Source organism: Zingiber officinale, chromosome 7B, assembly GCF_018446385.1.
Source record: "Zingiber officinale cultivar Zhangliang chromosome 7B, Zo_v1.1, whole genome shotgun sequence".
Classification (NCBI taxonomy): domain Eukaryota; kingdom Viridiplantae; phylum Streptophyta; class Magnoliopsida; order Zingiberales; family Zingiberaceae; genus Zingiber; species Zingiber officinale.
Window position 1 is genome coordinate 28189999 of NC_055999.1, and position 144179 is coordinate 28334177.

A 144179-nucleotide genomic window follows, 5' to 3' on the forward strand; every position below is an offset into this window, starting at 1 on the left:
AGGCATCTACCATCGATGCCCACAATGAGTTTCTAGGGAAGGAGTTTAGTGCGTACCTTATCATGTCTCGATTTTCTAGATGGTGGCTGATGAGGTGAGTCCATTGATGATGTCTTTTATTCTTATATGTAGTCGAGCCACGGTTTCTCTGTGTAACATTTTAATATTAAACAATTGATTCAAAAGAAGATCTCTATTTGTTATCTTAGAAACGTCGGTTCCTTCGTGTAGCTTGACTAGTCGATCCTAGAGTTCTTTTGTATTTTTGAAGGGGCCCGACTTGATTGAGCTCTTTCTTTGTTAGACTATACTGGAGGGTGTTCATTGTTTTGTAGTTGATTTGAGCTTTTTTCTTCATCTCTGGATCCCATTTTGTTTAGATCTAGTGATTCTCCATTATCACTTGGTGGTATGTATCCCGTTTTGATGCTGAACTACATGTCGATGTTAGATGTCAAGAAGTATTCCATCCTCCTTTTCCGATAGCTAAATGTTAGCTAGAGCCCTAGAGCCAATCATTTGATGATTGTATTTTGGACTTGTTGTATCATATTCTATTTAAATAAAGGCATTTAGTTTTTGGTTATTATGCTTACTTGTATTGGTGCCAAATAAACTAAGTATAATAACATCCTTGAGTAGACGGTTCTCACCTATATCAATCGGTTAGTTGAATCGATAGTGAGATGATATAGGGAACACTACTCTTAATCATTCCTAGTCGAGTATTAACATTTAGGGACAATGTTAATGCAATAAGACTAGCATGTAGGTCAACTCGATGACTTGATCTCACAAGTCATGGATATAGAGATATCAAGTTGATACATGGGTATACATTAGAGAATGTATACTGAATGACCCGCCATGAGAAAGTATCATGGATCGTTATATGAGTGTCATATACTTTCTCATGTGGCTATTAGTATGACTACTAGTCCTTAGACTTGAAGTCACCATGGTTCCCTACATAAGGAGTTATGTACTTTGGTTTCGTCAAACGTCACCCGTAACTGGGTGGACTATAAAGGCAATTACTGGGTATATAACGAATTATGCAGAGAGATGTGAGTGATATAGATGGGATCTATCCCTCCCATATGACGGGAGCGACATCGGTATTCTTGATAGAGTTAGACCACGAAGTGCATGGTCATGCCCAAATGAGTCAACATGAGATGTTGAGATCATTTGATCGAGTGAGTCTACTTGAAGTTCAAGATTTAGATTGATTAGAGGATGACACGGTCTATGCCTCACATTGATCAATCTAGATGTCTAGGATAGAAGGACAATGTCATATATTGTGAGGAGTCACAATTAGTAGTCACAAGGTGATGTTGGATCTCAACATTTCTTGTAACTTGGGTAGCAATGATGTATTGCTAGATGCCGCTCATTGCTTATGTTTCTAAAGGAGTTTAGAAACATTGCCAACGTTACAAGAACCTATTGGGTCACACACAAAGAACAAGTGGATGGAGATTAGGTTCATAGGATGAACCAATAGGATTAGATTCATTTGATGAATCAAATTGGATTAAGAGTAATCCTAATTGGGATAATTGAGTTGGACTTAAGTTGATTCATGTATTCAATGAGTCTAATTTAGATTATGACTCATTAAATCAACTTAATTTAATGAATTAGATTCATTATATTAAGTTGGCTTGAATCAAATGGTTAGATTAGATCAACCATGGAAGAGATTTGGTCAAGTTTGACTTGACTTGAGAGGAAGAGGAAGAGTCAAGTTTGACTTGACTAATTGCCACATCATTAGTGAGATGGCAAGATGTGGACCAATGATGATGCTCCACATCATCATGGTATGCCACATCATGGAGGTTACAAGCCTCCATTCCCATTAATGTGGCCGGCCACATTAAATGAGTGGGAGTTACTCATGTGGCCGGCCACACAAGTGAATGAAGGGGAATGAATTTTCATTCATGAGTCTCATTCATTTCATCTCCTTCCTCTAACTATTCTCCTCTCCCTCTCCTCTTTCTTGGCCGTGAGTTTCAAGGAAGAAACAAGGTGAGAGTTTTTGAGTTTCATGAAAGAAAATAGAGTGATTGTCACATAGAAGAAGAAGAAGAGTGTTCTTGTTTTCATCTTCTCTATTTTTCTTTCCAATCCCATCCGAGAGCCCTAGAAAGTGCTAGCACACTTGTGGTGCTCTTCTTCTCCATCCTTGAGTGTTAGAGAACACTTCTTGTTCGTGTGGATATCACTAGAGAGTTGTCTACGTTGACAACTTCGAGATCCGGCGTACCGTTGGACAAGCGGGATTTGCGAGGGCACACATCGAAGGTATAAAATGTTTTTCCTTAGTAGATCTACTGTAGATCATCGTTTGAAACTCGTATTCGTATTTTCCGAAATTTTTCTTCGCACGGATCCAATGGCTAGGGGGTTTCGGGGTTTCCGCGACGCGAAAAAGTGGTTTTCGCGGCCCGAAAAACCCAACACTAAAGCCTTCTCCATTGAAGAGGGGTGGATGAATAGTGTTGTAGCCTTCTTGGTGAGAGTTTGCTATTCTTGTATAACAAAAAATTTAACTAAGATTTCCAAGACTTTGTCTTGGGATTAGTAGTGCAATATAAATAATAAAAAGAACTAATATAATGAAAAAATAGCTAGAAAGATGATTAAGTTTTTTACCTTGCTTTGATACCAATTGTTGGATCATAAGAGAATGAGAGATACAAGGTGAATCTTATTGTTTAAAAACTTTTCTTTTCTTTCGTAAAACTAGAGTGCTTAGCAAAATAAAGAAAAAAGATAAAGATAAAAAAATAAGATTATTTTTTACTTGGTTCGGAGCCTTTGACGGCTCTTACTCCAAGGCCCGCAATCGTCGATCACTTTTATTGGACACTCCACTAAATGATAAAGTGATATTACAAATATGAATATAATGTGTAAGTAAAATAAATATACCGACAACAATGAATATAAGAAGAAGCATAGGTTGTTAGAAGCTTTCCGACATTGTAGTAATCGCAGCTTGCATGAGCAGTGAATGAGCATAGTAGAAAATCAAAAGGTAGAAGTTCTATTTGGCTCAAAGCTCAAGGGCTTCTTTTATAGGTCTCAATCTGTTGAATAATAAGAGGTTCTGTCGACTGAATTGATCCATCAACTGATCACTCTATCTATTGATAGATCCTTTGTTCCTTCCTTGTTTGTTGTGATCCGATTCGTTCAATTTGTAACGCCCCAAATTTTCTCAATTTGGAGTCCTAATAGTAATTAAAAATATTTAGAAATGTTTTAGAAAAATTCTAGAAATTTTTAGAGTATTTTTATGCAATTTTTGGAGGTCGTTTAGTATTTTTACTAAACGAAAGAAATTTCGACAAAAAAAATGTCCAAACCGAGATTTGAACCGGAGACCTCCGGCTAAGCAAGACCTTACGTTGTCTCGGCTGACCAGAAGCCCAAGCAGGCGTTGCTGATTAAAAGAAGAGAGAAATGTATTTAAGTAGTAGAAGTTAATAAGGGGAAATAATAGGAAGAAAATAATGGTTGCAGCCGAGATTCGAACCCACGAGCCAAGTCCTAAGCAACGCGCGGCCGACCAAGTGTTCACGCGGGCGGATTTGTTTAGAAAAGGTAAAAAATTTATTTAAAGAAGTTAACCGAATATTGAGTTATAAGAAGAGAACTTAGGGCTTGATTAATTTCCCCGTGACCTAGTTTTTCCTCTCTTCTCCTCTCACGCGTGCGCGGTGTCGGCGACTTCTCTCGGGTAGAAAGTGAAGCTGAGTTAGGGCTTCTCTCCGGCGGCCGGCGAGGGTCCAATCCGAGTGCTTTTCGCCTCTTCACGATCCTCTCGGCGAGGTGGACGCATAGGCACAAGAAGAGGTCAGGAACTCAAGCATCTCAGAAACCCTAGAAGTTCTTCTCCTTCGGTTTGAATTCAGGAATCGTGGTAAGTTGCTACTCACCTACAGTAGGATAGCTTCGAGGTTTATTCCTTGTTCCTCTTCTTGTTTCCGAAGCTTTGCATTGTTTCCCTTTTTGTTTCATTGCCGTAGCACAGGACATGAGGATTAGTTGTGGTAGCAAATCATTTTCCTTGTGTTTCGGATCATGTATTGCAGAGTAGTTGCAATTTGGGTTCCTTTTTGTTTAGTTGCCGTGTAAGTCATTGACAAGGGTTTGCTGCCGTGAGTTTCAAAGGAAGGAAGTAATTAGATTAAGCATGTAGGGTTGTGTTTTAATTCCTTCTTATAACATGTTCTAATGCTTTGTTTGGTTTTGGATTGTTGCTAACAGTGAAGCAAGAGTTGAGTTGAATTTTGAGCATGTGTGCTGTTTTCGTGGATCACTGCTGTTAACAGTGTTGATCTATATGCATGTAACACCTTAGTATTTGTCTTTCCTTCTTGCTACCATGGGTAGAAATATACGTCTAAATGGGTATGCAGTAAGGTTGGTTTGTGCCTATTAAACCTTTCCTATTTAGAACTTATGAGCATGATTAGTTCATTTCCGTGAAGTTGGTTCAACACCTTGTAAATGCTGTTTCTATTGGCAGAAGTTGTGTTCCGATGCTGTTGCAATGCGAATCTGGAGAAAAGGGAAATATGTATCATGTTGATTATTTTGATCGGTCGAATTAAGATTGGTTTCAGTTCTCAATGTTGTTTCCAGAAAATTTCTGAATTGATCTTGTTATGAGTATGTTCTTGTGCCGATTTTGGGTTTTGTTTGGTAACCAGTTAGATAGATCTGTGAGGCCTATTTGCTTAGGAGATGTGGAAATATGGAACAATTAGAAATATAGCTTATACTCTATTATGCACGAACAGATTTCATATTCACTAAGTATCCTATGCCATACATGAATGTAGTTAGAGAAAGGTCCAGACAGCATGCTTGATATTCTATACCATTTGATAGTTGTAGACTTCTAAAGTGAAGTAGTATCTAATTGTTGGAATTGCTAGGGATTTAGTTCTTTTCCTTGCTTTCAGAACATGCTGTACAGATTAATGGGATTGTTAAAGGTTTAGGATTAGTTCCTAGATTTGCTTTCTCCCTTCTATTTCAGTTGTAGCATGCTTAAAGAATTCTGTTGCTCTATTAAATAAAGATAGGTGTTCTACTAAATCCTTTAAAAGTTATGAGCAACTTTCTTTACTATTAGATTTGCATCCTTGCTACTATTTATTCCAAGCATACAGATTTAAGTTTCTTTGCTACTTCAATATGCATGATTGTGTGTTACCTAGTTGATTTCACTTATAGATGCATATGGAAAAAAAAATACCCTAACAGTATTTTGGGTTTAAGAAAGTATAAGAAAGATAAAGAAAAGAAAGAAAAAGGCCAAGGCCTTAAGTAGATCCCAAAGTCAAGACTTTACGGATTTTTGGCACACAAGGTGCTTGTTAAAATGCCGAGGCATTATATATTAGAAGTATTAAAAGATAACAAGTATTTTACTTTTATCAGTGGCACTGTGCTGGACTCTCAGTTGTCCTTGGGTTGGGCTCCCATAGTCGTCCCTAGGTTTAGATAACCTAGTATGCTGGACTCTCAGTTGTCCTTGGGTTGGGCTCCCATAGTCGTCCCTAGGTTTAGATAACCTAGTAAACCCTACTAGATTCGGGACCAGTTATCTCGGGTCTAGTTAGGGATGCGCGCATAGCAAGTACAGTTGCCGGGCCCAAGAAGAAAGTTGATTATTATTTTGAAGTATTATAAGTATAAGCTTTTGAACAAGTAAAATAAGTTTCACATAAGTATAAAAGTATTAAAGTAAAAGTTTTAAACAAGTGGAATAAAAGAATAAGTTTAGAACAAATGAAATAAGTTTCATTTTGTTTTAAATCAACAAGTTTAGTTTTCTTTTATGCTAGCATGCTATTTAGATTAGCTTACTGTTCTTTACTATTAGAAGAGCATGAGTAGCTTTACATGCTTAGCATTTCAGTATGTTTGATTTCTTTGCTATTAGAAGAGCATGAGTAACTTTACATGTTTAGCATTTCAGTATGTTTGATTCCTTTACTATTAGATAGCATGAGTAATTTTCAGTAAGCATTCAGTTAGTTTATGTTATAGATATATGTACATGCATATCGAGGTTTTTGTGAGTTAGATAGCACTTACTAAGCATTTCGCTTATAGTTTACATTTCCTCTTACTGCAGATAAAGGAAGACGAGGAGGAGGTGCGGATGGTGTGTGATGCCAGGACTATGGGAGAGACTTGGGATGTTGTTGAGTTTTCCGCATTTTAGTGATTAAAAAATATTGAGATTGTATTTTGAGTTTGATGTCATTTGAGATTGTTTTAGATAGTATGCTAAGATGAATTCAGTATAGTAAGTATGTATTTTTGGTGTTTGACACTTATTTAACTGCGTGGATGTTTAATATATGTTCCAGCCGCCTGTGGCTAATGTATACTATGTATGTATTTCAGTTTATGGTCACCGGTACAGGGGAGATGCTGCCGAAATTTTTCGGTAGAGACTCCTCGTGGTTTCGATCTTACCGGTTAAGTAGAGTTAGTAGTTAAGTAACGGTCATCCTTAGAGAGTAGTATAGTAGGGAGAAGGGTGGTCGTTACAATGAAAATTTTGCTGTTCCATTGACGAAACATAGTCTTTTCATAGATTGAACATCTTTTTACCTTTTGTATTAATTATGGAAATATATTGATCTATTGATGAAACTGAAATTTCCATTTATGGTCTGGATCGAATCTCACTACTTTAGTTTTTCAAGGTTCCGTCGATTGAATAACTTTTTTCATCAACGGAATGATCTTGAAAAAATAGATATAAGGTTTATCCTACAAAATAAAGTTAGAGCATAAACTTGCAAAATAAGATTAGTACAAATTGTAAGTACACCAGGATAGTTTCGATGTGGTTAGCCAAGTTAAGTTTGTAAGTACCCCGTGATAGTTTTGATGTGATCAACCAAGTTAAGTTAGGTTTTGTTTGTATTTCATCCTTGTGTCTAAGTGAAACACCACTAGTTTTTTTTTAAAAACACATAATAAAACATAAACTGCGGATGCCACTTATTCTTACTTCCATGATGGTTTCTTAGTTCAAATTACATGAACGGTTCCAAAAGTAAACATAACTACATGTGGAATTAAACGGGAATGTCTTTGGGTTGTACTGCCATTGTTCTGAGCTGGCTCACTGGTCATTGCCTCCTGTCTCATTCGTCCGATTGTCTAAAAAAGTTAATATCTATGAGTCGAAAGACTCAACATATTTAAAACCATATTAATGCATTAGTTAGCACCTACAATCTAATGTATTGAGGGAGACCCCATCCTAGGTAACTTGGAATCTTCCTACTAGCATACTATGAACGTAAGCATGACATAGACATAAACATGAGGGCATAAGCATAAGCTGTAACACCCACTAAGCTTTTAAGATAAATATGAGAATGATGAATTTGCCTTAGAAAAATATTAGTAGAATGTTGAACCAAAAAGAAATAAAAAGAAATAAAAATAGGGAGTGGTCAAGGATTGAACCTTGAACCTCTCATGATGTAAATGATAGGATTAATGGGTAATAACCAGTTGGGATAGGAATGATATATTGATAGCAAAGGAGGGAAACTCATGATAAGGATGAGAGTAAAAGCTAGCTAAAAGAAAGCAAGAAAAGAGCAAGAGAAAGGCAACTTGCCTTCCTTCTTTTCTCTCCCTCTTCCTCTCCCTTTGCCGTGACTTAAAGAGGACAATTAAGGGGATTCATTCCCCTTGTTTCATCATGAATAATGAGAACAAATAAATAATTTTAAAAAAAAAGGGGCTAAGGGAGAAGGAAAGCAAAAACCAATTTTTCTACCTCTTCCCCCTTAACATAAAAGGGAGCATGTAAAGAGAATGATTTTATTTTTCTCTCATTTCTCTCATTCTCTCCTCTCCACCACTGAGAGCCTCAGCCCCCTCTCCTCCATTTTAGGCCCCCAAAACAAGGTTCCTCCTAGGATACAAGGAAGGCTACCAAGGGAAATCAAAGGAGGAGAACAAGAAGAAGAGACCCTTTCTTCCATCACCACACTTTAGAACCACAAGCGAAAAGGAAGTAAGTATCCCCTCACCTGTGGTACAAGTGGTTTTAATGTGTTTTTGGATTTTATGAGGATTTTAAAACCTAGAAACAAAGTTGTAAAAATTCGGCCAAAGAAAGGACTTGTTGATCCTAGGAATGTTTAATATAAGCCTTGATTCATGATAATTTTTCTATGCTTTGTAAGAAGGTTTTCTCTCATATTTTTATATATATGTGATGCTAGATTAGAGATGTACCTAACCCTAGAGTTTCGACCAAAAAGGTTTTATAAGGGCTAGGGAATTTATTTGTTTACCTAACTTGCACAAAACCCTCTAAATAAATGGTTAAGGATCCATTATTGTTTTCATACTGGAAGGTTACTTGGAACCAAAAGTACCCCACTCACAAGTTTCGGCCAAGGAAGGGTTTAGGGTTAGGAAGACTTTGAATTTAAACTCACCATGTTTATATGATAGAATATAGAGTTTCTTAAAGAGTTGCATGCTTGTATGTTGATAGAAACTCATGAACATCACTTTAATGTTTCGACCATGGTAAGGTGGATGGTTTAGAATAGCTTAAACCGATTTTTTTTTAACATGCTCAAAACCTCCATGAAAATAAGATATGAAAGTTGTTTGATGCTCCCATGCTTAATTAGAGTATAGGAAAATTGGTTTCATGATATATGATAATTATGACCACAAGGGTCCTAGCTTGTTTGTGAACCAAACTTATATGTATAGTTCCTTTGATGTTTTTGCCATAAAACTTGTTTAGGTTTTCCATACTTTAGGCCACCTAAAACCTAGTTTAAAGACTTGGAAGGTTTCGGCCAAACATATGCTATGAGATAAAGAAAGGAAAAACCTAGGAAACCTAAGACACAATTTAAATGTATGCTTATAGTGCTTGGCTTTTATACATGTTATGAAATGTGTTATGACTTTCTATGCTTTTATGCCATTTGAACAAATTCCATGCTTGATGAGGTTCGGCCATGTAGGGTTTAAAGACCTAGAAACCTTAAAATTTAGACCTCATGTGTTAAAGATGCTTCTTATGAAATTGAGATAACATGTTGATTGTGTTCACATGCTTATATATTTAACTATGATTCAAATGGACACCTTAAAGTCTCGGCCATGAAGGGATACATGCCTTAGAAACCCTAGAACTTACATTGAACATGCTCATGTCACTCTCCATGGAATATGAAATGTAGAAAGCTAAAAATTCACATGCTATATGTTGTTAGTGACATAAATTGATGCTAAGGGAAGTTTCGGCCATGACCACTTGTATGATGCCATTTATAAATTTATACATGATGTTAGAGTAAGTTCACATGCTTGTATGCTTGCTTGAAAACCTAAATGAGTACTTGTAAGTTTCGGCCATGACATAATTTTAAGGGCTTAAAGGATTTAGGAACTAACTCAATTGTGCTTACCATATTCCTTGAACAAATGCTATAAATATGGTTAAGGTTTCCATGCTTTATGTCATTTATAACCTTTTTCACACTTGTTAAGGTTCGGCCAAATGAAGTTTAAGGACTTGGAGAACTTAGAGTCCAAGTAAATCTTGTTTATAATACTTCCTATGAAAATGATATGTGGATGAATTAGGTTCTACATGCTTGGATGTTGTTTAAAACCTGAATTGGCACCTAAGAGGGGTTCGGCCAAGATAAGAACCCAAAGGACTAGGAAGCTTAGTACCCAAATTAATCATGTTACATTGTTCCTTATGATTGGATGAGCACATGATACACTTTTATGCTTAGACATGTATGCTTGTGAGCTATACAAGATGAGAATTTCTACGATATGTTATGAGTTCAAAATATGCATGCTTTATGTTATGATATGTGGGTAAATTTTACATGCTTTGATGATATGATATGAGCTGAAAATATGCATGCTTATGTTATGATATGTGGTTAAATTATGCATGCTTTGATGCTATGTTTAGTGCTTAAAATATGCATGCTTTCATGATATGCTATGTGGTTAAATTATGCATGCTTGATGATATGCTTTATGCTTAAGATATGCATGTTTTTATGATCTATGCCTAAGTGATGCATATTGTTATGATATGATGTATGCCTAAGTGATGCATACTTTTATGGTATGATGTATGCCTAAGTGATGCATACCTTTATGATATGATGTATGCCTAAGTGATGCATACTTTTATGACATGATGTATGCCTAAGTGATGCATACTTTTATGATAGGATGTGTGCCTAAGTGATGCATGCTTTTATGATGTATGATATGTATAAGTATGACATGTACTTTACTTTATATGGCTTGTACCAAGGGTGGGCTCCATAAGCGCCCCGGGGTCGATGGAATAAGACTCGGGCCTCGTTAGGGATGAGCTCCTAAGTGCCCCTAGGTCGATGGAGTAAGACTCGGGCCTAGTATGTTGCCTTGTAGGGTTCAAGACTTGCTACATTGGACCTACATAGGTTGCGCGCAATATGTAAGTGGTACATAGCCGGGATCCCCTTTAAGTTGAGATTATGTTCAAGAATATATGTAAGAAGAAATAGTTTTAAAGATCATGAGACATACACATGTTTTTCGGATACATGCTTTTTTTCAAAATCATATTGCATATACCTTATGATGATTTATGATATGCCATGGTTAGATATGATTATGTTATGTTCCATGATATGTCCATGTGTAGGATATGCCATGACTCCTTATAACGATATGCCATGATTAGATACGATTATGTTATGCTTCATGCTATGCTTTACGCTATGATATGCCATGACTAGTTATGATTTCTTCATGTTGCATGATATGCTTAAAAGAGTATGTTACATTATGTCATGACTAGTTGAAATGATGCCATGTTGAGACATTCTTTGATTATACTATGATTTTCGGTTTTAGAGAGTAGGAAAGGAACTTACTGAGCCATGAGTGCTCACAGCTTACTGTCCTTGTACCACAGATAAAGGAAAAAGCTGGATGAGCTAGAGGAGCAGCAGGAGAGGCAAGGAGATGTGTGTGGCAGTGGCTAGGCAACCAAATAAGAACCTGCTTTAAAAACTTTTAAAGAACTATGCTTTGGTATCATGAATTGTAGTACCGTATGTGTGACTTGATGTTATGTTTCTACTAATTTTGATATCATGTTATTGAGGCCATGATAGTGTAGTTCGGATTTGATGAAAGGGAAAACAAAAGAAAAGTTTTTATTAAACTAAGAGAATTATTTTAAGTCTTCCGCTGTTTTAAAAAGAAAAATTTGTACATAGAGTATCGTAGCCCCGTCCCTTAGGGTTAGCAGGGAGGGCGGGCGTTACATAAGCATAGTTGCATGACATAAATATACTCATAAGGATAGACTTAGTCATAAGCATATGCATATGCATAGGCATAGGCATAGGCATAGGCATAGGCATAGGCATAGGCATAGGCATAAGCATAAGCATAAGCATAAACATAAACATCATGTAAACTTAAGCATGAACATGAGCATAACTTGAATATAGTTGCATGTGTACTTATAAACATATTGTTAGGTGGCCTAGTTGCACTTAGTAGTACCGTAACATAAGTTGTTGATCAGACAACTACCCTAGAACTAGGTTGGTAGGGGTTCGAACTTAGGATCGAAGTCCCCCTTTATTCTGGCACGTTCACTGGGCTTAGGTCCTCGGATCATACCACCATCCCAGAATATATCTTGATTGATTCTGGCGTGCTCACCGGGCTTAGGTCCCCGGATCATACCACCATCCCAGAACATATCTTGATTGATTCTGGCACGCTCACCGTGCTTAGGTCCCTAGATCATACCACCATCCCAGAACATGATTTGGCAAGCTCCCCAGGCTTAGGCCCCCCCGGATCATGACTTAACCATAACAAGATTAGGTACGCTTTCCCGGGCTTAGGTCCCTTGGGTACAACTAACCACATCCATTACATAAGCATAGACATAAGCGTAAGCATAAACATAATTATGGTCACTTCATGGCATGAATATTACATGTAAATGTGCATAAACGTAAGCAGGTTCATTTCAGGAGCACTTACAGTTATTACGATGAGGAAGAAAACATGAGCTTAACTAAGCTAAATCCAAACCTTACAAATCTATAAAACCTAACGTGGTACCCAAAACATACATGAACTTGAGAGACTAAAATAAAACATGCTATGAGATAGGCATAAAGAAGCTTGTATTGCAATATCAAGTTAATTAACTCTTAAATGAAATTTAATCTCAGCTCTAAAGTATTCGAAACTTACTAGTCCTAATAGTTCATGTGGGTATGAAAATCTCCCTAACTTCTAAGGGTGAACGAATAGCAAAATATGAAATAACTTGTAGAACAAGATCATAATAAATTAACCTCTAAACCGAATTTCACAAGACTAAAGATACTAAACTAAAGCATTTATATAGTTGAAAACATACACAATTCATATGAACCAAACATGATATCATAGCAAGAAGCCGATCAAAACCTTACAAACTACATTAATCCGAATCTACACAAGTCATAGGAGCTAGTTTAAAACACTATCAATGGTTGAGAGCATGCACACTTTGTGTGGCTGAAGCATGATATTATAGCAAGAAACATATCATAACCTGATGAGTTATAGAAACTGAAACTTCACAAGGATCTAGTAGCAATTAAATGCATTAACATAAATGGAACATGCACAATTTATAGGTCCATAACATGATATCATAGCAAGGAGAAACATGCCAACCTCACAAGTTATAAAAACTGAAACTTGGCAAGGCTCTAATAGCAAATTAAATGCATTAACATAAATGGAAACATGCACAATTTATAGGTCCATAATATGATATCATAGCAAAGAGAAACATGTCAACCTCACAAGTTATAAAAACTGAAACTTGGCAAGGCTCTAATAGCAAATTAAATGCATTAACATAAATGGAAACATGCACAATTTATAGGTCTGATATCATAGCAAGGAGAAACATGCCAACCTCACAAGTTATAAAAACTGAAACTTAGCAAGACTCTAATAGCAAATTAAATGCATTAACATAAATGGAAACATGCACAATTTATATGTCCATAATGTGATATCATAGCAAGGAGAAACATGCCAACCTCACAAGTTATAAAAACCGAAACTTGGCAAGGCTCTAATAGCAAATTAAATGCATTAACATAAATGGAAACATGCACAATTTATAAGTCCATAACGTGATACCATAGCAAGGAGAAACATGCCAACCTCACAAGTTATAAAAACTGAAACTTGATATCATAGCAAGAAAACATGCCAAACTTACAATCTATAAAATCCAAAACATCACAAGACTATAGAAACTAATCTAACACAATAATACGGTTGAGAACATGACTTAAGTGCTTATCTATTATTCCTTGTCTTCCCTTGAAACTCTAGCATCGGTGGAGAAACAAAGGGTAGGAAATCTCCTTAGGGCCGGCGGCAATAAGAAGAACAAGTAGTGTTCTAGGTGAGGGTTTTATATAAGGTGGAGGCTTTAGGACTTGGTCTAGATTTTTATTTACTAAACATTTACCCATATCCTTTATCCATATTCATAATTATCTGAATTTTATATATACATATGTAATTTGTATGTGATAATATTGTAGTTTTTAATTATTATCTATAACATATGTATTTTATAGATTATGTATATACACGTGAGTCACATATAAGTTCGTATACTTTTATTTAATACTAGATGGATTTTATAAATACTAAGTCCCATATATTATTTTTATAAAACTTAATGCTAAGTCTAAATAGAAACCTATATCCATGATTATATAATTCTATATATATCCACATATATAAAATTCATAATTTATAGATTTATAAATGCTAAGTCATTTATATTATTTTAATAAAACTTAATACTAAGTCTAAAATAGAAACCCATATCCATGGTTATATAAAATTTTATATGCATACTAAGTCTTCAATTTGATATTGAATTATATATATATATACATAATAATATAAATATATAATTCATATAATATTATAGTTTCTTAGTTATTATATATATATTTTACATGTTACACGTTATATATATAATATATTAATATTATATGTTTCTCTTATTTTTATTTAATTATATATTTAATATTATTATGTATGACTACAAAATTTTATATACATATTTGGGTATAAACTAAATATTTATATCCAATAATTTCCTTAATAAAATTGATCAAATTAAATTCTATAAATGTAAGCTAACTAATTAATTAAATCTAACTAAATCTATATATTTAAATTAATAAAATAAATCTGAATTATAATTAAATATAATTAATCTAATAAATAACCTTAATTAAATAAATTCAAAATCTAATTAAATTATAATTAATCCAATAAATTCTCTTAATTAAATAAGTCTGAATTCTAATTAAATTATAATTTAATCCAATAAATATCCTTAATTAAATAAGTGGTTTCGAACACTATACTAAGTGTGCAGGAGCTTAGAAACATAAGAAGTTGAGCAGAAAACGCAGCTAGTGAGAAGGATGACATGTGAAAGGAGCCAATGGGCTTGGTACATTTGAGAAACGAGGTGCTACGGAAGAGTACACAGGTGGATGAGAAGAATGTGCATGACGTTTAATGGATGAGAAGCCAAGGAGGAAGTCTGCTCAAGGGGAAGGCTAGAGTTGTATTTGGGTGAGCTCAACTATGGAAGGCTGGAGAATCACTCACACGAAGAAGATTAGTTAAGGAGCTGATCTACCTTAGGGAAGGCACCTTTAAAGGCTTGGAAGGCGCCTTCCATGAACAGTGTCGAAGGCACTTTCCAAGCCATTAAAGGCGCCTTCAGCTGGCCGTTGGGCGTAGATAAAGTTTTATCTTTAGCAATAATATTTGTTTGATTGAAGGCACCTTGAACCCAATTGAAGGCACCTTCTAGATTCAGATAAAGTTTTCCAGGGGCTATAAAAAGACTCATGGAGGTAGGAATTAAATAACAACTCTTGTATTCATTTTTTAGCATGTTTCTGAGCTATCAACGAAGGAGATTTTCTAGTGCTTTCATCTGCCTTGGATTAATAATCACCTAGGTTGTAACCAAGTAAAATTCTGGCTTTTATACTTATTTTGTTTTAAGTTGTTCAGTTTATTTCAGTTTTATTTTAATTATGATATCTAACAAAGTTAAAAAAATCGAGAAAGGGGCTATTTTTATTTCAGGCTATTCACCCCCCTCTAACCGGTTGAACCAGGACCAACAAGTGGTATCAGAGCCCAACCACTTTAGAAGGACTAATCGCTGACTGGAACAAATAATACGATGGTCGGACCGAGCATCTATCCACCAATGTTCAAGGGGAGTTTGCATTTTGGAACCGATGAATAGAGGTATTATTAAGATAGATTTTAATATTTTATTAATAATGAAATATATATGATTTTAAAGCACCAAAAAAATAAGAACGGAGAAGAACTTGAAGAACATCTCTGGACCAAAAAGCAGCGCGACAAGTTTATGACCAACGGTAAGGCTGAATTTCACCTTATAAGCATACTAACGGTTGAAGAATTCAACAGAATTGGCACGTACACATCTGCCAAAGCTCTTTGGGATAAGCTTTTGGAACTCTATGAAGAACCAAAAGAAGCTGAATTCAACTCTTCTATGGATATCGACTCATCTTCAAAAGACTTTAAGACCGAAGAGATTACTGAAGCAGTATTGATAGCTAAATACCTACCTAATGACGATGAAGAAAACTCGTTTGAATTGAGCATCGACGAAGGGGGAGAGTCTTCAAAAGAAAGCAGGGATGAAGGGGAAGGAATAAACTACAAGTTAAGTGAGGTACGCGCACTATCACCCAAGAAGTCTTTCGAGTTCATTAAAATGCTCTCTAAAAATATGGTTAAATTAGAAAAAAATAATAATAGGTTAAAATTAAACTTAGAAAATTCATGCCATATTTATGATAATCTAAAAATAGAAAATGAGAAATTAAAAGAAGAGATAAAAAAATTAAAATCAAAAGGAAATCTTGCATGTTCAAATACTCTACAAACTAATTTTAAATCTTCTAGAGGTCTAAGCTGGTATTTATGATTTTACAAGGGTCAAATTAAAAAAATCCCTAGAAATCATATACCATGTAAAATTTTGATTAACCGAGTAGGATATAATTTATTTTAGGTTCCTAAATCTTGCTTAGATAATTAAATAAATATTTTTTTTATGCCTAAATGGTCTTAAAATTGAATTTATCTTATTAGACAAAATAATTAAATATACATGCTAGAAATTTAATTTACTTGATTTATTCTTATCAGTAAAATCAATTATTTTTGTCAACTTTATAGTCAAATTTACCATTTAAAATTTTATCTGTACAAAATAAAAATATTATCTACTAATAGAAAAATTCTTGAAATTTTTTAACCGTTAAGTTATTTTCTATGAATTTCTTAACAAAACTTAGATTTTAAAATTTAAAATTATTCCACAAACTTATTTTTTTTTTGAAAATTTTATTTTTCTGTGATAAAATATAATATTCTCTATCAAAATTAGTTTTTTTACAATTTTTTTTACCTTTGAGTTATTTTCTATAAAATTATTAATCGAAACTATATTTTTAAAATTAAAAATATTTTGTAGACTTATTTTTAAAATATTTTACTTTTTTGTAATAAAACATGATGTTCTTTATCATAATAAAAATATTCAATATTTTTTGAATTTTATTTTAATTATTAAATTATTTTTTTAGAGTAAATTTTTAATATTACAACTTTAAGAAAATAGAAATTTGGAAAATTTGATTTTTTGGCATTAAACTATCTGTTTTACATATCTATGAAAATTAGAAGAATTTTTAGAGTTGAAAATATATTTTTTAAATTTTATTTTTGAAAATTAGATTATTCTAATAAAATAAATCAATTCTGTTTGATTAAATAAATTTTTTACTGTGAACATTTTCTTCGAATGTAGATTATTCTATTTATATTTGACAACAATTTTCAGGATTTTTTTGAAATCGAAAAGTAATTTTTAAATATTTTTTGTAAAAATAGAAGATTAATTAGTAAAAATAGAATATTTTTTAATATTATTTCTAAAAAATATTAGCCGACTAGTAATTCTTCTAATGTACTCCTATAAAATTATTTCAAATTTTATTCTAATTATTTATTATATATTTTTTTTATGTGATCAAAGGAGAAGAAATAGGTACAAGTTAACGAAAGTTAGGATAATACTTTTAAAATTTAGAATTTTTATCCTTGTACTTAGTTAATTCATTCATTGTATTACAACTTTTTATTATAATTACAATTTACTTTACCTAATCATGTTATTATATTTTTAGTTTAACCCTAACTTTAACTTGGATTGATGCAGAACAAAAAGAAAGAGATTGTAAGTACCCCGTGTTAGTTTTGATGTGGTCAACTAAGTTAAGTTAGGTCCTGCTTGTGTTTGATCTTTGTTTCTAAGTGTGCAGGAGCTCAGAAACACAAGAAGTCGAGTAGAAGACATAGTTAGCGAGAAGGATGACACGAAAAATGAGCCGATGATCCTGGTGCATTCGAGGGACGAGGTGCTGTGGAAGAGTACATCGGTGGATGAGAAGAACGCGTGTGACGTTCAAGGGATGAGAAGTCGGGGAGGAAGCCTGCTTGAGGAGAAGACCAGAGTTGGGTTCGGGTGAGCTCAACTCTAGAAAGTCAGAGCATCACCCACGCGAAGAAGATCAGCTAAGGAACTGATTTGCCTTAGGGAAGGCACCTTCAAATGTTTCGAAGGTGCCTTCAAAGGCTTGGAAGGTGCCTTCAAAGGCTTGGAAGGTGCCTTCCATGAATAGTATTGAAGGTGCCTTCCAAGCCATTGAAGGCACCTTCAGATGGCCGTTGACCGAAAATAAAGTTTTATCTTTGATGATAAAATTTGTCTGATTGAAGGCGCCTTCCAACTTTAGATAAAGTTTTCAAGGGGCTATAAAAAGACCCCTGGAGATAGGAAATAAATAACTCCTATATTTATTTCCTAACATATTTCTGAGCTATCAACGAGTGTAAGAGATTTCTCTACTTTTAATGAAGGAGATTTTCTAGTGGTTTCATTTACCTTGGATTAACAACCACCTGCGTTGTAACTAAGTAAAATTTTGACTTTCTTATTTCTTTTTAAGTTCTTCAGCTTATTTCAATTTCATTTTAATTGTGCTATCTAACTAAGTTGAAAGATCGAGAAAGGGATTAAATTTTATTTTAGGCAATTCACCTCGTCATCGGGACCAACAAAGTTAGGCCCGGTTGTGTCTGATCCTTATGTCTAAGTATGTAGTAACTTATGAACACAAAAAGTCAAATAGAAGACGCTGCTAGCGAGAAGAATGACACGGGAAGTGAGTCGAAAGGCTCAGTGTATCCAAGGGATGAGATGCTTTGGAAGAGTATACCGATGGACGAGAAGGATGCTTGTGGCATTTCTGAGGGACGAGAAGTCAGAGCAGAAGAGTGCTCGAGGAGAAGTCCAGAGTTGGGTTTGGGTGAGCTCAGAAGAATCATCCAAGATACCGGAGAAGCACTAAGTTAACATGAAGTTGACTTGTTCAAGCGCCTCGACCAAGTCTAGGCACCCAGACTCCTCATGCCTGAACTAGTCCGTGTGCCTGTACTAGCTTGGTACAACACAAGTGTCTCTTTGGACCGTTGTGGCAAGGATATCTCTCAGAGTCCACATTAGCACCTATCCAGGTGCTTGAATTGATTCAAGCGCCTGGGTGAGGATAAAGTATTATCATCAAGCCATTTAAGAGTCATTACAAAGTAAATAAGGTGCACCACTGGAGGTACCCGAATCTACTCCAAGCGCCTGGAGCTGCCACAACCGCCAACGGATAAATTTGACTAGTAGGTTATAAATAGTGCCTTGGCCCTAGGAGTTTAGCACAACACTCATTTACAACTCTGTGCTTTCATTTCCTTTATTCTATGTTATAATTCTGTGATGTCAACATCTGTAAGAGGCTACTTTGCTATCACTAAAGGAAAACTTCTAGTGAGTTGTTAATTGCCTTGGATTAACAAATTCCCTGGTTGTAACCAAGTAAAAGTTCTTTGCCACTTTTTCTTTTAGTTTATGTTTTTATTGATCAACTAACATGTGTTTGTCTTTGCTAAGAAAGAAAGTAAAAGAAATTCTTAATCTTATTTGTAGGGCTATGCACCCCCCTAGCCTACCACATCAAGACCAACACAAATATGCACAATGAAGACAGTAATGATTGTCTTGATCTCAATATAGAAACTTTCATTGGTTTATTCAGTTGGATCAGTACATAAGGTTTATCCCTAATAGGACACGACCTCACTGTACTATCTCCAATATCTTACCTCAACATACCTATCAAATATTAGCCCTCTAGACCTATTTAGACTTAACTGCTCAGGATCAAATCGGCTGCTAGGGCTTCTACTTGACTCGATATTGGGTCCTCTAGACCTATCAAGTCCACCTGCCAGATGTCAGATCCACTTGACCCATCTGAACTTCTTGCTTGGTTCCATGATTTGCTGAGACTTCTCTTGCCTTGTATCGAGTCTAGCTGACCTACTAGGACTTTCCAAGTTGAGCATCCTACACACTTGATTAATTCATCAGACAACATTAAAACATAGGTTCAATTATAGTGCTTCTTGCACCAACAAGGTGTATCTATAAGTACTCCAGGTTAATTTTATTGTGATCAACCTAGTTAAGTTAGGCTTTATGGATTTGATGTCATATGTCTAGGTGTGTAGAGACTTAGGAACATAAGAAGTGTAATGACCCGACCCTTTGGCCTCTTGGACGACCCTTGTGGCGGCCTAACTGGCGGCAAGAAGCACTAGTATTTGATCTCACTTGGTTACCAGGATTCATAAACTCTACTACTTAGCCTAGAGGTCTAGAGTTCGAATCTTGGGGGAGGCAAAAATCCACTGCCAGGGGTGGAAAGTCCTAGTGAGTAACGGCATGGCCAAAGAGTCGTCGGTCGATGACATTAGAGGTCGCCAAATGGGCCAACGACATAAGGGCCGCCAGTTGGGCCGCCACAAGGGTCGCCCAAGAGGCCAAAGGGTCGGGTCATTACAATAAAAAGCAATTGTAACGACCCAAATTTCCTCATTTGGAGTTCTAATAGTGGATAAAAATATTTAGAAATACTTTAGAAATAATCTAGAGATTTTTAGAGTATTTTTATGCAATTTTTTTAGGTCGTTTGGTATTTTTACTAAACGAAAGAAGTTTCGACAAAAAAATGTCCAAGCCGAGATTCGAACCGGAGACCTCCGGCCGAACCAATTCTTATGCGAACGCGGCTGACCGGGTGTTCCAACGAATGTTTCATAATAAAAGGGAAGTGAAATATTCTTAAGCAATAACAGAATACCCTAGTTATAAGAAAGGAACTTAGGTTTTCCCTTTTTGCCCGAGAACCCTAATTCCTCTCTTCTCCCTCACGCGTGCGCGGCGTCGGAGATTTCTCTCGGGCGAAAATGAAACCGAAGCTAGGTTTCATCCCCGGCGGCCGGTGAGCACCTTCCTCCGTGGGGTCTTCACACCTTCTCGGTCGTCTCGTCGAGGGGAGCACGCAGACACAGAAGAATCACCGAGACCTCAAGTGGTCCGAACCCTAGAAGCTGTCTCTCCGGCTGTGAGTCCAAGAACACAAAGGGTAAGTGCTTACTCACCTACAGTAGGATAGCTCCGAGGTTTATTCCTTGTTCCTCTGCTTGTTTCCGAAGCTTTGCATAAAATTTAAAAGCAGCAAGAGTATCATTGTTTTCTTACAGCATTAGGGTAGCTTGAAGTTTAAAGAGCAGCAAGTGTTTCATGGTTTTCTTGTTTCGAATTTCTTTTCTGTGAAGATTGATGTTTTAGGGCTTGCTGTCGTGGGTTTCCTTTGCATTTCAGTTGTAACATGCCTAAAGGTTTCTGTGATTCTGTGAAGGTATAGTTTTGAATAAGTTACATGGGTTTTGTTTGAAAAATTTCAACAAGTAGAATTGTGCTAGGAGAGGGGCACGGTCAGCCTTACTACTTGGTTCCAGCATGTGTATCCATGGGATATGAACAGCCTTGGAAGTTTTGCTCCTTGGGTTGTTTGGATTCTGTTATGAGGAATATTAAGGCAGTAGGATGGGTTGTGGTCTTCTGAAATTCTTTCAATAATTGTGTTCGTGGATTGGTCATGAAGTTTGATGCAGTGTTGTTTCTTGTGTGGCTTCAGTTCTGTTGGGGTTTATTGGATAGATAGAATGTGTGGGTGTTCGGTTTGGTACTCCTATGTTTCATTAAGGGTAAGCAAGTGCTGGTTTTAGAATTTATTTCAAATAATTACAATTCCTGAATCTATTTTGATCGAAGCTGCTCTAGTCCCTTCTACTATTACCTGGATTCTGGACAGATAAGTGTAGTTTTGATCTGTTTTTGTTTTGGTTCCTTGTATGTTCCAATATATCATCATATTCACGTATCAACTTTGATAGTAGCAGTAATTTTCCCTTAGGCTATGCTCGGTTAGAAACAAATCAACATGAGTAGATCCATTAAGTTCTTGTTCTAGTATGCCATGAAACAAAACAAGCTTTACATAGGTTTGAAGAGAATATCTCAGCAGGTTTTTAGTTTGAGTTGGAGCTTACTGTACAGTTTCAGATTTTCTTTTAGCATTTAGTTTAAGTTCTGTTATATGTATTCCAGTTTTAGTATGAGGTTTATGTCTCTAGTTCTAGTTTGTTTTCCCTTAGAAGATTAGAAGCTTATCCATGCTTAACTCCACTTACAAAGCTAGTAAATATCAGATGCATAAGAGTGTGTTTAATTTCTATTTTAAGAGTTAATTATTATGAGGATTGTACTATAAGTTTCTTCATAGTATGTTTTCATAAATGGTTTTATGAGATAGTTCTATGCTTTTAGGTTGCTTGTGACCTTAAACAGATTCAGTTTTGTTGGTTTAGCATTGGAATAGCTAGAGATTATTGAGTAGCATGCATTCTTTGCTCTCCTTTTATCTCTGTTGTAGCAAGATTTAAGGTTTTTAATTCCAACAAGTTTTAGATTTAGTTTAAGCTTGTATGATATGCAGATTTTTTTTTCAAGTATAGTATGCAGAATAGTATGCAGATTTTATAAGTATAGCAAGCAGATTTTTGGTTTAAGCATTTCAAAGTTAGAATTTGCTTAAACATTTCAGTTTCTTTTTAAAGAAGTATTCTTTTAAAAGTATTAACAAGTATAAGAAAGATAAAGAAAAGAAAGAAGAAGGCCAAGGCCTTAAGTAGATCCCAATGTCAAGACTTTAGGGATTTTGACACATAAGGTGCTTGTTAAAATGTCAAGACATTTAACAAAGAAGTAAATAAGTATTTTATTTTTAATAGGCTAGTACCCGACTTCCGAGGTTGTCATTAAATAAATCCAGGTGACCAATTCCGAGGTCTTGGCCCTGGTAAGACCGAGGTCTTTACCCTCGTAGGACTGGTGGCTCGCTACCCCAGTTTCTATTAGGGAGCGCGCTTTGGTACTAAGCCTGGGCCCAAGAGAAGTTGATTACTATTTTGAAGTATTATAAGTATAAGTTTTTGAACAAGTAAAATAAGTTTCACATAAGTATAAAAGTATTAAAGGATAAGTTTTAAACAAGTGAGATAAAAGAATAAGTTTAGAACAAATGAATTAAGTTTCACTTTGTTTTAAAATCAGCAAGTTTAGTTTTCTTTTATGCTAGCATGTTATTTAGATTAACTTACTGTTCCTTGCTATTAGAAGAGCATGAGTAGCTTTACATGTTTAGCATTTCAGTATGTTTGTTTCTTTTACTAGTAGATGAGCATGAGTAGTTTTCCTTTTGAGCATTCAGTTTTAGTTTTCAGTATATTCACATGCATATCGAGTTTTTATGAGTTAGATAGCGCTTATTAAGCATTTTGCTTATAGATTGCATTTCCTCTTACTGCAGATAAAGGAAGGCGACAAGGTGGCGCAGATGATGTGTGATGCCAGGACTATGGAAGTCTTGGGACTAGAAAGGAGTTTCTTTAGTCTTCTTTCCTTATTCTTTTTTTAGTTTCCGCATTTTAGTTATTGTAAACATTTGAGACTGTACTTTACACTCCGTGTCATTCGAGTTTATTCTTGTTCTAGGTTGCATGTAGGATGAGTTCAGTTTAGTAAGTAGATATTTGTGTGTTTGATACTTATTTAACTGCGTGGGTGTTTGATAAATGTTCCAGCCGCCTGTGGCTGATGTATACTATGTTTGTATCTCAGTTTATGGTCACCGGTACAGGGAAGACTCTGCCGAAATTTTTTGGTAGAGACTCTTCGTGGTTTCGATCATACCGGTTAAGTAGAGTTAGTAGTTAAGTAGCGGTCACCTTAGAGAGTAGTATAGTATAGTAAGAAGGGTGGTCATTACAAGAAGTCGAGTAGAAGATATAATGAGTGAGAAGGATAGCATGGGAAGTGAGTCAACGAGCTCGATACATTTGGGGTACGAGAAGCTATGGAAGAGTACATATGTGGACGAGAAGGAAGCGCGCGGTGCATCTAAGGGACAAGAAGTCGAGAGGAAGTCTGCTCTAGGAGAAGGCCATAGTTTAGTTTAGGTGAGCTCAACTCTGGATGGCCAGAGTATCACCCAAGCGATCGGATGAGAACATGGTCAACTTCGGGGTTGACGGTTTCCAGGCACCTGGATCCTTTCCAAGCGCCCGGGAAGGGTGACCACGTAAGTATAGCCTGTTGGTGTAGTTACCACCAATGGTCAAATTTAGATTTTAATGAATGATAAATGGATTAAAGTTAGATATTGTATTATCTAACCTTATTACTTAGTGTGCAGGAATTGACGTGTCTAGAGGACCTGATACTAGGCTAAAGTCTAGTTAGGTCTGAGGACTTGATAACTGGCAAGTCCAGATAGGTTAAGGAGTGACTCGATATTTGGTGGGAAGTCTGGTTGGGTCAGCGGGACCTGACAGTTGACTGAAGTCCAATTGATTTTATAGACCTGACAACTGGCGAGAAGACCTGGTGGGTCAAAAGGTAAGTCAATTGGTTGCAAATGGTAAGTGAGGTAAGCCACTGTAGGAGAGTTTGATCCAGTGAGGATAAGTCCCGGTGGGACTATAGATATAGTCTAGCTTAGAGCCATTTGGGAAGTCTAAGCTGATACCATAAGTAGATCCTAGTCTCGGGGAGACAAGATCTAATTGATAATGCTATCTTTGTTAGTGTGTGCACTTATGTGCCAAGACACTCCTTATGTATTTTGTGGATAATTATTTAATAAAGGCAAGAATTTATCATTAATTATTTACTTTTCTGTATGTATATGATTAATGATAAAGTCCCACAGATTAATGAGTATATTAATCTGAAAATAGTCCTTGATCGGATAGATATCTAGAGGGGACATGGATATCTAGATCAACGCTGAGTATGACTAGGTCGTGATAGACCGGAGGGATGGATATCCAAGTTGTACTTGGGGGTGCCTTGAGTTTAGAGGTACACTGGACACGACCCGCTCAAGAGGAGATCACATATTAAGCATCATTGGTTATTCCTCTTATGAACGAGTGTAACTAATCTTTCGACTTGAGACCTTCATTTATTCTATGCGTGGAGTTATGTGCTTTGACACACTTAAAAGCAGTCTTTAATCGGATTGTGATTAATACGGTAGTTGGGTGTATGACAAAACGTAGAGAGAATAGTGTTGAGTTAATAGAGGATTCATCGCTCTCTTGGATTAGGAGTTAGCATCCTGGCCGCTTGATAGAGATATTAGTGACTCAAAATCCATGGCTATGGGAGGAATGATTTATCATTCAAGAGGAGTCTATTATATCTTGGAAATCAAGTAAAACAATTAATTGGTAATGATGCATAATGTATCGAATTAATTGGGATGTAGGCTTTAGATGAAGAGATTGAGTTACACAGTAATCAGTTCATAGTGGTTTACAGTTTATGACTGATATTAATTTTATCGCGTTGGGTGGCTAAAAACTGTTGCTAGACGGTTACCTTAGTCTGTGTATGGATTTACACTGCCTTCGTGTATAAAACCTAGAGGGTCGCACGCATAGCACGTAGACATGAACAATGGTATCGGAAGCTAATCGAAATCAAAACCAAATATGGATTTATTTGATACAAAGAAGAGAGAATTCGAATAGTCATAATCATGATGATTAATGGAGAATTCGAAGAGTCATCATAATGATAATTAATGAAGAATTTGAAGAGTTATCATAATGAAGGTTATAAATGAAGAATTTATGGAGCCTATAACTCTTCATCTTCCTTATTAATGAAGATCATAAATGATGAATTAATTGAAAGCTTAACTCTTCGTATTCCTTGGAAGCTATAAATAGCCATCCTCGAAAAGAATCAAGAAAAGGATTTCATTCTCTCCGTTTCTCCTTTGTCAACTTCGTCTTCCACCGGAAGAGATCGGTAGTGCTTCCAAGACTTTGTCGATCCAAGTGGCTAGCACCTAATGGATCGTGTCAAGTTCGTGATCTAGTGCGCGTGGATACCGCTAGAGGAGTCACACGTGGGGCTCTTATCTGTCTTATTTGTCCGTGATATTATTCACACCTATCGAGGTCTCGAGGTATGTTTTATATAATTTTGTGCAAAACTATATGTACCACGAAAGATCCTTGATTCATTATATGTCTTCCGCTGTGCTCCGAACCCAACAGTGGTATCAGAGCAAGTTCGTGGTTGGATCATATAGTACGAAGCCGATTCTTTAAAATTTATTTGAAGAATCAGTGTTTCAAGAGATTTCAAAGAAATCTTAATTTCTTTATTGCAAATTATATGCCATAACATTTCATGATAGAAATGAATTTTGTCTAAAACCTGTAAAGTAATACGTGTTGCAATTTAGATATAAATTCCTTATGGCATAAGTAGATTAACATGTTAACATCTTCGAGACCTATTTGTCTTAAAAGACTAAGAGGATTAATGGAGATAAATCTCATAATGAGATTATGCAAATGCACAAGAAGTTAATTATGGTAAGACATTTTTAATAATTATAAAATCCCTTAAATATATTAAAGTCAAGATTTGTTAAATGCCCTCCACTAATAACTATGATGATAGTTAGAGTTTTTACATAAGTCGGTACAGCTCAGCTATGGGCTCATGTCAAAACATCTGTAATTTATCATGATTATTAGTGGGTTGACTTAACTCAAATTCGTTGACTTGTTTAGCTCAGCTAAGGTTAACTGATTTGAGGGGCAAGTGTTGAGAATATAAGGCTCAACAAGAATATACCGAAAGTCACATAGATTTGTGATTGGCAAGTTAAGGCCTACTTGATGAATGTAGCATGTAGGTACATCTCAACTGTGTGCATTTTATATGATTCAGGGTTTCGGTCCTATTAGGAATTGTTACCAACTAATTCCCGATTCTGATAGTGAGGGCTGTTGGACTTGAATAAAATAATAGGAGTTATAAAAGACCTTTATTAAATAATTCCACAAATACTAAAACTCTGCTTTAAATTTTAGATGACAAACACAAGTACCTTATCACTGCGAAGCATTATTGAGAAAGAGAATATCCTCCTCGGTTCCAACTACCTAGATTGGTATAGGAAACTGAAAATCATCTTAAGACATGAGAGAAAAATTTATGTGCTAGAAGATGAACCACTGAAAGAGCCTACACCCGATGCTTCAGAGGAAGATCAGTCATATTATTCACAATATATGGAAGATGCACTGGATGTGCAATGCATCATGCTGTCTTCTATGTCTCCCGAATTGCAGAGACAACATGAGAACATGAGTGCTAGGGAGATTGATCAGCACTTGCGTGAGCTCTTCCAAGAGAGTGCGAGAGTAGAGAGGTATGAAACCTCTCGAGCACTATTTCGTACCATGTTGGAGGAAGGAAACCAAGTTGGATCTCATGTACTCAAGATGATCGGGTACATAGAGAGGCTCGAGAGCTTAGGTTCTAAGTTGGACCAAGACTTGGCTGTTGACCTAATCTTGTCGTCACTACCTCCATATTTTCTCAGTTTGTGTTGAATTTCAACATGAACAGCATGGACAAGAGTTTGACTGATCTGATGGTAATGTTGAAAACTGCTGAGAAGGATATGAAGGTAAATCCTTCACTGCATGCAATGATGGTCAGAAAGACCAGCAAGCGCTCTGGCACCGGGAAGTTTAATCCTAAGGTAATGCAGTGAAGAATCCTAAATATCAAGCTCAAAAGAAGCTTAAGAAAGGGATGCAGGTACCCCAATCCGATGAGAAGGAGGCCATGTGCTTCTATTGTGGCAAGAAAGGTCACTGGAAGAAAAACTGCTATATTTTCATGAAGAAGAATGCCAGTGGAGCGGATGCTTCAAGTATCTTTATGATAGAGTGCAATCTTTCTGTTTCTTCATCATGGGTCATAGATTCTGGAAGTAGTTCTCACATTTGTGCGAACATGTAGGGTCTAAGTGACTACAGGCGGTTGTCCAAGGGCGAAATGGACCTACGAGTAGCTAATGGAGCGAGAGTTGCTGCGTTAGCTGTAGGAACATATTCAATAAATTTGCCTAGCGGACTTGTTTTGAACTTAGAAAATTGTTATTTTGTTCCTAGTTTCTCAAAGAATATCATTTCGGTGTTAAGTTTAGACACCAAGGGATTTGTATTTCAATTCAAGGACAAGTTATGTTCCTTTTATTTGAATAATATATTCTATGGGAATGGTTCATTGAATAATGGTCTTTATGTTCTTAACTTAGATGAACCAATCTATTGTATTGAAAGTAAGAAACAGAAATTACATGAATCAAACTTAACATACCTCTGGCACTGTAGACTTGGTCATATAACCCAGAAACGCATCGCTAGACTACTCAATAATGGGTATTTGGACTCTTTTGAATTAGAGCCCATAGATACATGCGAAGCGTGTTTACAAGGAAAAATGACCAAGAAGTCATTCACCAAGGTAGGTGAACGAGTAAAGGAACCACTAGAACTCATACATAGTGATGTTTGTGGACCATTGCAAGTTCAGGCTAGAGGAGCGTATACCTACTTCGTGACTTTTACTGACGATTTAAGTAGATATGGATATGTCTACTTAATGAGACATAAGTCTAAAACTCTAGATAAGTTTAAGGAGTTCAAGAATGAGGTAGAAAATCAACTTGGTAAGAAGATTAAGGCCCTTCGGAGTGATCGAGGTGGCGAGTATCTAAGCCAAGAGTTCATTGATTACCTAAAAGAGTGTGGGATAATTTCCCAACTTACACCTCCTAGGACGCCAGAGTGGAATGGTGTTTCGGAAAGGAGAAATCGCACACTCATGGATATGGTTAGATCAATGATGAGTCATGCAAGTCTTCCAATATCATTTTGGGGCTATGCCTTAGAAACAACAGCATACACACTTAACCGAGTTCCTACCAAGACAGTAGATAAGACTCCTTATGAGTTATGGTTTGGAAAGAAACCAAATTTGTCTTATCTAAAGATATGGGGTTGTGATGCTTATGTGAAGAATGAAAATTCTAATAAGCTTGCAGCAAGATCCATAAAATGTATGTTTGTAGGTTATCCCAAAGCTACAATGGGATATTATTTTTATCTCCCAAGTGAGCACAAAGTTATTGTTGCTCGGTATGCTACTTTCTTGGAAAAAGAATTTATTTCTAAAGAAGATAGTGGGAGTAAAGTAAGTCTTGAAGAAATTATAGACTCTACAAACAGGTTGGAAGATGAACAGTTGGACAATGAGACAGTGCCACAAGCACAAGTGTCTCCTTCATCCGGGACTGCTCAAGAAACGCGAGATCAACGTAAGTCTACAAGAATACACCGAGAGCCAAACAAATATGGTTGGCTGGTAACCCAAGATGAGGAAGTGCTACTCATCGAAGATGATGAACCGTCGACTTACGAGGAAGCAGTTGCTTCAAATGATTCTGAGAAATGGCTGGAAGCCATGAAATCTGAAATGGACTCCATGTACACCAACCAAGTTTGGGAGTTGGTTGATGTGCCAGTTGGGGTAAAACCTATAGGGTGCAAATGGATCTTCAAGAAAAAGATTGACATGGATGGGAACATAAGTACCTATAAAGCTAGGCTTGTGGCAAAGGGTTTCAATCAACGTCATGGAATTGACTATGATGAAACATTTTCGCCCGTTGCAATGCTTAAGTACATTAGAATTTTGCTAGCTATAGCAGCTTACAAGGACTACGGGATTTGAAAAATGGATGTTAAAACTGCTTTCCTAAATGGAAGGTTACAGGAGGAAGTATGTATGGTACAACCTCCCGGTTTTATAAAATCTGAGAACGCCAATAAAATATGTAAGCTCAAGAAGTCCATTTATGGATTAAAGCAAGCATCTCGGAGTTAGAATCTGTGATTTGACGAAGCCATTAAAGATTTTTCTTTTGTCAAGAATCCAGAAGAACCTTGCGTTTACAAGAAGGTTAGTGGGAGCAAGATTACGTTCCTAGTGTTGTATGTTGATGACATACTTCTTATAGGCAATGACATCCCTAGCCTAGAATCTACCAAGACTTGGTTGGGAGAGTGTTTCTCAATGAAAGATCTTGGAGATGCAACCTATGTCTTAGGTATTAGAATATACCGAGATAGACAAAGCAGGTTACTAGGGTTGAGTCAAGGTGTATACATTGATAAAATGCTGAATAGATTTGGTATGTAGGACTCCAAAAGAGGATATTTACCAGTGTCACATGGTGTGCATCTTTCCAAAGCTATGTGTCTAGGAACACATGAGGAAAGAAATAGAATGGACAAGATACCTTATGCTTCGGCTACAGGGTCCATAATGTATGCTATGATATGCACTCGACCAGATGTCTCGTATGCATTAAGCATGACGAGTAGATATCAGTCAAATCCTGGAGAGGGTCATTGGACTGCGGTAAAGACTATCCTCAAGTATCTTAGAAGAACAAAGAACATGTTCTTAATTTTTGGAGGAGACAAGGAATTAGTCGTCAGAGGATATACTGACGCAAGTTTTCAAACAGATCGGGATGATCTGAAGTCGTAACAAGGATATGTGTTTTGTCTGAATGGTGCAGCTGTTTGCTGGAGGAGTTCCAAGCAGGAGACAGTTGCAGATTCAACAGCTGAGTCCGAGTATATAGCAGCTTCAAAGGCAGCAGAGGAAGCTGTGTGGATCAAGATCTTCATAGCGGAGCTTGAAGTGGTTCCTAGCATTGTTAATCTAGTTGTGCTATACTGTGACAATAATACGGCCATAGCACAGGCAAAGGAGCCAAGGTCTCACCAACAATCCAAGCATGTACTAAGGAAGTATCACCTCCTTAGGGAGATTGTTCATAGGGGTGATGTGTTGATTAGCAGAGTAGATACCAGCGAGAATATCACATACCCACTCACAAAGGCCTTACCTCTACAAAAACATGAGACCCATGTGAGGAGCCTAGGACTGAGAGTCCGTAGTGTTTGGCAATAGTACAAGTGGGAGATTGTTAGCGTGTGCACTTATGTGCCAAGACACTCCTTATGTATTTTGTGGATAATTATTTAATAAAGGCAAGAATTTATCATTAATTATTTACTTTTCTGTACGTATATGATTAATGATAAAGTCCCACAGATTAATGGGTATATTAATATGAAAACAGTCCTTGATCGGATAGATATCTAGAGGGGACATGAATATCTAGATCAACGCTGAGTATGACTAGGTCGAGATAGACCGGAGGGATGAATATCCAAGTTGTACTTGGGGGTGCCTTGAGTTTAGAGGTACACTGGACACGACTCGCTTAAGAGGAGATCACATATTAAGCATCATTGGTTATTCCTCTTATGAACGAGTGTAACTAATCTTTTGACTTGAGACCTTCATTTATTCTATGCGTGGAGTTATGTGCTTTGACGCCGTTAAAAGCAATCTTTAATCGGATTGTGATTAATATGGTAGTTGGGTGTATGACAAAACGTAGAGAGAATAGTGTTGAGTCAATAGAGGATTCATCGCTCTCTTGGATTAGGAGTTAACATCCTGGTCGCTTGATAGAGATATTAGTGACTTAAAATCCATGTCTATGGGAGGAATGATTTATCATTCAAGAGGAGTCTATTATATCTTGGAAATCAAGTAAAACAATTAATTTGGTTATGATGCATAATGTATCGAATTAATTGGGATGTAGGCTTTAGATGAAGAGATTGAATTACACAGTAATCGGTTCATAGTGGTTTACAGTTTATGACTGATATTAATTTTATCGCGTTAGGTGGCTAAAAACTGTTGCTAGACGGTTACCTTAATCTGTGTATGGATTTACACTGCCTTCGTGTATAAAACCTAGAGGGTCGCACGCATAACACGTAGACATGAACAATGGTATCGGAAGCTAATCGAAATCAAAATCAAATATGGATTTATTTGATACAAAGAAGAGAGAATTCGAATAGCCATAATCATGATGATTAATGGAGAATTCGAAGAGTCATCATAATGATAATTAATGAAGAATTTGAAGAGTTATCATAATGAAGGTTATAAATGAAGAATTTATGGAGTCTATAACTCTTCATCTTCCTTATTAATGAAAATTATAAATGATGAATTAATTGAAAGCTTAACTCTTCGTATTCCTTGGAAGCTATAAATAGCCATCCTCAGAAAGAATCAAGAAAAGGATTTCATTCTCTCCGTTTCTCCTTTGTCAACTTCGTCTTCCACTGGAAGAAATCGGTAGTGCTTCCAAGACTTTGTCGATCCAAGTGGCTAGCACCTAACGGATCGTGTCAAGTTCGTGATCTAGTGCGCGTGGATACCGCTAGAGGAGTCACACGTGGGGCTCTTATCTGTCTTATTTGTCCGTGATATTATTCACACCTATCGAGGTCTCGAGGTATGTTTTATATAATTTTGTGCAAAACTATATGTACCACGAAAGATCCATCATTCATTATATGTCTTCCGCTGCGCTCCGAACCCAACAATCTCTGTATTGTGCTAACTCAATTTTAGAGGTTATATTTTGTTGTGATAAACCTTGTGATGTGGAAAATCAGTTGGCTTAAAAAGTGCCTCCAAGCGCCCGGGAAGGGTCCAGGAGCTCAGAGTTGGTCCAAGTGCCCGGAAAGGGGCTAAACAGGCAACTGGCTAAGTGGAAGACTCTAATAAGCCAGCACATGCCAGGGTCCAGGCGCTTAGACCGGTCTGGGCACCCGGAGATGGATGAAGTTTCAGAGATAGAGTTTTGATGAGGCGCGGCCACGTCAAAGGTCCGAGCGCTCAGACCGGGTCCAAGTGCTCGGACATGGATAATTTAGCGATGTCCAAGATCGGATAGGCCTCGTTGGAGGCACTCGGGGGTGGTCTAGGTGCCTAAAAAAGGCCTATAAAAAAGGACTTTGACCAGAAGATTTAGTACATCTTGCTCTAACTTTCGTACTTGTGTGCTTCTCTGAGAAGACTCCTACAACACCGAAAGGTTGCTCCAACAACCATCGATCAAGCTCTTATTCCTTTTGTTGTTAGTATATTTATTTTTCTTGCATTACTTAAATTTGGGTAATCTTTTCAAGCTTATAGTGATTGCCCAATGAAAGCTCTATGAGTATGAGCCTTAGAGTAGGAGTTGTCGAAAGCTCTAAACTATGTAAAATGAACTTATGTTAGCGTTCGATTCTTTTTTTTTTTTTTTTCTGCTGTGTATTCTCGTGATTTTTGAAAATATGAAAAAAATGACTCGTGCTATTCACCCTCCTCTAGCGATTTACGGTCCTATATAGTTGTTGTCGAAGAGGATCAGCATAGAGTCCACGTTAGCAGACTCCAGGCGCTCGAATCGGGTCCAGGAGCCCAAAAAGTCCAGAATCATTGGACAAAGCCATTGTGGAGTGGATCGACTCAATCGAGTTTAGGCGCTTGGACTAGGTCCAGGTGTTCGGGAACTGCCACATCAGTAAACAGCTAGATTTGACCAGTAGGCTATAAATAGAGTCTTCATGCTCGAAGTTCTAAACAATACAATATACTTCATTTTTTGTATTTCATTTTGAGCTTACATCACTTATAAGAGGCTACTCCACATTCATCAAAGGAGATCTTAGTGGAGCTTTCATCATCTTGTATTAGCAACCTCTCCAGTTATAAACCAAGTAAATTCAGAGTCCATTCTTACTTTATGTTTATGTGCTGTTACTGTTATCTGATTAATTAACGTGTGTATCCTTGCTAAGTTTGAAAGCAAGAGAATTGTTAACTTTACTTACAGGGCTATTCCCCCTCTCTAGCTAGCCACCAACGGTCCAACAATTAGTATTAGAGCCTAGACTCCTTAAAAGGACTAAATGCCAACTAAAGTAAGAAGATGATGGCCGGATCTAGGATCTACCCGCCAAAGTTTGAGGGGGAGTTCATACTTTGGAAGCTTAAAATGGAGGTATTCTTCAAAATCAATTTCAATATTTTACTTTTTTTTTTAAAATATGATTTTGCACTACCTAAGAATGAGAATGGAGAAGACAAGGAAGAACACCAGTGGAATAAAAAATAGTAGAATATGTTCATGGAAAATGGTAAGTCTGAGTTCCAGCTCTTGAGCATTCTATCACCCCAAGAAGTCAATCAGATTGGCACCTACAACTCAGCTAAAGAACTCTGGGAGAAGTTTCTAGAGTTGCACGAAGGGACCTTGGAGGTTAAATTGGAAAGATGGGATCTGCTCTAAAATTTACTAACCAACTTTCAGATAGAAGGGGAAAAGGTGGCTCAACTACACACAAAGATCAAGGAATTAATCACTGAACTCAAAAATCTCAGAGAAATGGTAACAAATTAGAATTTATTGAATGCATTTTCGAGAACACTGACATGGACATCTATAGTAGGCTCCTACTATATCTCCAAGGGCCTCAAGATAAGTACGTTAGAAAATTTATTTTCGACTTTTGAACTTCATAAGTCTCGATGTATAAGTCTTAAAGACATAGAAAAGTCAAACAACAGCATCGCCATAAAAGCAAAGAAGAGTTAGCTAGATTTAGAATCACCACCCGACAAAAATAAAGAAGAGTATATGGTAAGAAAAATTTCAAAGTTCTTTGAATCTAATGTTGGGAGATTGTTGGTGCAATTGTCCTTAGGTTAAGGTTGACCAGTTTGACTAAACTCAAGTGGATTCGAGCTTGAGTTTCGATGTATGAACAATATATGAGTAGAAGTCAAATAGGTCAAGGCTGACCAAATATTTGACGATGTGTGAGAGAGAAGTCAAGTAGGTCATGGAAGATAGGATACTTGACTGGGAAAGTCCTAACTTGAGAGTTAGGCAAGGGAAAAGTCCTAACTGCAATTAGGTAAAGAAAAGTCAAAGTTGGTCAAGGAGGACCATATGTTGGCAAGGAAAAGTTCGAGTGGGGCAAGGAGGACCACACGTTGGCAAGAGGAAAATTCTAACTACGGTTAGGCAAGAGAAAAATCTAAGTGGGTCAATGAAGACCGCACTTGGTGATTGAAAGTTCAACAGGAAGTTGTCACGAGATAGAAACTCTAAGTGTAAAAGGTGAAGGCGCTGGAATTCCGTTCTGTTTCAATTTCCCTTGTACAAAAATTGTACAAGTATAGAACTTTTCCTAGCAACCCGCATGTTCGATCAGACATGTGTTTGATCAATCGAGCAAGTTCTTGATGGATGAAAGCACGCCTTGATCGAAGTACAAGATCGCTGGCCTCTTGTGTTGGTATTCATTATCGATATAAAGAAACTAAACCGATTACACAGCGGAATCAAAGAACTAGTTGTACCTTTCCTTTATAGCCAAAAACCTCTTGATCTTCTGTTGTATTCCTCTCCTCTTCTTGGACGTCGTGTGGGCGACGATCTACCAAGACAACAAACACCCTTCCCCTCTTCATTTCCAAACCGTCGACCTCCAAGAGAAGCTCTAGGATGGGACACCTTCTCCTCTTCTTCCTCTTTTCCAAGCCACTGCCCACAAAGGATTCTAAGCAAGAGGCGCCGACCCTAACAAGGAGGAGAAGAGAATTGTGGGAAAAATTAGGTTTTAGGGGGCTCCACCTACTCCCTTTTATAACCCTTGCTGCTGGCCCTAGGAAGGTAAGATTAACCAAAATGTGGATGGGTGGATGCGAGTCTTTATATAGAGGCTACAACAGAGACCTAGAGGAGGAATTGATTTAGGTCTCCTGATGGGCTTGGGCTTCCTATGTTTGGCCCGAACACTCAATCCAAGTCCATCAATAATAACCTATACAACTAAAGGGTTATTATTGAACTATCGCACCAATCCTATATTACAATATAGGCTCCTTCTTATCATGAGTGCGTTAATCTCTCTGTATTTAAGATATCGTATGTCCGTTAATTAAATGAGTTATTGACAACTCAATTAATTAACATCTGATTTCAAGAGTAGTACCACTCAACTTTATTATCATGCCGAACTAAGTCCACCTGCAGGGTTTATATGATAATCCTTATGAGCTCTTGAAGGGGACATCATTAGCCTAAATAATTAGGACACAGATTCCTTCTATAATAAAAAACACACCATATAAACAACACTATCTCCCAACTCATCGGGCCTATTGATTTAATGAATAAATCTCACCCATTGATAAGTTAAAAAAATAAATACTAAGCATACGTGCTTGTTATTATATAGGGATTAAGAGGATGCATAACCATAATAACAGAGGTTTTGTTCTTTTATGTAATTAGTACATATCAAACAACCTCAAACAATCCTGCTCAATACACACATAGTATACTAGTGTAATTTTATAGTCAAGACAAACTAATACCAAATTACACTACAACCGTTCCAATGATTTGTCCCAATCCATCTTGGTTGTGATCTACTATTTATAATTTACAAGGAACCGATAACATAATCTTCTGTGTGGCACCACACACTATGTTATCTACAATATAAATTAAATGGACAACTGCATTGACATATATATAAATATAAAATGCAAATATTTTGACCAAAATGATTCTCATTTCAAAATATTTTAAAACAGATGTTCATACAAAAGCTAGGCTTATAGTATACATCCCAACAATCTCCCACTTATACTAAAAGACTATGCTGCCATAAATGCTGCCATACATCTGATTCTCATCCCCTCAACATGCCTATCAAAAGCTCTCACCGGAAGGGCCTTAGTGAAAGGATCTACTAGGTTATCTACTGATGTAATCTTGGCGACAACAACCTCTCCTCGTTTTACAATGTCTCGTATCAGGTGGTACTTGCGCTCAATGTGTTTACTTGCCTTATGGGCTCGTGGTTCCTTCGAGTTTGCTACTGCACCACTATTATCACAATAAATTGTGATAACTTCAGGCAAACCAGGAACCACATCTAAGTCCATCAAGAAGTTTATGAGCCATACAACTTCTTTGGCTACCTCAGAGGCTGCCATATACTCAGCTTCCATGGTGGAGTCTGAAACACATTTCTTCTTAACACTCCTCCATGCTATGGCTCCACTTCCCAAAGTAAACACATATCCCGAGGTTGATTTACTATTGGCCCTATCTAATTGGAAGTCTGAATCCGTGTAACCCACATGGAGCAAATCATCTGCCTGGTAAACTAGTATATAATTTCTAGTCCTTTTCAGGTACTTTAATATATGCTTTACGAAAGTCCAATGTCCCTATCCTGGGTTACTTTGATATCTGCTAACCACACCCACGACAAAACAAATATTCGGTCTCGTACATAGCATTACATACATTAGGCTTCCTACAACCAAAGCATAAGGAACCGCCTTCATCTCCTCTATCTCCTTTAGTGTCTTAGGACACATCTCTTTACATAAAGGTACTCCATGCCGAAAAGGTAGAAAATCTTTCTTGGAGTTTTGCATGCTAAAACGAGCTAGGATAATATTGATGTATGAAGCTTGGGATAAGCACAACATCCTTTTCTTACAATTCCTTATTACTTTGATCCCAAAAATATGTCCACATTCTCCCAAGTCCTTCATATCAAACTACTTGGACATCCCTACCCTTACGTCTAACAACACTTTGACATTGTTGCCAATGAGCAAAATGTCATCTACGTATAGTACAAGAAATACCACCACATTTTCGTCACTTTTCTTGTATACACAAGACTCATCCGAACACTGAATGAATCCATGAGACCAGATCACTTCATCAAACCGGATGTTCCAAGATCTCGAAGCTTACTTCAGTCCATAAATGAACCGATTGAGCATACATACAAGATTCTCTTTGCCTTTCGCAATGAATCCATCTGGTTGCTTCATATAGATGTTTTCTTCAAGACTTCTGTTAAGGAAAGCTGCCTTGACATCCATTTGCTAAATCTCATAATCCATATGAGCAGTAATAGATAAAAGAATCTGGATAGACTTAAGCATGACTACCAGCAAAAAAGTTTCCTCATAATCGATTCCCTTTTTTTGAGTATACCCCTTTGCAACAAGCCTCGCTTTAAAGGTTTCCACCTTCTCTTCTGTTCCTCTTTTCCTTTTGTAGATCCATTTACATCCAATGGCTTTTACACCATTTGGTGGTTCTATAAGCTCCCAGACCTGATTAGAATGCATAGATTCTATTTCAGAGTTCATTGCACTTTGCTAAGATGCTGCATCTTTATCCTGGAGTGCTTCATCATATGTATAGGGATCAACTTCATGTTCACTAGGGATAAAGTCTGAAGACTCTCCCAAAAATATGAATCTATCAGGTTGTCTAACAACCCTCCCACTACGACGAGGCACTACCTGTAATTGTGCATCATTTGTGACATGTGTTGCAGTTACTTCTGGTATCTCATCTTGTGCCATTGGTACTAAAGTAGAAGTGTCCTCTCTTATTTTCTCAAGAACAATTTTACTCATGGGCTCGTGGTTCATTACATAGTCCTCTTCTAAAAATTAGGCATTGGTGCTAACAATGACCTTCTGATCTTCAGGACTATAAAACAAACCACCTTTCGTTTATCTAGGATATCCCGCGAACAAGTGAATTTTTGTACATGATTCCTTATTAGCGTCTCCCTTCAGCACATGTGTTGGACTACCCCAAATCTGAATGTGTTTCAAACTAAACTTACGCCCATTCCATAATTCTGTGGGAGTAGCGGGTACTGACTTAGAAGGTACCAAGTTCAGAATGTACGTCGCCATTTCCAGAGCATATCCTCAAAATGAATTTGGTAATTCTGAATAACTCATCATTGATCTAACCATTTCCATAAGAGTCCTATTCCTTCGTTCTGCCACACCATTCTATTGGGGTGTACCAGGTGCACACAATTGGGATTGAATCCCGACCTCTGATAAGTAACTCCAAAACTCTCCTAAGAGGTACTCTCCACCACGATCAGACCGTAGTGTCTTGATACTTTTACCATGACGTTTCTCCACATCAGTCTTGTACTCTTTTGAGCTTATCAAAGCACTCAGACTCGTGGCGCATCAAGTAAATGTACCTATATATCAAATAGTCGTCTATAAAAGAGCCAAAATATTCGAAACCAGCTCTTGTTTGGATAGTCATAGGCCCACACAAATCAGAATGAACCAATTCTAATACTTCTTTGGCTCTATACCCCTTTTCCTTAAAAGGCCTCTTGGTCATTTTTCCTTCCAAACAAGACTCGCAGGTCTGAAAGTTTTCCACTACCAATGAACCCAAAGGTCCATCGGCTATTAACCTTTGAATTCTACTCAAGTTAATATGACCCAACCTTAGATGCCAAAGATATGTTTGGTTCATTTCCGATGGTTGCTTTCTCTTATTAGAACATGTGTTATTAATTTCCATTTGTTGCATCGTGGGAGTTATTGAATTAAGAGTATACAAATTTCTAACTAGCTCACTGGAACAGATAACCACACTATTTTTCTTGACAACCAATTTATCATCAAAAGAAATAGAATATCCATCCATAAATAATTTAGAAACTGAAATCAAGTTCTTTCTAAAACATGGTACGTAAAGATAATTTTTTAAAATCAAAGTTTTATTCCTATCAAAAGATAAATAAACATCTCCCACTGCAACAGCCACCACTCTCGTAGCATTGCCCATGTAGACGGTGATCTCCCCTTCATGTAGTCATCTAGTTTCTGGAACCCCTGCAATGAATTACAGACATGATCAGTGGCTCCCGTATCTACACACTAGGTACTGGTAGATAACACTGTTAAACATGTTTCAACAACTAATGAATAAGATATACCTTTATTGTTCTCCTTTCTACGAGGACAGTCCACCTTCCAATGTCCAGATTGCTTGCATGTGAAGCACTTGCCCTTCGGCTTCTTCACACCTGCCTGCGGTCCAGTCCCTTGAGGTTGAATCACTTTCTTTGCCAAACCAAATTGTTTCTTCTTCTTCTTTCCGCCTTTCGGCTTAGAGGCAGAAATGCTTTTTGCAATGTGAACTTGAGAACTTTGATGAAATAGCCCTTCTGACGCTTGGAGTTCTGTCAGAAGTTCCACCAATGAATAAACCCTTTTGTTCATGTTGTAGTTCAGGCGAAACTGCTCAAAACTCTTGGGCAGTGTTTGCAGAATGATATCGACCTGGGTTTCCCCATCGATTTCAGCTCCAAAGACTTCCATCTCATTCAAATGAGCCATCATCTTGAGGATATGATCCCTCACGTGTGTCCCCTCAGTCATGGTGGTCGTCATTAAGTTTCTCATGGCCTCTTGCCTGGCAGCCCGATTCTGGTGTACAAAGAGTTCCTTGAGATTGAGCATCATGTCATAGACAGTGGGTATGGCCTGATGCTGATGTTGCAGCACATTTTACATAGAAGCCAAAATGTAACACCACACCATCTCATCTGCCTTGACCCATTTCCTATGTCTCTCTATCTCCTCTTCATTAGAATCCTTATCAGGCACGCTAGGACATACCTCAAAAAGTACGAACTTATATTCTTCAGCAGTTAAGACAATGTCCAAGTTCCATTTCCAATCAATATAATTTGGATAAGTAAGTTTGTTTTCTTTTAAAATAACAGCAAGATGATTGAAAACCATTTTGAAATCATGAGAATCACAAAATAAAATATTTGGTCAAAACTTTAGAATTTATAATAATATTGATTCCTCAAACAATATAATTTAAATTCACCAACATCTCAAAACACCGTGAATTTCGTATGCCACGATAGTGTGGATGTATACTAATTCAAACATTTGTAAGAGGAGATTTTACTCATTAATTTTATTATCTTGTTAACCTAACTTTATGATAAATAAAATTAATAGTTGATTCATCTTCGATCACACAAATAATAGCAGTGACTCGGATGGGGAGGATACTATTAAATACGCCTAAGTGTATACCATTACTTGATACTTAGTCCATTAATTAGGATTATGCCCCTTCAGATGGAGAAGATCAAACAAACCTAAATAATTTCCTATAATCATCCATAGAGGAAGTTTGATCTAATGATTCACAAACAAACTCATCCGATATGGAGGAAGGCACTTAAAGCTGACGTGCAAGTTTTAATGTATTACTTACAAACCAGTAATGGAGACTGTGGAATTTATTTAAATAATCCCTCTCCTACTTAGTTATTTAAATTGAGGAATTTTAACATGCATACATATCACAATACATAAAAACAACATATAAAGGCAATAAATATGAAAATAAAATTTCTAACTATTATGGCCTCATCCATCGTTGTCCTCCAATATGCCGCCAATGGATCAAGTCATCGCGTCTATCTTGCTTCCTTCTTCGCCGTGCCTCCGGTCCTCAAAATAGCACCACGCATAGCAAGGATACAAGCCATAATAAAAGAAATAAAAATTTACATTTATTGATCCTATATTCCACAAAGGAATTTACATGTAATCTAGATCGAACAGAATACAGCCGGTGTATTTAATTATTACAATCATGCACAACACAAAACAACCTCGACATGCCTGAGGGTTCAAATCATACATAAACACAAAAAGCCATAATAGTTGGACCTAGGATGCCTGCAACCACAAAGTTAATCTTTCTTGCATATCCTACTATTATCCCGCCTGAACTCATATATGAGCAGTGCATAATTTAACAGAAAACCAATCACACAGAGCTAGAAACCTCGCTCTGTTACCAATTGAAGGCGCTGAAATTCTGTTCTGTTTCACTTTCTCTTGTACAAAAATTGTACAAGTACAGAACTTTTCCTAGCAACCCACATGTTCGATCAGACATGTGTTTGATCAATCGAGTAAGTTCTTGATGAATCAAAGCATGCCTTGATCGAAGTACAAGATCACTGGCCTCTTGTGTTGGTATTCAGGATCGATACAAAAAAAACTAAACTAATTACACAACAGAATCAAAGAACTACTTGTACATTTCTTTTGTAGCCAAAAACCTCTTGATCTTCTGTTGTATTCCTCTCCTCTTCTTGGACGTTGTGTGGGCGATAATCTACCAAGACAATAAACACCCTTCCCCTCTTCCTTTCCAAACCACCGACCTCCAAGAGATGCTCTAGGATGGGGCATCTTCTCCTCTTCTTCCTCTTTTCCAAGCCGCTGGCCACAAAGGATTCTAAGCAAGAGGCGCCGACCCTAGCAAGGAGGAGAAGAGAATTATGGGAAAAATTAGGTTTTAGGGGGCGCCACCTACTCCCTTTTATAACCCTTGCCGCCGACCCTAGGAAGGTAATATTAACCAAAATGTGGATGGGTGGATGTGAGGCTTTATATAGAGGCTACAACAGAGACCTAGAGGAGGAATTGGTTTAGGCCTCCTGATGGGCTTGGGCTTCCTGTGTTCGACCCAAACACTCAATCCAAGTCCATCAATAATAACCTATACCACTAAAGGGTTATTATTGAACTACCGCACCAATCCCATATTACAATATGGGCTCCTTCTTATCATGAGTGCGTTAATCTCCCTGTGTTTAAGATATCATATGTCCGTTAATTAAATGAGTTACTGACAACTCAATTAATTAACATATGATTTCAAGAGTAGTACCACTCAACTTTATTAACATGCCGGACTAAGTCCACCTGTAGGGTTTACATGATAATCCTTATGAGCTCCTCAATGGGACATCATTAGCCTAAATAATTAGGACACAAATTCCTTATATAATCAACAACACACCATATAAACAGTATTATCTACCAACTCATCAGGCCTATTGATTTAATGAATAAATCTCACCCGTTGATAAGTTAAAAAAATAAATACTAAGTATACGTGCTTATTATTATATCGGGATTACGAGGATGCACATCCATAATAACAGAGATTTTGTTCTTTTATGTAATCAGTACATATCAAACAACCTCAAACGATCCTGCTCAATACACACATAGTATACTAGTGTAATTTTATAGTCAAGACAGACTAATACCAAATTACACTACAACCGTTCCAATGGTTTGTCCCATTCCATCTTGGTTGTGAGCTACCATTTATAATTTATAAGGAACCGATAACATAATCTTCTATGTGGCACCACACACTATGTTATCTACAATATAAATTAAATGGACAACTGGATTGACATATATATAAATATAAAATGTAAACATTTTGACCAAAATGATTCTCATTTCAAAATATTTTAAAATAGATGTTCATACAAAAGCTAGGCTTATAGTATATATCCCAACAAAAGGTTGACCAGACACTTTATGAGAAAGTCCTAACATGTCACGATTGATTGGATTTTGGGCAAGAGTGTAGGGATTTGATGCATAAAATAACACATAACGCAGTAGAAAAAGGATCTCTCCAGAGATCTGATGTGCGTAGTTATTCTGATCGTTTATGCATGTTTTAACGCACATTCACTTGCTTTATTTGTATATATTCTTCGCACAATCATCTCTTCTATTGTTTATTCAGTATTAATTACTCTTTTATCAAAGATCTACTCTTTGTTTGGTTTTGTGTTAACAAGGATAACTTTTGGAGCGAAAACGGTGATTGTCGATGCATCGGAGCAAAAGCATCAAACTTGACACCGACTGTGCAACCCTGCACGACCATGTGGCCATTCCCGAGAGAGAGTAGCACACGACCATGCGACCTTGCATGACCGTGCCTCACGACCAGAAACAAAGGATGACATGGCCGTGCGAATCTCGCACGACCATGCCACTCTACCCGAAGAAGGAGAGGAGCTGGCCATGCGGATCTCGCACGGCCATGGCACGGGCCGTGCGACACCCGCGCCCTAGGCTATAAAAGGGCTCTTAACCCTTCCCCTTGGGAGAGGAGAGCGGGGAAAAAGGGTGATACACCTTGGTGCCGTCCCGGACCTCTGTTCGACGATCCGAGATCACCTCCATCACTGCATCAACTCCAAAAGCAAAGGATTGGATCCGAAGATCACTCGACGTCATTGAATAAACATCTCTATTCCCTCTCTCTTCTTGTCTAGGTATTGAATGTTTAATTATACTATGTCTTTGGGGTTTTCTCCTGCATCTATGGAGTAGATTTTTTGTTCTAGGATCAGGAAGTAGTTGTGGATAGGTTATGATGTATGATTCATGCTTATGCTTTCACTCTTTGAATGATTTCACTTATCTTGTTTCAATTTGATATGCATGAGACTTGTTTGCCATGTCGTATTAATTGATTGTATTGGGATTGCTAATTTCGTAAAGAGAGGATCTTAGATCGTATACCCGAGGGGCCCTAGTGACAGGGGTAACCCGTTCATGGACATCTAGGATACTCTCTCGAAAGGAGAGGTGATTCCTCCACAAGGAAGTAAGAAACCAAATCAAAACCCTATCTCTATCCTTAATGATACTGACCAGGTTTGCATTCTTGTGATTTATCGAGGTGCCCTAGTGACAGGGGTTAACCGTAACAAGATTTCACAGGGATCTTCTCTGTTTAGTACTTAGGGGTAGTGGCTATAACTTCCGACGAGTACATGTTCATTGACAATGAGGAAAGGATAGAATATGATGCATTAGCTACCCCCATAATGAAACCGAACTCCTAGAGCTCTTCCCAAACCAAGTAAAACTCTCTTTCTCTTGCCAGTTCTCACATCTACTTCCCAAGTTCTTTTCTTCTCAAGAAACAGTTCACTTACAACCATCAGTAGTTTATCTAATTCAACGTTAACAATCACTAGTGCTTATAACCAGTCCTCATGGGATCGATAATCTTTTATTACTGATGACATATCTGTGCACTTGCGGAAGCATAACAAGATCCTTGTGAATACGGTATACTATGTTTTCCTCTTCTATCATATATAATGGTTACCTTTGTTGCGTGAATTGGTACTCCCAACAGTAACTTTTATTCAGATGTAGATCTCAATGCAATCACCACCTCTACGCTTCTATGATATCCACACAAACACATTCTCCATTCGTCTTACAAACTCACGACTTGGAGAAGAAACAACCTTTGTTGCACTAGCAACTACACAAGGGTGTTTTTGGCCAAGAGAAGAAGAGTAAAAATCAAGAAGAACCCCATCACCCAAAAGGTTATTTCACCTATATAAGGTGATTTTACAAAAGGGTTACTTTACCAAAAAGGTTACTTCACCTAAAAGTTACTTTTACAAATGACTTTTGTACTCATCCAATGAATAAAAAAAGTTTTTATCTCTTGATATTCCTTTTGATTAATGATGTATTAATCTCTATTAATATTTATTAATCTTAATGGGTTGGATTTAGTATATTGGATTAATCATTAACCCAATAAGGTATTAACTCAATAAACCAATGAGTCTAACCCATTACTCAATGAGTCTAATCCGAATTCATTCGAGTCTAACTCAATGTGTATAATTTGGATTAGACTTAACCTTATAATCCATCTCTAAATCAACATGTTCTTTATGTGTGACCCAATAGGCTCTTATAATGTTGGCAATGTATCTAAAATCATTTTAGATACATAAGTAATAAGTAGCATCTAGCAATGAATCATTGTTACCAAAGTGATGAGAATGTCGAGATCCAACCTAACCTTTCAATGTCTATTATCTTGTATGACTCAATCCTTCTATTCTTGATATTTAGATTGATTAATGAGGTATAGACTATGTCATTCTCTTATCAATCTTTGTATTTCTTGATATCTAAGTAGACACACTCAATCAAATAAGCTCAATATCGCATATTGACTCATTTGAGCATGACCATGCATTCTTGTTGTTGGTGCGGGAAGCATCCGATGATCGAACCGGTGTTTTGATTATGTCAAAGGGTTCAAGTTAAGTTGTTTTGTTATCTCATGAGCTTAAACAAGTGTGCAGGAAAGTCCTAATTGCGGTTGGGCAGGTGGAAAATCCTAAGGGGCGGTAACCTTAGGTCCTAGGGGGTGGTAACCCTAGGTGGAGGGAAACCCTAAGGGGCGGTAACCTTAGGTCCTAGGGGGTGGTAACCCTAGGTGGAGAAAAACCCTAGGGGGCGGTAACCCTAGGTCCTAGGGGGTGGTAACCCTAGGCGGAAAGTCCAGTCGGTCTGGAGGACCGGACTGGCATCAGGTAAATTTGCTGAGTGGAGTAGGTGAGGATGCGTTCCCCATAGAGGGAACAGTAGGCGTCGGGTCGACCTAGGGTTTCCGGTCGGAAACCCGAAGTCAGACCCGGACAGTCCAAAGGCTGTCAACTCATTTGTTTATATATTATCTTTTGTGTTCTAACTTTGTTTTGCAGGAAACTAACACTTTTGTGCAGGGGTAGTACTGACCGGGATCGGTCGACCGAACCTTGGGATCGGTCGACCGAACCTTCAAGCTACCAGATCAGATCTCCAGAAGTTGGACCTGGTTAGACCAGGGATCGGTCGACCGGACCTCGGGATCGGTCGACCGAACCTGGGATAGGTGTTGACTGGATCAAGCCGAGGTGTGCGGGTCAGAGGAGACTGATCGGTCGACCGAACCTTGGGATCGGTCGACCGATCCCAGGGATAAAGTTTGACCAGACCGAAGCGGAGCAACGGATGGACGGATCAGATACGGTGGAGATCATCTGATCGGTCGATCGAACGTCGGGATCGGTCGACCGATCCGCTTCGGGTCAAATCTAATCCCGAGACTTGGGGATCTGGATCAGACCTTGCAGAGCTATAAAAAGGGGCCTCGAGGTGCAGCTCAGATTATTATCTCCGAATAGAAGTTCTGCGCTCTTGTGTGCTCCGTACGCTTCAACAACGCTCTGCTGCTATAACGAACCGAAACTCCAAAGCTCGTCTACTTTCTTGTTCGTTGGTATAACTTTCTTATTTGCACTTAACTGTAATTGCTTCTAGTTTGTAATAATTCCGGATTTATAGTTGTTGCCCATCGAAAGCGGTCAAGGACCGCGGGCCTTCGAGTAGGAGTCGAGATAGGCTCCGAACGAAGTAAAACACCTGCATCTTTTGTGTTTGCATTTACTTTCCACTGCGTTTATAATATGGGTTTTAAATCGTTAAAAATAGCCACGAGAGCTATTCACCCCCCCCTCTAGCACTTTCGATCCATCAATTGGTATCAGAGCGGGGTCATTTTGAATCGGTGCAACCACCATTCAAAATAATTTATTTTTTTTCATGGTATTTTCAGATTTTTCGGAGTCGATTAGAATTTGGCTTTATAGCCATATTCTAATTCTTTTTCTCGAATCGGTTTTCTGCTCGAGGTTGGTGCAACACCACCCGAGTTCGTGACCTATTTTTTCATACCGCACTACTAATCTAGGACCAAGTCCTGGGATTTTCTTATTGTTTATTTGTTTTATATAGTTGATCTAAATGGCCCTTCAAGAAGGCTACAGTACAGCCCGTCCCCCGCTATTCACCGGAGATGACTTCGGGTACTGGAAGGGTTGGATGGAGGCATATCTCCAGACTTATTTTGAAGTCTGGATGATTGTCAAAACCGGCCTCCAACTACCAACTGATAGCGCCGACAAACCACTACCCTACGAGGACTGGGACGCATCTCTGATTAAGAAAGTGGAAGCTAATGCTGTAATGACCTGGCCCTCTTGGCCCATTTGGCGACCCTCGGGTCGTCGACCGTCGGCCCTTATGTCATCGGCCCATTTGGCGACCTCTCATGTCATCGACCGACGACTCTTGGCCGTGCCGTTACTCACTAGGACTTTCCACCCCTGGTCAGTGGATTTTTGTCTCCCCCAGGATTCGAACTCTAAACCTCCAGGCTTAAGTATTAGAGTTTATGAATCCTGGTAACCAAGTGAGATGATCTCACTTGGTTACCAGGATTCATAAACTCTAATACTTAAGCCTGGAGGTTTAGAGTTCGAATCCTGGGAGGCAAAATCGTGAAAGTCTAGTGAGTAACTGACACGCCAAGAGTCGCTCGATCGAGAGGTCGCCAAATGGGCGATGACATATCGACGACCGAGGGTCGCCAAAAAGAGGGCTCGTTAATAAAAGCGCCTTTTATTATAACGACCGGACCTTTGGCCTCATGGGCGGCCCTTGTGGCGGCCCATGTCGTCGGCCCATTTGGCGACCTCTCATGTCGTCGACCGACCCTTGGCCGTGTTACTCACTAGGACTTTCCACCCATGGTCGGTGGATTTTCCTCCGGATTCGAACTCTAAACCTCCGGGCTTAAGTATTAGAGTTTATGATCACAGCAAGTGAGATGATCTCACTTGGTTGCGAGATCATAAACTCTAATACTAAGCCCGGAGGTTTAGGGTTCAACTCGGGAGGCAAAATCCACCCACTGTGAAAGTCCTAGAGTAACTAAGACGCCAAGAGTCGTCGATCGACATGAGAGGTCGCCAAATGGGCCGATGACACGGCCGACGACCCGAGGGTCGCCAAATGGGCTAAGAGGGCTGGGTCGTTATAATAAAAGGCGCTTTTATAACGACCGGTCCTTTGGCCTCTTGGTTGTGGCGTGGCATTTGGCGACCTCTCGTCGTCGACGACCCTTGGCGTCTTAGTTACTCACTAGGACTTTCCACCCCTGGAAGTGGATTTTTGCCTTCCCCAGGATTCGAACTCTAGACCTCCAGGCTAAGTACTATAGTTTATGAATCCTGGTAGCCAAGTGAGCGAATCTCACTTGGCTACCAGGATTCATAAACTATAGTACTTAGCCTGGAGGTCTAGAGTTCGAATCCTGGGGAAGGCAAAAATCCACTTCCAGGGGTGCTAAAGGGTCGTCGGTCGACGACATGAGAGGTCGCCAAATGGGCCGACGACATAAGGGCCGCCAGTTGGGCTGCCACAAGGGCCGCCCAAGAGGCCAAAGGACCGGGTCGTTACAAATGCCAAGGCGACTTGCACCCTCCAGTGTGGTCTATCAAAAGAAGAACTCAACCGCGTTGGCCCCTTCAACAGTGCCAAGGAGCTGTGGGAGAAGCTCATTGAACTTCACGAAGGAACGTCTGACACTAAAGTAAGTAAAAAGAGACCTAATTTTTAATAAATTATTTAATATCAAACTGCAAGAAGGTGAGACAGCTGCCCAACTCCACGCCCGAATTCAAGATCTGCTCAACGGTCTTCATGCAATTGGACAAAAGGTAGATAACCGGGACATCATAAGGTATTCTCTAAACGCCTTTCCGAGGAACACCTTGTGGGCATCCATGGTAGATGCCTACAAGGTTTCTAAGGACTTGTCTACTATTAAGTTAGATGAACTCTTTGCAGAATTCGAACTTCATGAACAAACTAATGCATGCCCGACCGAGAAAGGGTTGGCTTTGGTTGCAGGAACAGGAAGAGTACGCGAATCAAAGATAAATCGCAGAACCGAACCTGAGTCAGAAGAAGAAGAACCAGATTCGGAAGACGATGACGAGCTTACAACCGAAATAGTCAACCTGGTAAAGAAGCTCTACAAAAAGAAGGGCTTCAACAAAAAGGATGTCAGAAAGGCCATCCAGTCCAAAGAAGCCCAATCAAGCTTGAAGGCCAAATTCGAAGTGACCTACTACGGGTGCAATCAGAAGGGACACATCAAGGCTAACTGCCCGAACCAAAAAGATCCAAAGAAACCAAGGAGGAAGAAGGCCTTGAAAGCAACGTGGGACGAGTCTTCTTCCGAGGAATCCAACGACGAAGAACTTGAGCAGACGAATTTTCTCGCGTTGACAGCCCAGGACTACACCAATGAATCCGGAAGCGAGGACGAATCGGAAGCTGAGTCCGAGAGAAGCCACGGATCCACATCCATTTCCGAAGGGCCAAACCCCTCTGTAAGTACAAACCGTTTATATAGCTTGATTAATTATTTAATGCATAAAGTAGCTAAGTCCAAAATTAGAATCAAGTCACTTCTGAAGGAGGTAACACTCCTTAAAGAAACGACTAATAACGAATCCTTGACTGATCCAGTTCAGACTGGAACCTCTACTCAAGTTCAAAAACTTGAGGAAGAGAATTCCAACCTGAAAAGTCAAGTCAAAGATTTGAAGACAACCTTAGAACGATTTTCCTTGGGATCCAAGAATCTTGACTTGATTCTTGGAACACAAAGGACAATCTACAATCGAACTGGACTAGGATATAAATAAAAAGGAAGTATAAGTCTTATTTATCTCTAATACAAAGAACAAATAGAAAAATAGTCCAAGCATGGGTTGCCAAGTCCAACCTGATCAATCAAGTTGGACTCGGACAGTATTGGGTTCCTAAGGATCAAATACATTACCTCGATAGACCATATCGAGGCTATGATCCAGGGGGAGCCAAAAGAAAAACGATTAAAACAAAAATTTGAAATTAAAATTAAAAAAAATAAAAAATTATATTAAAAATTCGAAATTCAAATAAAAATTAAAAATTAAAATTCGAAATTAAAATCCAAATAAAAATTCGAAATTAACTTAAAATTCAAAATTAAACTAAAATTTGAAATTAACTTAAAATTCAAAATTAAACTAAAATTTGAAATAGAAGGAGGATCCAAAATAGCTAGAACCCGTAACTAAACTACCCGACTGGGTAACCAAACTTAATCTACCCGAAATGGGTAAACAAGAGTAAACTACCCGGCAGGGTAATTAAGGTTAGATAAAATGGACTAAGTTTAACTTGACCCACGGTATTGGTGAAGTTTTTGGATGATAGTACGCTAGGGAAGCTTGGGCATCGCATGTCTAGGAAGATATGGCTTCGACCTGGTGTATTTGGCCAAGTGGAACTGACCAAAGCTACCCTTAAATGGATCATAACTAGTTAGACTAAGGTTTAGTATTAAGTCTAATGGGTAGGACTATTTGGAAAACCTCGAAGACATGGTTACTCTAATGAGTTCCTTGTGACTCACCATAGCCTAGAAGTTTATCCAAAGAATGCTTACTTGTTAAACCCAAAGCTAAACCTGAATCTAACACAAAGTTAAACATAATCCTAAAATTGAAACTCAATTCATCTCACAAAAATTATAGGAGTCCCTGATTGAAAATTTAGATCGGGTGAGATGGTTAAGAAATTGAAAATCAAACTTAACTTAAATATTTTTCACATTTAAATTAACTTAAATACTTTTAAAATTAACTTAAATATTTTTCAAATTAAAATTAACTTAAATATTTTTCAAAATTAAAATTGACTTAAATATTTTTCAAAATTAAAATTAACTTAAATATTTTTCAAATTAAAATTAACTTAAATATTTTTCAAAATTAAAATTAACTTAAATAATTTTCAAATTAACTTAAATATTTTTAAAATTAACTTAAATATTTTTCAAATTAAAATTAACTTAAATACTTTTCAAATTAACTTTAATATTTTTCAAATATTTTTCAAATTAAAATTAACTTAAATATTTTTCAAAATTAAAATTAACTTAAATATTTTTCAAATTAAAATTAACTTAAATATTTTTCAAAATTAAAATTAACTTAAATATTTTTCAAATTAAAATTAACTTAAATATTTTTCAAATTAAAATTAACTTAAATATTTTTCAAATTAAAATTAACTTAAATATTTTTCAAAATTAAAATTAACTTAAATACTTTTCAAATTAACTTAAATATTTTTAAAATTAACTTAAATATTTTTCAAATTAAAATTAACTTAAATACTTTTCAAATTAACTTAGATATTTTTCAAATTTAAATTAACTTAAATATTTTTCAAATTAAAATTAACTTAAATATTTTTCAAAATTAAAATTAACTTAATTATTTTTCAAATTAAAATTAACTTAAATATTTTTCAAAATTAAAATTAACTTAAATTAAAATTAACTTAAATATTTTTCAAATTAAAATTAACTTAAATATTTTTCAAAATTAAAATTAACTTAAATATTTTTCAAAATTATTTAATCAGGTAGAAAATGTTGGTACGAAGGCGGTGAAAAGAAAGAGATGGGATTTCAAACAGAGCTTATCGATAACACCACCCGTGTTATACAGAATATCCGCCAAAGAATAGAAACTGCTCAGAGTCGACAAAAGAATTATGCGGATAAGCGACGAAGGCCATTGGAGTTCAGTGTTGGAGACTCAGTATTTCTCAAGGTAGCCCCCATGAAAGGAGTAATGAGGTTCGGTAAGAAGGGAAAGCTAAGCCCGCGCTATGTGGGACCATACTAGGTTCTGAAAAGAATCGACAAAGTAGCTTATGAAATAGAGTTACCTCAAGAGATGTCATCCATTCACAACGTGTTCCACGTTTCGATGCTAAAGAAATGTATTCCGAGCACGGACCAAGTGGTCGAACCACGGACAGTACAAGTGTAAGAGGACCTAACCTACGAGAGCCGACCAATACAGATATTGGATCGAGACGTCAAAAGACTAAGGAACAAAGAAGTACCCTTAGTAAAGGTCCTGTGGCAAAATCAACAGTATGAGGAAGCCACGTGGGAACGAGAAGATGATATGAGACAAAAGTATCCGGAGCTGTTTTAAGTTCGAGGACGAACTTTCTATGAGGTATGGGGTACTGTAACACCCACGAAATTTTAAGATAAGTATATGGATAATATTTTCTTTAGAGCATGAAAGTAAGAGGAATCAAAAAGAAATAATAGAAATAAAAAGAGGTGAGGTCAAGGATTGAACCTTGAACCTCCCACAAATAATGAAGATAGATTGATGTATGATAACCACTAGGATAATGAATAATACATGGATAGGAAGGAATGAAAAATTTATTTAAAGGAGAGGAGAAAAATAAAAGAAAACTAAGAAAAGAGCAAGAGAAAACCAAGTGACTTACCTCCTCTTCCTCTTGGTTAAGAGAAGAAGCAAGCAAAAGGTGAATTGCCTTCCTCTCCTCTCTCCCTTCTCATTTTCGTGGGAATTAAAGTGAAGTAAAGGGGGGGAATGAATGGGGACAATAATCCTTCCCATGTTGAATAAAAGGGATTAGAGGAGAAAAGAGAAAGAGAAATTCTAAAATTTTCTTCTTCCTCATCCTCCTTCCTTTCTCCACCGAGAACTAGAGCCCTCCTCTCTCATCTCCAAAAGCCAAGTTTAGATTTTCTCTCTAAGGGAAAACAAATACTAGCAAGGAGTCTCAAGGGCTACCTCATACAAGAAGAAGAAAAACAAAAAGGGAGATAAGGAAGAGAAACTTCTCCTCCCTCCTCACAAGGGTACCACTTCCTTAAGGATCAACAAGTGAAAACTAGGTAAGCTTCCCCTCACCTGTGGTACAATTGCTCATGTGGTTTTCATGAAGATAGATTGCTTAAAAACCTAGGGTTGCTTCATGGAGATTTCGGCCAAGACAAAAAGAAAGGATCTAAGGAATTTTAAAACCTAACTAGATATGCTCATCATATTTCTTGTGACATGTATCTTATGGTAGGAGGTTAACTTAATGTTTCTATGCTAGAATGTTTAGTTAGAACTTAAATTCATGATCCTAGACTCTCGGCCAAACATGAACAAAAGAACTAGGTAAGCTTAAGACTCAAACTAAACATGTTCCCCTTTTGTTCTTATGACATGTACCCTATGTTAATGGTGTTGTTAACATTTTCTCCTACTTGTATGTTGATTAGAACTTCATTTTCATGCTCATGAACATTCGGCCATGGTAGATCTAAGGGCCTAAAAGAGTTTTAAACCTAAAACTAAGCATGTCATGATTTCCCTAAGATAAGATATATTAGCTATGTCATGATTTCCCTAAGATAAGATATGAAGCTAATATGATATGCCCATGTTTATATGTTGTTTTGAACTCTATTCCATGCTTATGAAGATTCGGCCATGTTAAGATTTGAGGCCTAGGAAAGTTTAAAAAAAGTCTAAGATTCTCATGACCTTCTTGATGAAATGATATGAAACTAACTTGATGTTCTTATGCTTGTTGGTTGCATAGAAATTTGGTTACATGCTCTATAACTTTCGGCCACACAAGGTTTTAAGAACTAGGATGCTTAGAACTTAAACTAAGTTTGCTCATGATGTTCCTTGTAATAAATGCCATGCAATTTATGTAGGGTTTCCATGCTTTTTATGTCACATGAAAACTAGTCTATGTCTTACATGTTTCGGCCATCATTAGTTTAAGGGCTTAGAGAACTTAGAACCCAACTTAGATATGCTCATGATGTTTCTTGTAATAAATGCTATGAAAGTTGTTGATGATTTCCATGCTCTTATGCCACTAGAAACCTAGTTTCCATGCTTAACAAGTTTCGGCCACCTTAGACTTAAGGGCTTAGGAAGTTTGGAACTTAAACTAAATGTGCTTATGATGTTCCTCATGATATGTGTTATGATATTGATTTAAGGTTCAACACTTTCATGCTACTTGTAACCTAGAATCATGCTTGCTAGGGTTCGGCCATGATAAGGTTAAAAGCTTAGAGAACTTAGAATCCAAACTAAACATGCTTAAGTTGTTCCTTATGGTATATGATATGACATTAGTTTAGGGTTTACATGTTTGTATGTTGCTTATAACCTAATTTGATGCTTGATGAGTTTCGGCCATGATATAAGTAAAAGAGCTAGGTGTTAGTTAGAGCCCTAGAGCCAATCATTTGATGATTGTATGAACTCATTGTATCATATTCTTGTATATTAATAAAGGCATTTGTTTGGCTATTATACTTATTTGTATTAGTGCCAAATAGACTAAGTATAATAGTATCCTTGAGTAGAAGATTCATACCTATATCAATTGATTAGTTGAATCGATAGTGAGATGATATAGGGAACACTACTCTAAATCATTCCCAAGTCGAGTATTAACATTCAGGGACAATGTTAATGCAATAAGACTAGCATGTAGGTCAGCTCGATGACTTGATCTCACAAGTCATGGATATAGAGATATCAAGCTGACACATGGGTATACATTAGAGAATGTATACTGAATGACCCGCCATGAGAAAGTATCATGGATCGTTATATGAGTGTCATATACTTTCTCATGTGGCTATTAGTATGACTATTAGTCCTTTGACCTGAAGTCACCATGGATCCCTACATAAAGAGTTATGTACTTTGGTTTTGTCAAACGTCATCCGTAACTGGGTGGACTATAAAGGCGATTACTGGGTATATAACGAATTATGTAGAGGGATGTGAGTGATGTAGATGGGATCTATCCCTCCCATATGACGGGAGTGACATCGGTATTCTTGATAGAGTGAGACCACTAAGTGCATGGCCATGCCCAAATGAGTCAACATTAGATGTTGAGCTCATTTGATCGAGTGAGTCTACTTGGAATTCAAGATTTAGATTGATTAGAGGATGACACGGTCTATGCCTCATATTGATCAATCGAGATGTCTAGGATAGAAGGACAATGTCACATATTGTGAGGAGTCACAATTAGAAGTCACAAGGTGATGTCAGATCTCGACATTCTTGTAACTTGGGTAGTAATGATGTGTTGCTAGATACCGCTCATTACTTATGCTCCTAAATGGGTTTAGGGCATTGCCAACGTTACAAGAACCTATAGGGTCACACACTTAGGACAATTAGATGGAGATTAGGTTCATATGATGAACCAAGAGGATTAGATTCATTTGATGAATCAAATTGGATTAAGAGTAATCCTAATTGGGCTAACTTGAGTTCGACTCAAGTTGATTCATGTGTTCAATGAGTCTAATTTAGATTTTGACTCATTAAATCAATTTAATTAAATGAATTAAATTCATTATATTAAGTTGGCTTGAATCAAATGGTTGGATTCGATCAACCATGGAAGAGATTTGGTCAAGTTTGACTTGACTTGAGAGGAAGATTAAAAGTCAAGTTTGACTTGACTTTAATTATGCCACCTCATTGGTGAGTTGGCATTGAAGTGGACCAATGATGTTACTGTTGGTGCGGTTAGCACTAACGATTTAACCCAGGTTTTGATGAATGACAAATCAGGTTAAGTTAGTCTGTTGTTGTCTGACACTTTGATAAAGTGTGCAGGAGAAGTCCAGACAGGTCGACGGGCCGACCAGATGTCTGGCACGAAGTCCAGCTAGGTCGACGGGCTGACCGGATAGCTGGCGAGAAGTCCAAGCGGGTCGACGGGCTGACCGGACGCTTGGCGAGAAGTCCAGCTAGGTCGACGGGCTGACCGGATAGCTGGCGAGAAGTCCAGACGGGTCGAAGGGCTGACCGGACGTCTGGCAGGTAAGTAAGGTAAGTCACTGGAGGGGAGTGACTGCGAGGACGCGTTCCCGGGAAGGGAACATTAGGCGTCGATCCGGCTTAGATCCATTTCGGATATCTAAGTCGAGATCGTGACTAGATTCCGGTCTCGGAAAGACGGAATCTAAGTCATACTTTGCTTAATTATCTGTTAACCTTAACTTTGCTGTACATTTTGCCTCGGACTAACCTTTTCTTGCTGGAGAAGGACTTTCTGGAGAAGAGGGGTCCGGGCGCCCGGAGGTCCGGGCGCCCGGAAGGGATCCGGGCGCTCGGAGGCAAGTTTTTTCCCCAGGACGACGTTGACACTTGGAGCATGCTGGTTGGGAGTGTTACGTCACATTCCAAGCGCCCGGAGCAGCATATAAAAGAAGCCCCAGGCAGGAGCTTCAAGAGATCTGTTATCTGAGAACTCTGAGTTCAATCACTCTGCTACTCTGCGCTCCAACGACGTTCACAAAGCTCCGACGACTCACTCCGATTTTCTTTTAATTCATTAGTTGTCGGTATAGCTTTGTTTTTCTTTCATTAGCAATATTTGTACGTAAATTGTAATTATCCGAATTGCTAGTGAATTGCCCAACGAAAGTACTCAAGGAGTACGGGCCTTCGAGTAGGAGTCGTCACAGGCTCCGAACGAAGTAAAAATCAACCGTGTTCATCTCTTTACTTCCTTACTTTTCCGCTGCGTTTTAACTCGAGATTTTCGAATCGATATTCACCCCCCCTCTATCGAATCTAACGGTCTTACAAGTGGTATCAGAGCCAGGTTCCGCTATGATTTGGTGCAACCACCAAACAGATAGGGGGTGAAATTTTTTTTAAAAAACTGATATTATTATCTTTTTGGAAGATTTTTTTTCATTTAAAATCTAAATTGGTGCAACACCAACTTAGAGTTTCTGTTTCTCCCGCACTGCTAATCCAAGACGAAGTCTTGGGATATTTTTTCCAGTTAATTTCGTGTGTGTAGGTTATAATGTCTCAACAAGAAGGCTTCAGCACAGTACGTCCTCCTCTGTTCAACGGGGATGACTTTTCGTACTGGAAGAGGAGAATGGAGGTCTACATGAAGACAGACTACGACCAATGGATGAGCGTCACAAGGGCTTACAAAATTCCAGTAGACAACTCCGGGAACATTCTAGACCCTGAAGACTGGACAAATGATGTGAAGAAAAAGGCATCAATTGAAAACAAAGCCATCAATACTCTACACTGCGGACTAACACGAGAAGAACTGAACCGGGTCGGACCGCATCAAAACGCTAAGGAGCTTTGGGATAAACTGATCGAGCTGCACGAAGGAACAAGCGACGCGAAGGTAACAAAGAGAGATTTGCTGTTAAATAGAATTTTTAATATAAAAATGCAGGAAGGAGAAACGGTAAGTCAGCTCCACGCGAGGGTCAAAGATATCCTCAACGGTCTCCACGCGATAGGCCACCAAATGGAGAACCGAGACTTAATCAGGTACGCGTTAAATGCTTTTCCGCGAAACAATTTGTGGGCATCAATCGTAGATGCCTATAAAATTTCGAAAAATTTATCTAAATTAAAATTGGACGAACTCTTTTGTGAATTAGAACTTCATGAGCAAACTAACGCCGGGGTCGAGAAAGGTGTAGCTTTATTTGCAGGTTCCTCTAAAGAAAAGAAGAACAAGCCCGAATCCGAAGAAGATTCCGATCAAGACTCTGAAGACGAAGAACACCTGGTGAACCTGGTAAGGAAAATGTTCACCAGGAAAAAGAGAAGCTTCAGCAAACAGGATCTTCAGAAGATCAGAAATGTCACATGTTTCGGATGTAACAAAAAGGGGCACTACAAGAACGAATGCCCAAGATTGAAACTTGACAAACCAAAGTCAACAAAGAAGAAAGCCCTCAAAGCAACATGGGACGATTCCTCCTCAGACGAATCGGAAGGAGAAAAGCACCAAAGTCACCTCGCGCTGATGGCTCGCGAAGCTGAAACGGAAGACGAATCAGAGGAATCGGAAGACGGGTCCGAACCCGAATCGAGCCACGAGTCCGTACTCGTTTCCGAAGGTTCCAAAGAGGTATACCTAAACTTAAATCGTAAATTCTTTAGAATTATCTCGTGTTTGAATAAAAAATTAGTTAAATTGGAAAATAAAAATAAATCGCTTCTTGAGGAAAATCAAAACCTCAAGGAACAATTAAAAAATTCGAATCCAACTCAAGATCGAACACTTGAGGAGGAGAATTTATCATTAAAAAATGAAATTAATAAGTTAAAAGAATTGTTGGAAAAATTCACAACAAGATCTAAAAATTTAGATTTAATTCTAAATAACCAAAAGGCATGCTATAATAAAACCGGACTTGGATATAAGTCAAACTCAAACAAAACCTTTAAATCATTATTAACCCAACACAAAGCAACTAAACAAGCTTGGGTCCCGAAAGCGTGCTTAACCACGCAAGTAGGACTTAATCAATTCTATATACCTAAAGATAAAATACATTATATAAACTTGAATAAATCAGATCAAAAACTAAAATATAAATCTAAATTAAAATCAAAATTCAAAACTCAACAAAATTTAGATTATCACCAAGTTAATTATAACTATAAAAAGAATCGATACAAGCCTAAAATTAAAACTTAAATTAATGGCCAATAATTCAGGGGGAGGCTCCAGAATAGCTGGCACCTCCAAAACTAACTTACCCGACAGGGTAACCCAAAATTAACAAACCCGGCAGGGCAATTAGAATTAGAGACCAAGTTTAACTTGAATCATGGTATTGGTGAAATTTTTGGATGATAGTACGTTAGGGAAACTTGGGCATCGCATGTCTAGAAAGATATGGTTTCGATCTGGTGCATTTGGCCAAGTGGAACTGACCGAAGCTACCCTTAAACGAATCCTAACCAGTTAGACAAAGATTTAGTACTAAGTTCCGTGGATAGGACTATTCAGAAAACCTCGAAAGGTTGGTTACTTCTAATGATGTCCTTGTGACTCACCAAGCTTAGAAGTTTATCCGAAGAATGCCTATTTGTGGAAACCAAAGCTAAGTCTGAATCTAACACAAGTTAAACCAAAAGTCTGTAATCAAACCAATTTCATCTCACAAAATCATAGGATTCCCTGATTGATAATATAGTTAGGGTGAGATGAATAAGGCTTTAAAAATTAATTTCAAAATTTTAATTTTAACTTAAAAATTAATTTTAATTTTAACTTAAAAATTAATTTCAAAATTTTAATTTTAACTTAAAAATTAATTTTAATTGTAACTTAAAAATTAATTTCAAAATTTTAACTTAAAAATTAATTTCAAAATTTTAATTTTAACTTAAAAATTAATTTCAAAATTTTAATTGTAACTTAAAAATTAATTTCAAAATTTTAATTTTAACTTAAAAATTAATTTCAAAATTTTAATTTTAACTTAAAAATTAATTTTAATTGTAACTTAAAAATTAATTTCAAAATTTTAACTTAAAAATTAATTTCAAAATTTTAATTTTAACTTAAAAATTAATTTCAAAATTTTAATTGTAACTTAAAAATTAATTTCAAAATTTTAATTTTAACCTAAAAATTAATTTCAAAATTTTAATTTTAACTTAAAAATTAACTTCAAAATTTTAAACTTAAATTAATTTCAAAATTTTAAAATTAAGATTTTTTTAAAATAATGATTGATTAAAAATTGATAAACTAAGACTAACATAAAAATCCTACTTGTTGTAGGAAACCAAGTGGATTTTGGACAGTGGTTGCTCCAAACATATGACTGGAGATCACACCAAGTTCACTCAATTAACCTACAAAAGCCTAGGAACAGTTGCCTTTGGAAACAACGGTAAACTCAAGGTAATTGGTATAGGTAATATTGAATTAAAAATATATTTCATAATTACAAATGTTCTACTTGTTGAAAATTTTAAATACAATCTTCTGAGCATAAGTCAATTATGTGACACTAGGTATAAGGTAAAATTTCTATCCACAGAATGTTTGATCAAGCATCTAGATAATCCAACTATAAGCCTAAAAGGCTTTAGAAAAGACAATATCTATGCCATTAACTTAACCACTTCTTCAGTCAAGTGTTATTTAACACAAAAAGAAGAAACCTGGTTATGGCATAGAAGAATGTCACACACACATTTCAGAAACATAAGTAAATTAAATGGTCTAGTTAGAGGCTTACCAAAATTACCTAACTTAGATTTAACGATATGTAATGCTTGTCAACAAGGCAAACAAACAAAATCTACCCACAAACCAATTAATGAATCCCAAACCAACTCAGTCCTAGAACTTTTACACTTAGACCTATTTGACTCCCATGGAGTTAAATCAATAAATGGAAGTCTATACTGTTTAGTTATAATAGATGACTATTCTAGGTTCACTTGGGTCAAATTCTTAAAAAATAAAGATGAAATCTTTGAAATTTTTACAAATTTCTGCAAACAAATTGAAAATGAAAAAGGCATAAAAATTAAAAGAATCAGAAGTGATAATGGAGGAGAATTTAAAAATCATAATTTTGATAAATTTTGCCTTGAAAATGGCTACCATCATGAATTCTCTTGCCCTAAAACTCCCCAACAAAATGGAATTGTAGAAAGGAAAAATAGAACTTTACTTGAAGCATCTAGAACTATGCTAAACGAATACAACTTACCTAAATATTTTTGGGCAGAAGCTGTTAGTACAACCTACTAACACTAAACAAAAACATAATAAAACATTTTTGAAATATTTTACAACAAACAACCTAATATAAAACACTTTAAGGTATTTGGTTGCCCAACTTTTATCCTAAATACTAGAGAACACTTAGGCAAATTCACTTCCAAAATAGAAAATGGAATTTTTCTAGGGTACTCTCTGAATAGCAGAGGCTACAGAATTTATAATAAAGTTACCTTAAGAATTGAGGAAACCACCAATGTAAAATTCAAAGAATCCAATCAAAACCTAGAACAAGCCCAACCTCAACCAGTTGACCCTGTTCATGAACATATCAATTCTGAAGGAACAAACCAAACCCAAAATCATGAAGAAGAAGAACAACTACAAGAAAGTCAACCTTCTAGAACCATAAGAGTCAACCCAAACCATCCTACTGATCAAATAATTGGTGACCCAGACCTTAGGGTCCAAACTAGGTCATCTTTCAGAAACCTAAGTCAAATCTCGTTAATCTCAAATATTGAACCCAAAACTGTAGCTGAATCCCTACTTGACCCAGACTGGGTCATAGCTATGCAAGAAGAATTAGCTCAGTTTGAGCGCAATGAAGTTTGGGACCTAGTACCTCCACCTAACAATAAGAAAATAATAGAAACCAAATGGGTATTTAGAAACAAGTTAAGTGAAACTGGAGAAATTACTAGAAACAAGGCCAGGTTAGTTGCCAAAGGGTTCAGTCAAGTTGAAGGACTTGACTATGATGAAACTTATGCCCCGGTAGCTAGACTAGAGTCCATTAGAATGTTACTAAGCTATGCAGCCCATAAAGGATTCAAACTATACCAAATGGATGTCAAATCTGCCTTTCTTAATGGATTAATAAAAGAAGAAGTTTATGTAGGTCAGCCACCTGGTTTTGAAAGCCTAGAACACCCTGATTATGTCTACAAATTAAAAAAGGCATTATATGGACTTAAACAGGCACCTAGGGCATGGTATGAAAGACTAACCTCTTACTTAATCTCTAAAGGGTTCAACCAAGGTCAAGTTGACCCAACACTATTTGTGAAATCAATAAAAGAAGATATTTTTATAGCTCAAATCTATGTAGATGATATCATCTGTGGTTCGACAAACTCAGAATTTTTAAACGAATTTACAAACCTAATGGAACACGAATTCGAAATGAGTCTGGTAGGAAAATTAACTTATTTTCTAGGGTTACAAGTCAAACAAACAAATGAAGGAAATTATATTTATCAACAAAAATATACTAAGGAGTTACTTAGAAAATTTGGAATGGAAAATACTAAAGAAATAAAAACACCTATGGCCGTAAACACAATCCTAGATGATGATCCTAATGGAAAATCTGTAGACTTAAAACATTATCGGAGCGCAATAGGTAGTCTACTTTACTTAACTGCAAGCCGACCTGACATTTTATTTGCAGTTAGTATGTGTGCTCGATACCAAACCTGTGCTAAAGAATCTCATTTGACTCAAGTCAAAAGAATCTTTAGATACCTCAAGGGAACCACAAATGTAGGAATTTGGTATCCTAGGACCAACAACTTTGAATTAATAGGATATTCTGACTCAGATTATGCCGGATGCAAATTAGACCGCAAAAGCACAAGTGGTGGATGCCAACTACTTGGTCCATCCCTTGTCAGCTGGTTTAGTAGAAAGCAACACTGTGTTGCACTATCTACAACTGAGTCAGAATACATAGCTATAGGCGAATGTGTTGCACAGTTATTATGGATGATGCATACTCTAAAAGATTTCAACTTAAATATCACAAATGTAAAAGTATTAATTGACAATATAAGTTCAATTAACTTAACCAAGAATCCTGTGCATCATTCAAGAACCAAACATATTGAAATTAGGCACCACTTCATCAGGGATCATGTTACTAAAGGTGATATTGAACTCAAGTACATTGAGTCTAAATCAAATTTAGCTGACATTTTTACAAAACCACTCCCTGAAAGTGAATTTAGCAACTTACGACGACAATTAGGGATGTGCTCAATAGACTAGGAAATTCCAAAAATACTCTCAAAAATGGTTTCATCAAATTATAGGTTAAACTTGTCTGTTTTCAAAACTTTCCATTTTTAGATTTTCAAAAACAGTTTTGGCCTTAGATTAGTTTTTGAATCCTTAGAAAGCATGTACCCATAGGATTAGTTTTGAGCATCTCACCAACACCTTAGGTTTACCTTGCTTGTGTTTGAAAAACATAGAAAGGGGTGAGATGCATAGGTCAGCTGTCTGGACTTAAGATGCTTATATCAGTGCATCGGCATAAGTCTGGACGTTAAATACAACTAAGATATTAATCAGATTAAGCTCATTAGTCAAGTCAAACACTGACTGCTTATAATCAACTTAATCTGACTAACCAAGTGAAAACTGCTATTTTCTGATAGTTAGTTAGTAACTGATTGGTTAGACAGCTATGTAAATTTGAGTATCAAATTCAGGAGGATTAACTAAAGCATTTTTTTTAAATTTCCTTTGAAAATTCTACTCCAATTACTTTGAAAATCTTATATTAAAAATTCTTAGCAAATATTTTCAAAAGCTTTATCTTAGATATCAGGTTCAGGGGGAGAAATAAAACTAATTCAGTTTTTCAAATCGAATTTTAAACTTAATTTTGAAAATCAAAGTTTAAAAACAACTTGTTTAAAATTGTGAAATTTTTTACAAAAATTTGAATGTTTGAAAGGTTTTGAATCTAATACTTTTAAACTTTGAGAATTTGATTTTGAAAAACAAATTTTACAAAAACATTCTAAAAATATGATCTTACTTTTACCAAACTCCTTTGAAAACTAAAAGTAAAGATTTAAATTTAATTTAACTTTACTTTGAAAATTGTCCTGAATCTAGTTCTTAAAATTTGATTTTACTTAATTTTGACATTTTGATTTGAAGGTTAAATTTTACAAAAAAAAATTAGTTTACAAACTAAGCTTCTCAAACTCATTTTCCTTGTTTTGAAAATTGAATCTTTTACAAACTTAGTGTTGAAAAATAAATTTCAATTAGTTTTGAAAAATAGATTTTTTCAAACTTAGTTTTGAAATTTTGGTTTTGAAAACTTATGTTTGAAAAGCGTTTCAAAGTTGAAACTTGTTTTGAATATTTACTCTTGAAATTTAGACCTTATACACTTATGTTTGAAAATTTAAACTTAGCAATTTTTCTAAAAGCTAAAAGCTACTGCTTTATACAAGTTTTCAAAACTTTATACTCCCCCAAGTCAACTTGACCTTTTCTTGGATTTAAAAATTGTATTTTTTTTTCCTTGAATTCTGAACCAAACTCAGTTATCTTTTAAGATTAAGTGTTATTGTTTTCAGTAACTCTACACTATGCTTGTTTACTCTTGCTTATTTTTTTTGATGAATGCCAAAGGGGGAGAGTTAGGTGGTTAAGTTAGCTAAACCAGAATTGAAAATACAAACTAACTTAAAAACCCTTTAAATGCTTGTTTTTTCTTGCATATGTTTTCACTAACTTAACCAGGTTGTCATTCCATCAAAAAGGGGGAGATTGTTGGTGCGGTTAGCACTAACGATTTAACCCAGGTTTTGATGAATGACAAATCAGGTTAAGTTAGTCTGTTGTTGTCTGACACTTTGATAAAGTGTGCAGGAGAAGTCCAGACAGGTCGACGGGCCGACCAGATGTCTGGCACGAAGTCCAGCTAGGTCGACGGGCTGACCGGATAGCTGGCGAGAAGTCCAGGCGGGTCGACGGGCTGACCGGACGCTTGGCGAGAAGTCCAGCTAGGTCGACGGGCTGACCGGATAGCTGGCGAGAAGTCCAAGCGGGTCGACGGGCTGACCGGACGCTTGGCGAGAAGTCCAGCTAGGTCGACGGGCTGACCGGATAGCTGGCGAGAAGTCCAGACGGGTCGAAGGGCTGACCGGACGTCAAGTAAGGTAAGTCACTGGAGGGGAGTGACTGCGAGGACGCGTTCCCGGGAAGGGAACATTAGGCGTCGATCCGGCTTAGATCCATTTCGGATATCTAAGTCGAGATCGTGACTAGATTCCGGTCTCGGAAAGACGGAATCTAAGTCATACTTTGCTTATCTATAAAACTGTGCTAACAATCTTTGCTGCAGGGTACATTTTGCCTCGGACTAACCTTTTCTTGCAAGAGAAGGACTTTCTGGAGAAGAGGGGTCTGGGCGCCCGGAGGGGATCCGGGCGCCCGTAGGCAAGTTTTATCCCTAGGACAACGTTGACACTTGGAGCATGCTGGTTGGGAGTGTTACGTCACATTCCAGGCGCCCGGAAGGGATCCAGGCACCCGGAGCAGCAGATAAAAGAAGCCCCAGGCAGGAGCTTCAAGAGATCTGTTATCTGAGATCTCTGAGTTCAATCACTCTGCTACTCTGCGCTCCAACGACATTCACAAAGCTCCGACGACTCACTCCGGTTTTCTTTTAATTCATTAGTTGTCGGTATAGCTTTGTTTTTCTTTCATTAGCAATATTTGTACGTAAATTGTAATTATCCGAATTGCTAGTGAATTGCCCAACGAAAGTACTCAAGGAGTACGGGCCTTCGAGTAGGAGTTGTCACAGGCTCCGAACGAAGTAAAAATCAACCGTGTTCATCTCTTTACTTCCTTACTTTTCCGCTGCGTTTTAACTCGAAATTTTCGAATCGATATTCACCCCACCTCTATCGAATCTAACGGTCTTACAGTTACTCCACATCATCATGGGTGCCACCTCATGGAAGTTACAAAGCCATTTTCTTAATAACTTCACATTAATTGTGTAACGCCCGCCCTCCCTGCTAACCCTAAGGGATGGGGTTACGATACTCTACGTACATATTACAGCGGAAGACTTAAAATAATTTTTCTTAGATTAATAAAAACTTTTCTTTTGTTTGCATATCCGAACTACACTAATATGGTTTCCATAACATGATAACAAGATAAATAAAAACATAACATCAAGTCAACCATGTAGTACTACAATTTATGAAACCAAAGTGTAATTCCTAAAAGTTCTTAAAGCAGGTTCTTATTTGGTTGCCTAGCCACCGCCACACACATCTCTTTGCCTCTCCTGCTGCTCCTTTAGCTCATCCAGCTTTTTCCTTTACCTGCGGTACAAGGAAAGTAAGCTGTGAGCACTCATGGCTCAGTAAGTTCCTTTCCTACTCACTAAAACCAAAAATCATTACATAATCAAAGAATATATCAACATAACATGATCTCAACTAGTCATGGCATAACATATCATACTCTTTAATCATATCATGCAACATAACAAAATCATAATTAGTCATGGCATATCATCTCTTAAAGCATAGCATGAAATATAACATAATCATATCTAATCATGGCATCTCATCCCTTAAAGCATAGCATGGAACATATCATAGTCATATCTAATCATGGCATATCATAAATCATAGCATTATCACAACATGATCATAAAGTATATGCAATATGATTTTGAAAACATGTATCCGAAAAAAATGTGTATGTCTCATGATCTTTAAAACCATTTCTTCTTACATATATATTTGAACATAATATCAACATATTGGGGATCTCGGCTTAGTACCACATACATACATAATGCACGCATCCTAAGTAGATCCAAGGTAGCTAGTCTTGATCCTACTAGGAAACTAGGCCCGTAGTTCGACCTAGGGGCACGTAAGGAGCCCACCCTTTACTAGGCTCGTAATTCGACCTAGGGGCGCATAAGGAGCCCACCCTTTTGGTACAAGCCATTCAAAGTAAAATACATGTCATACTTATACATATCATACATCATACAAGCATGCATCACTTAGGCATACATCATATAAAAGTATGCATCACTTAGGCATACATCATGTCATAAAGGTATGCATCACTTAGGCATACATCATATAAAAGTATGCATCACTTAGGCATACATCATGTCATAAAAGTATGCATCACTTAGGCATACATCATATAAAAGTATGCATCACTTAGGCATACATCATATTAACATGCATATCATAAAAGCATACATATTTTAAGCACATAGCATATCATCAAAGTATGCATATTTCCTTCCACATAGCATATCATAAAAAGCATGCATATTCTAAGCATATAGCATATCATCAAGAATGCATATTCTAAGCACATAACATATCATCAAAGCATGCATATTTCTAAACACATATCATATCATAAAAACATGCATATTCTAAGCGTATAGCATATCATCAAGCATGCATATTCTAAGCACATAACATATCATCAAAGCATGCATATTTCTAAACACATATCATATCATAAAACATGCATATCTCTATCCACATATCATATCATAAAAAGGTATAAATCACAAGCATACATGGTTAAGCATAAGGGTATATCATGTGATTATACTATCATAAGAAACATGGTAACATAGTTAACTTGAGTTCTAAGCTTCCTAAACCCTTGGGTTCCTATCATGGCCGAACCCCCCTTAGGTCTCAATTTAGGTAAAAATAACCTCCAAGCATGTGAAACCTAAATTATCATTACATGAATTTCATAGGAAGCATTATAAGTATGATTTACTTGGTTTCTAAGTTTTCCAAGTCCTTAAACTCATGTGGACGAACCCTATCAGTATATAAACAAGGTCCCAAATGTCATGAAAGCATGGAAACCTTAAACCACATTTATAGCATTTTTTTCCAAGTAACATAGTAAGCATATTGAGCTAGTTCCTAAGTCCTTCAAGCCCTTAACATATGTCATAGTCAAACTTTTAACAAGTGTTCATGAGGGCTAAAAACAAACATACAAGCATGTGAACTTGAACTAACATCATGTATAAATTCATAACAAAACATTATACAACATGTATGGCCGAAACTTACCCTAGCCTCAATTAGGTCATTAAACAACATATAGCATGGGAAATTTATCTTTCTACTTATCATATTCCATGTAAAGTGACATAAGCATATTTAATTCTTGTTCTAGGGTTTCTAGGGCATCTATTCCTTCATGGCCGAAACATACAATAGTTCATTTAGGTCATGGAAAAATTATACAAGCATGTGACACAATCAACACATTATCCTATTTTCATAAGAAGCACTTTTAACACATTTGGTTTCATTTCTAAGGCCTCTAGGTCTTTTAAACCCTACTTGGCCGAAACTAAACAGTATATAAACTTGCTTCAAATAGCCTAAAAGCATAAGAAATCATACAAGTTTCATAGCATGTATAAAGACAAGCATAATAAACATACATGTGAATTGTGTCTTAGGCTTCCTAGGTTTCTTTCCCTTTTTCTTTTATTTTTCCTCATGGCCGAAACCTACCATTCTTTAAACTAGGTTTTAAGTGGCCTAAAGCATGGAAAACCTAAGTAAGTTTCATGGAAAAAATTACTAAGAACATCATATACAAAGTTGGTTCATAAACAAGCTAGGACCCTTGTGATCCTACATGTCATATATCATGTAACTAATTTTCCTATACTCAATTTAAACATAAGAACATTAAACAACTTTCATATCATAATATCACAGAGGTCTTGAGCATATTAGAATTTTGTTTAAGATTTTCTAACTATCCATCTTATCATGGCCGAAAATCTAAAATAAGAGTTCATGAATTTCTAGCAATGTTCAACATGCAATTCTTTAAGAAAACTCTATATTCTATCATACAAACATGGTTATTTAAAATTTAAAGGTCTTCCTAACCCTAAGCCCTTTTCTTGGCCGAAACATATAAATGGATTTCTTTTGGTTCCAAGTAACTTTTAAGCAAGAAAACCAATAAAAGATCCTTAATAGTTCATGGAGAGAATCTTGCATTAGTTTGGTTACACAATATTTTCCCTAACCTCTTTAAAATATTTTTGGCCAAAATTCTAGGGTTAGTACTCCTCTGTTCAAGCATCATTTAGGTATAAAAACATGAAGAAAATCCTTCCTACATAGCATAGAAAAATATCATGAAATAAGGACTTGTTTAAACCTTCCTAGATTTGAAAACCCTTTCTTTGGACGAATTTTTCTTAAATTCCTTCCTAGGTTTTCTAATCCTTATAAAATCCGAAAATCACATAAAAATCCTTGTACCACAGGTGAGGGGAAGCTTACATCCTTTTCGCTTGTGGATCTAAGGTATGGTGATGGAAGAAGTAGCCTCTTCTTCTAGTTCCTTTCCCTTGATTCCCTTGCTTAGTCCTCCTTGTATCTTAGGCTTTCTTAGGAGAAAACCTTGGCTTTGGGGCTGAAGATGGAGGAGAGGGGACTGATGGTTTCGGTGAGGGAGAGGAAGAATGAGAGAAAATGAGAGAAAAATAACCTTCTCTTTTCTTGCTCCCTTTTATGTTAAGGGGGAAGAGGTAGCAAAATTGATTTTTGCTTTCCTTCTCCCTTAGCCTTTTTTTTTCCTATTTCCTATTTATTTTATTTATTCATTTATTCTTACCATTCATGATGAAATAAAGGGGGATTGAATCCTCTTAATTCCCTCTTTAAATTTTTGGCAACAACAAAGACGAAGAAGGAGAGAAAGGGAGGAAGGCAAGTTGCCTTTCTCTTGCTCCTTTCTTGTTTTCTTTTGGCTGGCTTTTACTCTTACCTTTATCATGAGTTTCCCTCCTTTGCTATCAATATCTTCTCTCTATCCCAATTGGTTTCTACTAATTAATTCTATGAAATATAATATAAGAGGTTCATGGTTCAATCCTTGACCTCCTCTTCTTTTTATTTCATTTTATTTCTTTTTGCTTCAACTCACTTCCTATTATTTTTCTAAGGAAAAATCCCACATTTATATATTTATCTTACAAGCTTAGTGGGTATTACAAATTGCATTTAATGGGGAGTTACACAAGAAGAGTGGCCGGCCACTTTGGTTTGAATGGTGAATTCATTTTTCCATTCAAGTGTGCTTCTTCTTCCTTCTTCCTCTCAAGCTCTCCCTCTCCCTCTCCTCTTTGCTTGGCCGAATCTCACCAAGATGCTAGCACACCTTTTGTGTGAGGTTTCTCCACCTACGTGTCCGTGTGGATACTTCTAGAGGACCGACGCTTGACGGTCTTGAGATCCGGCAACTCCTTGGAAGAGCGGGAACGCGAAAGGGCACGCAACAAGGGTAAAGTTCTCAACACATAGATCTAGGAGTAGATCTAAAGATTTTGAAACTCGTATTCATATTTTCGTTCGGTTTTTCCTTGCACGGATCCATTGGCCTTGGGTGATTCGGGGTTTTCGCGACGCGAAAAGCGGTTTTCGCGGCCCGAAAAACCCAACAGTGGTATCAGAGCCACGTGCAAGGCTTGTACGAGTTTGTTTTTGGTTTTATGAAAACTAAAGTTTCTGTAATTTTCTGTAAAATTATGATTTTCGAGTTTTTTTGGGTAATTTTTCCGTAGAAGCGAAGCACAAGTGTCTCGGCACTTGTAGGCTTCGGCTACCGGAAAGATTTTTCCAAAACGGCTTCGTTTCGCCCCAAAATTTTTGGGAACAGCGGGCTTGGGTGCCATTAGATCGCTTAGGAGCAACTCGCGATGGTTAGATCACGGGTAGGGGTACTGCCCCTAACCCCGCAAGGGGATTTGCTCCGCGGTTGCACCCGAAATCGCTAAAAACGAACCCGCCGGGAAGATTTTTCCGAAACGGCAATGTCTCGGCCCAAATTGTTTTGGGACAGCGGGTTTAGGCGCTGTTGGATCGCAAAGGAACCCTCGCGATGGTTAGATCGTGGGTAGGGGCGCTGCCCCTGGCCCCGCAAGGGGATCCGTTCCGCGATTGCGCCCGAAACCGCTAAACGGGTCTGCCGGGAAATTTTACTCGTAAAATTGTAAAAATTAATTTTAAAATTACAGAAAATTATGAAAAATATATAATTTTGAATTATATATTAATTTTGTGATAGTCATGGCCCAAAACCCCAATATGATTGGATTGTGTTGTAATTCATAATACGGCCTGCGTGTGCCTTTCTCTTATATTCTTGTTGTAAATTAGATTTAGACTCGAATGTAACTCGAGTTTCAAATTGTAATGTACAAATTGGAGCGGTGGAGGGTCCACACGAGACGGAGTTCCGAGGCGGGCATGAGCAACACAAGGTGGTCAAAGGGAGGAGCTTGGAGAAGCTGTTGACCCTAGGTTGACCAATCGATCTTCTCATTGGCTTGAGAAGATCGTAGTAGGGCCATGACTAAATCACAAATAGATTAATTAATTGCTTGTGTATGTGACGCATATTTAATAAGTAGTTAATTAATTAGTACCTTACGATTAGATTAGATCTAAGTCGTGCACATGATGCACCCTTGCGATTAGATTAGATCTAAGTCGTGCACAAGATGCATCCTTTTCGATTAGATTAGATCTCGATCGAACTAACTCTAAATGCCTAACCGTGCCGTGATACCTATGACTACCTCGATCACATGTATTGTTGAATCTACCAAAGCAGAGCAATACATATTATCTTGGTAGGGTACGGAGGGACAATCTTGGTCCCGCCTATCAACGCATGGGTGAATACAAACTCAATTAGATTGAGTATTCCTAGTTACTCGGTTGGATCGAGTCAACTATAGGCATTCTTCCAATAGTTGGAAAGGTAGGACAAAATCAAGTTTATATTAACTCTCGGGCGTATTAGCCAAAGCTAACTCGAGTTTTAATATAAATATGGATCTTGATCCTATAAACAAGAGTTGCATAGAGATGTAATTGGTAATCGTTACCTACCGATCATACTAAGCCTTGGGCGTATTAGCCAAAGCTAACTCAAGGGTTAGTATGATGTGGATCTTGTCCCACAAGAATTATAGAATTCAGTGGGAGCATCATTTAATTAAAGGCCTAATTAAATGATTTTAAAAGAATATGATATTTATTTCTGTAAATTTTCTGTTGTAGATAACCATGACGTCGAACACGAATTCCTTCTCCCTGCGATCTGTCCTTGAGAAGGACAAGCTCAACGGAGGAATTTCGGACTGGTACAGAACTTGAGAATAGTTCTCACATGTACGTTCTGGAGCAGCCCATTCCGGAGGCTCCTCCTGCCAATGCCCCGCGAGCCGATAAAGATGCTTACAAGAAGCATCAAGACGATGCATTAGATGTGTCCTGTCTAATGCTCATGAACTCAGAGCTTCAGAAGCAACATGAGTTGATGGGCGCTTTTGATATGGTTGAGCATCGCCAACTGTATCAAGGACAAGCGAGGCATGAGAGATTTGAGATCTCGAAGGCACTGTTTCAGTGCAAGATGTCAGACGGGGCTCCTGTAGGTCCTTATGTACTCAAGATGATTGGGTACATAGAGAACCTACAAAGACTGGGGTTCCCACTTGGCCAAGAGCTGGCCACTGACTTGATCTTGCAATCCTTGCCGGATAGCTATAGTCAATTCGTTCTCAACTATAACATGAATGAGATTGACAAGCCACTGCCCGAGCTACTTAGTATGTTACGAACTGCTGAGATTAACCTTAAGAAGGTTAAGCCCATTCTGATGGTCCAGAAGCACAAGGGCAAGGGCAAGCCCAAAGGTAAGGGAAAGTCCCAAACCAAGGGCAAAGGCAAGGCACTGAAGCCTAAAGGAGGGGTCGCCAAGGATGCTACCTGCTTCCACTGCGGTCAGACCGGGCACTGGAAGAGGAACTGCAAGGTATACTTGGAGGATCTTAAGAAGAAGCGAAGTGAGACTTCCACTTTAGGTATATATGTTATAGAAGTCAATCTATCTATTTCTACATCATGGGTATTAGATACTGGATGTGCTTCTCACATTTGTAGAAATAGCAGAGCATTGGCAAAGGGCGAGGTGAACCTACGAGTAGGCAATGGAGCACGGGTTGCTGCTGTTGCTGTAGGAACTTATCAGCTATCTCTGCCCTCTGGGCTTGTACTAGATTTAGATGATTGTTGTTATGTGCCTGCTCTTACTAAGAACATACTTTCAGTTTCTTGCTTAGACAAGAAAGGATACTCTTTTATAATAAAATACAAATGTTGTTCTGTTTATTTAAAAGATATATTCTATTGTAGTGCACCACTAATAAACGGACTCTATATTCTAGACCTTGAAAGCCCTATCTATAACATTAGTACCAAGAGGTTCAAGTCAAATGACATGAACCAAACTTATCTCTGGCACTGTCGCTTAGGTCATATAAATGACAAGCGCTTATCCCAGCTCCATAAGGATGGTTTGCTGGACTCATTTGATTTTGAATCATATGAGATATGCGAGTCATGCTTACGAGGCAAGATGACCAAGACTCCCTTTAGTGGGCACAGCGAGAGAGCGACTGATTTGTTAGGACTCATACATAGTGATGTATGTGGCCCTTTCAATGTCGCTGTTAGAGGCGGTTATAGGTACTTCATCACATTTACTGATGACTTCAGTAGATATGGTTATGCGTATTTGATGACACATAAATCTGAATCCTTTGAAAAGTTCAAAGAATTCAAGAATGAAGTACAGAACCAGCTTGGCAAGAGTATTAAGGTACTTAGATCAGATCGAGGTAGTGAATACTTAAGCCATGAGTTTCGTGACTAGTTAGCTGAGTGTGGGATTTTATCTCAACTCACTCCTCTTTGAACACCACAGTGGAATGGTGTATCCGAAAGGAGGAATCATACCTTATTAGATATGGTACGATCTATGATGAGTCACACAGATCTTCCGACATATCTATGGGGATATGCTCTAGACACGACAACTTTCATTCTCAACCGAGTTCCATCCAAGACCGTGATAAAGACACCATATAAGATATGGACTGGGAGAGATGCCCAGGTGTCTTTCATGAGGATTTGGGGCTGTGAGGCTTACGTACGACGTTAAGTCTCAGACAAATTAGGACCTAAATCCGATAAGTGCTATTTCATCGGATATCCCAAGGAAACTAAGGGATATTACTTCTACATTCCCAGTCAGCACAAGGTAGTTGTGACAAAGACTAGAGTCTTTCTAGAAAGGGACTTTGTTTCTAGTAAGACTAGTGGGAGCACGTTCGATCTTGAAGAAGTTCAAGATGCGAATACTAGCACTGAAGCCTCGATGGAAGTTGAACTGGAACTACAAAGTGTTGTGGATGATGTTCTACAAGGAGTTGAGGAACAACAACCAGTTCAAGTAGACATACCTCTTCGCAGGTCTGATAGGGTACGTCGTCAGCCTGAGAGATACTCATTTCTCTTGTCTGACCATGATGACATTGTGCTCATAGAGGATGAGCCTACCACCTATCAAGAAGCTGTGATGAGACCAGATTCCGAGAAATGGCTAGAGGCCATGAGATCCGAGATGGAATCCATGTACACCAACCAAGTATGGACTTTGGTTGATCCACCTGAAGGGGTAAAACCCATTGGGTGCAAGTGGGTCTTTAAGAGAAAGACTGACATGGATGGACTTATCTATAAGGGTCGCTTGGTAGCTAAAGGTTTCAAGCAGATTCATGGTATTGACTATGATGAAACCTTTTTCTCCAGTAGCGATGTTTAAGTCCATTCGGATCATGCTTGCTATTGCAGCCTACCATGACTATGAGATATGGCAGATGGATGTTAAAACCGTGTTTCTGAATGGAAACCTACTCGAGGATGTGTACATGACACAACCTGAGGGTTTTGTCGATCCACAGCATACTAGCAGAGTATGCAAGCTGCATAGGTCCATTTATGGACTAAAGCAAGCTTCTCGGAGCTGGAATCTTCGATTAGATGATGCAATCAAACAGTTTGGTTTCATCAAGAATGAAGATGAACCTTGTGTCTACAAGAAGGTTGTAGGAGACATAGTTGTCTTCCTCATATTGTATGTGGATGACATACTACTCATTGGGAAGGACATCCCTATGCTTCAGTCTGTCAAGACCTGGCTAGGGAGTTGCTTCTCAATGAAGGACTTAGGTGAGGCATCCCGCATTCTAGGGATACAGATCTATAGAGATAGATCTAAGAAATTGCTTGGCCTAAGTCAGAGTACATACATTGACAAGGTACTCCTTCGGTTTGCCATGCAGAACTCCAAGAAGGGATTTTTGCCTATGTCACATGGCGTGAGTCTTTCGAAGACTCAAGGTCCTTTTTCTAGAGAGGAGAGAGACCGCATGGATCAGATCCCTTATGCCTCAGCCATAGGGTCTATCATGTACGCCATGCTATGTACTCGACCTGATGTCTCGTATGCTTTGAGCATGACGAGTAGATACCAGTCAGATCCAGGTGAAAGTCACTGGATAGCGGTCAAGAATATTCTTAAGTACTTAAGAAGGACCAAAGAATATTTCTTGATATATGGAGGCAATAATGAGCTAGCTGTAAAGGGTTATAGTGATGCTAGCTTCCAGAACGACCAGGATGACTATAGATCGTAGTCGGGGTTCATTTTTTGCATTAATGGTGGAGCTGTCAGCTGGAAGAGTTCGAAGCAGGATACAGTAGCTGATTCTACAACAGAAGCCGAGTACATTGCTGCATCAGAGGCAGCAAAGGAGGCAGTTTGGATCCGCAAGTTCATCACTGAACTTGGGGTGGTTCCTAGCATTGCTGACCCCATTGAGCTCTATTGTGACAACAATGGAGCTATAGCACAGGCAAAGGAACCTCGCTCACACCAGCGGACCAAGCACATACTACGGCGCTTCCATCTCATTCGAGAGATTATCGATAGAGGAGATGTGAAGATTTGCAGAGTACCTACAGAGGCTAACATCGCAGATCCCTTGACCAAGGCTTTGGCACAGAGAAAGCATGATGGTCATACTAGGTCATTAGGCCTTAGAGCCTATACTGATTGACACTAGTGCTAGTGGGAGATTGTTAGTTAGAGCCCTAGAGCCAATCATTTGATGATTGTATGGACTCATTGTATCATATTCTTGTATATTAATAAAGGCATTTGTTTGGCTATTATACTTATTTGTATTAGTGCCAAATAGACTAAGTATAATAGTGTCCTTGAGTAGAAGGTTCATACCTATATCAATTGATTAGTTGAATTGATAGTGAGATGATATAGGGAACACTACTCTAAATCATTCCTAAGTCGAGTATTAACATTCAGGGACAATGTTAATGCAATAAGACTAGCATGCAGGTCAGCTCGATGACTTGATCTCACAAGTCATGGATATAGAGATATCAAGCTGACACATGGGTATGCATTAGAGAATGTATACTAAATGACCCGCTATGAGAAAGTATCATGGATCGTTATATGAGTGTCATATACTTTCTCATGTGGCTATTAGTATGACTATTAGTCCTTTGACCTGAAGTCACCATGGATCCCTACATAAGGAGTTATGTACTTTGGTTTTGTCAAACATCACCCGTAACTGGGTGGACTATAAAGGCGATTACTGGGTATATAACGAATTATGTAGAGGGATGTGAGTGATGTAGATGAGATCTATCCCTCCCATATGACGGGAGTGACATCGGTATTCTTGATAGAGTGAGACCACTAAGTGCATGGCCATACCCAAATGAGTCAACATTAGATGTTGAGCTCATTTGATCGAGTGAGTCTACTTGGAGTTCAAGATTTAGATTGATTAGAGGATGACACGGTCTATGCCTCATATTGATCAATCGAGATGTCTAGGATAGAAGGACAATGTCACATATTGTGAGGAGTCACAATTAGTAGTCACAAGGTAATGTCGGATCTCGACATTCTTGTAACTTGGGTAGTAATGATGTGTTGCTAGATACCGCTCATTACTTATGCTCCTAAATGGGTTTAGGGCATTGCCAACGTTACAAGAACCTATAGGGTCACACACTTAGGACAATTAGATGGAGATTAGGTTCATATGATGAACCAAGAGGATTAGATTCATTTGATGAATCAAATTGGATTAAGAGTAATCCTAATTGGGCTAACTTGAGTTCGACTCAAGTTGATTCATGTGTTCAATGAGTCTAATTTAGATTTTGACTCATTGAATCAATTTAATTAAATGAATTAGATTCATTATATTAAGTTGGCTTGAATCAAATGGTTGGATTCGATCAACCATGGAAGAGATTTGGTCAAGTTTGACTTGACTTGAGAGGAAGATTAAAAGTCAAGTTTGACTTGACTTTATGCCACCTCATTGGTGAGTTGGCATTGAAGTGGACCAATGATGTTACTCCACATCATCATGGGTGCCACCTCATGGAAGTTACAAAGCCATTTTCTTAATAACTTCACATTAATTGCATTTAATGGTGAGTTACACAAGAAGAGTGGCCGACCACTTTGGTTTGAATGGTGAATTCATTTTTCCATTCAAGTGTGCTTCTTCTTCCTTCTTCCTCTCAAGCTCTCCCTCTCCCTCTCCTCTTTGCTTGGCCGAATCTCACCAAGGTGCTAGCACACCTTTTGTATGAGGTTTCTCCACCTACGTGTCCGTGTGGATACTTCTAGAGGACCGACGCTTGACGGTCTTGAGATCCGGCAACTCCTTGGAAGAGCGGGAATGCGAAAGGGCACGCAACAAGGGTAAAGTTCTCAACACATAGATCTAGGAGTAGATCTAAAGATTTTGAAACTCGTATTCGTATTTTCGTTCGGTTTTTCCTTGCACGGATCCGTTGGCCTTGGGTGATTCGGGGTTTCCGCGACGCGAAAAGAGGTTTTCGCGGCCCGAAAAACCCAACACTAGGAAGCTTAGAACCCAAACTAAACATGCTCAAGGTGTTCCTTATGATATTCGATAGGATAATGGTTTAGGGTTCACATGCTTTTATGTTGCTTGCTAACCTAGGCTACAACTACATGTTTCGGCCACTACATGATATTAGGGTTAGAGACCTAATTATGATTTCCCATGTGCCTCTCATGCAATGCTTTATGATATGATAAGAATATGCCATGCTGCTATACTCATTTATGTATGCTTATGACCTATGCATGATAATGTGCTATGTGCCCAAATTTATGATATGCTATGTGCCCAAATTTATGATATGCTATGTGCCCAATTTATGATATGCTAGGTGCCCAAATTTATGATATGCTATGTGCCCAAGTTTATGATATGCTATGTGCCCAAGTTCATGATGTGATGTGTGCCCAATTATGCATGTGATCATGATGTGTTGTGTGCCCAAATTCATGATGTGCTGTGTGCCCAATTATACATGCTTTATGTTATGCCTAAGAGTTGCTTCCCTATCAGTTGGGACTAGGAGCACTCTTCATGATATGAATATGACATGAATGATAGGTTAAGAATTATGATATGTATGACATACTACTTTACTTTTAAGGCTTGTACCAAGGGTGGGCTCCATAAGCGCCCCGGGGTCGATGGACTAAGAAACGGGCCTCGTTAGGGATGGGCTCCTAAGTGCCCCTAGGTCGATGGACTAAGAAACGGGCCTAGTATGTATGCCTTGTAGGGTTCAAGACTTGCTACCTTGGACCTACATAGGATGTATGTGGTACAAGCCGGGGCCCCCCTTATGTTGAGATTATGTTTAAGTATGTATATTATAAGTTTTCAAAAGACATGTTGCATATGTTTTCATGATCATATTATGTTATACTATGATACCTTACGATTATGTTACGATATGCCATGATATTTATGATGATGTTATGATATGTCAGGATGCATTTGATGATCATGTTATATTATACTATGATACCTTACGATTATGTTATGATATGCCATGATATTTATGATGATGTTATGATATGTCAGGATGCATTTGATGACCATGTTATATTATGCCATGATACCTTACGATTATGTTATGATATGCCATGATATGCTGCATGATATGATGAATTTGTCTCCATGCGTTATGTCTTGTGATTTTGATATGTTATACGGTTTTTGTGAGTAGGAAAGGAACTTACTGAGCCATGAGTGCTCACAGCTTACTCTCTTGTACCACAGATAAAGGCAAGGAATGGATGAACTAGGGGAGCAGCAGGAGGGGCTAAAAGGATGTGTGTGGTAGTGGCTTGGCTAAAGGAGAAAGACCTGCTTTTATTTAATAAGAACTATGCCTAGTTTATGTTACTACTTTATGACTCCATGACATTTAATTATGTGTTTGGGTATTATGACTTAAAAATCATGTTAAGTATGCTATGTGGTTTTATATGTCCAGGTGATTAGTCATGGTGATTTTAAAGAAGAGAAAAGTTTTTAATTTCTATAAATAAGACTTCCGCTGTAGTAAGTAGGTATGTATGTTAAAGTAACCCCCGTCGCCTTAGCAGGAGGGGCGGGGCGTTACACACTAAGCAAGAACCAGTATTGCTTAGTTATAATAGATGACTTCTCCAGGTTCACCTGGGTAAAATTTCTAAAAACAAAAGATGAAACCTTTGAAATATTTAGTAATTTTTGTAAATTAACAGAAAATGAAAAAGACACTAAAATTAAAAGAATAAGAAGTGACCATGGAGGAGAATTTGAGAATCACAACTTTACTGAATTTTGTGAAATAAATGGATACAAACATGAATACTCCTGCCCTAGAACCCCTCAACAAAATGGTTTAGTAGAATGTAAAAACAGAACACTACAAGAAACTGCTAGAACCATGTTAAACGAATATAAACTATCTAATCAATTCTGGGCTGAAGCAGTTAGTACAGCATGTTACATTCAAAATAGGATTTTAATTAACAAATTTCAAAATAAAACACCCTATGAAATTTATTATAATAAAATTCTCAACTTAAACTATTTAAAAGTATTTGGGTGTAAAGTCTTCATTTTGAACACTAAAGACTACTTAGGAAAATTTACATCAAAAACAACCTCGGGAATATTTTTAGGATATTCAACAACTAGTAGAGCATATAGAGTGTATAACAAAAATACCCTAAAAGTAGAAGAAACAATAAATATAATATTTGATGAAGAAAATAAGTTACCTAACACAATAAATGAAACTAAAAATACAGAAAATATTAACCCAATAAACAGAGAAGATGATGAAATTCAACCTAATCCTATTGAATCTGAAGAACAAATCACTAACTCAAATGATATACGACCAACTAGAACAAGCACAAATCACCCATCTGACCAAATTTTGGGTGACCCAACTATAGGAGTCAGAACTAGATCATCTTATAGAAACCAGAGCCAAATAGCCTTGATCTCAAAAATCGAACCCAAAACCATAGAAGAAGCCCTACCAGACCCAGATTGGACTCTAGCAATGCAAGAAGAATTGGCCCAATTTGAAAGAAATCAGGTCTGGGAATTAGTGCCGAAACCAGTTAACAAATCCATAATTGACACTAAATGGGTTTTTAGAAACAAATTAAACGATCAAGGTAAAATAGTTAGAAACAAAGCTAGGTTAGTAGCTAAAGGATTCAGTCAAGTAAAAGGGTTAGATTATGACGAGACCTATGCTCCAGTAGCAAGACTTGAATCCATTAGGATGTTGCTAGCCTATGCAGCACACAAAGGATTCAAGCTATTTCAAATGGACGTAAAATCCGCATTTTTAAACGGAATTATTAAAGAAGAAGTGTATGTAGGGCAACCCCCAGGATTTGAAGACTTAGAACAACCAAATTATGTCTTTAAATTAAAAAAGGCCCTATATGGACTAAAACAAACACCTAGGGCTTAGTATGAACGTCTGTCCAATTACTTAATATCAAAAGGATTTAACCAAGGTCAAATAGCCCCAACCCTTTTTGTAAAAACCTTAGAAAAGGACATTTTATAGCCCAAATTTACGTTGACGATATTATTTTCGGTTCCACAAACTCTAAATTTCTAAAAGAATTCACCAAACTTATGGAAAATGAATTTGAAATGAGTCTGGTAGGAGAACTTAATTTCTTCTTAGGTTTACAGATTAAACAAACTAAAGATGGAATTTATATTTATCAAACTAAATATGCTAAGGAATTAATTAGAAAATTTGGCATGGAAAACTCAAAAATAATCAATACACCAATGGCTACAAATGCTAAAATTGACTCAGACTTAGAAGGTAAATCAGTAGACTTGAAATACTATCGAAGTGCGATAGGAAGTCTACTATACATAACTGCGAGTCGACCAGACATTATTTTTGCGGTAGGTATGTGTGCACGATACCAATCTTGTGCAAAAGAGTCTCACTTAACCCTTGTCAAAAGAATCCTTAGGTATGTTAAGGGAACCCTAAATGTAGGACTATGGTACCCTAGATCTGGCACCCTTGACCTAAACAGCTACTTTGACTCAGACTATGCCGGATGTAAGCTAGATAGAAAAAGCACAAGTGGTAGCTGTCAATTTCTAGGACAATGCCTAGTAAGTTAGTCAAGTAGAAAGCAACACTGTGTTGCTTTATCTACCACTGAAGCCGAATATATAGCCTTAGGTGAATGCACATCTCAGTTGTTATGGATGATGCATACCCTTAAAGACTATCAACTGGAATATCATAAAACTAAAATCTCAATTGATAATATAAGTTCAATAAATCTAACAAAAAACCCAATTCATCACTCAAGGACTAAACATATAGAAGTAAAACACCACTTTGTAAGGGATCATGTAGCTAAGGGTGATATTGAACTTAACTATGTTGAGTCAAAATCTAACCTAGCTGACATATTCACAAAGCCCTTACCTGAACTTGAGTTCAGCTCACTTAGAAGGCAAATAGGAATGTGCTGGGTAGAATAGATATTAATTTTCAAAACTCACTGTCTTACGTCAAAACTCGTTCTTTTATTCTTTTCAAAATCTAGGAAAAATAATGATTTTAAAATCCCATTTTCTTAGAATTTTCAAAAATATGACTTAGCCTAGGATCTACCCTAGAAATCTTGTTCCCCTAGATTTAAGCCAGAGCATCTCACAAACACCTAGGTATACCTTGCTTGTGTTTGTAAAATATAGAATGGTGTGAGATGCATAGGGTACAGCCTGGACTCAAGAATGCTTATTACTGTGCATCAATATGAGTCTGGGCGTTAAACACTTTATTAACAGTAATCAAGTCAAGTCTTCCAGCCTTAGTCAAATCTAACTGGACTAAATGACTTTACTTGACTAACCAAGTGAAAGCTGTTTCCCTCTAGGCAATCAGCAAGTAGCTAGCGGTTAGACAGTTGGTGAAGGAAATATTAAGCTTAAGCATACTTACACTTTAGGGCTCTAATACCTTATCAAGACAAGGTGAATAAGTTGCCACATGCTTGGACTATAAGAACCTAAGAATTTATTAAAACATTAATCAAGGGGGAGTGAATTCTTCTTTTCAAGCTAGTTCTCTTAAAAAAAAATTATCTTTGACTTGGTTTTAAAAAATTATTTTTGACTTGACTTAAAAAATTATAATAGATGTGATATTGAATTAACATTATTTTTGAAAGCTTGGATTTTTAGATAATCATTTTTCAAAACTAAAATTATCCAAATCCTTTAAGTTTGTTTTTCAAGGTACTTATCGAATGCATTTACTACTTTTAAGTTTGTTTTTCAAGGTACTTAAGTTAAGCTTTTATGAAAATCCTTTTAAAGTTAAATACTCAAGCAAAATTTTTTTTATATATATATACCTTTAAGTGTTTTTGTCAATTTTTTTTTATATATATAACTCATTTTTTCAAACAACAATTAGTTTCAAAAGATTAAGTTTAGCTAATTTTTGTTGAAAATGAGTTAAGTATTTTCAAAACCATTTCAAATTGAGCTTCAAAAGACTTGTTAAAATTTAGCTAAAACTTCCTTTCAAATTTAGCTAAGTGACTTCTATAGCCTTTTTCAAAATTAACTAAGTTAAATATTTTTTCACAAAAGGCTTTTCAAATTTAGCTAAGTGTTTACCAAAGTAGTGATTTTCAAATGCTAAATTTTGATAAGTTTTTGTTGAAAACACTAAGTATTTTCCAAGGCATTTCCTAATTTAAGTAAAACAATTCTTTTTGAAACACTAAGACATTAAATAATGGCTACTCTTCAGGGGGAGCTTAAACTAATTATTCTTTTCTCTTCCTGATATTCTTTTTGATTTATGTCAAAGGGGGAGAGAAAAGTCAAAGTTAAAGAAATTAAGAATTTAAACATAAAGAGGAGCATAAGTCTTACAAGCATAAGTCTTACAATTTATTTTTCATGCTCTTGTTTAAATTTCTTAATAATTTCATATTTAAATTTTGTCATACTTTTACTTAACTTTGAACTGTATTGTCATAATCAAAAAGGGGGAGATTGTTGATGCGGGAAGCATCCGATGATCAAACCGGTGTTTTGATTATGTCAAAGGGTTCAAGTTAAGTTGTTTTGTTATCTCATGAGCTTAAACAAGTGTGCAGGAAAGTCCTAATTGCGGTTGGGCAGGTGGAAAATCCTAAGGGGCGGTAACCTTAGGTCCCAGGGGGTGGTAACCCTAGGTGGAGGAAAACCCTAAGGGGCGGTAACCTTAGGTCCTAGGGGGTTGTAACGACCCGGCCCTCTTGGCCCATTTGGCGGCCCATTTGGCGACCCTTGGGTCGTCGACCGTCGGCCCTTATGTCGTCGGCCCATTTGGCGACCTCTCATGTCGTCGATTGGCCGTTACTCACTAGATTTCACTGGCGGTTTGCCTCCCAGATTCTCCCTCCAGGCTAGTAGAGTTTATGATCTCGCAACCAAGTGAGATGAACTCATTTGGTCACCGTGATTCATAAACTCTACTACTTAGCCCGGAGGTTTAGAGTTCAACTCGGGAGGCAAACCAGGTGGAAAGTCCTAGTGAGTAACGACGCGGGGTCGACGACCAGAGAGGTCGCCAAATGGGCCGACGACATAAGGGTCGACGGCGACGACCCAAGGGTCGCCAAACGGGTCGCCAAATGGGCCAAGACTACCGGTCGTTACAACAAAGGCGCTTTTATTGTAACGACCCTCGGGTCGTCGGTATCATGTCATCGATCGACGACTCTTGGCCGCGTTATCACTAGGACTTTCCACTCGGTCGGATTTGCCTCAGATCTAAACCTCAGTTAGAGTTTATGAATCTCGCAACCAAGAGATGATCTCATTTGGTTGTGATTCATAAACCTAATACTTAAGCCCGGAGGTTTAGAGTTCGAACTCGGGGCCAAAATCCAGCGGTGGAAAGTCCTAGTGAGTAACGACGCGGTCGGTCGACGACATGAGAGGTCGCCAAATGGGCCGACGACATAAGCGCCGATGGTCGACGACCCGAGGGTCGCCAAATGGGCCGCCAAATGGGCCAAGAGGGCCGGGTCGTTACATGATCTCACTTGGTTACCAGGATTCATAAACTCTAATACTTTAGCCTGGAGGTTTAGAGTTCGAATCCTGGGGGAGGCAAAAATCCACTGACCAGGGGTGGAAAGTCCTAGTGAGTAACGGCACAGCCAAGGGTCGTCGGTCGGCGACATGAGAGGTCACCAAATGGGCCGACGACATAAGGGCCGACGGTCGACGACATGAGAGGTCGCCAAATGGGCCGCCAAATAGGCCAAGAGGGCCGGGTCGTTACAATAAAAAGGCGCCTTTTATTCCACCTTGGATTAGTAGAGTTTGAGATAAGAGTTTATGAATCCTGGTAACCAAGTGAGATCATCTCACTTGGTTACCAGGATTCATAAACTCTAATACTTAAGCCTGGAGGTTTGGAGTTCGAATCCTGGGGGAGGCAAAAATCCACTGGCCAGGGGTGGAAAGTCCTAGTGAGTAACGGCACGACCGAAGGGTCGTCGGTCGACGACATGAGAGGTCGCCAAATGGGCCGACGACATAAGGGCCGCCAGTTGGGCCGCCACAAGGGCCGCCCAAGAGGCCAAAGGGCCGGGTCGTTACAGGGGTGGTAACCCTAGGTGGAGAAAAACCCTAGGGGGCGGTAACCCTAGGTCCTAGGGGGTGGTAACCCTAGGTGGAAAGTCTAGTCGGTCTGGAGGACCGGACTGACATCAGGTAAATCTGCTGAGTGGAGTAGGTGAGGACGCGTTCCCCGTAGAGGGAACAGTAGGCGTCGGGTCGACCTAGGGTTTCCGGTCGGAAACCCGAAGTCAGACCCGGACAGTCATTTGTATTATCTTTTGTGTTCTAACTCTGTTTTGCAGGAAACTAACACTTTTGTGCAGGGTTAGTACTGACCGGGATCGGTCGACCGAACCTTCAAGCTACCAGATCAGATCTCCAGAAGTTGGACCTGGTTCGACCAGGGATCGGTCGACCGGACCTCGGGATCGGTCGACCGAACCTGGGATAGGTGTCGACTGGATCAAGCCGAGGTGTGCGGGTCAGAGGAGACTGATCGGTCGATCGAACCTTGGGATCGGTCGACCGATCCCAGGGATAAAGTTTGACCAGACCGAAGCGGAGCGACGGATGGAAGGATCAGATGCAGTGGAGATCATTTGATCGGTCGATCGAACGTCGGGATCGGTCGACCGATCCGCTTCGGGTCAAATCTGATCCCGAGACTTGGGGATCTGGATCAGACCTTGCAGAGCTATAAAAAGGGGCCTCGAGGTGCAGCTCAGATTATTATCTCCGATAGAAGTTCTGCGCTCTTGTGTGCTCCGTACGCTTCAACAACGCTCTGCTGCTACAACGAACCGAAACTCCAAAGCTCATCTACTTTCTTGTTCGTTGGTATAACTTTCTTATTTGCACTTAACTGTAATTGCTTCTAGTTTGTAATAATTCCGGATTTATAGTTGTTGCCCACCGAAAGTGGTCAAGGACCGCGGGCCTTCGAGTAGGAGTCGAGATAGGCTCCGAACTAAGTAAAACACCTGCATCTTTTGTGTTTGTATTTACTTTCCGCTGCGTTTATAATCTGTGTTTTAAATCGTTAAAAATAGCCATGAGCGCTATTCACCCCCCCCCTCTAGCGCTTTCGATCCATCACTTGTGTCCTACTAATTAAGGGGTCCATAGATATCACTTCCATCATATGAAAGGGATAGATCTCATATACATTACTCATATCCTTCTGCATAATTTATTGCATACCCAGTGATCAACTTTATAGTCTACCTTGTTATAAGTGACATTTGCCAATACCAAAGTACACAACTCCTTATGTAGGGAATCATAGTGACTTCAGGTCTAAGGACTATTTATACTAATAATTACTATGAGAATATTTATGACACTCATATAATGATCTATGAAATATTCTCATGGCGGGTCATTCAGTACATATTCTCTAATATATACTCATGTGTCAATTTGATATCTCATATCCATGACTTGTGAGATTAAGTCATTCGTCGACCTACATGCTAGTCTCAATGCATTAATATTGTCCTTGTATATTAATGCTTGACTAGGAATAGTTAAGGGTAGTGCTCTATATATATTTACATATTCCACTATTAATTCAACCAATTGATATGTTATAAACTAGAACCTACTACTTTAGGATATTATTATATTTATTCATTCGGCACTAAACTGAAGTAAATATAAAATCAACTTTGTCTTTTATTAATTAATGAAATATGATAGAAAATTACCCTTGTCAATCATCTCATAATTGGTACTAAGGCTAATACTAACAAAGAGAACCCTAGACTTGGATCAAGCAAATTAGGGTTGGGTAATTGATTGGCCCTAGGCTAATCAATTAGGGTAATAGATTAGGCCAAGCCTAATCGATTGGTCAAATCAATTAGTGAGGCTTTTCTCATGAGAATAGAAGGTGGTGGAATTGATTGGGCAATCGATTCTGGCCATGCTAATCGATTGAAGCAATTGATTAAGAACTATTTTTATTACAAGAGAGGGAATTGATTGAGGCAATCAATTCTTAATTGATTGGGATAATCGATTAAGGTTTTTCACGAGAGAACAGGGAGTTTGGGAATTGATTGGGTAATTGATTAAGGCTTTTTGAATTGATTGAGATGGCTCAACAATCATTTAGGGTCTAAAAAGAGCTGTTCTGTAGGTGTGCGAATGGTCAGATGATATGACAATCGATTAGAAAAAAGATGAATCGACTGGGAGGCATTGAGTGAACCCTAAAAAAGGGTTTTCGCAAAGGTTTGAAGGCAAGACTTACACATATCTTGGTCGTCGATTCTTAGGTGTTTGGGAGAACAAGTGTTGCTACATTTTCCACCACCAAGAGGCTATTCCAAGCAAGAAGAAAGCAAGCTAAGCAAATATTCATACTGTAAAGTCATTTTCAATTTCTTTGTAACCTAGTTTGCGTTTCTTGTTTACATTTCTTATATCCGAGCTTGTACGAGATTTCTCCACCTCCCAATTATTTCTGAGGAGTACTTTTTGTAATGGAGGGTGTGCATTGTGTGAATTCTTGAATTAGTCACCTTAAAGAGGTTGATACCAAGTAAATCTGATTGTTAGTGATTGCTTCAAGTTTTTTGCTGCAACAAATCATCAACGAAGCAATTAGAGTTAATCACCCACCCTCTAGCTCCCAAAGTGTCCTAACATCTAATAACATTGATAAGAAATATGCCAACAAGGTTCTCTAGGGAAAGAGGAAGGTTCGATACTACAACTGTCAAGAAGAAGGGCATATCAAAGATAATTTTCCAAGACTGAAAAGCAAAGGAAAAGGACCAAGAGAGTCGAAGCACAAGAACCCAAAGGCGACATGAGATGAATTGTCATAATCTAAATTTGAGATGGAGAAAGATGCCAGACTAGCACTATTGGCTAGTCACCAAGAAGATAATAGAAGCTTATCCAAAATGAGCATCGAGAGCAACAACGAAGGGAGAACGTCGAACTACGAGTCTGACACGGTAAAGGAGGTACCACTCTTACCTTCCGATCAACTTTATAATGCAATTAAAATGTTGTCTAGAAGTCTTTACAAAAATAGGACTAAATATATAAATGAAAAGAAGAAAATGCAAGCCTACAAGAAGAGTTTAAACTTAAGGTTATAAATGTAAAATTAAAAGATCAAGTAGAAATGATCAAAAAGAATTCTGCATGATGATAATCAAACTTTATTTATAGTTCAAATTTTAAAAATTATAAAATGCTTAATTAGTATTTGAAGAGTTATAGGGGTCAAATTGAAAAAGTGCCTAGAAATTATATTTTGAGAAAATGTTTAATTAATTTAGTAGGCAACAATTTATTTTGGATCCCAAAATCTATTCTAATCCATTGAATTAATTTTTATATGCATGCTTGAATTTATTATAGTTGAATTTTTCTTTTTTTGGGCTAAATTAATTGCTTCGTATAATTTTTGTTTGAATTTAATTAGGTTTTAATTTTTTAATAGACAAAAATATTATTTGCTAATATAAAATTTTTTAAATTTTTTTACTGTTATATTATGTTTTATGAATTTATTAATAAAAATAGGATTTTTAAAATTAAAAATTCTTAAAGGTTTATTTTTGAAGAACTTAGTTTTTTTGTAGATAAAAATTTTATTTTATACACTAAGAAAAATTATCTAGATTTTTTAAGTCAAAATATATTTTTAATCATTGAATTTTTAAAATACATATTCCTATCGTAAAATGTTTATTTTGATAAAAAAATAAATAGTTTTTTTGTTTAAAATTTTTATTCTGATCTAAATGTTTTTGTGTAACATTGACAAAAAATTTGAAGATTTTTCAAAAATTATTTTTTTTTTAAAAATAATTTTTAGCAAAACTCTGTATTAATTGTTAAAAATTATTTTCCTTAAATAGTAATTTCAGTAAAAATACATATTCTTTAATATTCTATTTACAACCCCTAGAAATTTTTTTAATTTTTTTCTATTTTTTTTCATATTTTTACTTATATTTTTTGATGTGATCAAAAGGGGGAAAAAATTAGAGGGATTGTTAAATTAAGGGAGAGTTTTCAATTTTGTTTTTTTTTACAAACATGTATTTTATTGCAAAATTTAATCTTATAATTTTTGCAATTTAACTATCATTTTTTTATTTGGTAACTCTAACTTAACTTGGGTTGATGCACATAAAAAAAAAGGAAAATTGTAAGTACCCCGAGTTAATTTTGATGTGATCAATCAAGTTAATGTTAGAGTGTATACTAAAAGCCTAGCTTTTGTAAACATTTATTTGTTGAAATAAAAGAATCACATTGGTCAATTTCTGCATTTATTTGTTAAATGTAATTGTTCAATTAATTTATATAGTAGATAACATGGAGTGTGGTGTCACACTCAGAAGATAATGTTGTCGGCTCTCTATAAATTATAAACAGTTGCTCACGACTAAGATGGAAAGGAACAACTTATCAGTATAGTCGTAGTGTAATTAAGTATTAGTTTATCTTGACTAATAAATTACACTGATACACTTTAAGTGTATTGAGTAGGATCATTTAGGTAAGTTATTTTTCTACTGACTTAGTAAAAGAACTAAACCTTAGTTATTATGGAAGTGTGTACTCTTAATCCTAATATAATAACAAGCACATATATTTAATATTTATTTCTTTGACTTATCAAAGGGTGAGGTTTAGCTAGATAAATCAATATGCCCGATAAGTTGGGAAATGATATTACTTATAGTGTGTGTTGTTGATTATAAAAGGAATCTGTGTCCTAGTTATCTAGGTTGAGAATGTCCCCAAGAGGAGCTCATAAGGATTGCCATGTTAAACCCTGCAGGTGGACCTAGTCCAACATGACAATAAAGTTGAGTGGTACTACTCTTGGAGCTAGATATTAATTAAGTGAGTTGTCAGTAACTTACTTAATTAGTGGACATTCGTAATCTTAAACACAGGGAGACTAACACACTCATGATAAGAAGGAGCCCATAATGTAATTTGGGATTGGTGCGGTAGTGCGGTAATAACTCTCTAGTGGAATGAGTTATTATCGATGAACTTGAGTTGTGTGTTCAGGGCGAGCATGGGATACTCAAGCTCATCGGAAGGCCAAAACCAATTTCTCCTCTAGTCCTTGTCGTAGCCTCATTATAGCCTCAAGTCCATCCAAATGTAAGGCTCTTCTTGGAGTCCAAGAAGGGGGCCGGACCATTGCTTGGTGACCAAGCAATGGCCGGCCACATCCTCTTATAGGGGTCGGCCCTATAGCTTGGTGACCAAGCTTGTAGGGGCCGACCAAGATTAATTCAAATAGGAGGGGTGTTTTGAATTTTTAAAATCTTCTCTTTGTAGAAAACTATAAGTTTTAAAAGAGAGATTTTAATTTTTAAAACTTTCCTTATTTGAATTAGGCCACATGTTTTAATAGAGAGTTTTAAAAGTTTTAAAACTTTCCTTTTTTAACCATCCCCATGGTTTAAGATAAAAAGGGAGATAAGTTTTAAAATTAAAATTTTCTATCATCATGTTAAAAAAGGAAATTTTATAAGAGAGTTTTTAAATTTTAAAATATGGTTTTAATTTTTAGAAACTTTCCTTTTTTAACTCCTACTTTAAGAAAGAGAGCTTGTAAAATTTTATAAGGGTTTTTCTTGTAAAATTATATAAAAATAAAATTCATTTTTCCCCTTGATGAGGTGACCGGCCACCTTGCTTGGTGCCCAAGCAAGTGGCCGGCCATATTAAAAATAATAAAATCATCACAAATTCAAAATTGGTGATTGATTCAATCAAGAGGAAAGAAAAGGAAATATTAAAAGGGAAAAGGAAAAACTCTTGGATGATTTTATTTTTTGTAAAAAGTTTTTCCTTATTTACCTTGGGCAAGTAATATAAAAGAATGGGTGAGGGGGCTTCATGAGACACAACTCTTATTCTTTTGCTTGGGTGATCTCTTGGTGGTCGGCCCTCTCCTTTCTCCCTTTCCCTTTGCTCTCTTCTCCTTGGTGGTGGTGGTGGCCGAATTCTAGAGGAAGAGGAAGGACTTTTTTGGGTGGTGTTCATCTTAGAGGATCGTCGCCCACACGACGTCCAAGGTGAGACGAGGAATACGGCAGAAGATCTTGAGGTCATTAGCTTACAAAGAGAAGGTATAACTAGTATTTTTCTTCCGCATCATACTAGTTATTTTTCTTTGTATGAATTCTAAATACAAGAGGCAATTAGATCAAGTTTAATCGAATTTATTTTTTGATTTTGTGTTTTCTTCTTTTTCGAATTTGTGATTCGATTGTTCTTTTTGGTTAACCTAGAGTTATTTAAGGAAATAAATATTAGCTTTCCTTAAAAGGCTTTGCCTAGGCGATGGTGGTTGCTCCCATATCCAAGAAGGCCATGTGCCTCGCCATGCAGTCCTGGAAGCTAATTTTGGAAATTAATATTTATGGAATTAATAACTTAAATTTGGATTTCGCTTGCGATTTGAATCAATAGTGTTAAGTTCCGCTTGCGATTCAAATCTAAACCATTAAGAACAGATAAATTAAATTTGGAATCAATGATGTTAAGTTCCGTCTGTAATTCCTTATTTAACTTCTAAAGAACACAATAGGTTATTTAAGGAAAGGTTTGACACTTGTACAAAATTTTTTGTACAGTGGAACCGGTACGTTTTCCTAGGATTAACAAACAGTAAAGTTAGGCTTTGCTGATTTGATGCCTTGTGTCTAAGTGTGTAGGGACTTAGGAACACAAAAAGTTGAGCAAAAGACACAGTGAATGAGAATGACAACATAGGAAAGAAGTCGACGATCTTGATACATCTGAGGTACGAGGAGTTGCAGAAGAGTGCACCAATAAATGAGAAGGATGCACAGCCACATCTGAGGAACAAAAAGTCGAGAGGAAGTCTACTCAAGGAGAAGGCCAGGATATCACCTAAGCGACCAGATGAGAAAACTGTCAACTTCTAAGTTGACCGTTTCCAGGCACTTGGACCGAGTCCAGGCACTCAGACTCTAGGAGCTTGGATCCTTTCCAGGATCCCGAGAAGGGCGGCCACGTTAGCATAGTCGTTGTTGAAGAGGATCAGCCTAGAGGCCACTTTAGAAAACTCCAAGTGCCCATACTAGGTCTAGGAACTAGGGAAGTCCAGAACCGTTGGAGAAAGGCATTGTAGAGTGAATCGACTTGACTGTGTAACGACCACCCTTCTTACTACTACTACCCTCTAAGGTGACCGTTACTTAACTACCAACTCTACTTAATCGGTATGATCGAAACCACGAGGAGTCTCTACCGAAAATTTTTGGCAAAATCTCCCCTGTACCGATGACCATAAACTGAGATACAAACATAGTATACATCAACCACAGGTGGCTGGAACATATAACAAACTCTCACGTAGTTAAATAAGTGTCAAACACCGAAAGTACTTACTTACTATACTGAGTTCATCTTAGCATGCAAACAAAAAAAAATAATCTCAAATGACATGGAACTTAAAATACAATCTCTAATATTGCTAAATCACTAAAACGCGGAAAACTCAAAAACATCCCAAGTCTCTCCCATAGTCCTGGCATCACACATCATCGAACACCTACTTGTCGCCTTCCTTTGCTAAAACTTTTTCTTTCCTGTATCTGCAGTAAGAGGAAATGCAAACTATAAGCAAAATTTGCTTAGTAAGCGCTATCTAACTCACAAAAACTCGAATGTGCATGTATACGAGAAGAACTAGAAACTGAATTCTTTTAAAAGAAAACATATAAAGCTGCTCATGTCAAAAGTACTGAAACTAGGAAATAAATCTACTCATGCATATTCAATAGCAAGCACTAAAATTTGCATACACATGATATACAAGAATAAAACTGTATGCTGGAAAGCAAGGCTAATCATGCTCAATAAACTAATCCGGAAACCCATAAAACTAACACTGCATGCTTTGAATTAAAAGAAACTAACATGCTGAATATTAAACTTAAGTGAAGCTTATTTCTTTTGTTTGAAAACTTATACTTTAATACTTTTATACTTATGTGAAACTTATTTAACTTGTTCAAAAGCTTATACTTATAATACTTCAAAATAATAATCAACTTTCCTCTTGGGCCCAGGCGTAGTACCATCTTATGCGCGTTCCCTAATAGGTTGGGGTAGTGAGCCACCAATCCTAAAAGAGCAGACCTCGGTCTACCAGGGCCAAGACCTCGAAATTGGACACTTGGATTTGTTTAACGACAACCTCGGAGGTCGGGTACTAGCCTCTTCAAAGTAAAATATCTTAATTACTTCTTCTTTAAATATTTTGACATTTTAATAAGCACCTTGTGTGTCAAAATCCCTAAAGTCTTGACTTTGGGATCTACTTAAGACCTTGGCCTTTTTCTTTCTTTTCTTTATCTTTCTTACACTTGTTAATACTTCTAGTAAAAGATTTCTTCTTGAAAAAAAGACTAAAATATTTGAATAAAATCTTAGTATACAACCTTCAAGCTTAACATATAACAATTGCTGCTGTAAGGAACCCTAACATGATTGTTCTTCTTGTTATGTGCCACGGCACAAACCAAACAGAAATTACTGCTGTAAACAATTGCTACTGTAAACTTAACACATAATTATTCTTTTTGCTACAACAGATTTAAAAAGAACAGTTAAATCCTCTTAGTAAAGACAAGTCATTTAACTCAAGCAAAAGAAATGCCATCTACTAAAATAATACTGTACAGAAAATCCGAAGCAAGGAAAACAAAGAACACTTGCTACTCTTAAACTTCTAACCATCCCAATGCTGTACAGAAAATCCGAAGCAAGGGAAGTAAGGCACACTAGCTATTCTTAACTTCTAGCCACTCCTAATTCTGTACACAAACTTAACCAATATTCTGAAATCAAGCTCAACATAAATCTGTATTTAAACTCTCATAATTAAAGTTGTTCATAGCCATTACCTAGTACAACCGGAATAGAGCAGCAACAATGAACTAGATTACCTGCTTGAAATTATTCTAACCCACTCCATGTTCAGATTTAACAAACGAACTTCTGAAATTGAAACTACACAACACAACTAATGGATCAACACCGAAATCTGAAACCTTCCAAAACTAGCTATCCATGGTATTTCAAATCTCTTGTCGTCTTCTTAAAAACTCACGGCAGAAACCCTTAAATCATCTATGTTCACAGCATACTCAAAAAAACAAAGGAAATACCAAATCAAATTCGGAACTACTCTTACCGCAGGTGAGTAGCAACTTACCTCGCTCTAGGACTTACAACCGAAGACTAAACTATCCATTTCATATATATAGGGAACTAAAACTAAAACATCTCATGCATGTTGTGGCGGCAAGAAAAAAAAACTTAAATCTGTGTGCTAGGAATAATCAACAAGACCTAGACTGAGATTCTAAAGCCATAAGCGCAAACTAAATCTAGGGTTCGGATTATAGCAATTGAAGCAATCAAACACTCATGCATTAAAACTCAAATAAAAGAAACTACTAGAACTTCCAAAAACAAGAACCCATAGCATGCTACTGGAAACCGAAACTATACATTAAATCTGTACACTTTCTCATGTTGATTGTCTAATAGCCAAATTTGACCAGATTGCTTAGGAAAAACTTTGAACAGAGGCTACTTGTGCCCCTTTCACTGCACAACTTGACTTGCACATTAAGATCACAAACAGAACAAAATCCAACGAAATCTAAAGCTAGCAACTCACGGTAGCAATCAATACCAATCAAAACCCCTTCTCAACTTCCCATAAAAACTCACGGCAGAGACCCTAAACCAACAATCATCACAGAGAAATTCGAAAACAAAAGGGATAGGAATCCGGAACTATCCTACTACAGGTGAGTAGCGACTTACTATGCTTTCTTGGACTCACAATCGGAGGAAGGAACTTCTAGGGTTCGGTACACTCGAGCTCTCAACCCCTGCTTCGCGCTCACGGCTCCTCCTTGACGCGAGGATCACGACGGTGAAGAACCCCCCAGAGTTAGCCACCCGTCGGCCGCCGGAATCATGCCCTAGTTGTTGCTGCGTTTTCGCCCGAGAGAAGCGCCGACGCGAGAGGAAGGAGAGAAAGAATTCGGGAGTTAGGGTTAATACCTAAGTTTCTTCTCTTATAACTAGGGTTAAATACTATACCTTAAATATATCTCGCTGCCTTACTCTTTGACGAAATACCTGCGGAACACTTGATTAGCTGCGTTTTGATTGAGTCCAAGGTCGCGGGTTCGATTCCTCAGCCGAACCCTTTTTCCCAATTTTTTTCTGTTTAACTACTACTACTTAACTACTAGTTAAATTAATTTCGTCCCTTATTTGATCAGTAACGTCCACTTGCACACTTGGTCAGCCGAATCCGCTTAAGACTTGGTTCGGCCGGAGGTCTCGGGTTCGAATCTCGGCTTGGACATTTTTTTGTCGAAACTTCTTTCGTTTAGTAAAAATACCAAACGACCTCCAAAAATTACATAAAAATACTCTAAAAATTTATAAAAATCTCTAGAATTTTTCCAAAGAATTTATAAATATTTTTAAATTATTTTTGGGACTCAAAATAAGGAAATTTAGATTGTTACAGACTGAGTCTAGACACCCTGATCGGGTCTACGCGTCCGGGAAGTGCCACATCAACAAATAACTAGATTTGACTAGTAGACTATAAATAGAGCCATGATACTCAAAGTTCTGAACAACACACTATATTTCATTTTTTGTACTTCATTCTAATCTTTCAATGCTTGTAAGAGGTCGCTTCTGTTGGACTGCTGGGCCGGCTAGAAGGGGGGGGGGGTTGAATAGCTTGCCAAAAAAACAAAAGCACAACCCTTTCTTGTACTTTCAACAAAACACTTGCATAAAATGGAAAAGCAATAAATTAAGACAGAAAGGAAAGAGACACCAGATGTTTACTTAGTTACAACCGGGGAGGTTGTTAATCCGAGTGGAACGCACTAGAATATCTCCTTCAGGTGGAGAAGCCTCTTACAGCAATGAAAGCGCAAAAAGAAAGAAGCTAATCTAGAGATTGAGTATACAAGTGTTGGAATTACAATTTCTGAGTTGTTGAAAAGCTTCTGGACCAATGCTGTATTTATAGGTTTGGTCGGGGCGCCCCGAAGGGGTTCCGGGCGCCCCGGGGGGGGATAAAACTTTATCCCCTAATGTTCAGATAGCGATTGACGCAATCTGGTCAAAAAGTCAACTTCAGGCGCCTGGAAGGGTTTCGGGTGCCCGGGCGCCCTGGAATGTTTCGGGCGCCCCGCACAGTTCCGGGTGCCTTGGACTGTTTCCGGCACCCCGGACAGTTCTGGGCGCCTCGGCTGGGAAAGTCAACCGGGTCTTCTGCTCCGGCTCCGTTCGCCTCAGACCGAGTCTTCCGTTCGCTTGGGTGATCTCTACCATCCGGAATAGGGCTCACCCGAACCCAACTTCCGATCTTCTCGAGCAGGCTTTTGCTCTGACTTTTCATCCCTCGAAATCGCCGCGTGCTTCCTTCTCGTCCGCCAGCATACTCATCCGCAGTCTTCGTCCCTCGGCCGTACCCCCGTGCCGACCTTCTCGCTAGATGCGTCTCTTGCTCCTCGAGCAGTGTTCCGCTCTGACTTTTCGTCCCTCGGAACCATCGCGCGCTTTCTTATTGTCCGTCGGTGTACTCTTTCGCAGCGCCTCATCCCTCGGACGCACAGCGTACCGTCCTTCTTGCCAGCTGCGTCTTTCGCTCGACTACCTGTGCTCCTAAGCTCATGCACACTTAGACACAAGGTTAAAAACACACATGACCTAACTTAACTTGTTGATCACACCAAAACACCCTTGGAGTTCTAACAATCTCCCCCTTTTTGATGTGAGCAACCCAAGTTAAGTTAGGGTAAAAATATACATGAAAATAAACTAACTAAATTTGCATTTAAGTGCAAAAAGATAGAAAATTTAGATTTTTTGGTCTACCTTCCCCTAGACTTATACTTTTAAGGGTTAATACAAATTTCTAACTTTCTTAAAAAATTTTAAGTTGGATAAATTCTAAGTTAGAGAGTTTGCAATAATTTTTAGCAAAAAAAGAAATATTCTAAGTTAAACAATTTCTAAGTAAAGCTTTTTAGGTAAGAAAATTTAAAAAAAATCCGACTTAAGAAATTTTGAAAAAATATTTTTGAAATTTTTTTAAGTAAATATTTTTAGTAGAGATTTATAATTTCAGAAAAACTTTTAACTTTTAAGTAAAAAGTTTTATGCACAAAAAAAATTTCTAAGTAAAAAATTTGAAAAATTAAAAAAAATGCTTAAAAATTTTTTAAAGCATTATTAAATTTCCACCTTAATGCTTTTATTAGAAAGTTAATTAAACATTTTTATTTTAATATTTTAGCTTCCAGGTCGTGGCGAGACATTAGACATTCTTGGTTATTGGAGCAACAACCACTTTCTTAGACAAAGCCTCATAAAGAAATTTTAATGTCTAATTTTCTCGCTGAAAGCTCTAAATCTAATTAGTTCAAGTTCAAGTTAGACAGGACTTTGGAACCCAATATAGGTTCCAACCTTTTGGATTGACTAGGAATTTCTTAGGGATATTTTTCTTAGAAATATTTCTAATATATCCCTTATGATATCGAAAATACCAATTTAAATTGTTGTATTTTCTAAAATATGTTTTATTTGAACACGCATGATTTTTTAGACTGTCTATTTGCATTTTCAAATTATTATTTTTTTATTTCAATTTTTCATTTTTTAATTTTGATTTGTCTAAATCTTCTAGAGAGCAAGATTTAGCTAGTATTATTTAAAAATTTTTGTTTTCTTTTTCTAATTTGCAGTAATCTTTTGTTAATAATTTAACGAATTTAAAGAGTTTATCGGGAGGAAGAGATCGTACCTGACTTACCTTATCGATCTCGTTATCCGTGTCTCCCCCTGAACTGCTGCTTTCTTCCGATGTAGCTCCTCCTTCATCGATGCTCATTTCGGAAGAGCTTGAATCGTAGTCGTCGTCTTGATGACTCGCCATTAATGCGAGCCCAGAGAATGCCTTGACTTCCGATTCGGACGACGTATCGTCCCACGTCGCCTTTAGGACCTTGCGCTTTTGGACAAGCTTCTTACCTTTATCCTTGTCCTTGTTCTTTAGCTTGGGAAAGTTTTCCTTGACGTGCCCTTCTTCATCGTAGTGGTAGCAGCAGATCATCCTTTTCTTTTTACCCTGCGGATGGTTAGAGGTTCTAGATTTACAAAGTTTTTTAAAACGTCTTACCATCATTACCATTTCCTCGTCTTCGAGAGAAGACTCTGACTTACATTCGTCTCTCGATGCTTTGAGGGCGACGTTGTTCTTGGGCTCCTTCGTACCCGCACATCTTGATTCGTGCACTTCAAATGTAGAAAATAATTCTTCTAATGTAATTTTTTCTAAGTCTTTTGAAATATAAAAGACATCTGCTAGTGACGGCCATTTTGAATTTCTAGGAAAGGAATTTAGTGCGTACCTTAGCAAATCTCAGTTACTTACCGTCTCTCCGAGATTCGAAAGTCCGGTGATGATTTCTTTTATCCTTGAGTGCAGATTCGGAACTGTCTCTGTTGGATTGATGAGTTTGATAGAGGGGGGGGGGTGAATATCGATTTAAAACTTGTTGAAAGTACGTAGCGGAAAAGTAAATGCAAAAGAATAAAGCAATGCTAACAAGAGTCATTTTTTACTTGGTTCGGAGCCTTTGTCGACTCCTACTCCAAGGCCCGCATGCAAGGGTGTTTTCAATGGGCAATCCACTAGCAATTCGAATATTTAATTACAAACTAAATTACAGGAATGCTAATAGGAAAGCAATACCGACAAAAGGAAGAAAACAAAAGAATAGTGCGTGGTCAGAGTAGCTTCGCAGTGTCGCAGGAGCACAGGAGAGCAGATTGTCGGTTGTTGTTCTGGCTCCAGCCTTGACCCTCCTTATAAAGGAGGTTTGGGGCACCTGAAACCTTCAGGGCGCCCTGTTTGTGATGTAGCCGGACCAATCAGTGAGCTCCAAGCGGCGAAATGACGTTGAGGATAATTTTTCACCTCCGGGCGCCCGGACCCTAGTTTTCCAGCAACTTCCTTCCTGCAATAAAACGTTAGTTCGTAGGCAAATATATAATACACATATCTTGCAAAATAAAGTGTTAGCACAGTTCAAGTTTAACAAGTAGAGTATTAATTAGATTCCGTTTCCTCGAGACCGGAATCTAGTCACGATCTCGACCTAGATATCCGAAATGGATCTAAGTCGGATCGACGCCTAATGTTCCCTTCTCGGGAATGCGTCCTCACAGTCACTCTCCTCCAGTGACTTACCTTCACTTACCTGCTAGACGTTCGGTCATCCCTTCAACCCGTCTGGACTTCGTGTCAACTACTTGGTGAGCCCGTCGACTTAGCTGAGCTTCCCTACAACACTAAGTTAGCACAGTATTAACAGATATCAACTATAACCTAGGGTTACCTCCTAGGGTTGCCTAGCTTCACTCACTAGGACTTCCATTGCCTGGCTTCACTCACCAGGACTTCCTCCACCTAGCTGCACTCACTAGGGCCTGACTTCACTCACCAGGACTTCCTCCACCTAGCTTCACTCACTAGGGCTCGACTTTGCTCACTGAGACTTCCACCACCTAGCTTCACTCACTAGGGCCCGACTTCACTCACCGGGACTTCCACCACCTAGCTTCACTCACTAGGGCCCGACTTCACTCACCGGGACTTCCACCACCTAGCTTCACTTACTAGGGCCCGACTTCACTCACCAGGACTTCCACTTTACCTAACCTTTAGTTAGAACTTACTTTTGCTAGTCATCTAGTCCTGACTAGACTTCTCTCTCCCAAACATCAGGTCCTGTTTGGGTCAACCCTTGGTCATATTGCCAAACATCGAAATCCTAGAGGTCAATTGCACCAACAGTCTCATCTTCCCCAAGTCGCAGGCTGGTGAGTTGGTTGCGGAGTAAATCCCATTTTGTGAGCTTTGCTTCGGACGTTCCTTCATGCAGTTCAAGGAACTTCTCCCAAAGTTCCTTCGCGGAGTCGTAGTTGCCGATCCGGTTGACTTCTTGTGGCGGAAGAACGGTTAGTAGATGGTACTCAGCTTTGCCGTTTACCACGTAGTCGGCCTGCTCCTTCTTCGTACAATGGTATTTCTCCTTACCTTCCGGTGCTGTAAAACCGAATTCCATAATTAACATTAAATCAAAATCAGTTTTAAAGAATACCTGCATTCACTTTTTCTAGCTAGCGAATTCCCCTTTAAACTTCGACGGGTAGATGCTTGGTGCGACCATTATATCATTGCTTCATTTGGCGGTTAGTCCTCTTGAAGCGCCTTGACTCTGATACCACTTGTTGGACCGCTAGGCTGGCTAGAAGGGGGGAGGGGTTTGAATAGCCTGCCAAGAAAAATAAAAGCACAACCCTTTCTTGAACTTTCAACAGAACACTTGCATAAAATGGAAAAGCAATAAATTAAGACAGAAAGGAAAGAGGAACCAGAAGTTTACTTGGTTACAACTGGGGAGGTTGTTAATCCAAGGAGTGGAATAAACTAGAATATCTCCTTCAGGTGGAGAAGCCTCTTACAGTAATGAAAGCGCAACAAGAAAGTGTTGGGTTTTTCGGGTCGTAAAAACCGCTTTTTGCGTTGCGGAAACCCCGAAACCCCCAGCCACCGGATCCGTGCGAAGATTAAAATTTCGAAAACATTACGTGTACGAGTTTCTAACTTAGATTTACACTAAATCTACAAAGGAGAAGATCTTTACCCTTGATGCGAAGCTCTTCGCGTATCCCGCTCGTCCTCGGTTCGCCGGATCTCGAAAGTGTCAAAGTAGACACTTCTCTATGTGTATCCACACAAGCAAGAGATGGAGAAAAATCTCTAAGGATGTGCTAGCAACCTTAGAGATCAGTAATGGAGGAGAGGGAGAGCAAGAAGAAAACTAGAGAGGAAGAAGATGATGGAGTCACTCACACAAGCACACAAAATGCACTAACTCCTCATCAAAAGTGGCCGACCACTTTAAGGGGAATTGTAACCTCCATGGGATGCCAAGAGTCACAACTCTTGGTAACTCCCATGAGGTGGCATTCCACTTAAGCAACCATGATGATGTGGAGCATCATCATTGGACCACTTAATGCCAACTCGCCAATGAGGTGGCAAATGGTCAAGTCAAAATTGACCCTTCATCTTCCTCTCAAGTCAAGTCAAACTTGACCACTTCTCTCCCTTGGTTGATCTAATCTAACCATTGGTTCAAGTCAATTTTAATTTAATGAATCTCTATTCATTGAATTAAATTGATTAAATGAGTCTAAGTCCAAATTAGACTCACTTAACAAATGAACCAAATTGAGTCCAACTTAATTAGCCTACTTTGGATTACTCTGAATCTAATTTGGTTCATCATATGAACCTAATCATTTAGGTTCATCAAATGGACCTAATCTCCATCTAATTGCCCTTTGTGTGTGACCCTATAGGTTCTTGTAATATTGGCAATGCTCCTAAACTCATTTAGAAGCATAAGTAATGAGCGGTACCTAGCAACACATCATTACTACCCAAGTTACAAGAATGTTGAGATCCAACATCACCTTGTGACTACTAATTGTGACTCCTCACAATATATAACATTGTCCTTCTATCCTAGACATCTAGATTAATCAATATGAGGCATAGACCGTGTCATCCTCTAATCAATCTAAATCTTGAACTCCAAGTAGACTCACTCGATCAAATGAGCTCAATATCTTATATTGACTCATTTGGGCATGGCCATGCACTTAGTGGTCTCACTCTATCAAGAATATCGATGTCTCTCCCGTCATATAGGAGGGATAGATCCCATCTACATCACTCACATCCCTCCGCATAATTTGTTACATACCCAGTAATCGCCTTTATAGTCCACCCAGTTACGGGTGATGTTTGATGAAGCTAAAGTATGTAACTCCTTATTTAGGGAACCATGGTGACTTTAGGTCCAAGGATTAGTAGTCATACTAATAGCCATATGAGAAAGTATATGACACTCATATAACGATCCATGATACTTTCTCATGGCGGGTCATTCAGTATACATTCTCCAATGCATACCCATGTGTCAACTTGATATCTCTATATCCATGACTTGTGAGATCAAGTTATCTAGTTGACCTACATGCTAGTCTCGTCGCATTAACATTGTCCCTGAATGTTAATACTCGACTAGGAATGATTAAGAGTAGTGTTCCCTATATCATCTGACTATCGGTTCAACTAACCGATTGATATAGGTAAGAACCCTCTACTCAAGGACGCTATTATACTTAGTTATTTGGCACCAATACAAGTAAGTATAATAACCAAAACAAATGCCTTTATTTATATACAAGAATATGATACAATGAGTCCATACAACAATCATCAAATGATTGGCTCTAGGGCTCTAACTAACAATCTCCCACTAGCACTAGTGCCAATCAGTGTAGGCTCTAAGGCCTAATGATCTAGTGTGACCATCATGCTTTCTCTGTGCCAAAGACTTGGTCAAGGGATCTGCGATGTTAGCCTCTATGGGTACTCTGCAAATATTCACATCTCCTCTCTCTATAATCTCTCGAATGAGATGGAAGTGCCGTAGTATGTGTTTGGTCCGCTGGTGTGAGTGAGGTTCCTTAGCCTGCGCAATTGCTCCATTGTTGTCACAATAGAGCTCAATAGGGTCAGCGATGCTAGGAACCACCCCAAGTTCAGTGATGAACTTGCAGATCCAAACTGCCTCCTTTATTGCTTCTGATGTAGAAATATACTCGGCCTCTGTCGTAGAATCAGCTACTGTGTCCTGCTTCAAACTCTTCCAGCTCACGGCACCACCATTTATGAAAAACACGAACCCTGACTGCGATCGATAATCATCCTGGTCGATCTGGAAGCTGGCATCACTATAACCCTTTACAGCTAGCTCGTCATCGCCTCCATATATCAAGAAATATTCTTTAGTCCTTCTTAAGTACTTAAGAATATTCTTGACCGCTATCCAATGACTTTCACCTGGATCTGACTGGTATCTGTTCGTCATGCTCAAAGCATACGAGACATCAGGACGAGTACATAGGATGACGTACATGATAGATCCTATAGTTGAGGCATAAGGGATCTGATCCATGCGGTCTCTCTCCTCTCTAGAAGAGGGACCTTGAGTCTTCGAAAGACTCATGCCATGTGACATCGGCAGAAATCCCTTCTTGGAGTTCTGCATGGAAAACCGTAGGAGTACCTTGTCAATATATGTACTCTGACTTAGGCCAAGCAACCTCTTAGATCTATCTATATAGATCTATATACCTAGAATGCGGGATGCTTCACCTAAGTCCTTCATTGAGAAATAAGTCCCTAGCCAAGTCTTGACAGACTGTAGCAAAGGGATGTCTTTCCCAATGAGCAGTATGTCATCCACATATAATATGAGGAAGACAACTATGTCCCCTACAACCTTCTTGTAGACACAAGGTTCATCTTCATTCTTGATGAAACCAAACTGTTTGATTGCATCATCGAATTGAAGATTCCATCTCCGAGAAGCTTGCTTTAGTCCATAAATGGACCTATGCAGCTTGCATACTCTGCTAGTATGCTGTAGATCTACAAAACCCTCAAGTTGTGTCATGTATACATCCTCGAGCAGGTTTCCATTCAGAAATGCGGTTTTGACATCCATCTACCATATCTCATAGTCATGGTATGCTGCAATAGCAAGCATGATCCGAATGGACTTAAACATCGCTACTGGAGAAAAGGTTTCATCATAGTCAATACAATGAATTTTCTTTAAACCTTTAGCAACCAAGCGACCCTTATAGATAAGTCCATCCATGTCAGTCTTTCTCTTAAAGACCCACTTATACCCTATGGGTTTTACACCCTCAGGTGGATCAACCAAAGTCCATACTTGGTTGTTGTACATGGATTCCATCTCGGATCTCATGGCTTCTAGCCATTTCTCGGAATCTGGTCTCATCACAGCTTTTTGATAGGAAATGGGCTCATCCTCTATGAGCACAACGTCATCATGGTCAGACAAGAGAAATGAGTATCTCTCAGGCTGACGACGTACCCTATCAGACCTACGAAGAGGTATGTCTACTTAAACTGGTTGTGGTTCCTCAACTCCTTGTGGAACAACATCATCCACAACACTTTGTGGTTCCAGTTCAACTTCCATCGAGGCTTCAGTGCTATTGTTCGCATCTTGAACTTCTTCAAGATCGAACGTACTCCCACTAGTCTTTCTAGAAACGAAATCTCTTTCTAGAAAAACCTCAGTCTTAGCCACAACTACCTTGTGTTGACTAGGAATGTAGAAGTAATATCCCTTAGTTTCCTTGGGATATCCAATGAAATAGCACTTGTCGGATTTGGATCCCAGTTTGTCTGAGACTTGACGTCTAACGTAAGCCTCATAACCCTAAATCCTCATAAAAGACACCTGGGCATCTCTCCCAGTCCATATTCTATATAGTGTCTTTATTACAGCCTTAGATGGAACTCGATTGAGAATGAAGGCTGCTGTGTCTAGAGCATAGCCCCAAAGATACATGGGAAGATCTGTGTGACTCATCATAGATCGTACCATATCTAATAAGGTATGATTCCTCCTTTCGGCTGCACCATTCCACTGTGGTGTTCCAGGAGGAGTGAGTTGAGATAGAATCCCACACTCAGCTAGATAGTCACGAAACTCATGGCTAAGGTATTCACCACCTCGATCTGATCGAAGTATCTTAATACTCTTGCCAAGCTGGTTTTGTACTTCATTCTTGAATTCTTTGAACTTTTCAAAGGATTCTGACTTATGTGTCATCAAATACACATAGCCATATCTACTGAAGTCATCAGTAAATGTAATAAAGTACCTATAACCACCTCTAGTAGCGACATCGAAAGGGCCACATACATCACTATGTATAAGACCTAGCAAGTCAGTCGCTCTCTCACTGTGTCCACTAAAGGGAGTTTTGGTCATCTTGCCTACAAGGCATGACTCGCATGTCTCATATAATTCAAAATCAAATGAGTCCAGCAAACCATCTTTATGGAGCTGGGATAAGCATTTGTCATTTATATAATCTAAGCGACAGTGCCAGAGATAGGTTTGGTTCATGTCATTTGACTTGAACCTCTTGGTACTTATGTTATAGATAGGGTTCTCAAGGTCTAGAATATAGAGTCCGTTCATCAGAGGTGCACTACAATAGAACATATCATTTAAATAAACTGAACAACATTTATTCTTTATTATAAATGAAAAACCTTTCTTGTCCAAACAAGAAACTGAAATTATGTTCTTAGTCAAGGCAGGCACATAACAACATTCATCTAATTCTAGTACAAGCCTAGAGGGTAGAGATAGATAGTAAGTTCCTACAGCAACAGCAGCAACCTGTGCTCCATTGCCTACTCGTAGGTCTATCTCGCCCTTCGTCAATGCTCTGCTATTTCTCAGCGCTTGTACATTAGTACAAATGTGAGAAGCACATCTGGTATCTAATACCCACGGTGAAGAAATAGAGAGGTTGACTTCTATAACATGTATACCTGAAGTAGAAATCTTATTTCTCTTCTTCTTAAGATCTTCCAGGTATCCTGTGCAGTTCCTCTTCCAGTGCCCTACTTGTCCTTGATACAGTTGACGAAGATGTTCAACCATATCATAAGCACCCATCAACTTGTGTTGCTTCTGAAGCTCAGAGTTCATGGTTGCTAGCATGAGACAAGACATATCTAATGCGTCATCTTGATGCTTCTTGTAAGCATCTCAGTCAGCTTGCGTGGCAGTGGTAGGAGGTGCCTCCGGAATGGGCTGCTCCAGAACGTACAGTTTACGTTCTTGTGTGAGAACAATTCTCAGATTCCTGTACCAGACCAGGAAATTAGCTCCTTTGAGCTTGTCCTTCTTAAGGACAGAACGCAGGGAGAAAAGTTCATATTTGACATCATGGCAATCTACAACAGAAATTGCAAAAAATAAATAAACATCATATTCTAGTAATCATTTAATTAGGCTTTTAATTAAATGATGCTCCCACTGAATTCTATAATTCATGTGGGACAAGATCCACATCATATTACGCCTTGAGTTAGCTTTGGCTAAATCGCCCATGACTTAGTATGATCGGTAGATAACTAATTTACCAATTATATCTCTATGCAATTGTTTATAGGATCAAGATCTGTATTTATATTAAAACTCGAGTTATCTTTGACTAATACACCCAAGAGTTAATATAAACGTGATTTTGTCTTATCTTCCAACTATTGGATAAATGCTTACAGTTAAACTTGATTTAACTAGTTATACTCAATCTAATTGAGTTTTACTCACCCATGCGTTGATAGGCGAGACCAAGATTGTCCCTCCGTACCCTACCAAGATAATATGTGTTGCTCTGCTTTGGCAGATTCAACTACTACATATGATCGAGGTAGTGATAGGTATCACGACATGGTAGGCATTACGAGTTGTTGCGATTAAGATTTAATATAATCGACGAGGTGTATCATATACTCGATTTAGATCGAATCTAATCATTAGGTCGCATCATGTACGCGATTGATCGAATCGAATCGTTAAGGTGCTAATTAACTACTTTACTAGCATGCATCAAATACACACACACAAGCAATTAATTATACTATTTGTGATTAGTCATGGCCCTACTATGATCTTCTCAAGCCAATGAGAAGATCGGATGGTCAACCTAGGGTCAACAGCTTCTTCAAGCTCCTCCCTTTGACCACCTTGTGTTGCTCACACCCTCCTCGTAGCTCCGTCTCGAGTGGATCGTCCACCGGCTCATTTTGTACATTACAAAAGGGTGAAACTTGAGTTACATTTGAGTCTAAACTATTTACAACAAGAATATAAATGAAAGAAGGCATGACGCGTAGGTCGCGAATCAAATACAACATGCACAATCACATGACGGTACGCAGGCCGTATTATGATTTACAACACAATTTCCAATCTAATTGCGTCTTTTGGGACATGACCATCACAAAATAATACATAATTCTAAATTATGCAATTTCTATAAATTTCTGTAATTTTTATTACAATTTTTATGAATAAAAATTTCCGGCGGTCCCGTTTAGCATTTTTCGGGCGCAATCGCGGAACGAATCCCCTTGCGGGGTCAGGGGCAGCACCCCTACCCGCGATATAACCATCGCAAGTGTTCCTTAGCGATCCTACAGCGCCTTAGTCCGCTGTCCCAAAACGATTTGGGGCGAAACCTTGCCGTTTTGGAAAAATCTTCTCGGTAGTCGAAGCCTACAAGTGTCTAAACACTTATGCTTCGCTTTTACGAGAAAAATACCCATAAAATATGTAAAAATCGAAAATTCACAGAAAAGTACAGTACTGTAATTTTTCATAAAAATACAAACCAAACTCGTACGCGCTTCGCACGTGGCTCTGATACCACTGTTGGGTTTTTCGGGCCGCAAAAACTATTTTTTGCGTTACAGAAACCCCGAAACCCCAAGCCACCGGATCCGTGCGAAGATTAAAATTTTTTAAACATTATGTGTACGAGTTTCTAACTTAGATTTACACTAAATCTACAAAGGAGAAGATCTTTACCCTTGATGCGAAGCCCTTCGCGTATCCCGCTCGTCCTCGGTTCGCCGGATCTCGAAAGTGCCAAAGTAGACACTTCTCTATGTGTATCCACACAAGCAAGAGATGGAGAAAAATCTCTAAGGATGTGCTAGCAACCTTAGAGATCAGTAATGGAGGAGAGGGAGAGCAAGAAGAAAATTAGAGAGGAAGAAGATGATGGAGTTACTCACACAAGCACACAAAATGCACTAACTCCTCATCAAAAGTGGCCGGCCACTTTAAGGGGAATTGTAACCTCCATGGGATGCCAAGAGTCACAACTCTTGGTAACTCCCATGAGGTGGCATTTGGTCAAGTCAAACTTGACCAAATGAAGAAGCCTTGATGATGTGGCATTGGTCAAGTCAAAGTCAAGTCAAAACTTGACCCTTCATCTTCCTCTCAAGTAAAGTCAAACTTGACCACTTCTCTCCCTTGGTTGATCTAATCTAACCATTGGTTCAAGTCAATTTTAATTTAATAAATCTCTATTCATTGAATTAAATTGATTAAATGAGTCTAAGTCCAAATTAGACTCACTTAACACATGAACCAAATTGAGTCCAACTCAATTAGCCTACTTTGGATTACTCTTAATCCAATTTGGTTCATCATATGAACCTAATCATTTAGGTTCATCAAATGAACCAAATCTCCATCTAATTACCCTTTGTGTGTGACCCTATAGGTTCTTGTAATGTTGGCAATGCTCCTAAACTCATTTAGAAGCATAAGTAATGAGCGGTATCTAGCAACACATCATTACTACCCAAGTTACAAGAATGTTGAGATCCAACATCACCTTGTGACTACTAATTGTGACTTCTCACAATATATGACATTGTCCTTCTATCCTAGACATCTAGATTTATCAATATGAGGCATAGACCGTGTCATCCTCTAATCATTCTAAATCTTGAACTCCAAGTAGACTCACTCGATCAAATGAGCTCAATATCTTATATTGACTCATTTGGGCATATCCATGCACTTAGTGGTCTCACTCTATCAAGAATATCGATGTCTCTCCCGTCATATAGGAGGGATAGATCCCATCAACATCACTCACATCCCTCCGCATAATTTGTTACATACCCAGTAATCGCCTTTATAGTCCACCCAGTTACGGGTGAGGTTTGACGAAGCCAAAGTATGTAACTCCTTATGTAGGGAACCATGGTGACTTCAGGTTCAAGGACTAGTAGTCATACTAATAGCCACATGAGAAAGTATATGACACTCATATAACGATCCATGATACTTTCTCATGGCGGGTCATTCAGTATACATTCTCCAATGCATACCCATGTGTCAACTTGATATCTCTATATCCATGACTTGTGAGATCAAGTCATCTAGTTAACCTACATTCTAGTCTCGTCACATTAACATTGTCCCTGAATGTTAATACTCGACTAGGAATGATTAAGAGTAGTATTCCCTATATCATCTCACTATCGGTTCAACTAACCGATTGATATAGGTAAGAACCCTCTACTCAAGGACGCTATTATACTTAGTTATTTGGCACCAATACAAGTAAGTATAATAACCAAAACAAATGCCTTTATTAATATACAAGAATATGATACAATGAGTCCATACAATAATCATCAAATGATTGGCTCTAGGGCTCTAACTAACAGAAAGAAGCTAATCTATAGTTTGAGCATACAAGTATTGGAATTACAATTTTTGAGTTGTTGAAAAGCTTTTGGACTAAGGCTGTATTTATAACCTTAGTCAGGACGCCCCAAAGGGGTTTCGGGTGCCTTGGTGGATAAAAATTTATCCCCCAATGTTCAGATCATGATTGATGTGATCTGGTTAAAAAGTCAACTCCGGGTGCTCGGAAGGGTTCCGGGAACCCTGGAGGGGTCCGGGCGCTCCGGAGTGGTCCGGCTGGGAAAGTTAACCCCGTTAAATTTTTTTAACCCTGGTCTTCTACTCCGGCTCTGTTCGCCTCAGACCGAGTCTTCTTCTCGCTTGGGTGATCTCTACCATCCGTAATAAGGCTCACCCGAACCCAACTTCCTATCTTCTCGAGCAGGCTTCTGCTCCGGCTTTTCGTCCTTCGAAATTGCCGCGTGCTTCCTTCTCGTCCACCAGCGTACTCATCCGCAGTCTTCGTCCCTCGATCACACCTCGTGCCGACCTTCTCGCTAGCTGCGTCTCTTGCTCCTCAAGCAGTCTTCCGCTCCGGCTTTTCGTCCCTCGGAACCTCCGTGCGCTTTCTTCTCGTCCGCCGGTGTACTCTTCCGCAGTGCCTCATCCCTCGGACGCACCACGTGCTGTCCTTCTAGCCAGCTGCATCTTCCGCTCGACTACCTGTGCTCCTAAGCTCCTACACACTTAGACACAAGGTTAAAAACACATATGACCTAACTTAACTTGTTGATCACACCAAAACAACCTTGGGGTTCTAACAGCTTCACCTTCTTCAAAGGAGATCTTAGTGGAGCTTTCATCATTTTGGATTAGTAACATTCCTGGTTGTAAACCAAGTAAACTCAGAGTCCTTTCTTACTTTGTTTTTAGATGTTGTTATTTTTATCTGATTAATTAATGTGTGTATCCTTGCTAAGTTTGAAAGTAAGAGAATTATTAACTTTACTTATAAAGCTATTCACCCCTTTTAGCCAACCGTTAATAGTCCAACAATACCATATATATATATATATATTGCTACTTTTGAATAGTAATATAATCATGATCCTTTTGAAAGAAGATATTTAGACAATCTTTGGAAGTTCGAAAGATAAATATTTTTTTCTTTTAAAATTTTAATCTTAATTCAAATATTATTACATTAACGTTTTATCGTGTTAAACTCAAATATGGGGGATAGTTGGTCTATACGTGGTGTGACTAGGGTAGTCAAAAATCAATCCAGACAGTCAAGCCAGATAATCAGAAGTCAAGTGACTTATCGATCATGGACGAGATTAGTTAGAACAGGATTAGAGTTGAGTCAAACGAAGCTCAAGGTTGAGTCCAGACGGATCGAGACGCGTTCTAGAGGGGTTTAATCCCAACCCTCTTTGGGATCGAGATCGCAACTCAGCCACTCTCTATTGGTGCAATTATCCTTGGCTCAAGGTTGACCAGTTTGACTAAGCTCGGGTTGGTTCAAGCTTGAGTTTTGTTGTTTGACAATGTGTGAGATAGAAGTCAAGTAGATTAAGAGAGGATAGAATACTTGACTGAAAAAGTCCTAACTAGAAGTTAGGCAACATAAAGTTCTAACATGGGTTAGGCAAGAGAAATCCCAAACTTGAGGATAGACAACGAGAAGTTCTAATTGGAAGTTAGACAGGTGAGAAGTCTGTTAAGACACAAAATACTTGACTGAGAAAGTCCTAACTAGAAGTTAGGCAACGGAAAGTTCTAACATGGGTTAGGAAGAGAAATCCCTAACTTGAGGATAGACAACGGGAAGTCCTAACTAGAAGTTAGGTAGGTGAAAAGTCTGTTAAGACATGTAGAGAGCTAAAGGTTGGTGAATAGCTTCAATCACTTCTTTGAACTCAAGCATGAAAATACAACTAAGAAATGCAACTAGGTTACAATGAAAATAAAAAATGCCTTTACGATACGAACCTTGCTTTGCTTGCTCTTTTCTTTCTTTAGCTTCTTGGTGGTGGAAAATACAACATCACTTCTTCTCCAAACACCTAGAACTGACCGAAACAAGTCTATCTTCAAATATCACAAGAACCCCTTTTCTAGAGTTACTTCGACGTCTCCTAATCGATTAGGTTTGCTCCTAATCGATCATCACATCAGCTTGACCATTCAAAACCTACAGAACGACTCTTTTTCTCTTGACTAATTAATTGGTGAGTCATACCAATCGATTTGGCACCTTCTAATCAATTTGCCAATTGATTTAAAAGATTTATGTTCTTGCGATAATCTCTTAGTTGATTCTAGTACCTACTGTGCTCTTGCGAACATGCTTCAATCGATTACCTAATCGATTGGTGAAACCTGAATTGATTGTCTCGATTCCAAACCCTTCTATTTTCACATGAAAACACCCTTAATCCATTATATTAATCGATTAATATAAGGCTAAATCGATTAACCAATCGATTTAGAGCCTTACTAAGCTTCACAAAAACCTCCCTATCAGCCTAATCTATTGGAATAGGTCCCAATATCTACCTAATCGATTGGCCTTGGGCTAATCGATTGAGCTGTTGGTCCCCATGGTTATTTTGATGTGATTAACCAAGTTAGGTTAGGCCCTGTTTGGTTTTGATTCCTGTGTCTAAGTGTGCAGGAGCGTAGGAAGTCGAGCGGAAGATACAACTAGCGAGAAGGACAGCACAGGAAGGGAGCCGACGGGCTCGGTGCGTCCGAAGGACGAAAGAGCGCGGAAGAGTACACTGGTGGACGAGAAGAATGTGCACGATGTTGGAGGGATGAGAAGCCAGGGTGGAAGTATGCTCGAGGAGAAGGCTGAAAATTAGGTTCGGGTGAGCCTTATTTCGGCCAACTGCAATCACCCAATCAAACGGAACTTCGGAAGCTGAAAAGAAGATGAAGAAATGCTGTAAAATCAGCTGGAGGCACCCTCAACTGCATTGAGGGCACCCTCAACAACATTGAGGGTGCCCTCAATGTCCTTGGAGGTGCCCTCAACTGGGTCAAACAGACCATTTGTGAGCGGATAAAGTTTTATTCGGTTATTCCCTTGGAGGCACCCTCAACCCCTTTGGAGGCGTCCTCAAGACTCGAGATAGGATTTTCAGGAGCTATATAAAGGCCCCTAGAGCTAGGAATTATTTATTCAACTCTTGTACTAACTTTCTAGCAACGCTTATGAGCTTTCAGTGTGTAAAAGGCTTCTCCGCTTTCAACGAAGGATATTCGTAGTGCGCTTTTTCAACCGCCTTGGATTAACAACCATCTAGGTTGTAACCAAGTCAAAATTACTGAGTCTTCTTATTTTCTATTTCTTTTATTTTGTTATTATCTTACTGTTACTATTTTAAGAGTTGAAAGCACGAGGAGGGTATATTTTATTTTGTAGGTAATTCACCCCTCCCCTCTTGTCGACCCCGCTACACTAACAAGTGATATCAGAGCCCGACAACCTCAGAAGGACTAACCGCCATCTGAAGCAATAAAGATCAAGATGATGGCCAGTGCAAGTATTCATCCCTCGAAATTCGACAGAGACTTCGCAACATGGAAACGCCGAATGGAAGTATTCTTCAAAATAGAATTTGATATTCTTCTAATTATGAAATACAATTTTGTATCCCCTAAAGATAAGGAAGAATATAACTGGATGAAAAAGGAGCAAGTTGATTTCATGGATAACGGAAAGGTAGAGTTCCATCTGCTCAACGTCGTGCCACCCTAGGAGGTAAGTTGGATCGGAAGCTACGAATTCGCCAAAGACCTCTGGGAAAAATTCCTGGAGCTCCATGAAGACACCTCAGAAGCAAAGTTAGCAAGGCATGACATCCTCCGGATTCAGCTGACAATCTCAGGATGAACAACGACGAAAAGGTAGCACAACTCCAAGCAAGGACTAAGGAGCTGATAACTCAACTAAGCAATCTCGAAGAAACGGTAACAAACTGAGACTCTATACGATATGCACTCAACACCTTCCCAAGAACTCTAGAATGAGCGTCCTTAGTAGATATATACTACATCTCTAAGGACTTTGAGGTAAGTATGCTAGAAAATTTATTTTCTACATTTGAATTTCACGAATCTCGAATTGCAGAACCTAAATAAATAGAGAAGTCAAATCACAATGTTTCCCTACAAGTCAAGATGGACGATTTCGACTCTGAAGCGTCAATCGACGAAATTGAAGCAACGCTACTGGTAAGAAAGTTAAATAAGTTTATTAAGACTAATAAATTTGGATCGCAGACGAGAAAGCATCAACGAAACAAAAGGATGGTTCGATGCTACAATTGCAATGAAGAAGGGCACATCAAAGATGACTGCCCAAAATTGAAGAACAAAGGCAAAGAAAAGAATAAGAAGCCAACTCGATCCAAACATAGCCTTAAAGCAATGTGAGATGAGTCGTCATCCTATGAATCTGAAGTCAAAGCATACGTCGGACTAGCTCTAACGGTAATTTAGTAAGAAGAAGATGAGACCAGCTCAAAAATGAGGATAGATGAAGGGGGAGGATCAGAAGAAGAAAACTACGATAAAGGGGGAGCATCAGAAATAGAGGTAAGTCAGGTACGTACGTTAACCCCTAAATAGTCTTTTCACTTTATCAAAGTACTTACTAAAGACTTAGTCAAATCAGAAAAAGAAATTGCTGATTTAAAAATACTGTTAGATAATTTGAACTCAGAAAATGAAAAGCTAAAATTGGAAATTGAAAAATTGAAAAATGATCATGCATGCTTAAATAAATTTCAAAAATCAAAACTTAGAATTTATGATAAATTAAATTGGTATATTAAAAAAATATCAGGGACAACTTAGAAAAGTTCCCAGAATTTATGTACCCCCTAAGCTTTTGATTAATCCAGTAGGAAGGAACCTATACTAGGTTCCAAAATCTTTTCTAGATTAAAAGTTTTGAAAGTTAGCGCTTTCAGCAAGAAAAATTAAACAGTTAATTTCTTTATGAGGCTTTGTCTAAAAAAGTGGTTGTTGCTCTAATAACCAAGAAGGCCTAGTGCCCCACCATTGTCTGGAAGACAAAATATTGAAATAAAATGTTTAATTAACTTATTGATAAAACATGAAAATAGAAATTAGATAATATTTTAACAAGTTTTTTTAAAAATATTTTTTTATAAATTTCTCAAAAATATTTTAAATTGCCTAAAAGTTAGAGTTCTTTGTTAACTTAGAATTTATTTTGAAAAATTCCTACCCCGTTTTTGTTGTGATCAAAGGGGGAGAGATAGGAACAAGTTTATAGGGGATTTAATATTTTTAAAATTGGTATTTATTAGATAGGAACAAGTTAATATTTTTTCTTAGAAAATTATAAATTCTATTATTACAATCTTTATGCTGAAAATGTTAGTTTAGTAATTTTTTTAAATTATTACTTGTCTGTTTTTTCCCTAACTTGAACTTGGATTGATGCACATCAAAAAGGGGGAGATTGTTGGTCCCCGTGGTTGTTTTGATGTGATCAGTCAAGTTAGGTTAGACCCTGTTTGGTTTTGATCCATGTGTCTAAGTGTGTAGGAGCTTAGGAGCACAGAAAGTCGAGCGGAAGACGCAGCTAGGGCGCCGACGGGCTTGGTGCGCCCGAAGGATGAAAGAACTGCGGAAGAGTACACTGGTGAACGAGAAGAACATGCGCGATGTTCGAGGGATGAGAAGCCAGGGCGGAAGCCTGCTCGAGGAGAAGGCCAGAAATTAGATTCGGGTGAGCCCTATTTTGGTTGGCCACAATCACCCAATCAAACGAAACTTCGGAAGCTGAAAAGAAGATGAAGAAATACTGTAAAATCAGCTACAGGCACCCTCAACGATCATTGGAGGCGCCTCCGCCCTCACCAGAGTGAGGGCGGCCTCAACAGCATTGAGGGCACCCTCAATGTCCTTGGAGTCGCCCTCAACTGGGTCAAACAGACCGTTTGTGAGTGGATAAAGTTTTATCCGCTTATCCCCTTGGAGGCGCCTTCAACCCCTTTGAAAGCGCTCTCAAGACTCGAGATAGGATTTCCTGGAGCTATATAAAGGCCCCTGGAGCTAGGAATTATTTATTCAACTCTTGTACTAACTTCCTAGCAATGCTTAAGAGCTTTCGGTGCGTAAAAGGCTTCTCCGCTTTCAACGAAAGAGATTCATAGTGTGCTTCTTCAATCGCCTTGGATTAACAACTATCTAGGTTGTAACCAAGTCAAAATTGCTGAGTCTTCTTATTTTTTATTTCTTTTATTTTGTTATTATCTTACTGTTGCTATTTTAAGAGTTGAAAGCACGAGGAGGGTATATTTTATTTTGTAGGCAATTCACCTCTCCCCTCTTGCCGGCCCCGCTGCACCAACATGAGCTAATTGATTGCTCAACCCTAAACTCTAAACTCGAGTTTAGGATTCCTTTGTCGAACCCTAATGTCATCCATGACTCATTGGGACTTCCCATTACCTAGCATGCGATCACCCTTGATTTGCCAAGGCTTCTTCATCAAGTGTCTGGTCAACCTTTGATCCACTTGGACTCGTCATCTCGTTCCAACTCTCATTGGACTTTTGATCACTAAGTGTCTAGTCAACTTTTAACCCACTTGGACTTTTCCCTTGCCTAGCCTCGCTAGGACATCCACTACCTAGTTCCCAACTAGATCTTCACTGCCTAGCCTGCTAGGACTTTCACTACCTACCTTCACTTACTAAGGCTTTTCCCTTGCCTAGCCCCATTAGGACTTTAATTTCCTAGTTCCCAACTAGGTCTTCACTGCCTATATATCTCTTCTAGGACTTTTATTATCTAGCTTCACTCACTAGATCTTTTCCATTGCCTAATCTCTAGTTAGGACTTCTATTACTTAGCTTCACTTGGATTTTCTGTTGTCAAACCTCCAGTTAGGGCCTTCCATTGCCTAACCTCTAGTTAGGACTTTCTTAGACAAGTATTTGGTTCTCCCTTGATGTACTTGACTTCTCTCTCACATATTATCAAACATCAAAATTCAAGATCGAGATAGCTCAAACTTCATTAAACTAGTCAATCTTAATCTAAGTACAATTGCACCAATAAAATCCACCAAGTGTCTAATCCTAAATGAGATTAGAAAAGGAAAAAAAATCCTAACTGGTAATTAGGTAGGTGAGAAATCTACCGAGTGACTAGTCCTAACTGAATGTTAGGTAAGGAAAAGTCCAATAGAAAGGTTGGCTAGGGAAAAGTCCAAGTGGGTTAAAGGGTAACCAAACACTTGGTGATCGAAAGTCAAAAAGGTTGGCAAGTGTAAAGTCCAAGTAGGTCAAAGGTTAACTAGACACTTGGTTATTGAAAATCTAACAGGAAGTTGGAAAAAGAAAGACCAAGTGAGTCAAGGAATGATGAACACTTGATGAAGAAACACTTGTATGATAAGGTTGATTAGATTTTAGGCAATGAGAAGTCCCAATGAGTCACAATTGACTTAGTGTTGGGCAAAGGAACCTTAAACTTAGATTAGAGCTTAGGGTTGGATAATCGATTGACTCAAGCTAATTGTTGTGCCCAAAGAATGTCCATATATCTTCACAATGACATGATATTGCCCACTTTGGGCATAGACCCTAGTGACTTTGCTCTTGGGCTCTACCCAAAAGGTCTCATACCAATGGAGATATCCTACATCATTTTAAATCCATGATTTTTACCAAATCTTTTCCAATGTGGGACTTTGATTAAACCCCAACAATCCTCCCCTTAAACGAAGGATCACCATTACTCTCATAGTGTGGGCCCCCCGTGAGCATTCAGTCACTTTAACCTGTTCCAAGACTCCCCGTAAGCAGCTAAATCCGGTCAATCTTGACCTGCTTCGGGTCTATCCGCGAGCATCTGGTTACCTGACCTACTTTGGGCCTCTCTGTGAGCATCTAGTCACTAATAACCATGATTTTGCTACATTATTTTGATTTATAATGCATATTTTTGATGGTTTATTCATAGCTTAAACTCACATTTACATTACATTTCATAAATTGTATTTGATCTTGGACTTAATTGCACATTATCTTAGTATCATGGTATTTGATGCTAATGTTTGATTATTATTTTGTAGGCATCAAAAGGGTCATGGACCCTGATATGAGTTAGGTTTCATGGATCCCCGATAAGGAAGGGAAAGGAGATAACCAAACGGAGAAGATAGACCAATATAGAGCGAGATATACCTCAAAGGAGGAAGGCTCATATCGGTCAGGATATACCTCAAAGGAGGTAGGCCAATATCGATCAACATATACCTCAAAGGAGGTAGACCAGTATCGAGCGAGACATACCTTCAGGAAGGAAGGCCAATATCGGCCGGGATATGCCTCCAAGGAGGCAGACCCATATCGATCAGCATATACCTTAAAGGAGGTAGACCAATATCGAGCGAGACATACCTTCAAGAGGGAAGGCCAATATCGGCCGGGATATGCCTCCAAGGAGGCAAGCCCATATCGATCAACATATACCTCAAAGGAGATAGGCCAATATCAGGCGAGACATACCTTCAGGAGGGAAGGCCAATATCGGCCGGGATATGCCTCCAAGGAGGCAGACTCATATCGATCAACATATACCTCAAAAGAGATAGGCTAATATCGGTCGGGATATACCTCGAAGGAGGTAAGCCAATATCGGCCGAGATATACCTCGAAGGAGGTAAGCCAATATCGATTAAGACATACCTTTAAGGAGGAAAGCCAAACATCGGTCAGGCTGAATGATACCTTGAAAAGATACTTGATAAAAATTGCATACTTAATAAGATATAGCCCAGTGCCAGCTAGGATAATAAATATAGAGAAGCAAGAATGGACATTGCCCAAGGAGCCTCATGAGAAGCAATAATAATTGATCAAATCTAATTAAGCTCATCCTCAATTAATACAAGGAACATTAGTATATTAAGTTATCTATGATGTTGTAAAAATAGGAGAGGCTAGCAGGAAAGGTATAAACACTTTAAAAGAACTTGTTAAACAGAAGAGAAGTAATATTTTAAATAAAGCAGTGCAGGAAGATATTTGCAGTATGTGATTATATAACAGGTGTTATATATTTGACGGGAAATGTGCCTTTAGACCATTTTACAGGTATTAGATGACAAAGAAGGTACATCTGGGGTACAAAAAAGATTCCTTAAAAGTCATTTACTACAAGTATGCAGCTTACATCATCTCATAGCAAACTCTAACAAACCGGGGTCCACTTCATGACTATGGAGGTTATATGAAGTGGTATAAAAAGGAGAATCCTCTCCTTTGGCAAGGTAAGTTCACATCATTGCGCACATTCATAACCCTAATTTTCGACTACTGTTCATCTCCTTCTTTTTCTTCCTTCTTCCACACTAAGAGAGATCACTAACTTGAGCGTCGGAGGGCCTAGCTAGGGATTCCCACCCCAGTCTTAGGTCACTGACGATAGTGTTGGCTGGTCTCTTGTGCGCAGGAAGTCTTGGAAGCTCCGAATCTGGGTTCTCCTCGGTCAGATTTCTCTCTCGTCATTAGATCTTCGTGCAAGGAGGGCATTCGGTGACTCTACTCTTCTCGATCCGCTTTGGGTTTCTCGGATCGGTGTTCTACAGGTATTATTCTTCACCAGCGGTAGGTTTTTTCTCCCGACTCTCCGTCTTGTCAAGCTTCTCAGACAGGATCAAATTTGGCACCGTCTGTGGGAATTTCACCTGAATCTGAGACTACAAGATGGAAGAGGCCGGAAAATCAAATCTACTCACCATTAGCCATGAGGATCTGGATTTCCTCATTAATTCTCATGTACAAAAAGCCTTGCAACAACAACAACAACAACTTCAAGCGCATACTGGAGCTACCCTGCCAACAACTCATAATCCAGCAATTTCAACTACTGAGCACCGGAAGGGAAAAGAACCAGAAGAAGAAGAACATGCATATTTTCCTCCAGTTGTAGTTTCTCCGACAAGACGTCCACGAGCCTTTCTTCGCACTCCCATGGAGTAGGGGGGTCGGAGGCCCGTGTTCCAAGAATCTTCTGGCGAAGCACCAGACAAAGAAAAGAGTAAGATTAAAATGATAACTAGTGATAGCTCACCTGAAAAAGTCATCTCCCCATTCTCTCAAAGTGTACTGGATGATCTGCTTCCTAAGCGGTATCAAAATCTTCAGATCGGCGAGTACACTGGAACCACAGATCTAGAAGATCATCTATTGAAATTTGAGAATGTAGCATTATTACAACAATTCTCTGATGGGGTGAAATGTCGGATGTTTCTTACTACCCTCGGAGGAGCCGCACAACGCTAGTTCAAGAGACTGCCAGAAAAGTCTATCCGAAAATTCAAGGACTTCAAGAAAGTTTTTCTACATCACTTTTCTAGCAACAAAAGGTATCATAAGACTCCTTGGAGTCTATTTTCAATTAATCAAGCATCCAAAGAGTCCATCCGAGCCTACATCAAAAGGTTCAATCAGGTAGCTATCGATGTACCTAATGCTACCACTGAAATCTTAGTGAGCGCTTTCTCTCAGGGTTTAAATGATAATGATTTCTTTAGAGATCTGGTAAGAAATCCTCCTATCAATTTTGACTCCTTAATTGAACGAGCCACTGAGTTTATTAATGTTGAGGAAGCTCAAGCCGCCCGCAGAAAAGAGGGCAATACTTCATCTCCTACTCCGATTAAGGAAAAGGCTCCTACTCCTATTCCTCCCCCTAGAAGACCTCGGGCAGTTCATCCACCTCATCGCCATCTAGAATATCGCCCGCAAGTAGTACAGCATGTGGAGATACAATCAGAGGCACCAAGAAGATGGTGCATTTATCACAAAACTAGCAGTCACCATACTGAAGATTGTTTTGTTTTAAGAAATAAAAGAGCAAACAGGGAGCGCTACCAAAGGTAAAACAATTATCTGCAGAACTTTTATAATCTAATCGAACGATCAATAGTGGGGAATCCTAAGGACCTATTCAACTCCCCAAAGAAAAACCCAGAAGTTTTAAAACCATTACAAGGTCAGTGCAAACATTATAATTTTACATAAGAACATAGTCGATCGGGAAATCTCATTAAGTAACACGGACGGGTCTTCATGGGAGGAACCGGAGACTTTAAACTATCATAGAATATAGTCGATCGGGAAATCTCATGAAGTAACTCAGACGGGTCTTCAAGGGAGGAACCGGAGACTTTAAACTATCACAGAATATAGTCGATCAGGAAATCTCATGAAGTAACTCGGACGGGTCTTCATGGGAGGAACCAGAGACTTTAAACTATCACAGAATATAGTCGATCGGGAAATCTCATGAAGTAACTCGAACGAGTCTTCATGAGAGGAACCAGAGACTTTAAACTATCACAGAACATAGTCGATCAGGAAATCTCATGAAGTAACTTGGACGGGTCTTCATGGGAGGAACCGGAGACTTTAAACTATCATAGAACATAGTCGATCAGGAAATCTCATAAAGTAACTCGGACGGGTCTTCATGAGAGGAACTGGAGACTTTAGACTATCATAGAACATAGTCGATCGGGAAATCTCATGAAGTAACTCGGACGGGTCTTCATGAGAGGAACCGAAGACTTTAAACTATCATAGAATATAGTCGATCGGGAAATCTCATGAAGTAACTCGGACGGGTCTTCATGGGAGGAACCGGAGACTTTAAACTATCACAAGATATAGTCGATCGGGAAATCTCATGAAGTAACTCAGACGGGTCTTCATGAGAGGAACCAGAGAGTTCAAACTATCACAGAATATAGTCGATCGGGAAATCTCATGAAGTAACTCGGACGGGTCTTCATGGGAGGAACCGGAGACTTTAAACTATCACAGAACATAGTCGATCGGGAAATCTCATGAAGTAACTCGGAAGGGTCTTCATGAGAGGAACCGGAGACTTTAAACTATCACAGAATATAGTCGATCGGGAAATCTCATGAAGTAACTCGGACGGGTCTTCATGGGAGGAACCGGAGACTTTAAACTATCACAAGATATAGTCGATCGGGAAATCTCATGAAGTAACTCGGACAGGTCTTCATGGGAGGAACCGGAGACTTTAAACTATCACAGAATATAGTCGATCGGGAAATCTCATGAAGTAACTCGGACGGGTCTTCATGGGAGGAACCGGAGACTTTAAACTATCATAGAACATAGTCGATCGGGAAATCTCATGAAGTAACTCGGACGGGTCTTCATGGGAGGAACCGAAGACTTTAAACTATAAACTATCACAGAACATAGTCGATTGGGAAATCTCATGAAGTAACTCGGACGGTCTTCATGGGAGGAACCGGAGACTTTAAACTATCACAAAAGCCTAATCGATTGGGAAATCTCATGAAGTAACTCGGACGGTCTTCATGTGAGGAACCGGAGACTTTAAACTATCACAAAAGCCTAATCGATCGGGATTATATTGGCAAGGTAAATTCAAAGTTATACAGATTTATTCACAAAAATCGGTTGACATTCAACACTGAATCAGAAGCCAGGGTTCGAGGGGGATTCTATGCATATATACATATGTTACATTTCCTATCTGGAGGCCCGTTCACATGAAGCTCTTTATTTAAAATTGCCCGGAGTATTATACCCAGCTCGGAGCTCAGGAGTTTTATACAGTTCCTTATATAAAATCGCTCGGGATTATTCATTCTTGAAGTATGAAGCATACTTGACACACACCTATCTGAGTGAAACTTAGGGAGATTATGGAAATTGTCAATGATTAAAGTTATATGGTTGTGGAAGATGTTCTCAGCAAAGAGGTTTTTTAAGACAAGGTTTAATCTCAAAATTCAAGCAAGGAATTCTTGAATAAAATAGCACTTATACTCAACATTTGGAAACACTTCAAAGGGATTCGTCTCAGGCTAACAGGGGCTGGAAAAGGAAACAGGTAAGTATCAAAACTTTCCTCTATGTTGCAATTACTTAATTACAAAGTTTTCAATTACATTTCTTTTCGTTACCAATCTTTTCAGTGCAAGTTTTTTCATTACCAATCTTTTTGAATACACAGCCATGCTTACTTAAAATGACTTGTCAAATCTGCAGGTAGTTCTTTGTTAAGTCTACGACGGCTTATGAAGGAAGAAGGAGGTTCCATAGGTAGATAACCACCCTCTCTCAATTGTTGAAGAATTCCTGACACAGAATGATTTAAAGCACCCACCATTCGACGGACATATTCTTGAACAAACGTCGGAGACTTTAGATAAGCTAGGCGCCACTCTTCCCATTGGTTCTTCTCCTGCTCCTTATAACTCTGAAAATAAGCTTGTAGTTTAGTGTTTTGATCTTTTAAAGCATCTTTCTCCAATTTGAGTTGTTCCAATTCCTTCTGGAGCAGTGACAACTCGGCATCTTGAGCCTTTCTTTGCTCTTGTTCCTGTAGGATAGAGAAATCATGAGAGGCTAGGTCTTGAGATTGTTCAAAAAGATAAACATTATGAAGCTTCTCTACTTTCTCTAAAACAAGGCTTTTATGAGAAGCGTCTAAGAGAGCTTTCTCCTTTAAAGTAATTTCCAGTCGAAGACCAGAGTGTAATCGGTCCACTTGTAGCTCCAAAGTTCTCCTTGCAAGCTCTTTGTCTTGCAATAATTGTTGCAATTCCTGTAATTCCTGCCTCAATACACTTAGTTGTTGATCTCGCAAGACCACTTTCTCTTGCAATTGAGTCAGGTCATCATGAGAAGGAGGTAGAGTAGCTTTCAATGTCTCTATCTGAGCTTTTGGTTTATCGTTCTCCCGGTCCCGAGTCATGAGTAGCTAGTCTATGTGAAGACTTGAGGCAAGGAACTAAACAAAATAATGATACAGTTAGAGATAGTGATAAGAAGTTAACAACATATAACTAAGATTACTTACAGCAATCGCTTGACGACTGTGATGGTCGGCCCGATTGGAAAGACTAAGGCCCCTTAATTGTTCTTGGCCATGTAGCCAAGATTCGACCAATAGGCCTTGTAATTGAATGGAGCCATAACTAAGTGGATCAGAGGTCTGCCCCAACTGATAAGGTAGACCCATAACCTGTTTGAATAAAGGCGGGGGAACGGGGGAAGAAGGAGGCAGGGAGGAAGAAGACGCAATAGAAGGGAAAGAAGTAGTAGAAACAAGAGCAGCAAAAGAAGAACTAGATGGGATAGAAGGTGGCAATGCAAGGGGTGCTGACTCAATCGCTGAAACATGAACTGCTGAGGGCCCGGTATCGGGAGAAGATCTCCGGCAAGGTGTTCATTTCGCTCGCAGCCCAGAAGCCAAAGGAGGCAAGGCCAACACAAGAGGTTAAGAAGACATAGAATGAATAACAACCATCTCAGAAGCAGAAGCAGAAGGAGCTGAAACAATAGTAGAAGAAGAGGGGATGAGCAGAGCAGGTCTGATCATTCTAAGAGCAGGATTGGAGACAATATGGGTAGGGGACATTGGTGCCTTACCTCTCTCAAGAGAAATAGGCGCTGGAACAAGAGGAGCTTGCACGAAAGTACCAAAAAGATCACCAAAGGGTACATTCTCAGTAAGCTTTGGCTTTTTGATTAAGGCAACGAAAGGCTGTTCTTCTTCCTCTTCCATGGCTGCAACAGCTTCTGCTTGTTACTCTTCTTTAGACAGCAGGCCCAGGGTAGAGGAATTAGGATTAGTTCGTCGAGTTCGCAGCCACTCTTCTAATAGAGATTCACAAAGGACTTAGTCATAGTAGGGTTCTTGTACATGAAAGCCGGGAGAAGAGCATCAGCTGAAACACAGGAATTAAGCACCATTATAAAGAAGATATACCAATCAGTAGATGTAGGGTACAATGTTTATACGTACCGAAAGAGCCATCCAAGGGGGTGTCAATATTGCTTATTCCAAAAGGAAACATCAAACCCTCCACAATTAAATATGGCAAGCTGAATTTTGCCCCCCTCAGTTTAGATAAAGCAAAGGCAACAGAGGGATCACTAGGGAGATTATGGGTACTAGGAACAGGAGGTAAATCGTATATCCATTGGAAAGGAAAAGGAGGAGGAGAAGGGAGACACATACTGAAAAATTTATGGTGCCATTCCCCTTGAGGGGGAATGCGGTTAAACAAAATAGCCTTAGGGCGAGACTGAAACTTGAAGATACCCATGTCTATCTGACGCGGAATGAAGAAGTGATGAAAAAGACGAGAGGATAAAGGAAAATCTAGCAGTTTAGATACTCCAATGAAACCCACGAGAATAGAAAAAGACTGAGGCATAAGCTGGTTGAGGGGAATATTGAAGTATACACTAACATCAGATAAAAAGGTTGAAGAGGGAATCAAAAACCTTGTAGGACTTGTTCTCGGAAGATAAATATACACCCTAAAGGAGGAAGATGTGGACTATCTAGTGGAGTAGGGCGAACTATATAATAAGGAAAACCATAAGTCTCCTTCAAATCCACCTCCTCTGTCTCCGTAAGATCAGAAGCACACGAAAGGAACCATGCAGGAGGGGAAGTAGCCATGGTGAAATAGTAGAAGGAAGATGAATCGAGGGAGATGAAGAGAAAAGTGGGAAAGCGGAAGAGAACTTCTTAAAACCCTCGTTTTCCTTTTGGTCATGTGCTAAAATCCCCAAATAAAGATAGCAGAAGAAATAGGAAAAGAAAAAGTACTCAGAATTCCAATCGTCATAAATGGGTAATGACATTAAAGGGTAAAATCAAATTCCAGAAAGGGGATGAATCCCAAGAAAGAGAGGTTGAGTTGAGTAATCTTTCTCGAAAAATGTGACTAAGTTTCCCTAGATATAATTATAATTCTTAAGAAAGTCCGACGAATATAAGAAAAATCGGTCAGGTACTATAAGTTTGAATTATTTGTTTAATAAAACAACAAACCAAATGAGCATAATAGACCAGACAAAAGTTGGGTATGAGACATTAGTCGATAGATGAGACTTGGTTAAAAGATACTGGACAAGATTCATAAATGTGAATATGAATCGGTCGGTTATAGTAGATCGATCGAGATAAATGCTATTCAAATATGTCGACCAAAGGTTTATAATGGTAAGTCAGGTGACATCCACTATGATAAAACCATATGAAATTTGGTTAAGTATAATACATAAGATGACATGCATAAATACGAGTATAAATCAATCGAGCAAAACAAATCGACCGATATTGAGAATAGTGCAATAGGACTGTACTAGATCGAACGGGACACAATTATCCTATAAAGTATCGGACGTATTTGTCAGCGTTGATATATACCGCCAAGTCACGATGGAACGGTCGAAATAAATAACATAATAATATGTTGGGTGAGGTTTTATGGTGGCCAGCCAGGTGACATTCAACATATTCAAACAAAACAAACAATCGTCATAAGGAAGAACAAGTTTAACAATGAGAAGGGAGGATCAACTTTACATAAGTTTACTAGACTGTCATCACAAAGTCCCAGTCCCCCTTACAGGAATTTGAATTCAAGTGAGAAAATCATTCTAAAGTCAGCTGAGGAAATAGATCAGGAGGCCTGTTATCTATAAGTTTGTGATGGTCCAGAAAGTTGGGAGGAGGATCGCGAGCTAAGAAGTTTTCCTCTCACAATTGTCGCACTGCCCCCTCAGCTCCAGCGGTAAAGGCTGCTAGGATTGACTTCACTATCGGCCTGTTGAATTCAGTAGATTTAATCATGATGGTGGCCCTTTCCTTGTAGCAAGTGTCTTCGTTAGCCTTATAGACAACCAAGGCCGTTTGGGAAGTCTTCAGTTCGGCTTCTTTGGTGGAGACCTCGGTTTTAACTGAATTTAGGGAAGTATGTAAAGAAGTTATTTCTCCATCCTTCAGCTGCAAGGCCTTAATTTTTTCAGCCAATGTTGATTCATAGTCAGCTTTTAACTTGCCAAGCTCACCTGTCCGTTTCTCCAAATTAGAAGTTAATTCTTGGTTAAGATCCGTAGCTGATTTGAATTGTGTCTGAAGACTTTCAATTTGGACTTCAAGTTGTTTCTTGGAGGCTGCAGAAAATGTGGTAGAAGATAACTCAGTAACTTGTTGTTTCAGCTTGTCATTCTCAGATCTCAGCTTCTTGTTCTCGTTGTGTAAATTGTGCATTAGCCGAGACAAGCCCATATTTTCAATCTATCGCTAGAGATATAATAAAGGGTTATGACTGTAACACCCATGAAATATTTAAGTTATACATATGGGTATTCTCTTTGAGAATAAAAGAAAAAAAAGGGGAAATAGAACCAAAAAGAAATAAAAAGAGAGAGGAGTTAAGGTTTGAACCTTGAACCTCTCACAATAGATAAAGTTAAATTGGTGTATGATAACCACTAAAGACATGAATGATATATGAATAGCAAAGAATGGAAATTGTAGTTAAAAGCAAGAGTATGATTAAGTAAGGGAGCAAGAGAAAATCAAGTAGCTTTCCTCCTCTTTCTCTTGGTTAAGGGAAGAAGCAAGCAAAAGGACAAATTGTCTTTTTCTTCTTCCTCTTACCATTTTCGTGGGAATGAAGAGGGTGAGGGAATAGAGGAGTCAAGGGGATGAATTGAGACATTCTCCTTTTCTTTTTCCTCATTAAGGATAAATAGGAATAAGAGAAGAGAAGGGAAAGAAATGTTGGCTACTTCTTCCTCCTTCTTCTTCCTCCTCCTTCTTTCTCCTTATTCCTCCACCGAGACATAGAGCTCCTCCCTCTCCCATTTTCGAATCCAAGTTAAGTTTTCTTCCTAAGAAAACTAATTCACAAGAAGGAGTCCTCAAGATCTACCCCTTACAAGCAAGAGAAGAAAAAGGGAGAACTAGGAAGAGAAGCTTCTTCTTCCTCTTCACAAGAGTACTTTCTTTTAAGAAAAACTAAGCAAGAAGTTGTGAGTATCCCCTCACCTGTGGTACAAGTTGTTCATATGTCTTCCATGAGTTTAGATTGTATAAGAAAAAAAGGTTTCTTCTTGAAACTTTCGGCCACTAAAGCATGAAAGAAAACTTAAGAAAAACTTGAAATCAAATCTAGTATGCTCATGGTTTTCTTTATGATATGATATGAAGTTCTTATGCTTACATGTTTTTTAAAACCTAGATGCCTCCACTTAGGGTTCAGCCATGATAAGATTAAAGGCTTGGGAAAGCTTAAAACCAAATCTAATATGCTCATGGTTTTCTTTATGATATGATATGAAGTTCTTATGCTTACATGTTGTTAAAACCTAGATGCCTCCACTTAGGGTTTCGGCCATGATAAGATTAAAGGCTTGGGAAAGCTTAAAACCAAATCTAATATGCTCATGATTTTCTTTATGATATGATATGAAGTTCTTATGCTTACATGTTGTCAAAACCTAGATGCCTCCACTTAGGGTTTCGGCCATGATAAGATTAAAGGCTTGGGAAAGTTTAAAACCAAATCTAATATGCTCATGGTTTTCTTTATGATATAATATGAAGTTCTTATGCTTACATGTTGTTTAAAACCTAGATGCCTCCACTTAGGGTTCGGCCATGATAAGATTAAAGGCTTGGGAAAGCTTAAAACCAAATCTAATATGCTCATGATTTTCTTTATGATATGATATGAAGTTCTTATGCTTACATGTTGTTAAAACCTAGATGCCTCCACTTAGGGTTTTGGCCATGATAAGATTAAAGGCTTGGGAAAGCTTAAAACCAAATCTAATATGCTCATGGTTTTCTTTATGATATGATATGAAGTTCTTATGCTTACATGTTGTCAAAACCTAGATGCCTCCACTTAGGGTTTCGGCCATGATAAGATTAAAGGCTTGGGAAAGCTTAAAACCAAATCTAATATGCTCATTATTTTCTTTATTGTAACACCCCTAGAAAGCCTAGATAAAGTAAGGGCAATGAGAGTACGAATGTAATGAAAAGAATGTGTAGATAGTCTACGTTGAATGTTAAGATGGGAAGGATTTAGATGATTAAAACTTTATGAAAGAAAATAAAGTTGAGAATATAAATCATCTGTGCATGATTTATAATGTATGTAATTAATGTAGACAAAAAGGAAGAAATATGAGATAATATATACATGTATGAAATATTTATGCATAATGCATAATATGGTAATATATGAATTATTATGTACAAAAGAAAATAAAATGTTAGAAGAGAGATCGAACCTTGGATCTCTTGTAAGGGACATGTATAGGATATCAAAGGGGATAGGAGAATTATTGATAAGGAGAGAAAGGACTAAGTAGTTAAGAATAAGAAAGGATTCTTTTTACTTAAAAGGAAAAGGAAGTAAAAAGAAGTAAAAATATACATAACCAAGTTTTGATCCTTGGTTCTCTTGTGGATGCATGCATGTGTTAACCAAGTGTGATAGGAGTGAATATTGTAAGAGGAGAGATGAGAATTATAATTAAAGGAAAGAAAGGAGAGAAATTAAGAGAAAGAAAAGAGAGAAACTCAAGAAGCATTTCTCTAGCATATTCTTTCTCATTAAGAGGAGAAGTAAATGAGGAGGATGAATCAAGTCAAGTTTTCCTCCCTCACTTTAGTATAAATAGGCATGGAGGGGGCTTCATCCTCAACTCACTCTCCTCCTCTCCTCCATTTGTGCCGAGCACTCTCCCTCCCTCTTTCCTCTTGTTGCCGAGAGCAACAACTCTCCCCCTTCTTTCTTTCTTTTGTTGCCGAGCAACACAAGAGGAAGAAGCCTCCTCTTCTTCCTCCTCCTCTCCACCAAAAGACCTAGCCACTTCTTCCTCCATTGGTGCCGAGCAAAGCAAGCAAGGAAGAAAGGTCCACAAGCAAGTTCTCAACTCTAGGAAACTTAAGCAAAGAAGGTAAGCTTCCCCTCACCTGCGGTACAAGGCTTTCATGTGATTTTCGGATTCTTTTTCTATGCCTTGAAAGAAAGTTTTCCCTATGTTTTATACATATATGATGCATGATCAGAGGTGTATGTAACCCTAGAATTTCAATCAAAAATATTGTAAATAGGTTAGGAAAAGTATTGTCTAACCAAACTAGTGCAAGGTTCCCTCTATGAAATGCTAAGGACCTTCCTATGGTTTTCTTGCTTGGAAGTTGATTGGAACCAAAAGAACCCCACTCTCATGTTTCGGCCAAGAAAGAATTTAGGGTTAGGAGGACCTTGAATTTAAAATAACTATGCTTATATGACATGATATAAAGTTCTTAAGAGTTGTATACTTGTATGTTGAAAGAAACTCATGAACCTTACTCTTAATATTTCGGCCATGGTAAGGTGATGGTTTAGAGAAGCTTAAACAAAATTCTAATATTCTCAATGAACTCTGTGATATTATGTTATGAAAGATGATTAATGCTCTCATGTTTAATTGGAATGTAGAAAATTAGTTACATGATTTATGACATGTAAGATCACAAGAGTCCTAGCTTGTTTATGATCCAACTTTGTGTATGATGTTCTTAGTAAATCTTGCTATGAAATTTACTTAGGTTTCCCATGCTTTAGGCCACTTAAAGGAAGTTTATATTCTATGAATTTTGGCCAAGTAAGGTTTAAAGGACCTAGAGGCCTTGGAAATGAAACCTAAGGGGTTAAAAGTACTTCTTATGAAAACTTGATAATGTGTGAATGTGATACATGTTTGTATGACCTAAATGAATCATTATGTGTTCGGCCATGAAGGGATAGATGCCCTAGAAACCCTAGAACAAAAATTAAATATGTCTATGCCATGCTGTATGAAAATGATATGATAATAAGTTAGAATGCATGATTGCTTTAGTTACGAAATGATATGCATAATGAAGTTATATTATGAAATATGCCATGATGTGTTATAGCATAAAAAATGCTATACATAATGAAAAGAAATGAAGTCATGTTATGATATGTGATAGCATAGAAAATGCTATACATAATGAAAAGAAATGAAAAGAATAAATGCATGAAAGATTGTTAAGGACATGATATGATAGTTATGCATGATAAGTTATTTTTATGGTTTGTACCAAGGGTGGGCTCCGTAAACGCCCCGGGGTCGATGGAGTAAGACTCGGGCCTCGTCAGTAATGGGCCTTTGAGTGCCCTAGGTCGATGGAGTAAGACTCGGGCCTAGTATGTATGCATGGTAGGGCTCAAGACTTGCTACCTTGGACCTACGCATTATGTATGTGGTACAAACCGGGATCCCAAATGATGATGATATTAATTTCAAGTACTATTAAGTATAAGTTTTCAAATTCACGATGCATTGCCTACATTCATATGTGCTTGAATTATATGATGATATGATATAATGTCATGTGATATTATGAGATGAATATGATGCCCTTGTATGTCTTATGCTTGTGATTTATTTGTTTTATGATATGATATTCATGCTTCTATAAAATGATATGTAAATAAGAAATATGCATGATATGTTTGAATAGAATGATATGTTATGTTATGATTAGTTGAGACGATGATATGTTGATCCATTCTTGATATATGATGATTCTCGGTTTTAGTGAGTAGGAAAGGAACTTACTGAGCCATGAGTGCTCATAGCTTACTTTCCTTGTACCACAGATAAAAGAGAAAGCTGGATGAACAACGGAGCAGCAGGAGGAGCAGATAGTGATGTGTGTGGTGGTGGCTCGGCTAGGACGATTCGGACAAATTAATATTTTTAGTTATAAGTTCAATATATGCACATTTGAACAAATCAGAATATGTGATATTATGCTTAATAAATTAAATTCTTTAAAGTTTTTATTCTTCCGTTGTTATAGTAAAACATGTACGTAAGTAGTATAAGAACGTAGCGCCGCCCTTAGGTAAGAAGGGTGGGCGTTACATTTATGATATGATGTGAAGTTCTTATGCTTACATGTTGTTAAAATCTAGATGCCTCCACTTAGGGTTTCGGCCATGGTAAGATTAAAGGCTTAGGAAAGCTTAAAACCAAATCTAATATGCTCATGGTTTTCTTTATGATATGATATGAAGTTCTTATGCTTACATGTTGTTTAAAACCTAGATGCCCTCCACTTAGGGTTTCGGCCTTGATAGAATTTAAGGGCCTAAGAAAGCTTGAAACCAAATCTAACATGCTCATGATTTTCCTTATGATATGATATAAAGTTAGCTTGATGTTCTTATGCTTGTAGGTTGCTTAGACTTAGTTTCATGCCCCTTAAAGTTTCGGCCACAACCAATTAAAGGACCTAGGAAGCTTAGAACCTAAACTAAATATGCTCATGATGTTCCCTATGGTATATGATATGAAATTGGTTTTGGGTTTACATGCTTTTATGTTGCTTGTAACCTAGAGACATGCTTAACAAGTTTCGGCCACAACAAGTTAAAGGACCTAGGAAGCTTAGAACCTAAACTAAACATGCTCATGATGTTCCCCATGGTATATGATATGAAATTGGTTTAGGGTTTACATGCTTTTATGTTGCTTGCAACCTAGAGACATGCTTAACAAGTTTCGGCCACAACAAGTTAAAGGACCTAGGAAGCTTAGAACCTAAACTAAACATGCTCATGATGTTCCCCATGGCATATGATATGAAATTGGTTTAGGGTTTACATGCTTTTATGTTGCTTGTAACCTAGATCCATGCTTGGCAAGTTTTGGCCATGATAGGATTAAAAGACCTAGGAAGCTTAGAACCTAAACTAAACATGTTTATGATGTTCTTATGATAAGTGTTATGAAGTTGGTTTAGGGTTATATGATTTTATGTTGCTTGTAACCTAGGGAAATCCCTTGCATGTTTCATCCATTCTATGGAATTAGGGTTAGAGACCCAATCATGATTCACTATGTGTTTCACATGTTATGATATGAATTAAGAGATGCTAGTTAATGTTTCCATGCATGATTATGTTTCCCTATGACATGTTTTATGCTTACTTATGTATGCTTATGAATCATGTATGATAATGACTTTTATGATGGGCTATATGCTCAAGTATGCATGTTTTATGATAAGACAAGTAAAGGCCTAAGAGATGCTTCCCTTTTTTTTGGGACTAAGAGAACTCTTTATGATATGACAAGTAAAGGCCTAAGAGATGCTTCCCTTTTTGTTGGGACTAGGAGCACTCTTCATGATATGATAAGTAAAGACCTAAGAGTTGCTTCCCTATTAATTGGGACTAAGAGCACTCTTCATGATATGATAAAGTAACTATGACATGATATTTTACTTTGTATGGCTTGTACCTGTTAGGACCTTCGGATGGCGGCTAGAGAGGGGGGGTGTGAATAGCCGACCTCAAATTATCGTTTCTTCCTACAATTTAGGTTAGCACAACAGAAATACAATGTAGAAACGAAAGTGAAGAAGATCAAACCTCAAACATGATGATGTAACGAGGTTCGGAGATGATACTCCTACTCCTCGGCGTGTCCGTAAGGTGGACGAAGCCTATCAATCCGTCGGTGGATGAGACCCCGGAAAACCGGCTAATAGAAACTCCTTCTGGGTGGAGAAACCTCGCCACAAACTTCTTGCAACAGCAAGATAGGAGTACAAAGATACAACACAATACAAAGGCAGTAAGAATGTAAAAACACAGCTTTCCTTCTCGTCGACTGGATGAAGCTGCAACTTCACGAAACACCTACAACAGCAGGAACCAGCCGAAGGAAGCTTCCACGAAGCTTCAGGAAAATGAGAGCTCAGCAAAGCTCTGATTGCAGTAAGATCAGAAAGAAAAGAGAGGCAGTTTTTCTACTGTAGAGGCACTCGACCCCTTTATATCCCTGAACCTGCGAACCTGTGAAGAGGGCAAAAGACACAGCAGAAATCTAGCCGTTGAGACTCAACGGCTAGAGCTGGACCGATCAGGCTCCACCCTGATCGGTCCAGACCTTCTCTGATAGGTCTTGGGACCGATCAGGACCTATTCTGATCGGTCCCCAGACCGATCAGCACGCTTCACAGAGAGTTGCCCAACTCTCTGATCGGTCTGTGGACCGATCAGGACTCAGGTGGATCGGTCCACAGACCGATCCCCCTCTTTCTTCTCCCGATCTTCTTCGCTTCTGTATGATTACTGATCGGTCACCAGACCGATCAGGTAATTCACAAAAACACACTGTTTGGTTACTGATCGGTCACCAGACCGATCAGTCAACCAGCGTATCACTGGATCGGTCACCAGACCGATCAGTCAACCAGCGTATCACTGGATCGGTCACCAGACCGATCCAGGTTTAGAGCTCCCAGCCCTAAACCCTACCTGGTCCTGAGAATGAGCTACCGAGCCCTCTCTGACCTAGTCCAGAGAACGAGCTACCGAGCCCTCTCCGACTCCATCCGGTCCAGAGAACGAGCTACCGAGCCCTCTCTAACCACAGTTCGGAGAACGGGCTCCCAAGACCTCTCCAACTTCCCATGCCAAGTTTCCATACTTGGATTTTTCTGTGCCAAGTCTCCATACTTGGACTTTTCCCGTGCCAAGCTCCCTGCTTGGACTTTTCCGTGCCAAGTATGGTGCCAAGTCTCCATACTTGGACTTTTCTCGTGCCAAGCTCCCTGCTTGGACTTTTCACCAGTTGTCTGGTCAACCTTGACCTATCTGGATTTCCCTTGCCTGTATTCACTCACCAGAACTTTCCAACTGCCTGGATTCACTCACCAGGACTTTCCCTTGCCTGGCTTCATTCACCAGAACTTTCCAACTGCCTGGCTTCACTCACCAGGACTTTCTCTTGCCTGGCTTCACTCACCAGGACTTTCACCTGGCTTCACTCACCAGGATTTCCTGAATCAGGTCGACTCACCTCGGGTCAACCAGGTCAATCTTGACCAAAGATTGCACCCACAATCTCCCAAGTTTGTATTCTATCAAACATCAGAATAAAACTTTTCTACTCTCGTCAAACATCAGAATAGAACTTTTCTATTCTCGTCAAACATCAAAATACAACTCGAGCCAAGTCAACTCGAGTCAGGTCAACCAGGTCAACCTTGACCTAAGGTTGCACCAACAATCTCCCCCTTTTTGATGTTTGACAAAAACCATAATCAAGTTAGGTTAACCCGATAACCTAACTTAGGTTTTCTAATGTTCTTCCTTGAACATTCTCCCCAGACTCTAATGTTCTTCCTTGAACATTCTTTGGACATTCTCCCATTCTCCCCCTTTTTGACACACATCAAAAAGAGTGAATCAAGGTCAAGAGTTTCTTCCTAATGAAAGTCTCATACCTTTCATTGAAACCCTTAAATTCCCCCTTGATACTAAAGTCAATAATCAACTTAGTGATAATTCCATATCACTCAAGTCTTTAGAGTAAAAACTCCCCCTAAAAGTCAACTCCCCCTTGACTAATAGGTAAAACTCCCCCTAAAGGTCAACTCCCCCTTGACCATTGCACCAACAATGTCTTGGAGAGTTTCAACCCTTTAGAAATCTAAAATACCAACTTCTAGCTGAAATTTCAGACAATCAGTCGAAAATCAGCATTTTGGCACGCTCAGCCTTTAATGGATCGGTCACCAGACCGATCCACACTTCCCTGGATCGGTCCAGTGACCGATCCAGACCTCCCTGGACCGATCAACATCCCCTCTGATCGGTCCACAAATCTCTGAATGGAATTTCTGATTTTTCTCCCGAAATTCAGAAACCCCTAAAAATTCACAGAAAATTCCAAAAATTGTAAAATCTTGAGGATACATTCCTCATAACATATATTATCATGTAAAAATAGTTTTCTATGAAAATAACTTCCATTTTCAAATCTTGATACAAAGTTCGAAAAACTTTGAAATAGCTCAAGGTTAATCCATCTTTGTATCAACTTGCTCAATGATGAATGCTATCACTAGAAAAGCTTCATCAAGGTTTTTCAAATCAATTTTGAAATGATTTTAAACCATTCAATTTAGGACCACAATCTTAGGGCTAAATGTACATGACTTGTACACAAGCTTTCCCTATGATCCTCAATTTCGAATTATGCTCATCTAGGTACAAGAACTATGTACCTTGATCCTAACTCATAATCCTAATATCTCAAACACATCTAAGGTGTATCAAACACATCCAAGTCAATTTTGATGTGAGATATGGGTTTAGGTTATCTTAGGCTAAGTTCTCATGTATTTTCTAAACAACAATTTGATTTCCATATCAAATTATGTTTTTGTGCTTGAATCAAATTAATTGATTATAAATGCAAAAGATGATGACATGGCATAAAATAATATCATAAGTGAAAACATGTGCCAATGTCATGATGTCATGTCATAAAGTATGAAACTTAAATAACGCATGACATATAACTAACCTAAGCATTATCATGACATTTCAAATGATAGTAAATTAGATATGATGTCATGACATGGCATATGAAAAACAATATATGGAAAATAACATATAAGGGTATAGAAAATACCTAATTCTAGCTTTAGTTGCCATTTTTGATAATTTTGATCATTTTTCCATAAATTCTATATTCCTAAGTGTAATAGACCTAAAATCATATACTAAAGATTTTTAGATCACTATGTGCCAATTAGATTGACTCTAGAAAACTCCTCAAATGTGATCGGCACATCCTAATCACCTTAGGAATAACTTTCCATTTCATTTTCAAGGCTTGATTACACCTTGAAAATTCCTGAAGTGCCACCTTTTGCCATGATTAGGTTAACTACCTATTCAAGTAAGGTTGACACACCCTAAACCATCTAGCGTGATGGAATCATGCTCTTAGGAACCCAATACCTATTGGAGCTCATTGGGTTCACTAAATATTCACTAGGGATGACTTCCCTAGCAACCCTCCTAATGACCCTCCTAGGCTTTAAAGCCTTGGTCATTTGGGACTCATCAAGATCAACTCTAGGGGTGACTCCCCTTGTGACCTTGGTGATGGTCTTTCTAGCCCTAGGTCTTGTTCCATAATCGAATGGAACATTATGATAAGTGGGCTTGACCACTTGAGTCTTAGGTTTGTGACCCAAACCTCTCATGTTCCTGGGCTTTGATTTCTGACCCTTAGACCCTTGAGTTGACTTCTCTAAATTCTTAAGGGTCTTTTCTAAGTTGTCAAGTCTTGACTTCAGACTTGATTTTCCTTTTCTAATACCTCAAGTTTTAATTTGTCATTTTTCTTCGAGGTATACCTAGGCATATGTCTAGTTGTTTTGGGATTCATACCTAGGTTTTCCTTAACCTTAGATGAGTTAATTCTAGGGTTGGTTTTTCTAGTATTGTCCTTATCTGGGCTAACATGTTTGGCACCTAAGCACGTGTATCGGTTACTATAGTTATCATGCTTATTATTATTGACAATAGCAATAAGGCTACTAGCATGCATCCTACTAGAATTGCAAGAATGTACCTTAGAGATTACCTTAGGGTTTGCCATAGCTCCCCCTATAGACGTGCTCGGTCTCTTGTCCTTGTGAGATTGCCTCCCCCTCAGACATTGGCTCCTATAGTGTCCCCTTCGCTTGCATTGGAAGCACACCACGTGCTCCTTACCCTTGCGTATCGGGACTCCGGCTTTCTTAACCTTTGGCGTCGGTGGAGTCTTCCTAATCCTCCTTGGACACTTACTCTTGTAATGTCCATATTCCCTACACTCAAAGCACATTATATGTAATTTACAAGAAATTAAATTACTTGAGTTACCTAGTGTTGAGGGTGGATATGAGCTTTCTCCTTCATCCCTTCCGGAGGTAGAAGCTTCTTCTTCTTGCTCCAATCTTGAAGAAGAACTCTCCTCCTCTTCTTCCTTAGATGTTGAGTAGCCCTCAACTTCTAATTCCTTACCTCCATGAAGTGAGCTACTTGACTCACTTGACTCCTCTTCATGACTTGAATTGGAGCTTCCCTCATGGAACTTGGCCAAGTTGTTCCACAATTCCTTGGCATTGTTGTAACCACCTATCTTACACAAGATATCGTTAGGTAATGAGAATTCAAAAATTTTCGTTACCTCGTCGTTGATTACGGATTGGTGGATTTGTTCCTTCGTCCACCTCTTCTTTTCAAGAATTTCTCCTTCTTTATCCCTTGGAGGAACAAAATCAACTTGTACACAATTCCAATTAACTAAGTTAGTCATAAGAAAGTACTTCATTCTTACCTTCCAAAATGCGAAGTTGTCACGATCGTAGAAGGGTGGAATCGTGACGTCTTCTCCAAGTCCATCCATTCTCTAGCTTGTGCTCCCTTGGGTGTTAATCCGACGAAGAGCAACCTCGCTCTGATACCACTTGTTAGGACCTTCGGATGGCGGCTAGAGAGGGGGGGGGGGTGTGAATAGCCGACCTCAAATTATCGTTTCTTCCTACAATTTAGGTTAGTGCAGCGGAAATACAATGTAGAAACGAAAGTGGAGAAGATCAAACCTTAAACATGATGATGTAACGAGGTTCGGAGATGATACTCCTACTCCTCAGCATGTCCGTAAGGTGGACGAAGCCTATCAATCCGTCGGTGGATGAGACCCCGGAAAACCGGCTAATAGAAACTCCTTCTGGGTGGAGAAACCTCGTCATAAACTTCTTGCAACAGCAAGATAGGAGTACAAAGATACAGCACAATACAAAGGCAGTAAGAATGTAAAAACACAGCTTGCCTTCTCGTTGACTGGATGAAGCAGCAACTTCACGAAACACCTACAACAGCAGGAACCAGCCGAAGGAAGCTTCCATGAAGCTTCAGGAAAATGAGTGCTCAGCAAAGCTCTGATTGCAGTAAGATCAGAAAGAAAAGAGAGGCAGTTTTTCTACTGTAGAGGCACTCGACCCCTTTATATCCCTGAACCTGCGAACCTGTGAAGAGGGCAGAAGACACAACAGAAATCTAGCCGTTGAGACTCAACGGCTAGAGTTGGACCGATCAGGCTCCACCCTGATCGGTCCAGACCTTCTCTGATCGGTCTTGGGACCGATCAGGACCTATTCTGATCGGTCCCCAGACCGATCAGCACACTTCACAGAGAGTTGCCCAACTCTCTGATCGGTCTGTGGACCGATCAGGACTCAGGTGGACCGATCCCCCTCTTTCTTCTCCCGATCTTCTTCGCTTCTGTATGATTACTGATCGGTCACCAGACCGATCAGGTATTTCACAGAAACACACTGTTTGGTTACTGATCGGTCACCAGACTGATCAGTCAACCAGCGTATCACTAGATCGGTCACCAGACCGATCCAGGTTTAGAGCTCCCAGCCCTAAACCCTACCTGGTCCTGAGAACGAGATACCGATCCCTCTCTGACCTAGTCCGAAGAACGAGCTACCGAGCCCTCTCCAACTCCATCCGGTCCAGAGAACGAGCTACCGAGCCCTCTCTGACCACAGTTCGGAGAACGTGCTCCTAAGCCCTCTCTGACTTCCCATGCCAAGTTTCCATACTTGGACTTTTCCGTGCCAAGTCTCCATACTTGGACTTTTCCCGTGCCAAGCTCCCTGCTTGGACTTTTCCGTGCCAAGTATGGTGACAAGTCTCCATACTTGGACTTTTCTCGTGCCAAGCTCCCTGCTTGGACTTTTCCGTGCCAAGTCTCCATACTTGGACTTTTCTCATGCCAAGCTCCCTGCTTGGACTTTTCACCAGATGTCTGGTCAATCTTGACCTATCTGGATTTCCCTTGCCTGGCTTCACTCACCAGAACTTTCCAACTGCCTGGCTTCACTCACCAGGACTTTCCCTTGCTTGGCTTCACTCACCAGAACTTTCCAACTGCCTGACTTCACTCACCAGGACTTTCCCTTGCCTGGCTTGACTCACCAGGACTTTCACCTGGCTTCACTCACCAGGATTTCCCGAATCAGGTTGACTCACCTCGGGTCAACCAGGTCAATCTTGACCAAAGATTGCACCCACAATCTCCCAAGTTTGTATTCTGTCAAACATCAGAATATAACTTTTCTACTCTCGTCAAACATCAGAATAGAACTTTTCTATTCTCGTCAAACATCAAAATACAACTCGAGTCAGGTCAACTCGAGTCAGGTCAACCAGGTCAACCTTGACCTAAGGTTGCACCAACAGTACCAAGGGTGGGCTCCATAAGCGCCCCTAGGCCGACGGTCTATGAATGGGTCTAGTAAAAGGGATGGGCTCCTAAGTGCCCCTAGGTCGATGGTCTATGAAACGGGCCTAGTTCCTAGTAGGTTCAAGATTTGCTACCTTGAATCTATTTAGGATGCACACATTTATGTATGTATGTGGTATAAGACGGACCCTCATGTTGAGATTATGTTTAAGTATTATATGATATGTTTTCTTTAAAAGACATCTTGCACATGACATGACACATGTTTTTGAAAGACATCTTGCATATACCTATACGATATGATAAGTTATGATATGATATGTGATGATATGATATGTTATGAGATGGTATAGCATGATGTTTCTTTATGATATGATATGATATGATATGATGCACTTTTATTTTATGAGATGATATAGCATGATGCTTCTTTATGACATGATATGATATGATGCTCTTTTATTTTATGAGATGATATAGCATGATGTTTCTTTATGATATGATATGACATGATGCTCTTTTACTTTATGATATGATATGTTATGATGCTCTTTTACATGATATGATGTTCAGATGATTATGTCTCCATGCTATATGCTTATGTGATTATGCTATGATATATGATTTTTGTGAGTAGGAAAGGATCTCACTAAGCCTATGTGCTTATAGTTTACTTTCCTTGTACCGCATATAAAGGCAAAGGATGGGTGAACTAAGGGAGCAGCAGGAGAGGCAAGAGATGTGTGTGGTAGTGGCTCAGCTAAGGAAAAGACCTGCTTATATTAATTTATGCATGATATGAACTATGTCTATCTAATGTTAATGTTTTGCATGATTACTTGACACTTATTCATGTTTATGATAGAAATTGATTTCATAACCTCATCCACTTAGAGGTATACAAGAATATTTAAATAAGTACTCCCGCTGCTTTAGAAAAGAAATTTTAATATGCATGTATGTTCCCCGTACAGTAACCCCGCCCTACTAGCAGGAAGGGCGGGCGTTACAATGACATAGTCACCAATGAATAATAAATAGACGTTAATAAACATACCTGATTCTCACTATGGGAAAAACGATCAATTGTTTCAGAAGTGGTAAGTTCTTCAAAAATAGGACGAACTTTCTCCCAAGCATTAGAAAAAGAACCTCCTAACAATATGGGGAGGACGGGAATGGTGGAAGAACCCGTGGAGAAAGAGGAAGTAGGAACAGAAGGAGGAGCAAAAACTAAATAAGAAGAGGGTGAGGAAGGTAAGGATCCAAGTTCGGGAATAGACAATGGAAAGATGAAAGAAACATCACCAGGGGCACTAATGTTGGAAGAGGGTGATGCAGAAAAGGTGAGAGAAGGATAGAGCTCAGCCAAAGTAGGTTCATCGGAAGGAAGGTCAGCAGAAGCAAAACCTTCCGAGACAAGCTCATCGGCAGGAAGGACAAGTCTCCTTTTGGGAGGAGGAGCCCTAGTAAGCTTGCGCCCCGGACGTTTGCCGGTAGAAACTTCAGCTATCGATTTACCGGAGCTTCCAGGAGACGTGAGTTCAATGATAGGAAGAGGGGTGGCTGATGAGGTAGCAGCATCCACTGGTGAAGCAACGGTGGGCAAAGAAACAACAGGGATTTCCGCGGGGAGACCTTCAGGAGCCTCAGGAACCACCGGAGAGCTGGGTACCTCAGCTAAAGGAGTCGGATCTTCGATTGGAGGTGACAGAGTGATGGAAGCAAGAAGCTCTTTTTCTTTGGCGTGAATTACGTCCTCCTCCAGACGCAGTTCTTCATCGATCAAAGCGGAATAAAAGTTTTCAACGACATAGAAAAGAAAAATATTTTAGTTAGTTAAAATCAACGAGAAAGAAACAGGATTTTACCTAAAGAGCCTTGTGTATCAGGCTTGACAGGGCTTAGGCCGAACAAGTATAGAAGATCAACTCTCAGCTACTTGGGGATGGAAAGTCGATGACTTAACAACTTCTCACAATAAATAGGAAAAGAAGGATGAAGATGAAACTCCCTGACGTCGGGCAAGGGGGGCAAGAAGGATTTCCTGGCATGAGACCAAGGAATGGTCTTGGAAACTTTATGAAGAAGAAACGGGATTTCCAAGCTTTAAGAGACGAGGGCATATCCTAAAAAAGAACCATTTTAGTCTGGGACTGGAACAAGAAAACACTAGGTTTCGAACACTTTGGGTAAGAAAACATGAAGAAATTTTGAGGAGTAGGAGGGATATCTAACAGACAGAATAACATGTAAGCACCACACAGATAACGAAAAGCGTTAGGTGCAAACTGCTGCAAAGGAATATCAAAATACTGGCTTACTTCGATTAGGAAAGGAGGAATGGGAAACCTTAAACCTCCTATCAACTGATCCTTGAAAAAAATCACGCAATTAGCAGGGGGACGATGAGGACGATCATCTGGTTTCGGGATTAAGATGTTATACTCCCTAGGAATTTCATATTGACGGCGGATAGTAAGCCTAGCACTTTTATCAAAGGAAGAAGACATTTGAACATACCAAGGAGCGATCGTTTCCTCATCCATAGATAGAAGTAAAGGCTAGCAGAACAATAGATTACTTACTGGAAGCAAGAAAAGAGATCGTCCAGAAACGGTGAGCACGAGGTTTGATCGAAAACTGTAGCAAGAAAAGAACGCTAAGGCAAGAAAAGAAGGGACAAAGTTGAAAAGAAGACAAAGGGTTTAGGGTTTGAAAAACACATAGCTGTCGTTAGATCAAAACATCTTTATCTCAGTAAACACTGAGGATTACAAGAAAAAGGACAAAGGCTTACATGACGTAGCAGAGAGAGAAAGTATGTGTCACATAATCATAAAGAAACATTTATGCTGGATGTGACAGATCGGATCACGCCGGGGTTGGTAACACCTCGTTATACGCTTCCAACATTCTCTCACCAGGGGAAAAGCCAATCACAAGCAAGGAAATTTTGAAAGAAGACATAGTTTACTAGGCATAATAAAGGAAAAGAGACTGAGTTTGACTAAATCCAGGTTGAGGACAAGAAAAACTAAGGATAGCTATTTAGGCATATAACATGTCCTGAGTTAATGTCATTATAAAGTGTAAACTAGAATTGATCGAGATAATTGTTTACTCATATTGACTGACATAACTTTGGCTGTGATAGATAAGTATAATATCGATCGAGATAACCTTGTTTGTAATAAACAAGCGAATATCAGTCGGTATAACGATTAGCCACAATAAGTAAGTATAACATTGACCGAGACAACCTTGTTTGTAATAAAACAAAGGAATATCTGTCGAAGTAACAACGTTTATAACATACGAGTGAATATTGGGGCGGGGGGCACAACATCACATCTATTCTTAGAGATTAAAAAGGACTCAATAGAGTCACTCAATTCAATACAAAAGATTGTTTTTACACTTAGAATCTGGTCAAATACATAACATTACATTTTCCCTCAAAACATTAAACCTCAAACAGATAACAAAAGTTACAAACATAAGCTCTCAGGAGGCTTAGAAAATTTCAGTCCCACTGGAGTCAAACTTACCATGGAGCATAAGTGGGAACATGTTACCTGGCATGAAGAAAGCTTGCCCGGGCAGCAGAAGTGACAATATTTTGCCCGGGACGAAGAAAACTATGAAGCAGGAAGACTCAAGGGCAAGGGGAAGGGGACAGATCTATTCAGGTCATGGTGCAAAGGTGACTGAAAGAGCCTCTCCCCTGTTTGAGCCCCGGAGTTCTACAATTAGAGCAACCAATCCTAGCCCGAGGGTAACATGGGCTATGCGTTCGTAGCGACATCCATGGGCTATTTGGTTGATCCTCCGTGAGTAAGAAGAATTCCTCTAAAGCTCGTTGAGTGTCCAGAGCAGTTGCGCCTTTGGTTGGAGAATCTAAACCTCGAGAAACTGTTGGTTAATCCTAGGAAAACGTATCGGTTCCACTGTACAAAAATTTTTATACAAATGTCGAACCTTTCCTTAAATAACCTATTGTGTTCTTTAGAAGTTAAATAAGGAATCGCAGACGGAACTTAACATCATTCATTCCAAATTTAACTTATCTGTTCTTAATGGTTTAGATTTGAATTGCAAGCGAAATTTAACACTATTGATTCAAATCTACCTAGGTTATTAATTCCATAAATATTAATTTTCAAAATTGGCTTTCAGGACTGCATGGCGAGGCACATGGCCTTCTTGGATATGGGAGCAACCACCACGGCCTAGGCAAAGCCTTTTAAGGAAAGCTAATATTTATTTCCTTAAATAACTCTAGGTTAACCAAAAGGAACAATCGAATCACAAATTCAAAAAAGAAGAAAACAAAAAATCAAAAAATAAATTCGATAAACTAGATCTAATTGCCTCTTGTATTTAGAATTCATACAAAGAAAAATAACTAGTATGATGCGGAAGAAAAATACTAGTTATACCTTCTCTTTGTAAGCTAATGATCTCGAGATCTTCTTCCGTATTCCTCGCCTCGCCTTGGACGTCGTGTGGGCGACGATCCTCCAAGATGAACACCACCCAAAAGCTTCCTCCTTCTTCTTCTAAAATCCGGCCACCACCACCACCAAGGAGAAGAGAGCAAAGGGAGAGGAAGAAGGGAGAGGGCCAACCACCAAGAGATCACCCAAGCAAAAGAATAAGAGTTGTGTCTCATGAAGCCCCCTCACCCCTTCTTTTATATTACTTGCCCAAGGCAAATAAGGAAAAATCTTTTACAAAAAATAAAATCATCCAAGAGTTTTTCCTTTTTCCTTTTTATTTTTCCTTTTCTTTCCTCTTGATTGAATCAATCATCAATCAATGGTTGAGATCAATCCTATTTGGTTTAGGATTGAATTTGGTTTAATCCTATTTGCCGGCCCTTGCTTGGGCACCAAGCAAGGTGGCCGACCACAATTAAAAGGAAAGGAAAAATAATTTTTTTAAATTTTACAAGAAGAAAACCTCTTATAAAATTTACAAGCTCTCTTTCCTACAGTATGAGTTAAAAAAGGAAAGTTTCTAAAAATTAAAATCATGTTTTAAAATTTAAAAACACTCTTGTAAAATTTCCTTTTTAAACATGGTGATAGAAAATTTAAATTTTAAAACTTCTTTTCCTTTTTTTTCTTAAACCATAAGGATGGTTAAAAAAGGAAAGTTTTAAAATCTTTTAAACTCTCTATTTAAACATGTGGCCTAATTCAAATAAGGAAAGTTTTAAAAATTAAAATCTCTCTTTTAAAACTTATAGTTTTCTACAAAGAGAAGATTTTAAAAATTCAAAACAACCCTCCCTTTTTGAATTATTATGGCCGACCCCTTCAAGCTTGGTCACCAAGCTATAGGGCCGGCCCCTTCAAGAGGATGTGGCCGGCCATTGCTTGGTCACCAAGTAATGGTCCGACCCCCTTCTTGGACACCAAGAAGAACCTTACATTTGGATGAACTTGAGGCTATAATGAGGCTACTGTTGGTGCAGCGGAGACCGGCAAGAGGGGGGTGAATTGCTGAAAACAAAAATGAAAATACCCTCCTCGTACTTTCAACTCTGTTAGTGCAATAGTTAACAAAATAATAAAACAGTAAAAGAAAGACACAGAAGAATTAACCTGGTTAAACCAAGGAGGTTGTTAATCCAGGGCAATAGAAGC